This window comes from Rosa chinensis, chromosome 6 (genome assembly GCF_002994745.2).
Source record: "Rosa chinensis cultivar Old Blush chromosome 6, RchiOBHm-V2, whole genome shotgun sequence".
NCBI lineage: Eukaryota > Viridiplantae > Streptophyta > Magnoliopsida > Rosales > Rosaceae > Rosa > Rosa chinensis.
In genome coordinates this window covers 36,350,195-36,494,373 of record NC_037093.1, presented here as the reverse complement: position 1 = coordinate 36,494,373, position 144,179 = coordinate 36,350,195, and the positions used below count along the sequence as shown (strand labels likewise).

At 38.3% G+C, this 144,179-nt stretch overlaps 5 protein-coding genes, 3 long non-coding RNA genes and 1 pseudogene across 17 annotated transcripts; 5 read left to right on the top strand and 4 right to left on the bottom strand.

Moving 5' to 3' along the window:
• The first annotated feature begins 12,546 nt into the window (after positions 1 to 12,546).
• Positions 12,547 to 14,784, top strand: LOC112168969. 3 transcript variants are annotated; one of them, XR_002924480.2, is made up of 6 exons: positions 12,547 to 12,685; positions 13,017 to 13,090; positions 13,174 to 13,284; positions 13,613 to 13,685; positions 13,930 to 14,136; positions 14,253 to 14,784. It is a non-coding gene; the product is annotated as an uncharacterized LOC112168969 (long non-coding RNA). The 3 variants fall into 3 exon arrangements; XR_005802024.1 differs by having other exon boundaries at positions 12,553 to 13,090; positions 13,930 to 13,980; positions 14,092 to 14,136; XR_005802023.1 differs by having other exon boundaries at positions 12,553 to 13,090.
• Positions 14,785 to 18,868: 4,084 nt separating this feature from the next.
• LOC112171259 lies at positions 18,869 to 32,347 on the top strand (annotated as a pseudogene).
• Positions 32,348 to 36,024: 3,677 nt separating this feature from the next.
• On the top strand, positions 36,025 to 38,987 carry LOC112169351 (valencene synthase). The gene is made up of 7 exons (XM_024306370.2): positions 36,025 to 36,173; positions 36,275 to 36,554; positions 36,644 to 37,010; positions 37,363 to 37,581; positions 37,715 to 37,853; positions 37,952 to 38,200; positions 38,511 to 38,987. Exons 1-7 carry the CDS (start codon positions 36,060 to 36,062, stop codon positions 38,802 to 38,804), a joined length of 1,662 nt encoding a protein of 553 aa, XP_024162138.1. The 5' UTR covers positions 36,025 to 36,059; the 3' UTR covers positions 38,805 to 38,987.
• A 34,521-nt stretch (positions 38,988 to 73,508) lies between these two features.
• Positions 73,509 to 76,143, top strand: LOC121050233. 2 transcript variants are annotated; one of them, XR_005802427.1, is made up of 5 exons: positions 73,509 to 73,733; positions 73,859 to 74,019; positions 74,099 to 74,128; positions 74,700 to 74,759; positions 74,847 to 76,143. It is a non-coding gene; the product is annotated as an uncharacterized LOC121050233 (long non-coding RNA). The 2 variants fall into 2 exon arrangements; XR_005802428.1 differs by lacking the exon at positions 74,099 to 74,128 and having other exon boundaries at positions 73,859 to 74,059.
• Positions 74,232 to 77,002, bottom strand: LOC121050234. The gene is made up of 2 exons (XR_005802429.1): positions 75,762 to 77,002; positions 74,232 to 75,678 (listed from the first exon to the last, which is right to left on the bottom strand). It is a non-coding gene; the product is annotated as an uncharacterized LOC121050234 (long non-coding RNA).
• A 270-nt stretch (positions 77,003 to 77,272) lies between these two features.
• On the bottom strand, positions 77,273 to 79,365 carry LOC112172934 (cytochrome P450 71AU50). Its single transcript, XM_024310444.2, has 2 exons — positions 78,436 to 79,365; positions 77,273 to 78,108 (listed from the first exon to the last, which is right to left on the bottom strand). Exons 1-2 carry the CDS (start codon positions 79,315 to 79,317, stop codon positions 77,494 to 77,496), a joined length of 1,497 nt encoding a protein of 498 aa, XP_024166212.1. The 5' UTR covers positions 79,318 to 79,365; the 3' UTR covers positions 77,273 to 77,493.
• A 6,584-nt stretch (positions 79,366 to 85,949) lies between these two features.
• LOC121049699 lies at positions 85,950 to 89,071 on the bottom strand. 4 transcript variants are annotated; one of them, XM_040507650.1, is made up of 4 exons: positions 88,989 to 89,071; positions 88,041 to 88,170; positions 86,992 to 87,107; positions 85,950 to 86,873 (listed from the first exon to the last, which is right to left on the bottom strand). In XM_040507650.1, the coding sequence occupies exons 2-4, from the start codon at positions 88,141 to 88,143 to the stop codon at positions 86,340 to 86,342; spliced, it is 753 nt and encodes a 250-aa protein (XP_040363584.1). In that variant the 5' UTR covers positions 88,144 to 88,170; positions 88,989 to 89,071; the 3' UTR covers positions 85,950 to 86,339. The 4 variants fall into 4 exon arrangements, with proteins under 4 accessions (XP_040363584.1, XP_040363586.1, XP_040363587.1 ...); XM_040507652.1 differs by having other exon boundaries at positions 85,950 to 86,867; XM_040507653.1 differs by lacking the exon at positions 88,041 to 88,170 and having other exon boundaries at positions 88,989 to 89,064.
• Positions 89,072 to 108,665: 19,594 nt separating this feature from the next.
• Positions 108,666 to 112,619, top strand: LOC112172774 (60S ribosomal protein L6, mitochondrial). Of its 3 annotated transcripts, none has more exons than XM_024310250.2 (3): positions 108,666 to 108,822; positions 109,040 to 109,390; positions 112,140 to 112,619. In XM_024310250.2, the coding sequence occupies exon 2, from the start codon at positions 109,054 to 109,056 to the stop codon at positions 109,360 to 109,362; it is 309 nt and encodes a 102-aa protein (XP_024166018.1). In that variant the 5' UTR covers positions 108,666 to 108,822; positions 109,040 to 109,053; the 3' UTR covers positions 109,363 to 109,390; positions 112,140 to 112,619. The 3 variants fall into 3 exon arrangements, with proteins under 3 accessions (XP_024166018.1, XP_040363651.1, XP_024166019.1); XM_040507717.1 differs by lacking the exon at positions 112,140 to 112,619 and adding an exon at positions 110,612 to 112,108; XM_024310251.2 differs by lacking the exon at positions 112,140 to 112,619 and having other exon boundaries at positions 108,667 to 108,822; positions 109,040 to 109,500.
• Positions 112,620 to 125,737: 13,118 nt separating this feature from the next.
• On the bottom strand, positions 125,738 to 129,999 carry LOC112171257 (probable disease resistance protein At4g27220). Of its 2 annotated transcripts, none has more exons than XM_040507947.1 (4): positions 129,747 to 129,999; positions 129,536 to 129,646; positions 128,710 to 129,286; positions 125,738 to 128,609 (listed from the first exon to the last, which is right to left on the bottom strand). In XM_040507947.1, exons 3-4 carry the CDS (start codon positions 129,231 to 129,233, stop codon positions 125,753 to 125,755), a joined length of 3,381 nt encoding a protein of 1,126 aa, XP_040363881.1. In that variant the 5' UTR covers positions 129,234 to 129,286; positions 129,536 to 129,646; positions 129,747 to 129,999; the 3' UTR covers positions 125,738 to 125,752. The 2 variants fall into 2 exon arrangements, with proteins under 2 accessions (XP_040363881.1, XP_024164236.1); XM_024308468.2 differs by having other exon boundaries at positions 129,751 to 129,999.
• Between the last annotated feature and the right edge of the window lie 14,180 nt (positions 130,000 to 144,179).

Here is a 144,179-nt window from a genome sequence, read left to right as displayed (position 1 = left end):
AAAGGCCGTTCTATTTAATTTCATAGAGTGTCTTATTTCATTCACAGGACAACAGGTGCATGATCCTTTGACAAAGGAAAGCCCCGCTTAACACATTGGCAGATTGATTATCAACCAACTGAAAATCAGATGAATTCACGAAATAATTGGATGGACAATAACTGATGACGGAGTTAAGAGACTTAATGAAGAGGGGGGGGGTTCCTTTAAACCTGATGACTATGACAAAGGATCTCATAAACGAAAATTGGCCTGCATCTGATAACACGGGCAACAGCAAAAGGAGCAATACGTACTAATCCAAATTAGAGGTATTTCAATGTCATCCCAGTTCCAAATACCTGCTTGTATTTGACGGATGTAAACATCAATCATAATATAATAAGTTCGTATGACTGATGATAATCTTGTCTTAATGAAGTTTGCTTAATCAAATGTTGCTTAACCGTAGAACTCCAACAAACTTAATAGTAGATTCTTTTGAGTCTCAAAATGTGAACTTGTAAGTTGTAACAAAGGAACAAATAGCACAAAAGCCACTCTGATTCTCTAAAGATAATCGGGAATAGAAAGTGGCAGTTTCTCCAAGCATAGCCCGCTCGAGGATTTCATAGTACATGGTGATCCATTATGACCAACTTCCATAAAGATACTTGTGACATCTTGAAGCAGCTTTGCATCAATCAGCTGCCCACAACGCTGTTGATCAATCTGCACCAAATATAAGTGTGTGAATCTACATTTATGAAATTTACCTCTAGAGAAAAGACTGAATTAGGAAATTACTCACCCTTCTTAATCATCCAATCCAAGCTTTAAAGCCACTGCAGTCCTTCTTCATGTGCCCTATCTTTTCACAGAAATAACACTTAAACTTCAAAAATTTTCCAGCATTAGCTTTTGCAGGTTTCCTAGCTACTTTAGCCTTGAGCTTATTCTGCTTTTTCCATTTTGGCTTCTCAACCAGGTTAACTGTAATAGTTGGTGCTCATTCTCTCTTAATTCTTTCCTCCTCATCCACACAGATAGAGATTAGCTTCTTCAGGTTCCATTTGGTCTCTAGGGCATTCTATGAAGTTCTCAGGTTGCTGTAGGTGTTTGGCAGAGAATGAAGTGCCACATGCACTACCTGCTCATCTTTAACTCCCTTGTCTAGGTCTCTGAGCCTAGAATTAATGTCAATTAGCTGCATAATATGCTCCCTCACACCGCCCTTCCCAGAGAAACTCAGTTCATTGAACTTTCTAGACAACTTAGTTGCTTTAGCCTTGTCATTCTCTCTATATTTGTTTGCAATTTCCTCCAGAAAGTCCACGGCTAACTCGGGCTCCACTATAGACCCCTTCACTGTGTTAGACATAGTACACCTAATGACATTTTTGGCTTTCCTGTTGCTGCTATACCACTCCTCCTATCCTCATTTGTACTCTCATTATCTAGTTTAGAAGGCTGGTCCTCAATTAGGCAAACATAATACACAACCCGTACTAGAACAAAAAAAAAAACAATTATGCAGCACACCATGCTAGAAGCCCTCCTAGTCTTGGTAGGAATAATCACTTTCAATCCCTGCAGCCACAACTTGTCCAAGAGCATTCACCGAGGCAGACATCTTCTAAGATCAGAAACAAGCAGCTGCACAATGGAAGAAAGGCTTCTATGGTTCAACACTATTAAGCTTCAGAATGGGGCTGAGAATGTATGCAAAAGGCAGTGTTGACCATTGGCCAAAACCTCATCCTGGACTCATCCCATAAGGAGTCCTAGTTTTACTTTATGTTTATCAGATAGGAGACTTAAGCTTATCAAAATCCCTTATGTTAATCAGGTCTTTAACAATGAGGTTCCTACTCCTATCAAGATATATATATATATATATATATATATATATATATATATACATCTCGATAGGTGACTGGTATTAGAATTACAGCTACATATTTCTTGTTATTTATTTATTTAGCTAAATCAATTGTTCCATTTACTTAATGCTTTTAGATAATGTTAAGTCCACTTTATTCTAACAAACCTCACAAAGTTTTCTAAAAATATCAAGCAAAGGACAAAAGTTGATATCCCAGACGAATTGTTTAACAAAAGCCAATGTGCCTTGTATCTGATGGCTTTTAAGCATGCTCAATTATTGACTAATAAAACTTCAATGCAAACTTTTTGATATCCTATAGCTATAGTGACAAAATAAGAAACTTCGCAAGAACATGAAAGCCAAATGCTTGCCTGTTGGAATCGAAACTCTCTAGCTATCATCAACACAATAATTTTTTTTAACAACTTTCAGGAGGATACCAATCACAATCAAACACCAATTAACCGTATGATAACATGAAACCATTACAAACAGAACACCACATACTGAGGAGCTGATGATGTCTTCCTAGCTCTTCTTAAATTTTTCATATAGCAATACCTCGTTTCCAGCCCCAGGCTTATTGCACATATTATAAACATATCTAAGGTAAGAGTGTAGGAAATCTCCTCCATTCAACCAGCGGATTTGGATTATACAAGACCCCTATACGAAAATGTAGTGCGTGCAGGACAATGTTCAGTAAACAGCTACAAATATACGGCAACAAATAAATATTTATGTGTGTGGGTGATGGTTAAAGCTTGCAAACGATAAAGGATACGCGTACTACTTCATATATTCTTCTGTGGTGAGCTTTGTCTCTGGGAATCCTTCCACTTTCTGAATTGCCTCTTCCATAATCATTAACCCTTCCTCAACTTGCATAGATCTATTCATCTTAATTTGCCGCTTCTTCACTTCAATATAGTACAAATAACTAGATCAGTTTATCGATCTGAATTTCAATCAAGCACACCTAGACAGATCTCTTCACCTCAATACATAATACAGTTGATTCATGCTAAAAAGTCATCGAACCAGAAAGCGCATTGGGTAATCTTGCATTTGAGAATGTACCCCAGTATGGCAGGGTAACAAAACTAAAACACTGGAAAAACTAAATTCCTACACTTCATTGCCAAAGAATAAGGAAAACCAAAAATTGAAACCATCAAATGGCTCGAAATCTTTGAGAATAAGGTAACCCATTCCTAACATTCACTTACCCAAACAGATCGACATGTGAAAACAAACAAGTAAATAAAATACTTCCCATTCCTGCCATAACACACTCAAGATTGTTACTTTCGAATAAGATAATACAGTTATGCATACAATGATACAATTCTAACAAAACCCTCAAGGTAAAACCCTAAGTTACGTTAAAAATTGAGGCATTTTACCACACACAACCAAAGAAATACACCCTAAAGTAGAACCCTCATGTTAAAACACAAGCAAGAGCATAAAACCCCTCAGAGAATTTTGAAAACCACAAAGCGTAATGATACAATTTGTGAAAAAGGAAAAGAGGAGGAGCGTGAGAGTAAGAATTGTTGGGCTTATAGAAATGGGTGTGGAGAAGAAGACCCTGGCTTTCGATTTTGGAAGAGCTCAAAGCTGGTGAGGCACTGAAAGAGTGTGAGTGCGTTTTCCAAAGGTTTAGTCTTTGGCTGTAAAAGAATTTTTTTTTTCTCCTTTCTTTCTCCGAACAATACTTATGGGCGGGAAAAAGTGGAGGGGAAAGACAAAAACGTCATGTTGCTCATCGTGTTTTTTTTTTTTTTTGAGAAAGTGATAAACAATCTAGATAGTTACATCAGAAATAAGCACATTGGAGAGTCATTGCGGCCCTTCCTCAATCCAAACTTGAAATGCAGGAAACAAAAACGTTTTTTTGGCTATACTATGCGCTGCCTGATTACATTTCCTAGGGCTATAAATACTTTGAAATTGAAAGTATTTTGATTGGTGAAATCTTCCTGTATGGTAGCAGTTGTTGAACAACACAAAAATATAACCAAATTTATGAATTTTTTTTTTGGAGAGGTAAGGTAACAGTGATGATTATAGTTAAGACATAAGAATCATTTTTGCATAAGTTTCTATTTCATGATTTTATCTAATCAATACTTTATCTTTCATGAAGGATTTTCATCTTTCTACTTTTGAAACTCTGTACCAATTAGAGCTGAGTCTTGGTGGTTGCACTTACTGGGAATTGCTAAGAGTGAAACATCTCGCCTTCAAAAAATAGTGTAAGATAGATTGAAACGTATTTTGAATTAGATGAGCTTGAAAGGGATCTGGTCAGTCCACCAGCGTAACCGAATTGTTTGCTTTCATCCCTAGAGACTATCTCTTTTAAGCAATGCACGGGACAGCGGGATGAGATGGAAGTGGCAGAATATTTGTTAAAGAACGGTGAGGTTTTGAATACAATGAAGATCTATATTATGAATCCTAGATCTACAGGTGAGCATACAAAAGAAGAGTTATCCAATAAACTTTTAACGTATGAAAAGGGTTCGAAAAATTGTCAAGTCAAAGTTATCTGATGAAAATTGGACAAAGCATGCTAATGTAATCTATTTGCAGTTGATTGTTTTTAATTGTATAACTATCTCTATTTAGCTTCTTGACTCTGGATAATTAGATTATTGTGACATATCACAGTCTCATTTGCAATGGAAGAAGTGTGTTAAATTCAATATCATTGAACTATTATTCTCCTCTCCTTTTATTTAATTTGGCCAAGTAGGGAGTTTAAAAGTGAACATATAATCTTTTGATAAGATGATTAGGTCTACTAAAACTGCAATATGTGGATCTCATTTGAAATGTTTTTTTGGGTCATGAATGTAAGACATGTAACTTGTTTGGGTCTGCTATTGTGAAATACAATTGACGATATTGATGTAATTGTTATTGTTATTGACTTATTGTTTCGATATTGTTTCATTGTATTGTTATAAATCAGGTTGTTTTGATGTCTTTCAATATGTTTGAATTGAAAAATGAAAGAAGGAATTCAATATGTTTGAATTGATGTCTTTCAATATGGGTTTTTGGAGGCAAGATTTGTCAATTGTCGAATTTACCCCTTCATGTGGGCCTTCTCGCTGGGTCTGTTAGAGCCAAGTCAGCAGTTAACATATGTTTTGGACGGCATGGTCATGGGTGATTGAAATTGGTACCTCAGGGGTGTTGTTCATCAAATTGTAAGGATAGGGACTGACATGAGGTCCAGTGTAAACCACAGGGTACTACACTGAAATTAATCCTTATGTTGACTATTGCATCCCATTTTGGGTGGGGGATAGAACTTATTGTGTATTGAAATCTCATGTTTTGCAGGTAACGTTACATTACGTTATGGCACGTTACAGTACGCTATCGTACGTCATCTTATGATACTGCAATTTAGTCTGTTGTACGGAATATACGTGCACATACGAAACATCAATCTCTGTGAACGCAAGGTTCGAAAGTGTAAATTCAACTCTTTCGCATATAATGCTTACAGGCCACATTGTTCAGGCCGTCGCATTGGCTAATCAACCGTCATTTCCATGCTCGGCGTATTGATGATTTGGAAATCGTATCACACCACAACCACCACAAAGTACTGCATTATTCCTTTAATGTTTGGGGTATTGATTCAGGATTCAACATCATAAACTGTTTAAACTACTTTTGTTTTATAATTTTAATTGAATTAAAATCTGTGCTCTAATTGCACATTGCAACTTTCCGAATTTGAACAGAGCAAGTAACCTCCCAACCTCCCTAGAGACGACCAGTCATCTCTAGCATGCCAACGTCGTAGCTATGTCACGGTTCATAGATGTACAGAACAAAATTGTGATATTACGTAGTCATGTTTCCATACAAACCTGTGTCAGATTACTTGGCAACCTAATTTACATTCATGTCAACCCGGGCCGCATGACATTGTTGTGGTCTAGCAACACAAACATTTTTTGAAGGTCGGTTGTCAGGTTGGTACTCGAAATTCGGTCATATAAGTTACATATCCTAACAATAACTCCAAACGATATTGCACAAATGTGCAGTAATGAAGGCAATCATATGCTTGCACCACTTTTTAGGGGATAAGTAAATGATGGAACACCATAAAAAATGAGGTTCTTTCAGTGTGCTAAGTTTTAATCACATTTCTGGCTAGCACATTACTGTAATGATCGAGATTTTATTATAATTCTTGTTTGGCGTGAAATTATTAAAGTCTCAATTGTTAAGTAATACAGTTTTGATAACTTGCTCCTTTTGATGTTTCAAAAAATCGATATGATTCGAACGACAAAATTGCTCGAAATGTTCGATTCAAAAATTGACATTTATATGTTAGGATTTTGCGAAAGCTTCCTTCACAAAAGTTGTAGAGCATGTTGATGCGAGTTCGTGCCTATGCAGAATGCAAAAATAGGAGTTCGTATGAAGAAGTTATGGGTTTCGGAAAGAGTTTCTATTTTTGTATAAAGGACGAAATTTTTCAGAAATGGTAAAGAATGACCAAATTTCCAAAATTGGAAACCTAGTCCCTCTCTCTGTCTCCCCGAGCCTGAAACCTCTCTATCTTCTTTCGGTCATATCTTTGCCGTCCAACCACCTTTGGACATGCCACCAACTGCTTTAGCTTTGGCTCATCCTCCTGCACCTGCCTGTGGTAGCATCTCAGCCCATCTCTGCTGCTACACATTGCAACAAAGCAAACCCGATCCTAACCCTATTTTAGGTTAACGCCGGTTTCTCCCTCCTTTGGCCACCATAGATCTATCCACCGGCCGTTCTAGAATCCCCTGAAGATGTTGATCATGCTCCCCAAGCGGCTTTCACCGAATTGAAGCAAGGAAGGAGAATTGAAGTAGATCGGAAGGCGTTGAGAGAGCTGTGGATGTGACCACTATGTCCTGAGGGAGATCACCACCTTCATGTTATAGGATGAGGCTCGAATTTGGTAGGAAGGCGTTGAGAGAGCTGTGGATGTGACCACTATGTCCTGGGGGGAATTTGAAAGACGTTTAAGAGAGAAGTATTTTTCTGCAGTAGTAATAGAGCAATAGGAGAAGGAGTTTCTTAAGCTAACTCAGGGAACAATGACTGTTAGGGATTACGAGGCAAAATTCTCTCGGTTGTATCGTTTTGTGCGACCATATGACACTCTCAAATTAGGTAAGCACTTTCAGCGAGGGCTGAATGATTCTCTTAGGCGTGCGGTAGCGCCTTTTGAGTTGCCAACTATGGCATTCATCGCGGCTAAGGCCATGGTATTTGAACTGGAAAACCAGACTTAGCAGGATGACTTGACAGTATAGAGAGATTCCCGAGGAAAAGGGAAGGCAATAGCCGAGAGTAGTGGCTTGATGAGACATCAAGGTGGGTCTTGGAAGAGACAGCAGACTCATTATTATCATTAGGCTCCAGTTAGGATAACAGCTGCACATGCTCCTATTCGGGCAGCACCTATCAGGCAGGCAGCACCAGCTACACCTGTTAAATGTTACAACTGTGGAGAGTTGGGCCATACTTCTAGAGTGTGCACGAAGGCAAGGACCAGAATGTTCTTTACTTGTGGACAGGCAAGACACATTGCCAGAGACTGTACTCGACCTCAGGGTGGAGGACAGGGGAACCAGCAGAGACTGCTACCTCTAAGACAGGCTAGAGTTTTTACTATCGGCCAGAAGGCAGAGGGGTGGAAGGTACACAATGCCAATAACTCAATCATACAACAGATGTCAGACAACAGAAAAGCTAATTTTCTGTTGTCCCAAATTTTCAGACAACAGACAAACCTAACTCTGTTGTTTGAATACCCATCGAAACACACTTTTTTCATTTTGAATGAATGGGTGACATTCAGACAACATTTTTATGTTGTTAACTCAAGATAGAGATATACCTACAATTTCATTCCTCTGAAGCCTCTTATTCATACAACATTTTTATGTTGTTACCTCAAGATAGAGATATACCTATTTGGTTAATGGAAGTGTTAGAGGGGAATGAAAGTAGGTGTTATAACCAGTTTAGGATGGAAAAAAATTGCTTCTTAATGCTATTGAATGATGTTGAGAAGATGTTGAAGGGTTCAAAAAACATAAGTACCGCTGAAATGTTAGCTATGTCTTTATATATTTTGGGACAAGGTCAAACCAATAGGAATACACAAGAGCGTTTTCAACGTTCTGGTGAGACGGTTAGTAGATATTTTGATATAATGCTCAAGATTTTCTATAATATGGCGAAAGTGCTCATAAAGCCGGAGGATCCCGAATTTACGAGCATCCCAAATGAAATTTTAAATGACTCAAGCTACATGCCTCATTTTAAGGTATGTATAATGTTTTGATTTATATGCTTTGCTTTTTTGCTCCATTTATATAAATTGAATATGTCATCACACACACACACTCATGAATGCTATTTTGTTATGCAACATTAATTAGAATTTTTTTTTAATACCTATTACAAATAATTTGTAGGATTGTATTGGCGCTATTGATGGTGTTCATGTTCAAGCTTCGATTTCTCCATGTGACCAAGTGCCATACATTGGCCGAAAAGGAACACCCACCCAAAATATTTTGGCTATATGCAACTTCAACATGCAATTCACATTTGCATGTGCAGGGTGGGAAGGCACTGCCCATGACAGTAGAGTATTCTTATCGGCTTTCCGCAATCCTCAATCGAATTTTCCTAAACCCCCAAATGGTAATTTGTTTACCTACATTGCACAAATAATAATCCTAAATTATATCATAATCAATCATTCATTATAATTTTCCATTTCAGGAAAATATTATGTGGTGGATGCCGGATACCCACAAATGAAAGGATTTTTAGGACCGTATAAAGGTGAGCGGTATCACCTTCCACATTTTCGTAGAGGTGATGAACCGACAGGTCATAAAGAAATATTTAATCATGCACATTCTTCACTTAGGAGTGTTATTGAGCGCACTTTTGGGGTATGGAAAAAAAAGTGGAGTATTTTACGTGATATGCCAAGCTTTCCTTATGATAAACAGTGAAAATAGTTATTGCTACAATGGCTCTTCATAACTACATAAGAAGATATGCTCAACAAGATCTTGATTTTGATGAAAGTGAAAATTACTCAAGTGAAGACAACAATGAAGAGATGGAAGACAATGCATATGAAGAAGATGGTCCGGGAAGACAAGAAATGGAGATTTTAAGAAATACAATTGCACAAAGTCTAATGAATGCATAGACTTAGCATTTAGTTGCAAAGTTGTATTGACCTAAATTACATTTTGTGTAATGTTTCCCATGGACCATGGTGGGGGAATGTTTTGTGTAATATTCTCAACTCATTTGAATAATATTTAAGGGTTTAATGTAATCTTTTATTTGATCCAAGCAATATATAAGCAAACAAATTACAAAAAACTAAAATTGCTTATATAATTTGTAGAATTAATATACATATCGAGATAAAAGTGATGAATTGATAATTTAAACTAGTGTACAAGGACAATACATAAGAAATTATTTAATTTGGTATAGTTACATAATCATAAAACAAAGTTATGTATTTTAGTATCATCTTTTATCATCTATGCCCATTTTGGTAATTATACCAAACCAAAGCACTTTTTACTTACAATTTACCAAACACTCAGAAATTGCTTTTGGTTCAGACAGCACTTTTAAAAACAGTTTACCAAACACATCAGCTGCTTCCTCTCGCAGCAATATCAGAAGTGCTTCTTCTCGCAGCAATATCAGAAGTGCTTCTTCTCACAGCACAGCAATCCCAAACTGGGCCATAATTTCATTCCTTTGAAGCCTTTTTTCACACAACACTTTTATGTTGTTAGCTCAAGATAGAGATATACCTTATAATTTCATTCCTCTTAAGCCTAAAAGCTTGTCTTATTCAAACAACAGTGATAAGAAAAATCTGTTGTTTGATCATAGAAGACTGAAATTTTGAAATTCTCCCTCCCACTTGATAAAGACATTTCCCTCTCAAAATGGTCAAACCCTAATTAAGTCAAAAAAGTGATAACCATCAGACAACTAATTTAACGAAGTTGTGTTGTCTGATTATATGGGGAGTCACTTTTTTAATTTTTGTTTTTTCTTTTGGGGCCGTAACCACTTACCCAATTAATTTTAGCTTAAGAATTGTCCACTTACTCCACTAAGACCTTTTTAACCCCATTTACCCAATCTAACATCTATTGACAATATTGCCCTCATTTTAATTAATAAATTACACTCATCTCTCTCTCTCTCTCTCTCTCTTTCTCTCAACTCGTCTCAGACTCTCTTGGCAAAAGCACTTCAGCTTCTTCCCCCGGCCCCAGATGCCTCGACCTAACCCAGGCCTTCTTCAAGCCCATCCATGGTGTCGCCCCTCCCTCCTCCTCCAACGGCCAGACTAAGATCTCCGACATCGGTGCCGGCAACGTCGGCATGGCCATCGCCCAGACCATCCTAACCCAGTACCTCTGAAACTCATCCTCATTGACGCCATACCTAACAAGCTCCGTGGCGAGATGCTTGACCTCCACTACAGCCGGAGTTTGGGTCTGGGCTTTGCTCCGGGTCGGGGCTCTGACGTCGTCGTTCAGGCTTCTCTTCTTCTTCTTCCCCCCCCCCCCCCCCCCCCCCCCCTCTTTCTGGTAAAATGCGTAGGAGGCCTCCAATGGTTGTTGTGGTGGTTTGTTTCTCCAAAAAATTGGCCTATTTCAATATGGGATGTTGCTAGTAGTGATTGTTTTGTTTATTATGATTTGGTTGGGCAATAATAAGATCATTAGTGGGCAATAAAACAATTATTGGAAGATAATAATAAGATTATTGAGGGGCAGTAAAAAGATTATTGGGGGGCAATAAAATGTTTATTGGGGCAATAATAAGATTATTGCAGGGCAATAATAAGATTATTGCAGGGCAATAATAAAATTATTGGGGGGGGGGGTAATAATAAGATTATTTATTTGGATAACCCTACTAAAACTTTCAAAATTATAAACAACTTCATTTTTCATTAATTATTGATCCCTAATAAACTTGTTATTGGGGGGCAATAATATATTTATTGGAGGGCAATAATATGATTACTGGACATTATTAGGGGGCAATAAAAACAAACGCCAGAATCCGGTAGTCGGATTCAGGATTCCGGTGGCCGGTTGCCGGATTCCGCAGTCGGCCACTGGTCACCGGAGTCCGACAAGGTCTCCTATGACTTCTCTCTCTAAGTGACAAAGAAGGAGAAGACAAAATTGTCCCAAAAATAAATAAAAATGAATATAAAAAAAATATTTAATTGGGTATTAGGGAAATGATCTCTTAGAGTGTTTAGGTAAGTGGACAATCTCTTATAGTGTTTGGGTAAGTGGGGTTAATTAGCTTCAAAATTGGGTAAATGATCATTTCCGGTTTTCTTTTCCCTTTCAGATCTCCTAATTGCTCTCTCAAAACTTGTTGCTATCTTAACCTACATCTCTTGATTCTCTCTCTCAGCCTTAGCCTTGCCTCAAGCTCAGTTCACACAAATGAATCATTCCAAAACACAACACCTTTTCTAAAAGGACAATACAACAAGTTACCCGGTGACAAAATCATATAAATCGCTAACATAACAATTCAATATGAATTCTGACAGGAAGGTTTCGAACCGGGCAGGAAACTTCTTTTTCTTCTGGGGGCCGATTTGGAGCTTTTTCGGCCAGTTCCGACGCCGCCGCCACCAGCGGTTCTGGGCTTCTAGGATCGAGAGATTCAAGATGGGGGTCGGTGGTTTCTAGGGTTTCAAGGCTACGATTTTGGGGTTTCAAGGTTAGGGCTTCGTGCTGATAACGTGTTTTAGGAAAATGGTAATTGAGAGAGAATTGCTGTGTGTTCTCATTGATAATAGGGGCCTCTTTATATAGAGGATTACAATGCATGGAATCTGAATTGTACAAGGAAAAGTTATCATACATTGAATGGATATATCTAAGATTCTCTGAGATTATCTCTAATTAAATAACCTAGAGTTTGGGCCAGATACAATTTAGATTTACTTAAACAATTCCATCATTTTTTTCCTTATCCAATCACACTCTAAAAATCTTTATTGAATACCCCAAAAATTTCATAAACTGTTAAAAGTTTATATTGAATACACCCATAAAGTTTCACTAATTCCATACTAGCCTTCCTCCACACATGCTCTGCATGTGCAAGTAATTTTTTTTTTTCAGAAAATAAAAAAGAAAAGATAATGGAAGAAAATTGTTATTGCAGAGAGAAGTTAGTGGGAGAGAAAAGTGGGTTGTGAGATTTATTTTGTTTATTTTTATTAATAAAAATATAATTTGTAATTATTCTAATAACCCTTGTGATTTAATTAATTCTCAAAGTATTTTAATTTCTTAAGGTCATTTCTGTCAAAATTTTTAAATTTAACTAACAAATCCTCTTCCCTTAATAATAGTATAGATGCAATACAAAAAAACTAACCATTTCTATTTTTATGTGCTCAATACCCTTGTGCGGCCCAAGCCCAGCCATGAGCCCACTAATGCATCGCTCAAAGCATGACACGGTTAAACACGGGCTTAAACGACAAGGCCCAATGATTCCCAGTATAAATAGCCTCCACTCGATCATTCCTTTGTGAATCTGCCTAGGGTTTGGAATCGCGACGATGGACGAGATAATGATGTACGAGGACCTGTGGATGGACGAGGTCCTGTTTGTGAACGGTTGCTGCAATCCCAAGATGTCAGCGTCCGACTCACTTGCCCTATCCAGAAAAGATCGGTACCTTCTTCTTGTCTTCTTAGTCTTCCTCTTGTTTCGTTGGAATTCAGCAAAGAAATAATCCGCTATCCTCTTTCGTTCTGTCGTTCTGTGTCCTGTTATAGCTAGAAATTTATGCCTGATGAGCACCTTCCTCTGTTGTTGTTTTTCTCTAACGATGATTCGATGAAAATTTATGATCTGGGGAGCATAGATATGAGACCGGACTAGTATATTTTGTTTCAAGGAATGATATATAGTCTGTGACTTTAGCACCCTGATCTGTAACTTCAGAAGCAGGGCCCTGTGCCAACAACAAAAACATTGATTGCATTGTTTGCTCTTTGTGCAGACAGCGATGCTTGGAGTACACAGCTGGTACCGGAATTTGCTAAGCTTGGCATAGTATGCACATGGTTGAATGAGGTATGTGTTGTTTACCATACTCTTATCGACAACCAAAGGCCTTCGGGCGCTATTGATAAACTCTCTCATCTTATTTTGGGCAGCATGAAATGAGATTTTCAATTGATCCAACAATAGACATTCCGCGCATGGATGTCGCTAGCAGGGCTCAGGATTCTCTTGATGCTTTCATAAGCGGTTTCTCGGCAGAGACGGTAATTACAGCACATCCTCTGCATTGTTTTCTCATCTGATATGACTAATCAGCTATTCTTATTCTCTATGTTCAAGATGATTTAAGTGTTGCTGCTAACTCACCCAGATCCCTTGTTTTCTTTTCTTCTCTTTTGGCACACTTATTTCTCTCCTTTACTGCAACAGCATGTGAATAATACTTTTCGGCACACTAATTTCTGTTGAAAAATTACATTGGTGGAAAGCTGAGTTGAATTTACTCATAAAACTGCACCTAACTTGATCAATTTATGATGTTTTAACTCTTCTTCTTTTTTTCCCCTCCCCCTTTTTTCCCCTCTTATGAAGATGGCAGGCATTGAAAGTACTGTCGGGCGATTACGAGTTCATCTTTAGAGACTTTGAAGGCAAGATTAGTGAGGTGGGGGCATTGTATAATACTTTTTCCAGTTGCTTTTATGAAATTTTATTTAAGAAAATATTCAAAAGGTTTCTCTATAGATGTGTCAAGACAGTTAGATTTTAGAAATGTAGGTTTGCTTGTAATGCTTTTTGTTAGATATTAGACAAGTAATGGTGGCTTTTTATTTATTTATTATTATTATTATTATTTTGTACTCAAGAGTTCACTCTTCACCCTCTTCTAATTTTTCCGTTGTGTGCAGAATCCAGTGCGTGATCGCTTCAACCAGTTTGTTGACAAATATGAAGAATTCGTGAGTAACCAGGGGGGAAAAAACAGTTTATATATATCCTTTGTCAAGTACTGTTAGGCAGACACTTCTTTTCCAGCAGTTCTAATTTTTCACAATATAATGGGCGTGCAGATGAAGGTGGTTGGTCAGCGGTTCCCCTGTGAAATTAAACATAATGTAAGTCTTATTATTGTTATTGCGATTAATATTTTTTATTCCACCTTTCTTTTTCTGATCTTCCCATTTCAATGTCAAGTGTGAAATATGACTTTAACTTTATTTCGAATGAGTAGGAACATTGTATTGCTATTGTGGCAAATGCACAAATATATAGAATGATGGCGGGTCTCGTGTGGGAAGTAGTTATGTTCGATAATTATGATGTTCAACAAGAGCTCGAAAGTATGTTGGAGTTTTATGAGGGGCTTTCCGGATTTGAACATAATCCATACACTGATTCGGGGCCTGGACATGATGATATGATGGAACCAAGCAAATCACTAAATGATCAAATAGGCGAACTACAGATATGATAAACTCCGCTTTTATTATCCATGTTCAGTGCTTGATACATTTTTATTTGAGATTTTTACCTAGGCCTGGGATCGGTTTGGCTCGACTCGGGAATGGGCCTGTACCGAAACCGATACCGAGTTTATGATCGGCCCGGTTCGGTTTGGGATGCTGATGCGATCATACCGATCAGTGCCAAAACCGAATAGTTCGGTACCAATCGGTTTCAATAGTACTGTGAACCAAAGTTTTCAGAAACCTGAAAAAATGCAGTAGACCAGCAGTAGGCAAATTTGCCTGCCTTCCTAATTAGTTCTCCAGTGAAGTTCATGCACATTTCAGTCCAAAATGCAAATGAAAAGAGAACTTGGAACTACAAAAGACTAAAACAAGTGGATCATAATCATCATATAGCTTAGACAGTTCAATAGCTTACACAAATTGAAATCACTCAAATCAGTTGAGTAGCTTACACAAATTGAAATTCATTAGCCAAATGCCTAAATAAGTTCATGAAGAGTTGAAAACATAAAACTGAATTCTCTGAAACAGAAAACAAGTTACAGAAAGTCAGAAAACAAGAAAGAAACAGAAACGAGTTCTTATGAAATGATCACCATCAAACCATCCACTCGCAGTTTACCCATTGATTCAAACTGAGAGGTTTGAAGAATATGAGAGACTGAGAGAGTGAGAACAAGGCTGCTAATCGACTTGGATTCAAAACGAGGCTCTTAAATTCTTCACGGGAGATTCTGATTTGGTCTCTAATTCTCTATGAGATTCTGAGAGTCTGAGAGCCTTTGCTTTTTTTCGATGACACCGAGAGTAGGGATGGAGGCTGAGTTGTTTTAGGGTTGGGGTCGAAGTTGAATGGTGAAAACGCGAAGGAATTGGGAGTATAGGGCTGAATGATATGACAAGTCGTACCGAGGCTAGCGACAAGCGAAAACGCGAAGGAATTCGAGTCGGTTCGGTCAATTCGGTATGAATTTGACCCATACCGGTGCCGACCCGTTTACTATGATATCGGTACGGTTCGGATCGGTATTCCGGGGAGATGTTTGTTCATACCGACCCGATCGGTTTCGGCTCGGATCGGTCGGGATCGGTATTGGTTTCTCGGTGTCAAATTCCCAGGCCTATTTTTACCGCTTTTTATGTGACGATTTAACTTTGCGTATTCATTAATTATGTGACTCTAGCTGTTCTAGCCTTCTTAGGGATGGCAAAAATCCCCAGCGGGGCGGAGCTCCATTGGATACCCGCCCCTAATGGGGGGAGAATTCGGGGACAAATGGGGAATGGGGATGGGGATCCCCAATCCCCGCTATCTAAGATTGGGGATGGGGCGGGGATGGTATTGTGATCCCCATCCCCAAACCCTCTCCAATAATATATACATATATTTAACTTATATATATTTTAATTTATTTTTTATAATATAAATCACAAATATATACATTTACTACTTTACTTTAATAGCTACAGTTTTACTTTAATGGTGTTTTGACTTTTGCACTCACTGAATTATGATTTATGAATTTAATCATATTTTAAATTTATTTGTTGTAGATTTTGATTTTAAAAAAGACAATATGAGAAAAAATTATTTTATTTATTAAATTCTTATTGGGGATTTGGGGCGGGTTTGGAGGCTTAGTCCCCAATGGGGATGGGGACGGGGAATCCCCAACATATTTTTATTGGGGATTGGGGCGGGGATGGGGGTAGAAAATGACCCCGGGGATGGGGATGGTATTGTGATCCCCATCCCCAACCCGCCCCATTGCCATCCCTAAGCCTTCTGGATTGAAAACATTAAAGATAAACTAAATCCTTGTGTGTTTGGGAAGATAAAAATTTGGCGGTCATTTTGTACTGTAGATTTATAGCTAATGACATCTGAGAGATGTTTGAGGAATATATACCAATATACCATTAATTGTTTATGTTGTGCTTTTTTAAGAGAATTAGTGATGTGTTAAATGCAAGGTATAAAATATGGAATATCGAGGAAATGTTGACGGTCCAAAAAATGAAAACTTCGAGGAAATATAAATATTGGTAAATATTCATGAAAAATGACGGAAATTTAGAGAATCATGGAAATTTGAAATGAAATTTTAGAAGATTTTTGTTTGATCAATTATGTACTATATCTCGGAAGAAAAGGTTGAACCAAGATTATTACATAATGAGTTAGAGTAATTTAAAGTGAATACTAATATAGTGAGTTACTGACATTCTTGAAATATGATTTAATAATATTTATTATTATGAAACTTATTTTAATACTTCACTACTCCTCTACATAAATAATGAGTTTACTAAAAATAATAATTAAGAACTAATTTTAGTATTAACATACCTAATTTTTGTCATACAAAATTAGGAACACAAGAAATATTTGGAGCAAAAAATGAAGTTGTGGAAGATAATTAATGAGTTTAATGAAAATGTATTTATTTATAAAGCAAATTTTTTGAAAGGTTTAAACTCAGAATGGTTGGTAAATTTAATATTTTGCAAGTTGTTCCCTCGTTCCAACCGTCATTCGGGAGTTAGAAGTAACGCTTATCCATCCCGCGCGGCATGATTGAACCAGATGACACTCGACTCTTCATAATCGACGGTTTGATCATTCGTATCACCTCTTTATAGGCCGTCAGCGTTGATGTAACAGAAACTACATTGTTGATACTGTAAGTTCATATTGACCAGCGGCAATCTTTTCGTGTCTTCTCGGGTTTGAAATCTATGTCAATCATGCACATCAACCTCTGGGAGTGAAAGTTATAATCATCCATTTCACGGACTGTTGAAATTGGGAAGAAAATTAACGAAGCAGCGAAGAAGAAACCGAAACTAAGACAAATATAGAGACGAAAAGAACAAAGTGAAAGAACCATTGATGTCTCTACATTAAATCAGATTTATTATTTTTTGCTAGCAAGTTGGTGGACTCCACTCCATTGTCTATTTTTTCTTCTTTTTGAAGAAGCTTCATTGCCTATTATATTTAACAAAAAGATTGCGGTAGGTATTAGTATCAATAATGATACTGATTTGTGTTTGTTTTGTCTATTCTTTTGTTGTTTTTACATTTTCCAACTGTAGCTTTGTGTAGGATTTGTTGTCTCCACGGTAAGTATAGTTAGATAGCATCCTGTCCAAAGACTTACTGCATGAGTCTTATTGTTGTAGAGACAAAAAAAAAAAAAAAAAAAAACCGCCATTTGCAATAGGTGCAGCATGAAAATGCATGGATTCAAATTCAGGAATGGTTATCTCTCTTCCGACCTAAAAGAGTCAGATTCTCGTAATCATCCAAGGCCCCAATGATCTTTAAATACCCTGGCATTTTTCACCTATGGAAAAAGTTAAGAACCAAAAATGTGAATTGTAGGTGAGAAGCCAATATTGTAAATAAGTCATAACAAAACTAAACACCACAAGATGGTAATATAACAATACACTCATAAGTGTATGCCTTGTATGTTAAAGGAATATAGTATTTTTATTGACGCAAACTTTGTTTGGAGGTCTAAGCACAAAGGAAAAGGTTTTTATTCTAATCTGATCTTTCTTATGTCTGCTCCTGTATTGAGGCCTCCTATTACAGTGTGGCCATCTCTCTCTACTCTTATGTTGACTATACGCTCTTTCATTTGATTATACAGGTCCACACATTGCCCTTGATTTTGCTTTTGATGACTCAACATGCTATTAGCTATTTAGACAGACTTCTTTGGACTGTTCTGTTGCTTTCAAGGGAGAAAATGCCTGCCTCATGCTTTCCATTTCAAGAACTAGAACTTAGAAATAACTAGAAGATGCCTGCCTCATGTTATTGGGATGATTGAAGTTTAATCAGGTGGAGTTATTCGTAGATATTGTTCAAGTAATCGGTTTTATAGATGATAACATGATTGATCTTCTAATATTACCAAGTAGAATTTTTACGTAAAAATGTACAGATTTGGTTTGATTTGAACGTATTGATTTTGGTGGAGAGATTCGTGTAACACAATCATACAGCTAAAAAATTGAAAAGCTGTATCTAACCTCAAAGGGTATTTTAAAAAATCAAAATCTTGGAATTTAATACCAATAGAAAAAAAAAAAATCTATGTCAATATCAATTAATTTTGATTTGTCAGAACTATTCCAAGGATTGTCTTCAGTCTCCTGAAGACCTATCTCAATGTCCATAGCTATGTTTATAGTTACATTTACATTTTCTCCACTGAGGTAGTACATGAACACTTTAATGAATTAATTATTGCTAGCTAGCTCTAATTTTTTATTTTTTATAATTATTAAATTGCCAGTTACCCTCCTCATGGTCCAATCTTGGAGAAAGAGAAAAGATTCCAGTTCTCTAAAACTCAGAATGTGTGCAGAGAGTGTATTTAATCCGTTGATTAGCTAAAATTATTGTTTCTTGTTGCATATCCTTATCCTCTCAACCAGAAGGACGTCGTGAGGAATCTTTCAATTAATATATAATCTAGTGTGATACTGAAATAAATTTTGATCTAGTAAAATATCTCCATGTGGAGCTATCCTAAATATTCTCAAAGTGTCGGATCAGGTGGTGGAAAGATTTAGGGTTTGCCACAAAGCTTACATTTGCAAGAGGAGACAAGCTAGTGTACTGGTGGGTATGAGATACCCTCATTTACAACTATTTGAACAAAAATTTACAAGTATTTGAACCAAAATTACAACATTGAGAACAAAAGTTATCATATTCATTTACACTATTTACATATAGTTAAACAAAAATTACAACATTGACAATGAATTTGTTCAAAAACTTGTAAAAATGTCATAAGAGGTGTAATTACCATTATTAGAACTAAGATTACAACATTGACAACGAATTTGTTCAAAAACTTGTAAAATGTCGTAAGAGGTATAATTACCATTATTAGAACGAAAATTACACAAAATAGGACTCAAATTATAACTTTGACAACAAAATTTGTTCTCACTTTTGTAAATGTGGGTATGAGATACCCACCACTACACTAGAATTTCCTTTGCAAGAGACAGACTTGTGGAGTGCTATTTTTGGTCTGTGGCAACTTATTTCGAACCCCAATACTTGCTTGCCAGAAGATTTTTAACCAAAGTCATTGCCATCACTGTTATCATCGATGATATCTATGATGCATATGGCACCATTGACGAACTCACTCTTTTCACTGAAGCAATTCAAAGGTTAGTTTAATGGCAAAGTTAATTACTACTGTGCATCTTCATTAGCTTGTAGAGTTTTCAGTTAGATTTCTTTACCTTTAGTTACTTATACGGAATTTAATTTTGCGGGATTTGATCTGATCTATATCGGTGGGATATCAACTGCATGAATCAGCTTCCAGAAATACTGCAACTCTGTTACAAGGCACTTATAGAGTTTTTTGAAGAAATTGAAGATGAAATGGCAAAGGAAGGAAGATCATACCGAGTTCATTATGCAAAAGAGACGGTACAGATTTTATACTTGATCAGCGTCATCATTTTGTCAATTGGTATACCTTTTTAAAGAAATTATATATATATATATATATATATATATATATATATATATTTTATTGTTTATTACCAGATGAAAGCTCTATGCCGAGGTTACCTAAAAGAAGCTCAATGTTTCAATCAAGACTACATCCCAAGTGTGGAGGAGCATATGGAACTTGCACTTGTAACCTGCACATATCCAATGCTTCTAACTCTAGCTTTAGTTGGCATGGGCGGCAATGTAACAAAGGAGACCTTTGAGTGGATGTCCCAGGGGCCTAAGATTCTTACAGCTTCAGCAACCATTTCGAGGTGCATGGACGACATTGTTGGACACAAGGTAACAAAAATCATTGTTAATTGATCGAAGACTGTATGTATGTGTATAGCAGCTTGATCATTAAGTTTATATTAATTGTATCATTTCAAGACATAAGGGAAGAGGAAGTTAATTAGCTAGGAACAGAAAAAGGAAATGTATACGAAATGGCACATAGAACTGATTAATTAGCTTTCAATATACTCCTTCATTCTTCTGTCCACTCCCTTCTTTCTCCTCCCCCCCCCCCCCCCCCCCCCATCATTTCTGTCCATCATATTAAATGGCATATAGAACTAATTAAATGTATAATTGTTGAAGGAAAATCAACTTTGTGTGCCTTATCAAACTAGGATTAGTTTCATGTTTGTAATAGGAGAGAAGGTTCTAGAATTCCTAGTTCTATTCGGAATAGTTTTCCTTGTAACATTAGAACATGTACTTTGTAATCCCTATATATAGGGCTCCTATTCTCAATAATGAAACATACAATTCTCTCATCAATCTCTTTCAATTCTCTCATTCTTAAACACGTTATCAGCACGAGTTCTAACCACAAAAACCAAAAATCCAAAAACTGAAATTCTCTTCAACACCACCTTTTCCACCATTGCACCAAGCCCGAGCTAGCCTAGCCGCTGCTGCCCACCTGCGCACCCCTGCGCTGCACGCTGCCCCTGCAGCCCTTACGCACCCATGTGCCGCCTACTGCCTCTACAGCATCGCCGCACGCCTGCTGCCCTTGCAGCACAACAGGATGCTCGTTCCTGTGCAGATAAGCCTGCTTGCATACCCCAAAAAGTCTTGATCGGGACCTCAAATAGTAGAAAAGAATACTTCAATTCAGGGTTAATTCAATGATTCTATTCATCCCACAATGAGGGTATATATACAAGTACAAAGGAGTAGTCTAACTCTAATAGGAAACAATTTTTCCATAATTACATAATATCCTAATTACATACAGATTTACAGCGATTCTACACTCCCCCTCAAGTTGGTGCATAGATGTCTATCATGCCCCAACTTGTCGACTGAGTTGTCAAATACCTTTCTGGACACTCCTTTAGTAAGAACATCAGCTAATTGATCATCTGAGTTTACAAATGGAAAGTGAATAACCTTTCTGTCAAGATTTTCTTTAATAAAATGACGGTCAACCTCCACATGCTTTGTTCTATCATGCTGAACTGGATTATGTGCAATCTCATGGAAGCTGTATTATCACAATGCAAATCCATAGGCTTTTTAAGCTTGTAACCCAGGTCTTTCAAGACATTATGAATCCACAACATTTCACAGACTCCGTGTGCCATACCTCGGAACTCAGCTTCTGCACTTGATTTGGCAACAACTTTTTGCTTTTTGCTATGCCAAGTGACAAGGTTCCCTCCAACAAAAGTGAAGTACCCAGATGTGGAACGTCTGTCAGTTTTATCACCAGCCCAATCTACATCTGTGTATCCAACAACTTCCAATTCATCTTTTTTCTGAAATAGTAACCCTTTACCTAGCGCCATCTTCAAGTACCTCAAAATACGAAAGACTGCATCCATATGCTCTTCACTAGGACAATGCATAAATTGACTAACAACACTCACAGCATAAGCAATATCAGGTCTAGTATGTGAAAGATAAATCAACCTTCCTACAAGACGTTGATACCTTCCTTTATCAGTTGGAACTTGATCAGGATAGATAGCAAGTCCGTGATTCATCTCAATGGGTGTCTCGATGGGTCTGCAGTCCAACATCCCCGTTTCAGCAAGTAAATCAAGAACATATTTCCTCTGTGAAAGTGAAATCCCCTTCTTAAACCTTGTAACTTTAATACCCAAAAAATACTTCAGTTGTCCCAGATCCTTCATTTCAAACTCCTTTGACAAATACTTTTGCAATTCATTTATCTCTTTCGGATCATCCCCTGTAACAATCATGTCATCAACATACACAATAAGAACTGTAATCTTACCATTCTTGCGCTTGATGAACAAGGTATGATCAGAATTGTTCTGTCTGTATCCAAAGACTTTCATGGACTTTGAAAATCTTCCAAACCAAGCTCTTGGAGACTGCTTCAGGCCATACAACAACTTCTTCAATTTACACACTTTGCCAACGTCACTTGGGTAATTCTTAACACCTGGGGGCACATCCATGTACACTTCTTCCTCCAAATTCCCATTAAGAAACACATTCTTCACATCAAATTAGTGCAAGGGCCAATCTTTGTTTGCTACAAGTGAGATTAGAATCCGGACTGTATTAATCTTTGCCACAGGTGCAAAAGTCTCCTCATAATCAATCCCATAGCGTTGTGTATATCCTTTGGCAACCAACCTCGCTATGTATCTATTAATAGTTCCATCTGCATTAAGCTTCACAGTAAATACCCAACGACATCCTACAATCTTTTTTCCAACCGGCATAGGTACTAGCTCCCATGTTGCATTCTTTTGAAGAGATTCCAATTCTTCATTCATCGCCTTTGTCCATTTTGGATCCGTCAATGCATCCTGCACGTTACTAGGAATAGATACAGTAGATAATTGATCAACAACAAGTGCATGTGACCCAGAAATCCTATGGTTAGACATAAAATTATCTATAGGGTATTTAGCTTTGGCTTTGATATCTGGTTCATATTGTTTCTTAGGAATTCCCTTGGTAACCCTTTGTGATTTCCTAGGTTCGACACTTTCTAACCCAAAAGATTCATCAAAGTTTAGGGGTACCTGAGGAGGATCATTCTGACCGGGATCTTCAGTTGGTGATGTAGAAGGGGGAATATCTTGTGTGTGAGCTTCAAATACGTCTTGATTTTGATTCAAACTATCCAGAAAAATCATCTCTTCTGTCTCAGAATTCACAACACTCTATTCAGCAGTCGCGTTTTCTATTTTGAAATTCGCAACACTTAGTTCGGCAGTCGCATTGTCTGTTTCGGAATTCAGAATGCTCTGTTCGGCAACTGCATTTTCAGTTTCCGAATTTCTACCTTCAAATCTATCCTCCAAATTTTCCAAGTCTTCAAAGACATCAAAATCAATAATAGAATGAGGATTCCCTTCACAACCTCTCTCCCCCTGAAGGGAAGACTGAGAAGCTCCCCCTGAGTAATAAGGCTCGGATTCATGGAAAACAACATCAAGAGAGACATGTATAGTGCCAGTAAGAGGATCATAACATCGATAACCCTTCTGGAAGTCAACATAACCAACAAAGATACACTTACGGGCACGGGGATCAAGCTTGCTGCGTTGAGGCTTGGGAATATGAACATAGGCTATGCACCCAAACACCTAGGGCTCCAAATTAGGCATAAAAGGGATGGTCAAAACTGTATGAAGCTTCTAATGAGGATTCTGAAACTCAATCACCCGTGAAGGAGTACGGTTGATAAGATATGCTGCTGATTTTACTGCTTCTGCCCAATAGGACTGAGGTACATTCATGCCAAACAAGGAAGCACGAACAACTTCCATCAATTGCCTGTTCTTCCGTTCTGCTAAACCATTCTGTTGAGGAGTATAAGAATTGGAGGTTTGATGACGAATTCCATGTGATCGACAAAACTCAATCATAGGGCCATTCACAAACTCTCCACCATTGTCAGACTGAAACACTCTAATGGATTTTTGATACTGAGTTGCCACCATTTTGTGAAATTAGGTAAACATCCCAAATACATCACTCTTATTCTTCAGTAATGATACCCATGTCATGCGAGTATAATCATCAATAAACGTTATATAATATCGAGCTCCAGAAAGAGAAGAAATTTTCGCAGGACCCTAGACATCAGAGTGAATTTTCATAAAAGGAACAAGACTTTTATTAAGACTTGGTGAATATGAAACACGGTGGCTCTTGGCTAGTTAACAAATATCACAATTGAAATCCAAATCACTGAAAACAGAAAACAAATGAGATTGCAGCTTCTTAAGATAACTAAAAGATAGATGACCTAAAAGATAGATGACCTAAACGGCGATGCCATAACCATACAGCTTTCTTCACATTCTCTACCCCATTGATCTGATTAGCTTGCCCCAAAAGATGCTTCTGGTTCTCTCCAGTCTCTGTCAGATCCAGGTAGTACAATTTCCCCCTTCTAACACCATAACCAAGAATTCGCCGAGTCAGAATGTCTTGAAACACACAGAAAGACGGATAGAAAGTCATAATACATGCAAGAGCTGAAATAATTTGACCAACAGACAGGAGATTGTAAGCTAGTGATGGAACAACTAAGACAGATTCAAGGGTTAATGTATCAGATAAAACAATAGAACCTTCTCCGGTGACCGGAGTTGGAGTACCATCAGCAGTAGAGACAACAACTTGAGGGGAATGTCTAAGGTTTTTCACAAGATTAGGGTCATTGGTCATATTATCAGATGCACCTGTATCAATTATCCATGTATTATTCAAAGTAACCTTACCCTTCATACCTGATTGCGCTACGTTAGCGGAGGCATTGTCTAGACGCTCTTCCTCTATAGTAGCAATGGCGGCCTTGCCCAGATTCTTTCGTGGTTTCTTGGTGAAGTCCCACCAATTAGGGTAACCAATCACTTCATAGCACCGCTCCTTGCTATGACCTAATTCCCCACACACAATGCACTTTCTATTTGCATATGGATTTGGTTTACCTAGAGGACGACGTGAAGAAGGACCTGAGAAGCCTGGAGGAGGACCTAGTTTGCGTTGGACAGGCATAACAGAAGATTCGGTAGGTATCAAATGCCCCATAGCCTGTTTCTCTGATTGCACCTTGAGAATGTAAGCATAGCTCTGCTCCAAAGAGAATTTAGGTTCCTTGTGCAGGATTTCTCCACGCACCTGATCATACTCTAGGTCAAGTCCACTAAAAAACATGTGAACACGCATCCAGGATATCACTAAGGTCTCTTGAACTACAACTGCAACATTATCATTCTGAGAGGCCACCCTTTGATCAATCTCCTGGAACATCGCCACTAACTCATTATAGTAGGTAGGAATAGGCCGTCCATTTTGCTTTGCTTCAAAACACTTCTTGGTCAATTCAAAGATCCAGGTTTCATCAGAATCATCATAAAAAGTTTTCTCTACAGCTTTCCAAATATGTTTTGCAGTAGGGAGACGAATATACCGGTTCATAAGAGAGGACTCCATAGAGTCAATGAGCCAACTTTTCACCTTTTCATTGTCCGTGGCCCAAGCTTCATACTCTGTAGAATTTATGGTGGGTTCAGCCTTCACTCTGGTCAGATAACCAACTTTCCCTCGTGCTCCAATGTGCATCTGCATGAGAGGAGCCCATATGGTGTAGTTGGATTCATTCAAGACAACACTGTTAGGAACGCAGAGTTGTCTTGTTGGGTGGTGTAGTGGTGATGGATGACTTGTGAGGATGGCACCATTGCCTTCTCGGGATTTGACTGTTCGCCTTCAATTACAGGTCCGACCATTGAGGAATTTGGGATCTGAATTTTTTTTTTCAAAAAAAGGTAAGGTGATGGTGGTTTGGAATTCAATGGCGGTGGTACGCAGCGGTTTGTGGTTTTTTCGGGATTCAGGATTCAAAGAATGCAGTGCAAGTTCAAAGGATTGAACCTGCTCTGATACCAAGTAGAAAAGAATACTTCAATTCAGGGTTAATTCAATGATTCTATTCATCCCACAATAAGGGTATATATACAAGTACAAAGGAGTAGTTTAACTCTAATAGGAAACAATTTTTCCATAATTACAGGATATCCTAATTAAATAAAATCCTAATTACATATAGATTTACAACAATTCTACACAGATCAAAATCTTTCCTTCATCAAAGTTGTTCGTCTCTATCTCTTCTATCTGACCTCTGAATTTTAGCCTTATTGGAGTCGTTTTGAGACCGGTATATCAATCGAAGTGAGAGCTGTTCAGAAGCAAATCTGCTCCGAATTTCAACAAGTAAGTATTTAAATTAAAGTTCCTGCTTTTGAAATTTAAATTTCTTCTTTCTTTTTCTCGGGGACTTGCAACCTCTCTTCTTCTACATCCCATCTTTCTTATAACGTGGGTTTGATTCTTGAGAAAGTGGAATCGTGGGGATTCACGCTATACGAACTAAGAGCGTTCATAAACTACGAAGTAAGAGCGTTCGTGAGCATCGAAATATTAACGAACTAAGAGCGTTCGTAAGACTTCAGACTAAGAGTGTCCGTAAGCATCGATTTATGAACATGTAAACATCATTGTTTCGATCTAATCCAAAAATTCTTGGAAATCGATTTCTTGGTAGCTTCTTGGTAGCTTAGCTCAGAAATCTTATTATTAGTTTTCGTGGAAGCATTGACTCCGAAACTAACTTGTTCTTGTTTCATCTTTCAGGATGTCAAACACGAACAAACTCGATTTTGTTCCATTGGATTATGCAAGCAAAGGATATTTAGACTGGGCCATTGACATTGAGACCCATCTTACTGCCCAAGATTTATTGCATACAATCCAAGAGCTTTTTCCTATAGAAACAGCTCTAGACCCTCAAACTGAGAAAGATAATTCTAGGGCACTTGCCTTCATGAAACGTCACATGGATAGTGACCAACAGTTTGAGTTCATAAGTGAGGATGGCGCGCCATAAAGCTTTGGCAAGCGCTTCGCGAATGATATGGCAATATTCGTTACTCCATTCTTCCGAATCTAGAAGCAGAATGGAATGATCTTCGCTTCTCTGAATTTGACACTGTCATACAATTTTATTCGGAAGCTCACCGCATCAAAACAACGATGCGTCAGGCGACAATCACATGACCGTAGGAGGCGTGATTTTGAGGGACAAAGGGTTGGAAACCATGGAGCCAACGTTGGCCATGGTCATCACTTTCCAATGACACCAATCCTAGGGACTATGCATATTGCACCAATGCGCCTCAATCAAGGGAGAATCCTCTTTATGGTGTCTATTTCTGATTTGGAACGTCTGATTAATGGACCTGAATTTGCAATGTACCTAAGAAGATAGTCGCATCATGGTGATCAAGACATTGAGTTCAAAAAGACTTTAAATCTGGTGATGAAGACAAAATGCCGCAGATTTTTATTTAGAATAGTCTTTTATATTTCTAAGAATTATGCCTCAATCAATAAAATGACTTATTGGATTAACTCTTTCTCACCAGGCTCATCTAATTAAGTATGATGTCTAGGAAAGTAGCTTGAGATTAGTGGTACTTAAGTGAACCTTGCTCCACCGACATCTCTTCCTACTTTCCTGGTCATATTTAATTAGAGTTACCCAACGAATTGAGTGACTACAATTTGTCTAAAGTTTGATTTTTATTTTGGATTAGATTATGGTCACAAAACTTTGATGTAATCATTGGCTATTATTGATAAAGTATCGATTTATTTTATCTCATGTCATGGACATATTTTTCTAACTTTATTACTTCAAAGATATAAGAGCCAATGGTTTTCATGTGGAAACACATTGGGAGAATGGACAAGAGTTCCTTTGCATCACCTCTAATGACTACTGATATAAACGAGTCTTAGAGAAACTTATGTGTCGATCTAGTGGGTTGTATGCAACCACTATTCGAATAATTGAATCCAATCATGTTGTGAGAGTTGATTTATGTGATTCCGACACATATAGGCTTTGGCATGACCATTTGGGACATCCAGGTAGTGACATGATGATCCGTATATTAAAGACTTCACACGGACATCCATTTTTCAGAACGAAAAGAAGTAAAAATTGGATTTTGGACCCCGAAGGAGCTTCTGCGCCTCACGGCTCCGTTCACCCCCAAAACCGGCCTTCACCGGCCGACGCCGCCATCCCCCTGCGGCCCAAGAGTATCTTTGACGCTACCTATGCACCCATGACTCCTAATTTTACTTCTAAAGTCAATTGTGACTTCGTGGCTCAACCAAAATCCTCATTGGTTGATTCTAAAGCCCATTATTCGTTCTACAAAGCTTGCTTTTTAGCAAAATTACAATTGAGACCATCCTATGCAAAGGACACTAAAGAAAATATACCATTCTTACAAAGAATCCAAGGTCATATTTGTGGACCTATTCAACCATCTTGCGGACCATTTAGATATTTTATGGTATTGGTTGCTGCATCAACACGCTGGTCACGTGTCATGCTATTGTCCACTAGGAATGCTGCATTTGCTAAACTCCTAGCCCAGATTATAAAGTTAAGGGCTCACCACCCTGATCATCTTATTAAGTCTATAAGACTAGACAATGCTGAGGAGTTTACATAAAAAAACTTTTGATGAATATTGTTTATCCATTGGGATTGAAGTTGAACATCCTATTCCTCATGTTCACACCCAAAATGGTCTCGCAGAAGCCGCCATTAAATGACTACAAATGGTCGCTAGAGCATTGGTAATGCGCACCAATCTCCCTATTTCTGCTTGGAGCTATGCAATATTGCATGCAACTGTGCTTATTCATCTGAGGCCTACTGCCAATCAACCCTTTTCTACGTCCCAGATGGTGACTGGGTATGAGCCTGATGTCTCACACTTATGCATATTTAGATGTGCAGTTTATGTACCAATTGCGCCGCCACAACGCACCAAAATGGGTCCTCAAAGACGATTAGGCATTTATATTGGATATGATTCTCCAACTATTGTCCTCTATTTAGAACCCTTGACAGGCGATCTCTTTACCACTAGATTTGCGGATTGTCACTTTGATGAGACAGTCTTCCTGTCGTTAGGGGGAGATAAGAACATAAATGTTCAACAGGAACGACATGAATTGTCGTGGTCTGTCCCCACTCTGTCTCATCTTGATCCCCGAACCGCACAGTCTGAAATTGAAGTGTCGAGAATTCTCGTTTTTCAGAACGTAGCAGAATCGATGCCTGTTGAGTTTTCTGATATCGCTAAAGTGACGAGATCACACATACCTGCTGCAAACATGCCTGCAACGATTGATGTCCCTAAAATTAGAGGACATGACGCCATCTCAAGAGTATCTGAGAATGGCGCCAACGTCCCTTCCCTTGGTGACGTTGTGGCTAGGCCCACGACTCCTGCCAGGAAGCGCGGGAGGCCCATAGGTTCAATGGATTCTCACCCAAGAAAGAAAACGAGCTTGGCACAAAATAATCCATTAATCATCGATGTGAATAATCCATCTCATGAGAATATTCCGGATTATGGTTATGTCCAAGAGACATCATTGGGGGACGCTCCAATGCTAGAACCAATTCCTGAGAATAGGGAGATCTCCATGAATTACACTAGTGTACATGAGATGATGGATAGAAATTCTATGGCTATTGATGATGCATTTGCATATCATGTTGCAAAAGGAATTATAGAATATGATGATATCGAACCTCGCTCTGTCGAAGAATGTCAACAAAGAGTGGATTAGCCTCAATGGAAAGATGCGATCTAGGCAGAATTAGATTCACTAGCAAAGAGATAGGTATTTGGGCCTATAACGCAGACACCCCCAGATGTAACACCTGTTGGCCATAAATGGATCTTTGTTAGAAAGCGTAATGAGAAAAATGAGGTGGTTAGTTATAAAGCCTGCCTCGTGGCGCAAGGTTTCTCTCAACGCCCTGGAATCGACTACGAGGAGACGTATTCTCCAGTAATAGACGTTATAACGTTCCGCTACCTTGTCAGTTTGGTAGTTTCCAAAAAACTTGACATGCAGCTTATGGATGTGGTTACAGCATATCTCTATGGGGATCTAGATTCAGAGATATATATGAAGGTTCCAGATGGGCTTCAATTACCCAAATCAAGTGGCTCTAAACCATGGAGCGCGTTTTCAATAAGATTAAAATGTTCACTATATGGATTAAAACAATCCAGACGGATGTGGTATAACCGTCTAAGTGACTACTTGATTGGGAAGGGATATATTAACAGTAAAATATGCTCATGCGTGTTCATTAAAAGAACAAGTTTCAGATTTGCAATCGTAGTAGTTTATGTCAATGACATGAACCTAATTGGAACTCTAGATGAGTTAAAGGAAACTGCTAAATATTTGAAATCCGAATTCGAGATGAAAGATCTTGGGAAAACACGGTTTTGTCTCGGTTTAGAACTCGAGCACCGTAGTGATGGAATTTTGATCCATCAGTCTGCATATACTCAGAAAATCCTAAGGCGCTTTAATGAAGATAAAGCAAAGCCTGTGAGTACTCCCATGATTGGCCGTAGTCTTGAGCCCGGAAAAGATCTGTTTCGTCCAAAGGATGAGGACGAAGAATTATTAGAGGCCGAAGTGCCCTACTTAAGTGCAATAGGTGCATTATTGTACTTAGTTCAATACACAAGACTGGACATCTCATTCGCAGTGAACTTGTTAGCTTGACATAGCTCTGTGCCAACACGCTGCCATTTGATTGGTGTAAAGTCAATCTTTCGCTACCTAAGAGATATGATTGATATGGGCCTATTTTACCCTTTCAGAGAGAAAAGGAATGACGGAAAATTGGGACCGGACCCCAGAAGGCATATTGCCGTCGTCCAAGATTTTGCCATCGAAGGTGGCCGGCGTCCCCCTACTTCCCTCCATCAAAACAACAATGATGTTTCAATGGGTTTTGCTGATGCAGGGTACCTCTCTGACCCTCACAAAGGTCGCTCCCAAACGAGTTATGTCTTTATCATGGGAAGCACTGCGATATCTTGCCGTTGTCCAAGGTGGCCGGCGTCCCCCTACTTCCCTCCATCAAAACAACAATGATGTTTTGATGGGTTTTGCTGATGCAAGGTACCTCTCTGACCCTCACAAAGGTCGCTCCCAAACGGGTTATGTCTTTACCGTCGGAAGCACTGCGATATCTTAGAGGTCTACAAAACAGAACCTTGTTGCTATTTCCTCAAATCACGCAAAGATTATTGCTCTACATGTAGCTGTGCGTGAATGCATATGGCTAAGGTCTGTAATTAGACATATTCAAGGAAGTTGTGGTTTGAAGTCTACCACGGATGAACCTACATGCATTTATAAGGATAATGCAGCTTGTATTGAGCAAATGAAGTTAGGTTTCATCAAAGGCGACAACACCAAGCATATATCGCCTAAATGCTTTTATAATCAGCAACAACAAACACTTCTAAAGATTGAAGTGAATCAAATCCGATCAGAGGATAATGTAGCGGACTTATTCACTAAGTCATTACCTAAATCCACCTTCGACAAATATGTGAAGAGCATCGGATTGAGAAAGTTATCCGAACTCCCATGATTGTAGTAATCAGGGGGAGTTATGATGTCTACATGTTTGATCTCGAAGAGTGAAGGACGTGTTGTACTCTTTTTCTCCTCCTCGAGCTTGTTTTTTTTCCGACAGGGTTTTTCACTCGAGCAAGGTTTTTAACGAGGCAACAGATGAAGCATCACCACCAAGTTTAAGCGGCACAAAGGGGAGTGCTGAAGGAAAATCAACTTTGTGTGCCTTATCAAACTAGGATTAGTTTTATGTTTATAATAGGAGAAAAGGTTTTAGAATTCCTAGTCCTATTCGGAATAGTTTTCCTTGTAATATTAGAACATGTACTTTGTAATCCCTATATATAGGGCTCCTATTCTCAATAATGAAACATACAATTCTCTCATCAATCTCTCTCAATTCTCTTATTCTTAAACAATAATGTATTTACTAACCTGGAGAGTATCTTTCCATCATATATATATGTATAGTTCGAACAAGAGAGGGGGCACGCAGCGTCAGGCGTTGAATGCTACATGAAACAGTATGGTGTGTCGAAAAAAGAAGCATGTGATGTGCTTTAAAAGAGAGTCGATAGTGCCTGGAAGGATTTAAACTTAGAGATGCTGAAACCAACAGAAATGCCAATTCCAATCCCAATCCTTCTACCGATTCTGAACTTTGCACGAGTCATAGATGTCCTCTACAAGGTGGAAGATAGCTTCATGCATGTCGCACAACCAGTAAAAGATGGCATTTCTTCATTACTAATAGACCCCATTCAGATATGGTCAAGGAGTTTAAGACTCAATTTGGGAGAGCTGTGCTTAATTTAAAAGTAGTTGTAGCTGTAGCTGTGCTGTGAGAATAATCAGCTATGAAATTAAGTACTTGAATGTTTGATGAATTGTGTTTTTAAAAATGTTGTGAGTGCAAAAGTAATGTTTAAATGTTTGATAAACTCTTTTACAAGCGTTGTGAGTTTAAATAATGACTGACAAGGACATGAAGATAAAAATTATTGTACTCATGTATTTTGTTCAGAAATAATAATATTCATTACTTTATAATTAAATTATACTCTCATCCTTAATTTAGGTGACAAATATTGATATATAATATATATAGACAAACACATAGACACGCAACTATGTACAAGTGCCTTACATGTCTAATCCAACTAAACTTTTTCTGGTTGATAATTTATATTGCTAGTTTGACCTAACAGCTTTGCTAAACCTGTCTTCGATAAAATTCTCAAATCTATGGCTGTTGTTTCTGGATAAGAAACGGGGTGGTGGTGAGAGCTTCCATCTCCAAGATCTGATACTTGTCAACCATGAACAAAGGTTAGAGGGAAGACCAGGCTAGCCGACATTCGACCCTCCGATGCCTAAGTCAGATACATGTAAGAATGTAGATTAGGTAGGAGTAACTAGAGTGTGGTGGCTTACGTACCTTGAATGTGTGGAGACATGTATTTATAGTGTAGGTATGAGCTTGTCACCCCTTTGTTTCCAATGTGGGACTAGGCGTGGCCTACCCGATACCACAAGTGTATGGTATCGGCATCATCTTTGGGCGTTATCGGTATCATTTTAAGTAGCTAGTGAGCCTTGTGCTTCCGATTTTTGTGCCTAGGCGGTATATATACCAACAAGTCGCCCAAGTCCCCGGTCAAGAGTTATCTTAGGTGGGGAGTTTGTCATGGTAGAAATATCGGAAGTGCAAGGCAAGCATTCTCGGCACGTGACTTCCGTACAACCATTACCCCCAGTCCCCCAAGTCCCCAGCTAAGAGGAGTCTTGACTGGGGTGGTGATTTTGTTTTCCAAGTAGACACGGCACAAGCCATCATTGGACATTTGGCAAGAGTTTCTTTCTTAGGGTGACTAGTCCCCCGAGACCAAGGTCAGAGGGTTTAGAGCAAGGTCTGCTAGTATATGGCATCAGGTATGCTCGATATAAGGTGTACCCGATACACTTGGTGTCTGCAAGGATAGCCTTGGCTATGAAGCCCATTTTTGCATACGGCGATAGTAATAATTTTGGCGTGAAGCCGATAATGGTTGTAATGAATGTATCCGATAGTAGCTGGAATGTACGTGACGATATTGTTGTTGTTAAGCTTGGCACAGCCTTTTGTTTTGCATGTAGTGGCATGCAATCATATAATGGAGAAAAATGAGACATGGCAATATTGTATAATAGAGAGAAACCACGGTGATATCGTATCATGTAATGGGGAAATAAAACATGGCGATATCGTATAATAGAGAAAGAATGGTGATACCGCGTGTGGGAGAAAGATAACTCATGACGATATCATATAATGGAGAGATAACACATGACGATATTATATAAAGGACAGCGTGCCGTAATCATGCTTGTGGCGATATTGGGTGTTTTCTACGATAGTGCTAGGCTATGTCACCATAACCATGCTTCAAGCTATTTCACCTCAATCATGTGTTTAGCTTGATCGCCTTGAGGCATTTCACGTTGATCGTATTTCATTTAGCCACCTCATTTTGATCGCATTAAGGCTTTTCATTATGATCACATTTCACATTGTGATTGTATTTAAGCATTTCATTGTGATCGCATTTAAACATTTCACATTGTGATCGCATTTAAACATTGCATTGTGATCACATTTAAGCATTTCACATTGTGAACGCATTTAAGAATTTCACATTGTGATCGCATTTAAACATTGCATTGTGATCGCATTTAAGCATTTCACATTGTGATTGCATTTAAGCATTTCACATTGTGATCGCATTTAAACATTGCATTGTGATCACATTTAAACATTGCACATTGATCGCATTGGCAATACAAGGGTTTGCGAGTGATAGCACCTATAGTGCTATATCAACACAACCAGCCATTAGCGATATTATTGATTTGAGCTATTGAGGTTTGGTTATGCATTAAGCAATAGTTTGGGATTGCTATACAGCATGCCCATGCCTTTAGCGATATAAGAAATGGCGATATCGAGCCAATTTCATTGAAAATTGCCAAAAGCAGTGACAGAATACACCGTGGTCGTGGGTGAATCCATAGCGATCTATGGAGAATACATGGCAGTCATCCGAGAATATATGGCGATCATTGGAGAATACATTGAGCTCATTGGAGAATTGGTAGAGTCCCGGAGGGATTATATAGTAAGGCTAATGGAAGCCAAGATAATACTGCTATGGGTAGGTTTTAAAGAGTATAGTCCCGAGTGCCGCTAGGGCACAAGCGGGGAGTTAAGAAAGTGCCTGCTAGGGCACAAGCATGAAGCTAAGGTATGGGAGAGCATATGGCGCTAAGGCATGGCGAGTACGTTGAATATGTCGCTGAGCATGGCGAGTGTGCAGTTGAGGCATGGCGAGTGTGTCCTTCGAAACATGGTGAGTACGCCACGTTGAGATATAGCGGATGTAGGTCACCTAAGACATGGGTGAGATGCCGCTGAAGCATGAATAACATATCGCGGAGCTTGTCTATGATATCGCTGAAGTATGGATAGTGTATCGCTAAATCATGGATGATATATCGCTAAGGTCTAGAGAAGATAGTTTTCGATTATGTAATTGGGGTAAACCTTGTGGTAATTACTTCATTTAGGAGGGCAGGCGTGCCACGTGGTGGTACACCTAACCAATCATTGCTTATGCAGAGGGTATTTTGGGTATTTCATTACAATTAAACATGTGTAGTTTTAGAATACAATTAAAAAATAGAGAGATATGATTGACTTGGGGTACTATATGTTTGCCCTACCTAAGAATTTCTAGACAATTTTACAAATTGACGACATATGTGTGTTTAAAAAGATAAACCCACATAATAGACCAAAACAGGCTCAAGTCTTCAATGTTGTAATGTGGTTCTTATTTGATAAACAATGTTATTCAATCAATAAAAAAGCTCAAACTATAACATTTACATGTTTGACCACTCAATTACGATAACTACAACAATTGTGATCATAAAGGGTAATTTTAGTTCCTTTTGGTGTAATTAATATATTCATGACCTCCGTTACATGTTTTGAACGATGTTACTTGTTTTTAAACAAATGTGTTGTTATATTGGTAAAAAAAAAAAAAAAAACTGGAATGCATTGCTAATCGGTCCACTTCACTTGCTTTCATATCTTCTTGGAATATATCAGTCCAACCAACCAATCATGCCAACATAATCAACCAATCAATCCAGATCTGGGAATCATGAACTGTTCTTCGGCCTGAATTAAGGTGTTCGGATTTGGTATGATTTTTTTTTTCTTTAAATAAATGTATTGGAAGCTTGTAGAAATTGAATAAAAATAAAAGAGAGTTGTGCTGGTTCTGCGAAATTTCACCGGACAAGATAAATGGACAAGTAAACAAGCTGGCTAAGGTCTTTTTCCAAGTTTCGTGAAGTGCATTGCTAATGAGCTAATCTAATCTGTCCACTTCTCTAGCTTGGATATATTATAAATACACATGACCCTGTAAGCAGTCTCATCATCCAGACCATCTGATCTTAGACCCTAACTCCTAGCAGCATGTCATTCCAAATCTCAGCAGCTCAATCCAAACCGAAACGAAGCCGTCCAACAACAGACTATGTTCCAAGCCCTTGGGGAGACCGCTTCATTAACTATGATTCCGAAGACACTGTAAGTAAATCAGTTAATAGAAAGTATATAGCATGCATATTTTCTGTGTACTTTAAATTTATTGCCCTTAGATACACGCTCTCTTTTATTTTATGGTGCAGATTACCAATGCACGTAGAGAGAAAGAAATTGGAGAACTTAAAGAAGTGGTGAGAATGGATTTCTTAGCAGCGGCTACAGGTCATGATATTTCTGCAAAACTAAAGTTGATCGAAGCAGTTGAGCGCCTAGGTCTGGCTTACCACTTTGAAACAGAGATAGAAGAAGCACTGGAGCGCATATATGCTACTACCGGCTATAAGTCTCATGAGGATGGTGATCTTCACAATGTCACCCTGCGATTTCGGTTGCTTAGACAACATGGATACAATGTCTCAACTGGTAATTAACTCGATCTCATCCCCTTTTCCCTCTTGCAATAGGTACAATAGCGACCTGACAGCGGTATGAATCAATTGATAATGTAGCAGAAATGTTTAACAAGTTCAGAGATGACAAAGGCAACTTCAAGGAAAGCTTGATTACTGACATACAGGGCTTGATAAGTTTGTACGAAGCCGCACATCTTGCAGTCCATGGGGAAGATATATTAGATGAAGCTCTGGCTTTCACTACTGCTCATCTTAATGCAATGGTAAACAACCCTAACTTGGCAGCAGAAGTAACTCATGTTTTGAAGCAACTACCATATAAGGGCATACCAAGGCTAGAGGCCAAGAAATACATCTCCATCTACCAGGATATGGCCTCCCATAACCCAGCTCTCTTAAAGCTTGCAAAGTTGGATTTCAATCTAGTGCAGTCATTGCACAAAAAGGAGCTTAGTATTGTTGCCAGGTATATTGCTAGCTAGCTCTAATTTTTTTTATTTTTATTTTTTATAATTATTAAATTGCCAGCTACCTCCTCATAGTCCAATCTTGGAGAAAGAGAAAAGATTCCAGTTCTCTAAAACTCTGAATGTGTGTAGAGTGTGTATTTAATCCATTGATTAGCTAAAATTATTGTTTCTTGTTGCATATCCTTATCCTCTCAACCTGAAGGACCTAGTGAGGAATCTTTCAGTTAATATATAATCTAGTGTGATACTGAAATAAATTTTGATCTAGTAAAAATTGTAAAATATCTCCATGTGGAGCTTTTCTAAATATTCTCAAGCAGCGCGTTTAATATTGAAGTGTCGGATCAGGTGGTGGAAAGATTTAGGGTTTGCCACAAAGCTTACATTTGCAAGAGACAGACTTGTGGAGTGCTATTTTTGGTCTGTGGCAACTTATTTCGAACCCCAATACTTGCTTGCCAGAAGAATTGTAACAAAAGTCATTGCCATCACTGTTATCATCGATGATATCTATGATGCATACGGCACCATTGACGAACTCACTCTCTTCACTGAAGCAATTCAAAGGTTAATTAGTTTAATGGCAAAGTTAATTACTACTGTGCATCTTCATTAGCTTGTAAAGTTTTCAGTTAGATTTCTTTACCTTTAGTTACTTATACGGAATTTAATTCTGCTGGATTTGATCTGATCTATATAGGTGGGATATCAACTGCATGAATCAGCTTCCAGAAAAACTGCAACTCTGTTACAAGGCACTTATCGAGTTTTTTGAAGAAATTGAAGATGAAATGGCAAAGGAAGGAAGATCATACCGAGTTCATTATGCAAAAGAGACGGTACAGATTTTATACTTGATCAGCGTCATCATTTTGTCAATTGGTATATCTTTTTTAAGAAATCTTTTTTTTAATTTTTTTTTATTGTTGATTACCAGATGAAAGCTCTATGCCGAGGTTACTTAAAAGAAGCTCAATGTTTCCATGAAGACTACATCCCAAGTGTGGAGGAGCATATGGAACTTGCACTTGTAACCTGCACCTATCCAATGCTTCTAACTCTAGCTTTAGTTGGCATGGGCGGCAATGTAACAAAGGAGACCTTTGAGTGGATGTCCCAGGGGCCTAAGATTCTTACAGCTTCAGCAACCATTTCGAGGTGCATGGACGACATTGTTGGACACAAGGTAACAAAAATCATTGTTAATTGATCGAAGACTCTGTGTGTGTAGCTGCTTGATCATTAAGTTTATATTAATCGTATCATTTCAAGACATAAGGGAAGAGGAAGTTAAAACGAACAGAAGAAGGAATGTATACGAAATGGCACGTAGAACTGATTAATTAGCTTTCAATATACTCCTTCACTCTTCTGTCCGTTCCCTTCTTTCTCCCCCCATCATTTCTGTCCATCATATTAAATGGCATATAGAACTAATTAAATGTATAATGTATTTACTAACGTGGAGAGTATCTTTCCATCATATATATGTATAGTTCGAACAAGAGAGGGGGCACGCAGCGTCAGGCGTTGAATGCTACATGAAACAGTATGGTGTGTCGGAAAAAGAAGCATGTGATGTGCTTCAAAAGAGAGTCGATAGTGCCTGGAAGGATATAAACTCAGAGATGCTGAAACCAACAGAAATGCCAATTCCAATCCTTCTACCGATTCTGAACTTTGCACGAGTCATGGATGTCCTCTACAAGGTGGAAGACAGCTTCACGCATGTCGCACAACCAGTAAAAGATGGCATTTCTTCATTACTGATAGACCCCGTTCAGATATGATCAAGGAGTTTAAGACTCAATTTGGGAGAGCTGTGCTTAATTTAAAAGTAGTTGTAGATGTAGTTGCATTGTGAGAATAATTAGCTATGAAATTAAGTACTTGAATGTTTGATGAATTGTGTTTTTAAAAATGCTGTGAGTGCAAAAGTAATGTTTAAATGTTTGATAAACTCTTTTATAAGTGTTGTGAGTTTAAATAATGACTGAAAAGGACATGAAGATAAAAATTATTGTACTCATGTATTTTGTTCAGAAATAATAATATTCATTACTTTATAATTAAGCAGTGTGATCGCATTTAAACATTGCATTGTGATTGCATATATTTAAGCATTTCACATTGTGATCGCATATATTTAAGCATTTCACATTGTGATCGCATTTAAGCATTTCACATTGTGATCGCATTTAAGTATTTCACATTGTGATCGTATTTAAACATTGCATTGTGATCGCATTTAAGCATTTCACATTGTAATTGCATTTAAGCATTTCACTTTGTGATCGCATTTAAGCATTTCGCATTGTGATCGCATTTAAGCATTTCACTTTGTGATCGCATTTAAACATTGCATTGTGATCACATTTAAGCATTTCACATTATGATAGCATTTAAACATTGCATTGTGATCGCATTTAAGCATTTTACATTGTGATCGCATTTAAACATTGCATTGTGATCGCATTTAAGCATTGCACATTGATCGCATTGGCAATACAAGGATTTGCGAGTGATAGCACTTATAGTGCTATATCAGCACAACCAGTCATTCGCGATATTATTGATTTGAGCCATTGCGGTTTGGTTATGCGTTAGGCAATAGTTTGGGATTGCTATACAGCATGCCCATGCCTTTAACTATATAAGAAATGGCGATATCGAGTCACTTTCATTGAAAACTGCCAAAGGCAGTGACAGAATACACAACGGTCGTGGGTGAATCCATGGCGATCATTGGAGAATACATGGCGGTCATTGGAGAATACATGGCGGTCATCCGAGAATACATGGCAATCATTGGAGAATACATTGAGATCATTGGAGAATTGGTAGAGTCCTTGAAGGATTATATAGTAAGGCTGATGGAAGCCAAGATAATACTGCCATGGTAGGTTTCAAAGAGTATAGTCCGAGTGCCACTAGGGCACGAGCGGGGAGTTAAGAGAGTGCCTGTTAGGGCACAAGCGTGAAGCTAAGGTATTGGCGAGCATATGGCGCTAAGGCATGGCGAGTACGTTGAATATGTCACTGAGGCATGGCGAGTGTGTCATTCAAAACATAGTGAGTACGCCGCGTTGAGATATAGCGGATGTAGGTCACCTGAGACATGGGTGAGATGCCATTGAAGCATGAATAACATATCGCGGAGCTTGTATATGATATCGCTGAAGTGTGGATAATGTATGGCTGAATCATGGATAATATATCACTAAGGTCTAGAGAAGATACCCTTGAAGCGTGAAGAACATGTCGGTGAAGCATGAAGGATATATCGCTGATACATAGATGACGCTAAAGCATAGATAATTACTGCTAAAAGATAGATAATATACAGCTTAAACATAGGGGAGTTACCGTTGAAGCATATGTGAGATACTGTTGGAGCATAGATGAGATACTATTGAAGCATAGAGAAGAGATTGCCAAGACCTAGATAATATACTGCTAAAGTATAGATAAGATATCGCTAAAGTGTGGCGAGCATTGGGTGTATGTCATTAAAGCATGGCGACTGCATCGTTGAAGCATTGGGAGCCTGTCATTACAATATTGCGAGTATATCGTTGAAGTATTGGGAAGCATTGGGAGTATGTCATTACATGGCGAGTGTATCATTGAAGCATTGGGAATGTGTCATTGAAGCATTGGGAGTGTAAAGGCATTTCGAGTGTAACGTTAAAGCATTACCTTCCTTCTAGTGCCAAATATTTCAACTATCTCGGGAAGGGTCTGATCTAACTAAACCATGGGAATGCCTCGGTCTGCTACTATCGCTGTCGATCTCGCTTATCTATAAGACAAACAAAGGTCAGAGGAAAGCCCGGGTGTGCCGGCCTTCAAATCTCCGATACCTAAGTCAATATCGTTATAAGATAATGATAATGGAAAGCGATAGTAAACAGTTACCACTTTCGGTTGTTGGAGATGACCTTGACGTAGTAGATTCATGGGAGCTTGGTTTCATTCCTTTCAGTGTGGGACATTTGGGGTTCCCGATATCGCCCCCAGGGGTATCAGAACCCCTAGCTGGGAGCTCTTTCCTTACTTTGTGATGGCTAGACAAGTTTTGTGCTTCCGGTACTTGTGCCTGGGAGGTATACATATACCAACAGCTGTTGCCTCAATTTTCCTCTTCTCCGGCACGTCGTATGTTGATCTGGGGCACACTACTGGTCATGTTTTTATGCTTTTCCTTCTGTTTTGCAGTTTCGGTGGAGGTTTGATGGATCCGGGTCTGGATCTGACTTTGGGTCTTCATGTTTTGAGTGATGGAGGTACTGAGGATTTCCGAATCGATCCTTGGAGGTGGAGGGGGTTTCTGCCCTCTGGTATTCACATTGTTGGTAACAACGCTATCAATCCAGGGAGGCGACCATGGTTTATGTCTTCTGATGCTTGCGTCGAAGAAGAAGACGCTCTGGTTCGCTACTGGGTCGCCGGCAGGAGTGGGAGACGAGAGTTTGATTACGGGAGCGGGCAAGACGGTGGAAATGGTTTCGACGATAGTAGCTACGGGGATCTGGCAGCCTCCATTACAGCATAATTTGGACCTGGATTCAACTGGGTCCTTTGGGCCTGCTGGGTTTTAGATTTCACTTGGCTGGGTTAGGTCCTAAAGAATATTAGGGCTTTGATGTTTACTATGTTTGCGGTCGCATGAACCATTTATTCTGTGGAGGTGAGTACAAGAGACTCTGGTTCTAAGCATATGGAGGAGTCTTCGAAAACTGGAGGAGGAGCAAAGGGTGCTATGCCATCCTCCTCTACTAGTATTCTTTAATTTTAGTTTTGGGTCGCAAATCTACTACTTGGTTGAAACATTTATTTAAACATCTTCTGAGTAGTTAGGTTTTGTTAGAATAATGGTGCGTGGATTTCCTAAAAGGTGGGTGTACTCTGTATTGTGAAGTTTTCTATTTGTTTAGAATAGGTTCTCTATAAGTCCTAAATGACGACTCTTTACTGTTGACTCCATTGGGGTGTGTCATTTGGTACTGCTTGCTGAATTATAAAATCAAGTTGACCTCTTTCGATTCAAAAAAATATACAAGCACCTTTGACATTATATTTTCATGTCGTTGTTGTATTATTGTAAGGAAACGTTGAATCCACCCATAAGATAGCTAATATATACATAGCTGATTGTTTATACATAGGAAAAGTAGAAAATAGATGATGTACACACACAGTTCATTCAATGTTTTTTGGATACAGAACCTTCAACACATTAGTTTCCTTCCATAACCAAAAATGTACACACAAAAATTCAACCTCCAATGGTAAGGAAATTCAAACTAGTGTGGCACATTAGTTTGCTACACTAACCATACTTACCCAATCATCTTATAAGATTGCCCACTTACCCAACAAATTACATATTTTTTGTCATAATACCCAATTAAGATTTTTTTAATTGTTTTTTGTTTATTTTTGGGACAATTTTGCCCTTTATCACTTATGGAAGAGAGAAAAGTTATCGGATTCCGGCGACCGAAATCTGATCGCCGGAATCCTGTGACCAAAATCTGGTCACTTATTCCCAAATTCCGGACTTCATTGGAAACCTCACCGGAGATCCCCCAAAGGGATTATCGGAGATCTTATAGGTTTCCGGAGACCTATGAGACCCAATAAAACCAAACAAATTTTTATTCCCCACCCCAATAATAATTTTATTGCCCCTGAATAATAATTTTATTGTCCCCCAATAAATAATTTATTACCTCCCAATAAATAATTTATTGCCCCTCAATAAAAAATTTACTAACCCCCCAATAAAAATTTTATTGCCTCCCAATAATAAATTTATTCTCCCCTAATAAATCATTTAGGACTAAATTCTGCTTACTACCCTGTGTACTTTCAAGGGTTCATCATTTCAGTCTCTGCACTTCTAATTTAATCAGAAAAGTCCTTGCACTCTCCAATTTCATCAAATTGATCTAATCCGTCACTATTCCATCAACTTTCAGCGAAAATTTCCAAACTACCCATCTGCATTCACAACACTGACGCGTCGGCAGGCTGCGTAGCAATGGGTAGTTTGGAAATTTTCCCTATGAGAAGGTCCCACGTCAGCATTTTAACAGTGAAAATTGACGGAATAGTGATAGATTGGATTGATTTGATGAAATTAGAGAGTGCAAGGACTTTTCTGATTAAATTAGAAGTGCAGGGACTGAACTGATGAACCCTTGAAAGTACAAGGTACTAAGTAGAATTTAATCCAATCATTTATTACCCCTTTTCCCTCCCAATAATAAATTTTCCTATATTAATTACAAGGAATAAGAAGAAGAAAAAGTTGTACAGTAGTTTTGGCTTTATCTTTTTATTTTTTGATAAAGAATACTGATTGATACATTCAGGAATAAGAACAAGAAGAGCTGGTATACCCCTTTCAATGGGTGACAGGGCCCGCCCCTGATTTTACCCTGAAATCTGAAGTGGCCCTGCGGGGTCCACCGTAGAAGAAATTCTTCTAAAAATTTGGCAGAACTTCCCCTAAACTGAACTACCCAAAACCTGTAGAAAGAAAATTTACACTCCTAAATCAACCCATCCTTATCCTCCTGGAGCCACCTGCTCCCCAAACCACAACTCCAATTTCACAAATAATAGTCTCAACCCACATTATAAGATTAATTTCACAGGTTATCAGAGCAATACTATTCCATTAGGTAACAAAGATCACAGAAATAGAATGAGTACGCGGAAGCAATGCTGTTGGCTATGCCTCAACTCTATGTACGCCCGACCTCATCTAATTTCACCTGCAAACTGGGCATTTGAAAACCGAAGGGCCCAGGGAAAAGTACATAAAAACGTTAGCGTGAGTGGACAAAAATTAACAAATTAAAAAGAAAATATTTCATACTTTCCCACATTTATTTCTTTAAAAATTCCCGATGCATGCAATGATTAACGAAAATAAAACAAGAGGAGTTCCACTCATGAAAACCGACTAGCCCCGCTAGTCACATACGATTTAAAAGAAAAAGTTGGAACTCTGATACTCAAGGAAAATAAGACCAGCCCTGATGGTTAAACGAAAATCGAGCTAGCCCCACTAGCTTAAGTAGTAAAGTGAGTAGGCGAAGGCGATAGCCATACGAGTGAGCCTCCCAGGCTCGGGTGATAGCCTCCCAAGCTAAAATACTCCCATAACTCCCGTAATATACCCTTACGCCACTAAGTGTAGCGATAGGAAACCAGGCTACAGAATTACTGTCACAGAGACAGTAACCTGCGCCACAAAGGCGGAAGGACTACGGTGATCCCATCACCGCGCCACAAAGGCGGAAATCAATGCTAGCAATGATAAGTCACCCAAAGTATGGCAAAAGAAAATCCGAAAACCTCATAAATCCATAAAACTTCCCCAACTCTCGTAAATGAATTTCCAACGACGTGTCCCACACGCCAAGATAGTCTCAAATTCAAAATAATTAGGAGATAAATAAGTATAAAGATTAACTCCATCGAAATCTCATTTCGAAAATCTCATAAAAGTCTCAAATCGACGAATATAAATATAATATAAATAGTATAAATCCGGAAATCACATCGGAAATGAATAAATAAGGTAAGGAAAGCATAATCCAATGACGTGACCCCGCACGCCATAAAATCTTCAAATAATCAATATCCAAAACCATTTCTGAAAATAACCATACGCTCGGGAAAGTAATACGATAAATAAATTATAACCTCGGAATCAATTAAATAAATGCATGCATCATTCTTTGAAAAATAAAAGTCCACTCTCAGTACTATTCCGACGATCACGTATATGAGTTCCTTCAACGAGCCAGAGCTCGGTACGACATCCTGTACACGATTATATTCCGTGAATAATTACTCAACAATTTAATACGATTCCTAAAATCAAATCCTCATAATTATATCTCTCATTCTCCTCGGATTCAGCCCAAATTATACCACTAATACCAATTCGTTAATTTAAAGGTTCTAAGGCAGAACCGAGAGATATCCGACGGTCGGATTCACGTAATTCGATAATCGAAACCCTAAACTTCAAAAATTCATAATTAATTTCAAGTTTCTCCAAAAATTACCAAACTTCACATACAAGTTCTACACAATTTATAGGATTTAATGGGTTAAAAACCGGAATTAAAACACTGCCCTACACGCCTCCACGCACCACCAACAGTGGCAGCGCGTGGGCCCCACGCGCCGGCTGCAACCACCTCCGATGGCCACCAAAATTTGGCAGCACCATCTACTCAACAAACCCAACCTCTTTCTCAACTACAACAAGTTCCAATTTTACCTGGAAGAGCTCCAATTTGGCCGGTGAAAATTTTCCAGAAATTCCAAGAACCCTAGAAATTGAAATTGTTAATTCGACCTCTACACTACAAATTGAAATGAAAGACGTTAGGGGAAATGATCTATGTCAAAAACTGAACTTTCGACGCCAATTTGGTGGCCGAAGACTGCCGGAATAGGAAAATATCGGCGTTGAATCAAAACTGCTACAGTTACCGTCCTCTTCTTCTCGTTGTTGCACCTTCCACAGTTCATATTAAGCTACGAAACGAACTCAGAAATGAATATAAGGAAGAGAGCTTTCCAACGACATCTTACACGTCAAAATCCGTCGCCGGATGGAGGAGTTATGGCTGGAAGAAAGTGAAGAGGTCGGAGAGGAAGAGAGAATCGGGGAGAGAGAAGGGAGAGGCTCGGTAAGTTTCCGAAAATGAAAACTTACCACAGTAACTCGGCTATTTATAAAAACTTACCATGAACAGTAACTTTAGTATTTTGGCCATAACTTTCACATACGAACTCCGATTTTTACGTACGACATATGCACGCGCTCGGTTTAATGTCCTCTACAACTTCGATGAAGAACATTTTCTTAAATTTTGACCCGAACAAAAAGTCATATTTTAGGGCCCCCCAAAAGTACTGACACGACAGTAAAAGTGAAAGTAAATGTCGTTTACCATCCTAATGATTAGTAAATCAGTAAATTTAGGTTCGAGACGTAACAATGGGGCCCATTGTAAAGCTAAAACACCAATCAACTTGCACATGATAGTTTAATGAGCATGAGCTTGGAATAAGAAATTACAAGTCAGTCAACTCAATACGTACAGCACTATGCTAAGTTGCAGGTGGAAATGGTGAAACCCACAGTACCACGTGAAATATCAAAGCCAAGCCAACTTAATACGTTCATGCATAATTTGGTTGCCATTTGTCATTAGCACGAGAAAAGCCAAGGCACATGTTCCCCCTTCTAGAGTTCAAACATAGTTTCTCACTGGTGGCTCAATCAACTTGTCATCCGAAGGAAGGGAGAAGCTCAGAGGGCGGTGGAGGCATTGTTGTTGATACGCTCAAAGTAAGCGCATAATTTAACCCTGAAAATATCGTTAGTAGTATAAGCAAATAGGGATCGTTCTATTCCGGGGATTGAGGGTACACCTGTAATTGCAAAAATAATTAATTAATTAGTAAAAGTAAAAAGTATTATTTACAAAAAGAATATATACAAATAACGAAATAAAAGGGGGGTTTAAGAATTATAAAATCAAAAGTTAAAGTAAATCAAATAAAGAAAACGTAAAAACATATATACAAGGGTGGAACGCAAGGAACAAAGATCAAAACCAATTCCATGTAATCAAATTCGATTCAAACCCTATAATTGTTCATCTAAGTCATGAGAAAGGAGTTGATCATGTGAAACATTCGAAAGCAAATGATTTCCCATATTTTACTTTTCAATGCTAATTAACCTAAGCGAAAACACCTAGATCAATCCTATCAAACATGCATTCAAGCACTAGAAAGCTAGTTAATCATAACATGTTTAACGCATTACACATAGAGAAAGGCTATCAACTCAAGTGTACAACTTAGTTATGGAAAAGTCCACCTAATTGCAATCCTCTTCAATTAAATTCGATTCTTGTCCAGAACCTTTACTACTTTTGATTCAAGTTACACAAAGCAAAAAGTTGATTCATGTTCTTAAACCTAGCACCAATTACATGCAAATCCTATAAGTGTCGACCCAAATAAGATAAACATATAAAAGTTTTCTGTAAAGCAAATTTAATCGAACAAACTCACATAAGCAACTTAGAATCTCAATTATAGAATTCGAAAACTTTATTTAAACATAGAAATTGGGCTTAAACTTTGCCCTAAACGTTATTGTTAACTAGAAACAAGTTCATACGAAATCAAACAAAGAAACCAAAAAGGTTACAAGGAAAAGGAACGAATTACACCGTGAGTGGAGATGGAGATGGAGAGCTAGATGGTTGGATCTTGAATCTTGGAAGCAAGCCTTCAAGGTGGATGATGGAGGATATGATCTTCACGGCTCATTCTTCTTCTTCCTCTCCTTGCTTGAAAACGCAGAGCTTTGCAACTAGAGAATGGAGAGAATTTTTCTGAATGAAGAGGTGTTGTGGTGTTGTTCTTCTGTTTGATGGTGTGTTAAATTGTGTAGAGAATGCTCCTATTTATAGGAGGATGACAACTTAGTCTCCAAGTCTTCAAGATTGATCCACACAGCATTAGCCAATCAGAGAACGCCACGTCAGCTCTGCTATGTCATCCAACTAATAAGAAACCTCCAATTTAACACCTTGATTTAGGGAGATTATTTTTGAATTAATTGCATGATTATTTTCTGATTTATCTCCTCAAATAACTATCCAATCATGCCACACAGCTTCGACTAATCACAGAATGCCATGTCAGCTCTGTTGAGTCATCCAGCCAATCAGAAAGCTCCAAAATAAATCCATAATCTTTCCAAATATATTATTGCTGATTTTCCCAAGATTTAATCTGATTTTTTTCTTAATTTTCGGCCAAAATACTCTTGAGTGAAAATAGGAATGAATCTGGACTTGTTTTGGACTTTTTCTCCCTTAAATCTCTCCATGGCATAATTATCCTTGATCCTCTCTTAATTTTTGACATTAACTCCATAATTTCCCATGGCAAAATCAGCTTTAATTCCCCATAATATCTCCCACGTCATCATGTGGTCTCCTAATGCCTTCAGGTTTCCTAATCTCATCAGGATTCCTGCGTTGACTGGGATTCCTAGTCGGACCAGGAAAACTCCATTTCTTCATTTCAGCTCATTTCTTCTCCATTTATTCCAATGTACCTAGAAAATAAAAATTATATTAAAATTTAATTATTTAAGGAAATAACTAAGTAAAATATAAGGAAATAATTATTAAAATGTTGCATTAAAATGCTCCTATCAGTTGTTCTAGCCAAGGCGTCGCTAAGCGTCAACTTGCCAGAACCGCTAGTGCTGAGCAACGGCAGCATTTCACCTTCACGGGCCACGCTGGAGATGTCGTTCAGCAGCATCTTGGTCCTTGTGAACAGGCTCTCCCATCCGACTAGCTTCGACAGCGTCGCCGCACTGTGGGAAGCCATCAAGCTCCATAGTTAAGAATTTCATCGAACGAAGACTACCACCTAATCGAGAGGGGAGACGGAGAGATCGGAGAGGGGACGAGAAAGAGAGATAGAAGAGAGAGATCGAAGAGGGGAGGGGGGAGAGAGAGAGAGAGAGAGAGAGAGAGAGAGAGAGAGAGAGAGAGAGAGAGAGAGAGAGAGAGAGAGAGAGAGAGAGAGAGAGAGAGAGAGAGAGAGAGAGAGAGAGAGAGAGAGAGAGAGAGAGAGAGAGGTGGATCTGGGACAGAGATGTGGTTTTAGTTAGGGCTGGCTCTTTTTGCTGAACTTGCTGAAACCAGCCGAAAACTGGCCGAACCTAACCGATTCAAGCTGAACCGACTATAAACTTGATTTTTCGGTACCTTTCAACCGAACAGAGTGGACGTAGCTGGCTCGGCACCGGTTCACTTAAATCAGAGGTTCGGTTCAAACCGAACCGACCGAGTTAAGTGATTATTCCAAAATGAAAGGAATAATCCACCTTGGTACACTCCCAAGACTCGAACCTTGCACCTTTTGAGTGAAAGCATGTGCCTCATCCACTAGACGACAAGCTTTACTTGTGATAATTCATCCCCATATTAGTATTTAGAGGCTCGAAAATACATTTAAATATTTATATCCAATTCTTTCTTCTCTCTCTTCTTCATCCACAAACTCTCAATCTTCTCTCTTCTTTTTCCGGTCAAAGAACTCTCACTTCTTTCCCAGACCTCATCAAACTTCTCTCACTCTCAGCTTCATCTATCACCACAATAGAATCAAAAGTTTTCTTTATATTCTCTGGGATCCTCACTCTGGTCTCTTTCTTCTTCGATTCGTCCTCCTTTGTTTTTTCTTCTTTTCTCTCTTCTTCCACCTCTGTACTCTTCCTTCTTTCTGTTTCTTCTTCTTCCTCAAACTGTAATCCTCATCTCCTTCACTTGGCTTACCGATGATCGGAATTTTGAAATACCGGCTGAAACCGACCATTAAAATAGGTAAACCGAACTTCCGGTAACCGAAAGGTCCAGCACAGTTACAGCTACGAATTTGACGAAATCGAAGGCTTTCGGTACTGTTAGGTCCATAATTACCTAGTAATTATTTCCCTAATCTTTCACTTTTGCTTAACCTTTGTGTTTATTTATATCTATTTATTAGGTTTTCCTTATCATGCTAGGAAATGATGGAAAAGCTTGGAAGTGCACTAAAAAGTTAATCTTAGGACATTTTCTTACTCCGGCTAGGAGAAACCGAGCTAGGCAAGAAAGGAGGAGCCGCAGACTGACCAAATAAACTCCGAATGAGTTGAAACTTTCAAGATCCATTTTGGACATCCTAAGGATCATTTTTCATGAAGAGTGTAAGAGCTAGTTCAGAGTGGAAGGCCTTCAAAAGATCGGTGCAATTTTCTGCACTAGAAGACAAAAACTGCAAAACCGGACCTGTACGGATTCCGGCTGCATTTTCGGGCAAACAACAATGAATTAAGCTCTAAAATTTTACCAGGATGATCTACACTCATAAAGGAACATTTGGTATGAAAAAGTAAAAGGTTAATTCCAAACTCTCGGTGGAGATTCAATTGAAGGAAGAAAGGAGAAGAAAGTGCGCAAACGGACAAAAAATGGGTCAACGGTGATCAACGCCAGATTTCGGACATTTCCGGCCGAGTTGGCTGGCCGAGAACATGTGTGGAGGATAGGAAAGAGCTGATTAGGGTTAGAGACTTTAGGTGGGAAGACTTTAGGTCTAGGTTATTTTGAAATTCAAAAGTTGAAAGATGACAAGTGGTCTAATTCTTACACCTTACACCTTTGTCTCCCATTTATTACCTTGTTCCCCTACACAATGACCCTTCTACCCTTAATTTTTCTTCTCCACCAAAATATCTATGGGCTTTCTAGGTCATTTCTATGTGGAGTTAAAAACTAAATCCACATTTTGTGCTTACACATTTGTCAATCACATCTAGCCCTTCATTCCTTTTGATCTCCACCCTTGATTTAAATTGCCTTGGCCTTTAAATAGCCCTTCCTCTCTCCCCAAAACCGAGCTCCCCCTTGGCTCTCTCATTTTGGAGCATCAAAATCTCTTTTTTCTTTAGTTTTAGGTTAGTTTTTCATACCTTGTACATAGTTCTTTGAGTTTGTGTGAGAAATAGGTGTGTAGGCACTTGGGTTTCACCAAAACCGAAGTTACTACACACTCTAAATCAATCAGAACACTTGCTTTCACACATCCAAGCCTTTGTTCTTCTTTGTTCTTGAGTTTTGTGGATGTGTATGGTGTTTTGGGTTGTAAAACCGAAAATCCCATACCTTGAAGCAATTCTCTCATCATTTGGCATCTTTGAGAGCTAGGTAGAAGGTTGGGTAGTTCTTCTCTTTTTCTTTCCTTCTCTCTTTAATTTGATGTTCATGGCTTGTATTTGTAATAACATGTGTTGTGAGTAGTTAGATTTGAGGCTAGGGCAAACTTTTGTGCAAATAATGTAAATTTCCATGTTGTTTGATGTTTATGCATGTTTTGAATCTTTTGGCTACTATACTTTCATGTATCCTAAGTGTGTTTATAGATTTATCACCTAGAAGCATGCTTTAGGAAATTAATGAATCGGAAACATGAACTTGATAAACTCTTGATTCCGTGAGCATGTGTAGCTAAATAGGTGGTGGCTTAGCTTATTCCTACGGGAAGAACTAAGTTGCTTGAATTTCTTACCTTGAAAATTAAAGCATGATGTTGTGAGTTTAGGTTCAGGAAGAATTTAGGCTCACGGCACCATAGGCCATTTAGAATCCGGAAGATTTGAATGGTAAAAAGGTTGTGTAATTTAGCTTTGCTTCGGAAGAGATTGTTAAATTGCATGATTAGTTGGTTTCTTGGTAGCTTCATCAAAGCACTAAGGGGAAATTTATCAAAGCATGTTGTTACATTAATTTGGGGTTACATATTGTGCATGAGTAAGGTTAGGTGCGATGCCTAAGTCTCTATTCTTCTCATTGATTTAGTCTCTACCTTTTTGTTTGTTTGTTTTATTTTATGCAACTTAATTTACTTCATAAAACTTAAAATCAACCAAGCCGTTCACTACCACAATTGTAAATATCATCCTCATGATCTTTAGCTTCCAAAGGGCTAAGGTTGTGAATTTGTAAAAAGGTAGACTTTGCATGTGTTTTCTAGGTTTATTTTCACGGTGTTCTAGCTAGGGTAGAGTTACTCAATCCCTTGGGTATGATACTCTTACTTTTCCCCTTTACTAAAACTTGACCTCCTAATCTTGGGAGTAGGGAACATCATACACAAATTTGCACACACTTTCATACTCAATGATGTCTCCAACAAGTTTTTGGCGCCGTTGCCGGGGATTGAGGTAAAACTCAATCCCTATTAGGTTGCCGTGGGACTAGAGAACCCATTCTTTTTAGTTTATCTTTAACTTTGTTTTTATTTGGTAGTTTTTTGTGTGGTAGTTTAATTTTCGAAATTGCTATAAGTACTTTGGGTAAGTAAATTGGTAAATTGTGGTAAGAAAAAGACAAAAAAAAATTTAAGCATGTCTTGCCTAATTACTATTTGCTTATTACTTGTGCAATTTCACCTTTTTGTTACTTATTTAAAATTCGTTATTTAAATAAATTGTGCTTTGACTTATTTCTTTTCAATTGGAATTTGATTAGAGCTTGTAGTTTTTAAGTAAATAGGATTTGGATTCCATATTTGTAACGTCGAGTTTATTCACTCTTCACAAGTAGGTTCATCCGATTGGATACGATGTCTAGGTAAGATTTGAATGAGAGAAGTGTACTCAAGTGAGCTTCGGCTCCACCAAAATCTCTTCCTACTCTTACCTGGTCGTATTTCATGAGGACTTACCGAACTGTTGAGTGTTAGACAACACCCAAATTTGGATTTCTTTTCCCTTTTGCTTTTCTAATTACAAATTCTAATTTGAGTTCTAATTTTCTAGAAATAGTTAAAGTTTTAATTTGAGTCACATTGGACCTTGTTAATGTCCTTAAACTTAAATCCGGATTGGCGGACTCCAAAATGAAGAAAAAATACACCAAGATGAAGAAATTTGGGAGTTGTTGAGAGCTTTTAGTTTGTTCAAAATCCAAGTGTGAGGTTCCTTCGATTGGTGATGCATGGAGCTAGGGATGGAAAGTGCCTAACTTGGCCTTGTGAGGTTATCACCTATTTTGGACTATGGAGCTAAGCGGAGGATCTTCAAAGAGTTTGCGCTTTCTAATCTCTCACTTTTATCTTTCCTAAGCATGATTAGTTGTGTTTATGTGTTTTTATGTTAATAAATTTGTAGCTTCAAGAAGTTTGGATAGATATTTCACCTTTGGTCAATGGATAAGACACAAAAATTTAGTTTTTATTGAAAGGATTATCCAAAGTTCAAGTGTGAGGTGGCTATCTTATCTCTCTTGCCTTGTAGTTAGTTTAATTATTTTGATGCTAGTCTTGGCCTTTTATGATGCATGCTCCCTAAAACATTGATAGGATCTTAATAGCTTCATTATACATTAAGGACTATATGATGTTTTAAGTGTGAGGTGCTTATTAAGCCAATGTTTAGTTTGTTAATAAATTATGTTGACTAGCATTAGGAAGTTTTTATTTGGTCCTACGCTTTGCACATGATTCACAATTGTTCATAACGGCACATTGAGGACAATGTGTGATTTAAGTGCGAGGTGTTAAGGCTAAGTAATTACATTCCTTATCCTTTTCTTTATTTGTTACCTTTATTGAAAAATCCATAAAAATTGAAAAATTTTGAAAAATACAAAAAGATTTTGGCTTGCTTGCGTGGTTCCTAAACCGAAATAACCCCCGAGGATGAGATTAAACTTATGCCTAATTGGTTTGATTGATTTTGAGCATGTTTAGCGATTGAAGATCAATGCTTATTTAATAAATGGATTTGGCATTTTGTGCTCTCATGCATTCAAACTCATATCGCCTATGACATTTTAGATGCATTCATGTGGGAAAGATGAGGACTAAATTTGTTGAAACTATCTATGCCTAATTATGTGAGCTTTTGAGCCTAAGAGAGTGCATACATAGTCAAAATGCACTAGTTCTTTCATTGTGTGATCAATTCATTGTGCATGTAATCTAGAACTTGCTCCAAATGTTTCGAGACTTTATATCAAAAGCATGAGTTTTATTGGGGAAGACCAAGGCATTCGGAATCCACCATGGCCAAATAGCTTTTGTCCTTCAAAAAGAAAATCCATTAGTAAGCCAATTTGAGCCTAAGTAAATTGTGTTAGCCTTTTCATTTCTTCACCACCACAAATGTCTACCCTTTTTAAACTTAAACACTTTTCCTACCCTTTCTAAGCCAAGTGGTAAGCAATGTGAGTCCTATTATTAGTTTGGTGCTTGTAAATGGGTTTGAGGAATTAAAAAAGAAAAGTGTGAGGTGGGTAGGATATTGTGTGAGTGTGAGCTACGGGTTGTAGCCAAGAAAAGAAAATGGTGACCCTAGAAACATATTCAAAATATTAAAAGAATTATTCCAAGTCAATATGGACTAGGGTCACCAAAGAAAATAAAATAGAAAAAAAAAATAGAAAAGTGTTGAAAAAAAAATAGTGTGAGAAAGAAAAAAAATACAAAAAAAAGTGTGGGCTGTACAAAAGGGGAATAATAGTTTTTTGTAGTCTTTTAATTTAAGTTTGTGGAAAAGAAAAAGAAGGTTTTACAAAGCACCTAGAGTCTTAGAGAAAGAGGAACTCAACAAGAGAATTGCTTACTAGGAGGCTTAGAATTTGTACTTATGTTCCCTTCATTTCTTTAACCCCTCACCTAAGCCCCATTACAACCTAAATGAAAGACCTTGTGATCCAAGAGAACTCATGCAATGATCATGTGGAGAAAAGATGAAAGAGCAAGCCTATGGAAAGTATGTCAATTGAATTGCTTTTGAGTGCAAACACAAACCATTAAACACTTGAGTGAAAATGAGTGATATCCATGTGAGTTTGATGGCGAGACAAATGAGGTTCAAGTTAATCCCATGTGAATCATTTACGGTGGCACACATGGCATATGCATTCAATCTGTTTTGTTGAGCATGACTTTCCAAATCCAATTATTAGCTTTGCATTTTGAAAATTTGGTTTCTAAGCTTGCTCAATTGAAAGTCATTCCACTAAGTCATGGTTCTCTAAGGGAAAATGGTGAAATTCATCAAGGATTCGAGTGAGCCTTTTAGTTTGTTTATGCTAATTTAGATTATGTTTTTGCTTGAGGACAAGCAAAGTGTAACTGTGAGGTATTTGGTACCGTAACGGCTGAAGCCAAAAAATCCGGCAACCATACCAGGGCCAGCCCTACTTTTAGTGGCAGAATGGTAGATTTGTAATTTAATAATTGAGTATAAGATAAAATTGTAATTTAGCCATTAAATTGGGTAAGTGGGCACACCAATCTCTTACTAGAGTAAGTGGGTTCATGACTTCATGTTAAGTGTTAACTCAAATTTGGGCATTTGGTCAAGATCCCTTCCAAAATAAGAGTAAGCCACCTTCTCCGTCTATAGCTAATGCCGTTTAGGCTCACGACAACTCTCCACCTCCTCCCGAGTGCAATCCCCATCAACTTCTATATCCTCACCCACCGCCTCCTCCTCTATTTTCAATATACTTTAGATCCAACTGGAGAGCAGGAAATTTGGCACCTGCATGCACCAAACGCCTTTATTCTTGCTAAGAAGGCCATACCTCATCCCCTCCCTGGTTAACCTCTCCAATGCCTCGATCTTCTCAAGCTCATCCTTCTCTTTTAACCACTGATCCTTCCTTTCTACGTACGCACAGTAAGATATCAAACTACTTCTCCATAATCATCCCCATCTGGTGTAAATCCCAATGGTTAGAATCATGATCAAGACTACTACAAAAGACACAAAGCACATGTAGCTTCGAATAATCCAACTCGTAACAAGACATCGTAGACTATCCCTGAGGTCTGATCATTGCAACACGTCTGAGTGGTTTGTTGATATCAATTAGAACCCTAATTTTCATAGTCATGCCCAGAAAAACACCATCAATCAGGTCATCCATTCGAACAAAGCTACCCATAACATTACTGATTCTTCTCCCTTTCTCCTCCTTCGTGTATGTTTTGTGGGGATCCCCCAAACTTGTATCCAGAAAAGATGCTAGTTAAGCGACACTCAAAGCTCGTTCTCTCAACCATCAGTTGTCGCAATTGCAAGCAAGGCCCTATCAAAATGTCACGGACAGCTTCTTAGAACCTTATTCCTATCACTCATGCATGAAGGAGAAAACAATCTGATCACTACCCTCCACCACACAAGCCATAACTCAAGGTTTTTTCCCCAAATTTTTCTTGGGTGTCTACAGTGCTCGCATCGTCCCCATGAGTGACTCTTTCCTGTGAGGTTTATTGGTCAACAACTGACCAACCAAAAAGAATTTCTTCAGCTTCCACTTACTTTTGTCATCCAGTAGTACGATCTCCAAAGCCTCTTCCTCCAACAAAACCAAGCTATGCACCAAACCATCCAACTCATCCTTTATGGAAGATAACCAATCACCCATACCCCTAAAACACCTTCCAATCCTAGTATACCAATCAGACATGAGAGACAATGCAGATAGACAAGGCCAATAATACCTTCTAGTCTTCTACCAGAGTACTCCAATACAAAGGAATCCTAACCTTCACGCGCTAGAGGGAGAGCGAGAGAAGGAAGGGACATCTAATGGTTTTTTAAAAGCAATATCTTCACACATATTTAGATAAGGGAATATGGTAGCAGATGCTCTAGCTAATTAGGGAACACCTTTTAGCAATGTTAAAATGAGAAAATCCACACTTTTGTTCAGATTATTAGGAGGTACAAGAGGAGCTTAGGCATTGTAGATGGAGCCTAGTCAAGAGAAGTGCAAACACTGCAGAAAATTGGCTTGGTGGTCAAGCTATAAGGAAGATGAATCTATCACGGCTAGGACCAGGGTCAGAATTTTTTTATATATTTTTCCGAAATCCGAGGTGTGAGTAAAAATAAAACAAATGAATAGAAAATAAAAATTGACATTTTCTTAATGGAATTGACTTCTCATTTCGATATAAGGATACGTACAACTCAAGATCACTACGATTAATCACTTCTTAATTTCTTATATAATGATCTTACATATTTAAAACTCCAACTAAATCTAATTGCTTTTGACCAATAATCTTCATAGTTCTCGTGTTTAATAACCTGCAAGATTGTTAAGGGGTGAGTTCAACCTGCAGCTCAATAGGGAGCTATTCCTCTTTAAACAAAAGATGATCAAACAATCATCATATGGTAATGCATGAATGCATGTTCTATTCCCGATATTCCACATAGCAAAATAAATTGAGCCTACATGTCCCATATCATGTATTTTACCACAAATTTGACTTAGAGTACTCAACTATGAGCTAACCCCGAATCAATCCCCCTATCCCTCTTTTGCTAGACATCTTGTCCATGCCCCTTTTCGCCAGTCCCGAATTACCCTTTAATCCTATATTAATTGTGCATTAACAATTGGCATACCTGGGATTTGGTACCTGTTGAGGTTATGGACTCAACTGCGCTAAAGATAAATTTCAAACTTTCTTATACCGACAACATTACATCACCATCGCCATCCTTATACTTCATATGTACTCACTGGATGATGCATCAATTGATAATATATATATATATATATATATATATATTTAGCAATGTAATTGCATCAAATATTCATTCATTCCAAAACAAACACGTCAAGCAACATATATGCATACATTTGAGTAGAGGTTCCCTAGATCCCCCGACCTGTATTCCAAGCTATTGTATTGTATAGATACATATTCCTCCATAAAAAGTTAATATCCAAGTACAAGTCACATTTCTTATCCATAAACACATAATTTATTTTGAACACTAAGATATCATTCTGGCTTAAGAACATACTTCACTATAGAGCTAATGTCTTAAGAAAATAGTACCTAAAATCTCAGGCCATTTGGATTTCATTTGAAGTGCTAAATAACTAACCAAAATGTCTTGCAGATTTATTGTGAAGAAAAACTGATACGAATAGTTGATTTCACAAAAGCATCAGTATCTAAAATGAATTCCAAAAATGCTGTATTGAGTTTTTTTGGAAATTTGAGAAGGCATATGTTCAGTTTGTGGTCGACATAAACAACTTTGAATAAAGGAAAGGAAACTATTGAAATGAAATTGAACAAACAGCAGCAGTGACAATTTGCAGAATTTCCTGATGCAGACCCTCAACTTCGAAAAATCAGAATTTGATTTAGAAAAATCATTTTTATGAGATTCAAATTCTGGAATTATCTTTAAGATGTCTACTAAAACTTTTATGAAGACACAAACTTCAAATACCCAACCTAAATGTACATTTTTTAGTAAAAAGGCAACTGGGTCAAAAACTCAGAAAAACTGATTTACAGTATGTAGACCTCTGTTTTTAGCCTCAAACTTAACCAATGAATCTTAAATGAAATTGTACAAAACTAGGGCTGGGAATTCCAAACTGAGAACCCGAAACCGATCCCGTCCGATCCGAGCCGAAACCGATCGGGTCGGTATGATGAATCATTTCGCCTGAATCCCGATCCGAACCGTACCGAAACTTCTGCAAACGGGTAGGCACAGGTATGGATGAAAAGCATACCGAATTGACGGAACCGAGCTGAAACCAGATCATGACGGCGGTTCCTGTGGCGGTTCTGTCTCGGATTGAGTTGCTGGGATTCGTGGTGAGCCATGGGTATGGGTTGACGGAGACGGCGGGGTGGTGGTGTCCTGCGCGTGGTCAGATCCAACTCCAGAAGCAAAGCAAAAAACAGCTCTTCATCTCCATCTACGACTGTTGAAACCGATTGACGCCGAACTGTACCGAATCGATCGATTTCGAGACCAATCTATATGCCTGCTAAAATTCTGGTATCGGTCTCGGTATAGGCTCATTCCCGAGTCGAGCCAAACCGATCCCACCCCTATACGAAACTATACAGATCAAGCTTGCATTACAAGCTTTCAACACATGCAAATGATTTCTAAAATGAAGGTCTAGATCAAAGGATAAGGTTCCTTAAAGTTAACTAAATGATTATAATGCAGAAACTCTTGTTCTAGCTTTCTCCAATGCGTACAAACTAATTTTTGAGGTTACTACTCAGTCTAAGGTTGTTAAACTTATGCATACCTTGATCACTCTAATCTCTTGTTGTTAACACAAAATAATAATTCTAACCCGAACAGCAACTTTAGAGTTACCCAGGACACCCATTCTAATGGAACCAGTTCTCTAATCATCTTGATCTGTTTCTATGCTTACATTCAGTTTGAAAATCATTTACGTTATTAACTGTGCAAAATATTAAGCCAACTTAGACAAGAACTGATTTAAACATATGAACAAGTTCCATAGAAACAGAAATAGGTGTTAGGATTGAAGCAGACCTTTGAATCCCAAATCTAATCCTCTGAAGCTGGTCTTTGTAATTATGCCTTCCGCTCTCTTCTTTCTACCTCTCTTTCCTTTCCTTTCCTTTTCTTCCACCTCTGTTATTGTCCATCTTTTCTCCATCTGTTATTGTCTCTCTTTTCTTTTCTTTCCCTTTTCCTTTCTGTTTATTGTAAAATCGCTATAAATCCGTATGTAATTAGGATTCTTATTTAATTAGGATATCTTGTAACTATAGAAAATCATGTAATTATGGAAAGATTGTTTCCTATTAGAGTTAGACTACTCCTTTGTACTTGTATATATACCCCCATTGTGGGATGAATATTATCATCGAATTAATCATGAATTGAAGTATTCTTTTCTACTTTTATTTCTTTCTTTCTATTCTACTCCTTTCTATATATCACTCACTCACGTTCTGTACTTCTGTAGTTCTATTGCTCTCATTGTAGTGTGGATATGAATCAAGTAGATAGCTGCTCTTTATAGTTTTATACTAGTCAGGTTCTTGGCCATCAAGCATAACAGTTTGGCCATTAAGCATATAGATGTTTTTGTTCATACCTGTCAATTTATGACTTACATTCAACACATATACCTACACAGTCCTATCTCTTAATAGAAACCTTCATGAGTAAGTATTGTAGAGATATAGGTATTAAAGTTCCTATCCCTATATGACTAAATGAATGCACAGTCATCTATATGCTTGATGACAAAACTGTTCTGCTTGTTGGTCTAATGCCCTATCCCTAGAAAAGACCAAAAAAGGGATCCCTCACTTTATATAGGAAGAACATAAGCTTGAATATTAAAGCTACTCAATCTTGTTTATATATATCGGATTTGGATTTAGCTAAACTTATCTCTAACAAGAGATGCATGCATACTTGGGCAGAAAGATGCGTGACCTTAATTACCAAGGCATATAAATATCAATTTGCAGCTGCTACATTATAACAGATGACATGGTCGAAAATATCTCATATCCACTTCGTGCTAATATATGATAGCTCATCTTTTGGTTAATTAAACTAGTTCAAGATATGATTAGTACTCAAACATAAGAAAGAGATTCATTGATTGGGTTTATAAGGTTTCATCACAAAATTCTCAAACCCGTTAAGTAAAACTAGTTTTCTACAAGTCTATATGTAATGGGTGATTAACTGTTGGAACACACACATAAGCTCATAAAGAAAATTTATCACATGAATATGTACTTGAAATTCCAGGTTACTACAGAATCCCTCCATCCTCGGTCTGGGGCGTAAGGACACTAGGGCGAGAGGGTCAATTGACGCTTCTTACTAAGCTGCCATTGGTTGAAACATTTGATACTTATATACATACTTATATTTAATATATTAGTTTGACCCTTTTGACATGAGAAAATGAAAAGAAATAGTAAAGCTTTTGGACTTTTGTCCTATTCACCCATAACTCTACAATTTGGACGTACTCCTCCATCTTTTAATTTTTTTTATTATATTTTATTCATATGCTCTTCATTGATCAATTAATCAATGACAATTTGGTTACATATATATTTAAGTTTATACACTTATTTTCTTCTCTCCTGCTCATTCTTTGTTCTTTCTTCTCTCGGAGTTCCACTTCTTCTCCTACGAAACGCAAGTCGAAGTCTGCTACTCTTTCATTGATTTTTAGTAGATTTATGAATCAAGGCAACATTAATCAATAAAGGTAATTCATCAAATCTTAATTATAATTTTTTTTATAAAAAATTTGTTATTTTTGAGTATTTTATGACTTATGTTTTCTATCAAAAGAATGACATATAGACAAATATATGTAATTTTTTTTTAACAATCAATATATACAATTTTATGTTATATGATGAAGTTCATTTTTGTATAATCATTACTATTTGATTCTGACCCTCCTAGCTAACATTTCTGGCTACGCCACTATCCTCGATAATAAATTTTGAAGATTAATCATGAATATGAGAAACAAAACTATATTCATAACATTTCATTCAGCAAACCAAGTAGTAAAACCTTTAAATGCAGCAACATTAAGGGCTCATCCTAGAGTGCTCTTAAACCAACAGAAAAATACATAAATCAGAGTATTAGATGCAAATGGGAATTTGATGCCCAATATCAATCCTCAATAATATGCAATAGTCATCAAAAATCTTTGATGCAAAACTATCCAGTATTATCAAGTCGAATTAACTGAATGGAATGATTCGGGTAGTGAGCCTGTAGCTATATGATATGGGCCTGGAGTTTTAGCATAAGCAGCATTAGGAGTGGACGATAGCGTAACATGTGACCAGCACGTGTCTTCTTGTCAACTAACACCATAAAATATGTAAACGGTCCGCAAGTTGGTTGAATCAGTCAATAGAATCCCCTTGGATTCTATGTAAGAACATAATGAGAACACTTGTATCCTTTGCATAAGATGGTCTCGGTTCTAATTTCCCTATGGAACAGGCTTTGCAAAACGAGCGATGGACCGTAAAATCAACCAATGAGGATTTTGGTTGAGCCACAAAGTCATAATTGACTTGAGAAGGAAGGAAAGGTGACAACATGCCACTCTTGGCGTCAATGCCAAGTTTATGCCTTAGGGGGGTGACAGCATCACCGTTTTCCAGCTGGCGGCAGATGGCCGCAGCTCCTTGAGGAGCAGTGGCGGTCCGGGTGTCTCCACGAATTAACTTTTGATTCATACTTCTCTTTGTTCTAAAGAAAGGATGTCAGTGTGAAGTATTTAATATACGGATCATCATGTCATGACCTGGGTGTCCCAAACGGTCATGCCAAAGCATATATGTGTCAAAATCCTAGAGGTCATATCTTGTGATGTTGTTGGATTCAATTACTCAAATAGTAGTTACATATAACCCACTAGAGCGACACATAAGCTTCTCTAATACTAGTTTACGTCCCCAGTCATTAGAGGCAATGCAAAGGAACTCATGTCCATTCTCACTGTGTTTCCACATGAAAATTCTTGGCTCTAATATCTCTAAAACTCAAAAGGGTTCTTCCGGCCCTAGGAGCGTAGAGAGCTTCAGTGACATAAATCAATGTGCCATTTAGCAACAGATTTTGAGCTGGTCCTCGACCATGAATCAACTGTGATGGCCTTGCCATCGTAGTCACGGAAGATCGAGTAGGCATCATCTCAAGGAATAATTGCCTATGTCAAGATATGGTATGCTTAGTAGCACTATCCGCAATGCATTCTAGCTCTCCGAAAAACATACCTAAGTAAATAAAGCTCGAATTAAAAGAATCAACACTTTATTAATAATAGCCAACAATTACATCAAAGTTTGTAATCCAAAATAATTATAATCAATACTCGACTAATGGTCGTTACTCAATCCTTTCGGTAACTCCAATTAAGCATAACCAGGAAAGTAAGAAGAGATGTCGGTGGAGCAAAGCTCACTTAAGTACTTATCTCAACTACTTTCCTAGACATCATACTTAATTGGATGAGCCTAGTTGTGAAAAATTTATAACCAATGTCTTTATTGATAATAGTTAAAGGCAAAATGCCGTTACGTATATTCTTGGAAAATAAATTAGTTTCGGAGTATAATACTTCCACGACAACTAATTAAGGATTTCTGAGCCTCTTTGCTACTAAGAAATCGTTCCAAGAAATTTGGATTAGAAGGCCGAAACAATGATGTTTGAATGATCATTCAAATTTCGATGGTCACGAACACTCTTAGTTCGTAGCTTACAAATGCTCTTAGTTCGTAGAATAGCGTGAACTTCCCATGGTTCCGCGTTTATGAATCGAACCCACATTATAAGAAAGGTGGGATGTAGAAGACGGGAGGTTGCAAGTCCCCGAGAAAAAGAAGAGAAAATTAAAGTACAGAAAGCAGGAACTTTAATTGTAAAACTTACTTGGATGTTTTTCTTGTTCTTCTTCTCGGTCTTGAACTCAAAAGATGATGGCACACGGGTGCGCAGGAGGATGGCGGCATTGGAGGTGGTGCCCGGCCAATGAAGGTGTGCACCGTGTTCCTAGGGTTTTGGGGTTCTAGGGTCTGATGTTTGCATAGCAGGATGCTTTGCATAAAAGTATTTGGCTCCTGATTTTAGGGTTAGGGCTTGTGCTGATAACGTTTTTAAGGAAAAGATAATTGTAGAGAGAATTGGGAGACTAGTTGTCTTTCATTAATAATAGGAGCCCTTATATATAAGTAGTACAAGGACATAATCTTTTAGTACAATGAATCTTATTCTAATTAGAACTAGGAATCTAGAATATTAATTCTCTCATATTACAACTATAGAAAGTAATCCTAGTTTTGTAAGGCACACATAATCCTGATATCCTTCAACAAGAATCATGATTTATGTCCCAAAAAATTAGAATCTCCTTTCTATCAACTCTATTGCATTGTTTCATAGAGTCTGCTAAGAAACCTAACAACTAATTAACCCTACCGTTTTGAAAAAGAAAGAGAAAAAAAGCAAACAAAGTCTGGAAAATGAAAACCAAATATATCCACTTGAGCTATTTGAAAGGAAGAGCAACTACACTGATTATGTAAGTTGCTCTTGCTTCTTCTTCTAATTTGTGTGAAATATCACTTATACACTATTACAACAAGGAGTACCAACTGTACCATCAAACATAATCATGGACCGACCCTATGCTTCATCTGTAATGGCATTGACATGTTGTAGAACTGTAGTAAAAAAAACTATGGCTGACAGGACCCGACCCAGATTTCACCCTGAAATCCGAGGTGGCCATGCGGGGCCCACCTTAGAAGAAATTCTTCCAAAAATTTGGCAGAACTTCCCCTAAAATGGACTACCCAAAACCTGTAGAAATGAAATTTACACTTCTAAGTCATTCATCCTTATTCTCCTGGAGCCACCCTGCTCCCCAAATCACAACGTCGTCCAATTCACATAACACAAAACACAACTTGAATAACATTAATCCCACAGGTAATCAGAGCAATTCTAATAGAAAGGTATATAAGGAAAACCTAACTCAAAGGCAAACGCGGACGCCATGCTGTTGACTATGCCTCAACTCCATGTACATACGACCTCAACTAATTTCGCCTGCAAACTGGGCATTTGAAACCGAAGGGCCCAGGGGAAAGTACATAAAAACGTTAGCGTGAGTGGACAAAAATAAACAAATTTAAACCAAATGGATTTTATACTTTCCCACATTTATTTCTTTAAAAAAAATCCCGATGCATGCAATGATTAACGAAAAAAAACCAGAGGGGTTCCGCTCATGAAAACCGACTAGCCCCGCTAGTCACAAACGATTAAAAGAAAAGGTTGAAACTCTGATACCCAAGGAAATAAAACCAGCCCCGCTGGCTAAAATAAATCGGACTAGCCCCGCTAGTCGAAAATAGTATAATGAGTAGGGGAAGACGATAGTCATACGAGTGAGCCTCCCAGGCTAAAATACTCCCATTACTCCCGTAATATACCCTTACGCCACTAAGTGTAGCGATAGGATACCGGGCTACAGAATTACTGTCACAGAGACAGTAACCTGCGCCACAAAGGCGGAGGGCTACGGTGATCCCATCACCGCGCCACAAAGGCGGAAAATCAATGCTAGCAATGATAAGTCACCCAAAGTATGGCAAAAGAAAATCCGAAAACCTCATAAATCCATAAAACTTCCCCAACTCTCGTAAATAAATTTCCAACGACGTGTCCCACACGCCAAGATAATCTCAAGTTCAGAAAAATAAGATAAATATAAAGATTTACTCCATCGAAATCTCATTTCGCCGAATATAAATATAATATAAATAGTATAAATCCGGAAATCACATCGGAAATAAATAAATAAAAGAAAATAAGCATAATCCAATGACGTGACCCCGCACGCTATAAAACCTTCAAATAAACAAATATCCAAAACCATTTCTGAAAATAACCATATGCTTGGGAAAGTAATACGATAAACAAATTATAACCTCAGAACCAATTAAATAAATGCATGCATCATTCTTTGAAAAAATAAAAGTCCACTCACAGTACTATTCCGACGATCACGTATACGAGTTCCTTCATCGAGCCAGAGCTCGATACATCGCCCTGTATATGATTATATTCCATAAGCGATAATTCGACAAGTTAATACGAATCCCATAATCAAACCCTCACCAATCAACTCTCCACTTGTTCTCGGATTCAACCCAAATTTTACCTCTAATACTAATTCATTATCTTAAAGGTTCCAAGTCAGAACCGAGAGATATCCGACGGTCGGATTCTCGTAATTCGATAATCAAAACCCTAAACTTCAAAATTCCTAATTAATTCCAAGTTTCTCCAAAAATTACCAAACTTCACATACAAGCTCTACACAATTATAGGATTTAATGGGCTAAAAACCGGAATTAAAACACTGCCCTACACGCCTCCACGCGCCACCCACAGTGGCGGCGCGTGGGGTTCACGCGCCGGTGGCCACCACCTCCAATGGTCACCAAATTTCGGCAGCGCCACCTACTCAACAGACCCAATATTTTCCACAACTACAACAAGTTCCAATTTTACCTTGAAGGGCTCCAAATTGGCTGGTGAAATTTTTCCAGAAAACTCCAAGAACCCTAGAAATTGCAAATCGTTAATTCGACCTCTACACTGCAAATTGAAAAGAAAGACCTTAGGGGAAATGATCTATGTCAAAAACCGAACCTTCGACGCCGGTTTGGTGGCCGGAGACGGCCGGAATCGCTGGAAATCGACAAAACTCCCAAACTGCTACAGTGAACTTCACGGCTCAATTCCGAGCTCCACCGGCCGAGCCACCGCAAAACACCACCACAGGCGTGACAAGGATGAAGAGGCGAGCTTGCCGGTGCCCGGATTCCGTCGTGGGGTGGCCGGAGGAGGAAGAAATCGGAGGAAGAAGCAATTGGGTCGAAGAGAGAAAGGATCGGGGGAAAGGAGAGAGAAAAGCCCGGTAGGTTTCCAAAAATGGAAACTTACCACAGTAACTTGACTATTTATAGAAACTTACCACATGAACAGTAACTTTAGTATTTCGCTTATAACTTTCGCATACGGACTCCGATTTTTACGTACCACATATCCACGCACTCGGTTTAACGTCCTCTACAACTTCTACGAAGAACATTTTCTCAAATTTTGACCCGAACAAAAAATCAACTTTTAGGGCCAGTAAAAGTACTTAAACGACAGTAAAAGTGGAAGTAAAGGCCGCTTACCGTCCAAATGACTAGTAAACCGGTAAATTCAGATTTGGGACGTTATAATGGCAATATGAGCTTATACATCTAGCTAGCTAGAGTATTACTTTTCATAAGCTTCTTATTTTGTTTTGGTTGAGTGACATAAAATTCTCTTTATAAATGGGAGCTCTTGAGATGGACCAGTTGTATAAATATATATAGATATTAGAGAACAATTCAGTGTTAGTGCCCAAACTCTAGTGCCAAGGCCAATTTGATAATATAACTCTCAACTATACCAATGTGATACCTGAAGTCTTATTTTGATATCGACTTGATACCTCCATCCAATTTTCGTAACGGCTCCTTCAAAGTAATGACGTGGCAAGCACGTGTCACATTTTTTCAAGGGTAAAATAGTCTTTCACTACTAACTAATTGAAAAAAAAAAAAAACTAACCATGACCAGAGTGATGGCTCTCTCTCTCTCTTCTTCTTCTTCACAAACCTCTGCAACTCCCATTCTTCTTCTTCTTCTCACTTAAACCAACCTGCTCTGTTTTGCCAATAGAAGACTTGGATTGGGTCTGAAAACTGACCTATGTCTTCAAATTGTTCTTCATAATCCCCACCTCCTCATCTTCACCTAAAAGCCCAAGCCCGATCTGCCCCTAGGCTTGATCTTTCACCCCAAGATGGCCAACTCTACCAGATACACTCGAATCGGGAGAGTTTCTAGCCAGGGGATCCGAGAGAGATGACAAATAGAACAAGATATTTTCAGTCTCCTCTGCCAATCAAACGGCTTCATCGCCACCGTCACAGAAGCGACAACAGCTCCAGAAGAGAGAAAGAGAGGATAAGGGATAGGAGAGAGAAACTGCGAAGTAAGAGAGGCGAGGTGAAGCAAATCGAAGACGAAGTTGAAGAAGAAAAAGAGGGACTATGACTCCGGTTCGGGGTCTTCAAGTGGTGGCGGTGATTCTGAACCAGAGTCAGATTGAGCCGCAAGATATTTTGCGAGACGGTGGAGGTTATGAAGATCTTGGAGTCGTTCACCAACACCATTCGTATCTTCCTCATCTGCATCTAAGAACATTCATTAGTTTCTCCAAAGATTGCTTTTTTATTTCCTTCTTTGCATGTCTAAAGCTACCTGGGCTTTTCCTTGGTGAAAAATTTAGATTCAAAGTTGTTGAAGAAAACAAAATGGGTTTTTTAGATTATACCCAAATCTTGTTTCTTTCTTATCCAACTGAATTGCTTGTTAATTTTTGGGACAAGGGTCAGAGATTCAATGTGGTTTTCAAGGTTTTGATATTTCAGCTCAAATCAAAAGTCTTTAGCTTTTGAATGCAAATTGATGGTTTTATGCATCTAGGTTTTTATCAATATAGGCCAAGATGTTAGATTGTTAGTTGTAGAAGGTCAAAGTTTAGTTTACTTGAGCAAAGTATGAACTTTTGGTTTGATAGATATAGATCAGAGATCATAAACTAAGTAACTGCTGATTTTGCATTGTTTTGTTTCATTGGATTTAGCTAGAACAAAATCCCAGAAGAAGAAGAAGAAGTAAAGAAAGAAAAAATGAATTAACAATAGAAAAGGGTAAATAGGTTAATTAATTTTGTTTGTCTCCTTGTGCTTGCCACGTCATCAATTTGACAGAGCCGTTACAGAAATTGGACGGAGGTATCACGTCGATATCAAAATAAGACTTCAGGTATCACATTGGTATAGTTGAGAGTTTGGGTATCAAATTGGCCTTGGCACTAGAGTTTGGGCACTAACACTGAATTTTTCTCTAAATATTATATAAATACACACATGCACACACCTTTGGTAGCCACCTCCAAATTTACTCAACTAGAGGCAAAAGATATTCACTCTTTTACTCTGGATCCTGGTTCAAAAAATCTACCCAAGTACACCAATTTCTAGAGGCAGCAGTTAGTTAAACTCGAGGAACTCTAATTAAACATACTCAGCAACACCATTCATCAATGGAAATAAAAATCCCTCATTACGTCCCAAACTTCTTTAAACCAATATATTAATTAGCTTTTTCTTTACAAAAGAAAGGAACAACAAGAGTAATAATGTATAATAGATGGGCAGAAAATCAAGATAATCCACAAGTAGGAAAGTAAACATTACATATGCATTATGATCGTTTGTGAAGGTAATTTGATGGAATAGCTAATAGATTCTTGGCCCTTGGAACTGATATTCCAAACCCCCCCCCTCTCTCTCTCTCTCTGTCGTTTTGAGAGTCAGCAACGTTCCTCCAGTCTCTCCACCCTCTGTGGTGCGTCTCCACCCTTTTGTGGTGAGGTTTTCTGAGCTTTGGTCTCATATTTAAATCTTTTCATGTCTCTTTTCTATTTTATCTCTCCTTGTGCTTGCCCAATTTCTCATCGGATTTCCATATCTATTCTCAAACCTCCCAGCCACCTCACCCTCCTATCTTCATCCGACTTTTCTCTTTTTCCACAACCCCATCCTCACATTCAACCCTTGGAGTCTTGACAGGGATCTGTTCACTTAACTTCACACTTGATGATTGCAGCAATACTGGCAAGCCACCGAAGTTTGTGGACATCGTCGGACCAGTGGTGTTGTGATGCTTGGTGGTCTCCACCTCCACGATTACCTTTACTAAGTTCTCTGTTTTTCTTGTTTCTTCCTGTGCATGCAATTTCGGTGTGGAGAATGATGGTGGAGAGTTACTTGGCCTCTGGAAGTCAAGCTTTTGTAGGAGCTCATCTGGTCATGGTGGTACTCATGGCGGCCAGCTTGTGTTGCAGTGAAGACTTTGGTTTTGGATCTAGGTTTTCTGGTATTTTGGGCTTTTAGGCCTCGACTTGTCAGTTAGTTCTAGTTTAGTTATGGATTTGTCTATTAGGTCTTTGGGCCTAGGACTCCTACTTTCTCTATATTAGCTTTGTAATATGGGTTTCATCTAATGAATGAGTTTATTTGACCAAAAAAAGAAAAAATTCCTCCGTAATGTCCAATTCAAACATTAGGGTCTCTCCCAATTTGCTCATACATTTTTGAGTATCTCCAACTTCGCGAAGTCTGCTTCCTCCACCGTTCTCTCCATTCCCACTACATTTGCTATTCAATTGCAAGCACTGAATCACAGACTATTGAAAACCCTCTCGTTAAACTCCTCATCCATATACTTCTTCCCAAACACCATTCTGTAACTCATGTCTGCGCTAAGAGACAACACCTAGGAGTTGAGATCAAACGAAACTTGCTGTTCCTTCTCTACAGCCTTTCGAATACCAGAAGGGCGAGCTAATAATCAAAATACACTAGAAATTAGTGTACATTAATTATAAGTAGGAGAAATCAGAAAAGGTAAATACATAAATTCTTAATGTATTAAACTACTAAGTATATCAAAAGTGTGTGTGTGTGTGTGTAAACAGTCACCTTTTTATTAGGGCTAGTTTGGGATTGCTGTGACTTTAAAAAAAAAACTGTTTCTGCTGTGTTGTGAGAATAATCAGCTATGAATTAAAACAGTTTCGTGTTTGGTAAATAATATTTTTAAAAGTGTTGTCAGTACATAAAACAACTGCAGAGCGTGTTTTAATCCACAGTAGTTTCTAAAAGCAACCTCTGGGCTATCTCTAAAATCTGCTGCCGGTGACCTATAACTTTCAATTAAAGCTGCTTTTTATTTATTTACCAAACACAATAAAATCTAAAATTTTGAACAAAAGCTGAGCGAAACAATCCCAAATAGGGCCTTATTTGGTTTGAATATTTGTGAATACAACAGAAGGCACATGTTTGATCTTTTCAAAATCCTCTCTCTTTCAACAAGTCTATGGCAGAGTTCACTGTACATAGTTGATGCTTAGTTCCTTGAGGATAGTAATATATTTCAGGCCCATCTGGAACTTCCCTCAATTTTTTGCAATGATAAGACTTCAATGTGCAGTAGGCATGGCTACGTTCTCCACCCCCAACTCATTTAAGATCAATTTATCAAGGGTAAGACAAGGAAAGCCTCATTCTGAGAAAATCATTGTCTCCGATTTGGAAGTACTAAATCCAAGGGTAAGCACTCTTAAGTTTTGGAGCTTCTGTAAAATGTCTAATTGGTGGTTCTCCTCAACCTCAGTTCCCTTCAGGATTATCTTGGTGAGGTTTGGAAAGCACAGCAGGTCTTCCAGTAACTCTGTGATTCCCCCAGTCAACTGGAGCTGGTATAGATTTAATACTATATCCATTGGCATATCTCTTCACCGTTTTGCACATCCAGTGATAGAGATCGAAGTTGGTTAAACGTGATTCTTCTTGATTTGAGGATTTCCTCCAAATGTTCAACTCTCTTGATGACTCCAATCGCCAAGACTAGAGAATGACAATTTCTCACTGTAAATGATCTTGCGGTAATAACAAATGCCCTAGTTGCTTCATATTCCCAAACACTTCTAGCATTTTGTAGTTTGTACACCCCGCACACATGTAAGTCTAGAGTTTGCAGAAATACCAAATTAGCTATTCATGATTGCAAGGGTTCCCTCACACTATTGACTATTCTTTAGACTTGAAACCCTCAAGTGAACTAGAATCCCAATAGCACTCAATAACTTTATCTTTCCCTCCATTTGTTCCAACTTCAAAACTCGAAGCAATTTGAACTCCTTGAAATGTGATGGTAACAACTTTCTGGTCCACTTTTGGGTAAAAATATAGAGAAAATTAGATATAAACCCAAAAATTCAACCTTCTATTAGAAAAAACCCATACATACTAATAATAAAAACCTAACAAAGAGGTATGATACAAAAAATAATAATAAATTCTAATACTGAGATGTTATACAAAACCTATCAACATTTAGGCCAACCAAAAACTAAGTCTCCTATATGTTAGATACATACCTTAAATCAAATCATCTAGAAAAAAAAAGTATTCTAATAATCATGTACCTTTTTAGTACATACCTTACAAATAGAACAAATGTATAATATGTTATAAACCTGTGTTTGCTTTCCATTCAAGTGTTTATATGAAAAATATAACATACCTTTTATATAGAAAAAACATACCACAAAATAGATCTCGATTCAGGTATTGATTACAAGAGCTTCAATCAAGGGTCTAGTTCATCAAGTGTATTTGTTTAGAGCTTGTGGCATATTAAGAAATTTTTGACAAAAACATGTTTTATTTTCCATGTCACTTTAATGAGAATATATTTATGTAATCAACAGATTTGGGTGTATATTAAAAAAAAAATCATGCATGGGTTTAATCTAATAGGTGTAGTCAAATTTGGGTTTAAAATTTGAAAACAAAAATTTTTCTCCACGTCTCTGGAAAAGAAATTTTTTTATGAAAATTCCCAACGGGCTTGCTCTGCTAGAGTTGGGAGTCTCTATACCTTTCTCCATCATCGATGGAGTACTATTCCGACACCATTTTCGATGTCGAATCTATCGTGCACGACTCACCTCGTGCCCTGTATCAAGTCATGGTTCGCACCGTGGCCTATGGCAATCCCTGTTGTTCCGATCCTTTCTAATAGTGGATGCTCTGTCCAATGGGGAGAAGAAGATGCTGCAATATCATCTTGGATCGGAATGGCACCGAGAATCGGGCTGCTTCTCCCCATTCGGGCGTGACTGAAGTTGATGCAGTTGTTGGAGCGGTGGTGGGGGTCGAGCTTTCCTCTTGGTTTCTACTTCCCAGATCAGATCTATGGGAATTCGCGGTAGGAGCTTCGTTCGACGGCAGCGCAGCAGTCTGTAGATCTCAGTTTCTGCTCCCCAGATCAGATCTGTGGGAACTCGTGGCAGGAGATTCGTTCGACGGGGGCGCCACAATCCGATGATGGAGGTGCGACAGTCCGGTGCAGGTTTGGGATGTCGGTGACGCAGTTAGATGTCGGCGTGGGGCTCCAAGGTTGGTTTGATCTCAGATGGGGCTATATGATTGGTGTGCAGAAGGGTGGCACTTGGAGTCAAGCGGACGGAATCGGGATTGGTTATTTCCGGCAAGGGAAGGCGGAGCTCAGGCTGGGTGCCCAGAGAGTTTTTGGGTGCCCAATTGTGGACCTGGGCCATTTTTTGTTTGGACTGCTCAAGATGGGTTTTTGCTTGGGCTTTATTTTCTTTTTGGATTCGCATTTGGGATCCAGGGACTCTTCATGGACTCCTTCTTCGATTACATTTTGGATTTGGATTATCAGCTACTTAGGTAGAAGATTGCTCTCTATTCGACGTATTATTTTACGTGAAATAGGCAAGGTCGGTCACACTACCGCCAGTTATCTTTGTTGAGAGAAAATTGCACACAATGAGCGTAAATGTCACCTAACATAATTTCACTCGTATTCATTTAGTGAATAGAGTTTTTATTATTTTGGGTTCGACCCATTCAAGACAGAATGTATCTCTTAATTACAATCCCTTGTTACAGGAAAACACCCTTTGATTCCATTTATGAAGAAACCAATTGAGGGATGTGTGTTTGTTTGTTTTTGTGGCTGCACCCAGATATTTAAATGGGTTGCCTACGTACCCTTGGAGAGGGATCAAGCCACTCGTAGTTCAAGAGTTCCAATGAGTGAATGACTCATTGGAGGGCTTTGATTTTGGAATTAGAGTAGTGTTTGGGATGAATTTGGTTTAAGTGGATTAGGGATTCGATTTTGTGTTTAGGACGCCGTTGCATCTAGATAAATTTGGTTCTAGATTGCCTACATACCCTTTGCGGGATCAAACCACATGTAGTTCCGGCCTTTGAGATTTAAATGGGTAGTTGACCCATTTATTTTGAATTTGTGTTTGGGGAAGGATTTAAAGCTCTTGAATTTGGTTTGGACTTTATTTGTGTGATTTAGAATGGATTTGATTTTTGTGGTATTGGGAGAATTTGACTGGAGTCAGTGATTCATTTGGGAATGGTTGAATTTGACTGGTGGAATCAGAGATTCTGTTTGGAGTTGCGGTTGCATCTAGTAGGTCGCTAGACTGCCTACATATCATGCGAAAGGATCAAACCATTATAGTTCATCTGTAATTTGCAGATTTGAGCTTTTCTTGGTTTTGTACCAAAAACAATCTCATTTTGGGTTTGAAGCATTTTTCAAGAAACCAAAGTCCGGATATTTTGATGTAGGCAACCATGTCACCAAAAGCATTTTGCAGTGTTCATATTGAAACCGGTGACACCCAAGAAGTTTTTCTCTTTTCCTTTCAACCACCTGTGAGAAGCTTATTGGAGACCCAAATTTGATAAGGGCAGCCAGCAGCTATTTTGCTTGTCCACTTTGTTTTTCTTATTTTTCCTTCGCTCCTCGGCCATTCTGCTTCTCTCTTTTCACCGCCTCGCACTGCCGTATCAGAACACTGCGAGCTTGGCTCTAAGCTTTTGCCAAGTGAAATTGGATATGGATTTGAAGAGGTAACTTGATCTGGAGATGGAAGCACGCATGTGTCTTCAACGAGAAGGAATTTCTCAACTCTTGAAGCTCGAAATTTGCTGTATTGCTTCTTCCTGTGAGAAATTGGGTAAGTACCTTCTCCTCCTGATTCTACACTTCAACTAATTGTGGATGCATACTGGTTAATAATTCCTTCTTGTTGAGCTTCTTTGATTTGAAGAGAAATTGATTTTGCTTGTTTTCACTTGCCAGCTTTCTTCAAAATTTCGGGGCATTTCTTCCACTTATTTTGCTGGGATTGCCTTTTGGGCTTCACTCTTGAACACCTGGTAAGCTGGGATCGCATTTTGTGATTCTCTCCTGCACACTTGGTGAGCTGGGATTGCATTTCATGCTTCTCTCCTGAATGCCTGGTGAGCATTGAGACGGGTAATTGCTACCTCAATGAGACGGGTAGGTACTTGATTAAGACTTTTTGTTCTTTGTGTGCAGGCATATCCACTTGAACGTGGCTTCCAAAAGGTGAGTTGTTGCCATGGCATATAATTCAATTATCAAAGTTCAATTGATTTATATTTGTCAGCAACACCACCGATTGGTCTCCTTGTTTTATACCGGGTGCTTGTCTTTTTTTTTTCTTTTCCTTAAAAAGATTGCCCACCATGATGTAATTAAGGTATACTAGTAGCTAGCCTTTGCATTATGCCTTGATTTTGTTTTCTTTTGGTTGAGAAAAGACCACGTAGCTAGGCATCTTAATTGGTCTTTTGTTGTTTGACTTGCATGCCATGTGAACTTGCAGCATGCTTTAACAAATCAACCTTTCTTGCTTAGCTTCATTATATATATTTTGTGGTTCCTCAAAGTACCTGGAGATAGCCTCGTTGTTTAGCTTTTATTCAGAGTTGTAGCACAACGCACTCTGAAAATTATGGTTTTGAAGAGTTTAAAGCTTTCGACTTTGTCATTTACATGAATGCCATATTCTTCTTCTTTTTTAGACCCAGAACAATAATCAATTGTCCATGATCGGTCGTTCTTTCAACCATTCTTTGCAATCCCCTGTTTGACAGAGCCTTTGTATGTGCTGCAGGTACCAGTGGAGGCAAGAACTTTGACAGCGTGATTTCACCGCTGGGATTTGATGGACAAAGTGAGTCCAAATTTCTCAATAGAAGTGAAAGACTTCTGCTTCACAGCTTGGTCTCAGGTTTATGATTTCTTTCCTCCTTGCTCGCAGGTTGTTGGAAATACTCCAAGAGAACATCAAGGGTGAGCTTTCCTCTCCAGACACCAATCTTGATGATTTTGGTTTGTCTCGCTTGGTCAATTCCTTGTGTGGCTTGTTTGCAAGTGGTGCAAGGCCATTTGTTGTGTTGCGGTGGAAAGGAAGACAGGAGGTGGAAGACTTTTGGTGGTGACCGTTGTTGCTTCTGCAAAACAGCTCTTGTGGAGGCAAATGGGCATTGGCCTTGTATGATGGCACTGTTTTCTGCTGCAAAGCACTTGTTGGTACTCAACAAGGCTTAAAAAATTCCACTGGATTGGTCATACACCCATTGATACACATGTATTGTAAACGGGATTGCGACAGCTCCGAGGACCTCCACAGCTCCATGGTGACACAGGTAAAAGAGATGCTGCACAGAAAAAGAAAGTAGCACGGGTGGATCAGAGAGGCCCCAACCTTTGTGTTGTTTGCTTGTTGGCTCCTTGCTTCGATCAAAATTGCTGAACACTTCCTCTCTCCTCTGCAGCAAGGCTTTGCCTCTTTCTTGATGTATTTCATGTGTGTCTTCTCTCCAGTCTTTTCTGCTACCGCTCTCTAGCCTTTTCTGCTCTGCTCCGCTGCCCCCTTTGCTCTTGAAGTCGAGCCTTTTTATAGGCAGCTAGGAACCCAAATGGTTGGCTGAAGATAAGGATTAACTTGCAATTTGAATTCAAAATTGAAGTTATAATTTGTCACTCTGAAGATGATCACAGCAGCAACAAAACTCCAATTTTCACATTTGAAGCTTGAACCAGTAGCTTCTTCAAATAGATGGCAAGCCTTCTGACCCTACCTGTTCTACCTGTTATTGGTGCCTTGGTTACTGAGTCTGCAGATGAAAATTAAATCAGAGAACATGGAGAAAATTCTACTCTATAGCTTTACCAAGGACAAGTCTCGCATAAGATCATGGAGCCGGCAAGCTTTAACCTTCCCATTTAAACCAGGTTTTACAACTTGAACGATGCACCTCCACCAATTCACTTGATTAGGAGATTATACGATACATCTTCCATTGTCTCCACTGAACCATGCATTTCATCTCTTCTGCAGTCCACAATTGAGTCAACCATTTCACCGGTACATCATAATCTTTAGGAAATTGGGTAAATATAGAAAGCCTAGATTTAAATGGGATGGCAAGTCATCAAAACTCAATGCCAAGGTACCTGAAGCGCCATTTCACCTGGTGCCTTTCTTGATTTCAGACAAGAGATCGATATCTCTTCATTGTATATGAAGTTACTTACTAAAACAACTACAATAATACGATTTGAAAAATAATTTGGATCCAACAGACGAGCCCATCACTAATGAAGTAATGATAATTCGGTATAAAGTTAAGCTTACCCAGAAGCTCTATTACTATTGGTCAGTTACCTAATACAATAAGGCCTGCATTGCACCCACATGTGCGAGTACCAATGTTTCCTTGTACTTGCATTTCACAGTCCAATGATACTTTGTTAGCTTTGAAGAACAAGTGAGCTGTTAAATATCGAAGCTGAATAAGATTCAGAACATAGATTCTCTTGATCACCAAAACATGAATACTCTTGGTCTCAAGAACAGCATTGGATGGAAAGACCTATAGTGTGCTAGTTAACTACTAGTGATGCTAAGATGAGGTTCTTTCACTTGATCACCACCACTTCAATTAGATGTTCTCTGCAGATGGTCCCTAGAAATTGAGCTGCTGTTCTTAATGTGAGGTGTATAACCTAGAGTTAATTATGATATCAAGTTATCAACCCTGCACTAAATTCCATTCTATTCTAAATGAACCAAGATTTGAGTTTGGCGTACTAAGACGGGTTTTGATGCTGGTTGGTTTCAAACTTTCAACTAATTTCCTGCTGCATAACTAAAGTGTCTATCTCGGTGGTTCGAAATGTGAAACCTGGAAAATTCCTCCAACCTGGGTTTAGACAGGGATATCAGTGAGATTAGGGATATCATATCACACATCCATACCTATTGTCAAATTGTTCCAGCAGTCGAGGACTACTGTTAAGTGTAAATCCTAAAGTTAATCATGATATAAACTTTTCAATTGTTCTAGCATGCAGTTATATTTCTACAAAACTCCCAGAGTCTTGCATATATACATTTTTGAAAAGTCTCAAGACTCATCTATACGAAAATGTTCACCTAGTCAGTTGCTGACCAAGAAAATAATACTCAATCACCGTTGGATGTAAATTAGTTGAGCATAAATTATTTGGTCAGCAACTATGCAGGCAAATGAAGTGTCCCAAACCACCGGGCAGCCTTCTCACTTCAAATTGAACTTGCAGATTTTCCCTCACTACATGCCAAAAAGATAGAGACCTTTATTCTGAATAATAGTTTCAAAAATCTATCTACTTAAACCAATTTCCAGTGGGAACAAAAACTCAACAAACCTCTAAACATACTCCATTAACACCATTCAACAAAAAAGAAAACAGCCCTCCTAAATTTAACTGAATTACACCATATTACTTCATTACTGCTTTCCCGTATCCAAAAGAAAGCAAACACAAGATGCTACAATAGTGGTCACATAGAATAGAAAAACAGAACATTAAGATAATCCCGCCACAAGTGGGAACTAGCTATTACATACACATTGTGATCATTTGTGAAGACGATATGATGGAATTGCCAGTAGATGCTTGGCCCTAGGAACCGTTATTCCAAATTCTTCCGTCATGTCCAAATCATTCGGTGACATGTTTTCTGGAAGTTCCCAATCAAAACAATGCACAAGTTGCGCCAGCACTAACTGGACAACCGTTAGGCCTAGTTGAATTCCAGGGCAACGCCTTCGTCCGGAGCCAAAGGGAAGAAGCTCAAAGTGGTTTCCCCGAAGATCTATACTACTATCCACGAACCTTTCAGGTATGAACTTCTCTGCTTCAGTCCAAGCATTTGGGTCTCTCCCAATCGACCATACATTTATCATAATGCGCGACTTTTTGGGTATGTGGAAGCCATTAACAGTGCAATCTTCAGTTGATTGATGGGGAAGCAATAATGGTGCTACCGGATGTAGCCTCAAGTTTTCCTTCACTACCATGTCTATGTACTCCAACTTCTCCAAGTCTGACTCCTCCACCATCCTCTCCATTCCGACTACATTTGCTAACTCTATTTGCACTTTCTTCATTACCTCTGGATGCCTGATGAGTTCGGAGAGTGCCCACTCAATTGTTGTTGCCGATGTGTCCATTGAGGCGGTGAGCATGTCCTGCAAAGAAATTCACCATTGTTAGACAGAATGTGGAAAAGAGATCCTCTAATATGTTTCTCCTTTCACTAATGACACTTTTTGGACATAGAGTAAAGCGTTAAATCAGAATCATTCTGACCAAGAAACTATTGTCAGTCTGTCACCCATTGGGATTCATATCAGAAATATAATATATTAAATTAGAGCTTAAAGCAATGCATTCTGGATATGAACACTGTATCAGCAAAACAAAAAATAGAAGGAACCTAAATAGAAAATAAAATGAAACTCAGACAAGAATACCAAGACAGATATGTGAACGTGCTTAATTGTATATATACTTACCAATATAATGGCTTTGATGTTTGAGCGTCCGATTTGGTACGCAGATTCTTCAGACTCCATGAAGCCCAGCATGACATCAACAAAGTCCTTGGTTCTTCTTTCTCCATGATCCCTAGATTGAAGATGCTCCTCCACAATCTTCTCCAAAAAGTCATCAAAGACCTTGTGAACAGCCTTCATTCGTTTAGTGAATCCTTGGAGATCAAGTGGAGCAATGCAAGGAATGTAATCTCCCAAGTTAGGGGCAGCTCCTAATTGCAAGCCTTCTTGAATCACGGATTTAAAACCCCTCTCACTAAATTCCTCATCCGAGTATTTCTTCCCAAAAACCATCCTGCAAGTCATGTCTGCGCTAAGAGATGACACCTTGGAGCTCAGATCAACCGAAACACGTTGTTCCTTGGCTGCAGACTCTCGAATAGAATCCACCATGAGGGCGACCTCTTCTTTCCTCGTTGACTTGAAGGAGTTGATTTTGTGGTTGCTAAGTAACTCAAGAGTACACATCTTGCGCATGTCTCGCCAGTAAGAGCCATACTCAGCAAGAGTCAAGTTCCTTTGGCCATAAGAAATATGCTTTGAACCTTCGTGAGGCGGCCTGCTCGCAAACACAAGGTCGTGGGTTTTGAGGAACAGCTCGGCTGCTCGAGGGGAAGAGACGACAATGACAGGCACAAGGCCTAACCGCATGTACATGATGTCACCGTACTTTCGGGCCAGTTGATGCAGATCTTTGTGAGGGAACTTCCCTAGCAAGTTGAGGCTTCCGAAAATGGGAAACCCTCTCGGACCAGGAGGCAACCTCTTCTTGCTTCTCCATGACCAGGATTGCAGGACGTAAACAAGTCCAAGCAATCCAACTATCACCCAAATGAAAGCCATTTCTCAAAGGTTAAGCTAGTTCTCGTGTTTGGTGTTTAGTGTAAGAATGCTCTGTTTAAATAGGCTCGGTTTAAGATTGTAGGGTTTTGAATTTTAGGGAAATGGTTGAAATTCAACAAAGGATGGGCACATGTTGTGTAGCTTGGTGGACAAGTACCGAGGTTATTCATTTCTTTTATTTTCTTGGTGATAACTCCTAGTCTGTTTTCCACAGATAGATGTGCCCAGCACACAATGCTAGTATAATATCCATACAAGGATAAAGGGTTTTCTTTTGCCGCCACCGAAAGTCCTCGCAGCAATAATAAAGAAACCATTGTCTTCAAGACTATCCAACAACTAAGAGATAGACATGTTTCTGTGTTTTTTCTGTGTAGCCAAGTCCTACTTGTCTTTCTAATATCCAACAACAAGGAAACACACAAAAACAATATGCATAGATGTAGAAAATGATGATGCAAAGTCTTTAGGGGGAGCCTCATCTTCGTGTTCGTCGTCCTCCATTGCTTGTATTTGAAGCCAGCATGGTCTTTTAAAATTTTCTCTCAAATAAGCAAGTCTTTTATTCTTTTTTCAATTAGTTGAATAATATTTTGGGGCCTTGACCCAACGCCCCAAAATGAGCAAAAATTATTCCACTTACCCCAGCAACAGATTTTTATTCCCACATACCCAATTTGACACTAAATGACCATTATACCCTCAACTCAATTAAAAAATTACAAACACGCCACTCAACATCAATCTCACATCCCGATCTCTCTCCCCCTCCGGCGCTGTTTCTCTCTCCTCCGCGCTTTCTCTCTAGCCTCCGGCGCCGTCTCTCTCTCTCCTCTGGTGCTGTCTCTCTCTCTCTCTCCTCTGCATAAAATCCTCCACTCGATCGAGTGCGAGCTGTGATGCAGATCTCAGTTCCGCGGTTCAAATCGCATTTCTAGGCGCATTGAATCTGGAGAGAGGGAGAGAGAGAGAAGATGGGATCGAGCGGCAGTAAAGCCACGTCGTCGTCGTTTCCCGGCGATAGTGGTCGAAGGCGACGATCTCCTCGTATGTGGATGAGGAGGCGATTGATGATGGGGTTGAGGCTGGTGGAGCCGGTGGAGCGGAGCTAGTCCGGGACGAGGTGGGAGAGTCGGATGTGGATGAGGAGGGGGAGGAGGCCGAGGGTGTTGGGGCCGGGGAAGGAGTAGTCTTGGAGGAGGTTGCAGCCTGACCTTGGTTGGTCGGAGCCTAGCCCTGAGTGGTCGGAACCTGGTTCTTGAATATCAGGAGTACCACTCGATCCTTTTCTTCTTCTTTTTTTTTTTTTTTTTTTTTTTTTTAGTTTTTTGCCCGGCCTATGTTCGAACCTTTCGTAGAGTGCTTTAGCTTCCTTCTCCCAGTTTGGAATGTATTTTTTGAGGTATTGAGGAGCATCTGTACAATGATTTTGTTTCTGATTGAGTATTCTTGCAATATAGTCGAGAACCTAGTGGAGCTTTTACTGTTTCCAATATTGTTTTCACATGTTATTTTCTGTGCTCTTTGGAGTGTGTTAAGGGTCTATTGGAGGGTAATAGACGTCTATTGGGGGGCAATAGACGTCTATTGGGGGGCAATACATGGCTGATAGTCATCTATTGGGAGGGCAATACATGGTTAATAGACGTCTATTAGGAGGCAATACATGGTTGATAGTCGTCTATTGCCCCTTTATTGGGGGGCAATAGACATCTATTGGGGGCAATACATGGCTGATAGTCGTCTATTGGGGGGCAATACATGGCTGATAGTCGTCTATTGGGGGGCAATAGACGTCTATTGCCCCCTAATAGACGTCTATTGGGGGCAAAAAAACTTTCCGGTGGGTGGTAGCCGGTGATCGGAATCCGGCGGCCGTTGACCGGATTCCGGTGAAAATTGGCCGGATTCCGGCGAAGTTGGCCGGAATCCAGCGGCCGGTGACCGGAATCCGGCTGCCGGTGACCGGATTCCGGCGGCCGGTGACGGGCTCCGGCGAAGTCTCCCATGGTTTCTCTCTCTTCTATTTTTTTTTTCTCTCTCTCTCTAAGTAACAAGGGGGTGAGGGTAAAATGGTATTAAAAAAAAATTAAAAACAAAAAAAAAGGTATTAGGGAAGACTCCCTTAGAGTGTATTGGGTAAGAGAGAATTAAAAAAACTTAATGGGGTAAGTGGGAAAAAAATCCCTAGAAATGGGGTAAATGGACAAAACCCCTAATATTTTTTCTTTGAGTGTTTTTATTAGGACCTCCAATCTGCTCACTTGACCTCACTTTATTATAAAATAATTATTAAGGACAATAATTATATCAAAAAATATTATAATTATTTTTTTCTAGACTTTCCAATTCAATAATATTAGATTATATTCTTTATTATTTTCCTTATCTATTTTCATTTTTCAATTGAGTTAATAATCAACAAATCAATTCTCATTCAACTCAAACCCAAATGGCACAGATACATGCCTTCCCTTGCCATCTCTATTGACAAGTCTAGGACGTAGCATGTTAGCACTACTGATTAGACAACCAGTGCTCACTTTATTCAAAAGCAAGCCTATAACTATGAAAAAAACTAAGACATAGTAAATAGGCATTCAATAAAAATTTAGATTTTCTCCAACCCTTCCAAGCTAGGGCTAGGAGTTTTGGGCGAGCCGATCCTCCTAGATCCCAAATCAGAAACCCCATAGACCTTGAGTCCAAAACTTGAAGTCCTAAAGTAGGATTAAATTGGGGCACCCAACTTTGTTTGGACACCCAAACAGAATTGGGCCTCCAACGTATCTTGGGCCACAAAACTGATTTAGGAACCCAACCCACATTAGTTTTTCCCTCTACTGCACCGTTCAAGATCGTGGCCTCCAAACCTTGGTTCCGGCGATCGATGTTCGTCTTCACCTCCCTCCAAAAGCGACCTCGTCTCCTCGGATCCCCACCGCGAGTCCAAATGTTGCCATAGTGGTTTCTGTCATCGCCATTTTGAATGTTTTAATGATAATCAATTTGGCTAAAAATTTGCATAAGTGATCTACACATTAGGACTTAAAAACTGAAAGGTTGTGATGCCAAAATATGATCGAAAAGTTGGTCTAATACCCTATCCCTAGAAAAGACCAAAATAGGGTCCCTTCTAGTGAGGGATCCCTTTTTTGGTCCTTTCTAGGGATGGGGTATTAGACCAACTTTTCTATCACATTTCAGCATCTCAACCTTTCAGTTTTTAGGTTCTAATGTGTAGATCATTTGTGCAAATTTTCAGCCAAATCAGTGATCGTTAAGGTATCAAACTAGATTAAATCAATGAAAGAACCAAATTTGTCAAACTTGAACCGTTCATATTTATAATCTTAAATCCTTATTTTGAATGCCTTAACGATAATCAATTTGGCTGAAAATTTGCAGAAGTGATCCACACATTAGGACCTAAAAATTGAAAGGTTGAGATGCCGAAATGTGATCGAAAAGTTGGTCTAATGCCCTATCCCTAGAAAGGACCAAAAAAAGGATCCCTCATGAGAAGGGCCTTGATATATATAGAGGACCCTTCCACTAAGGGATCCCTTTTTTGGTCTTTTATAGGGATAGGGCATTAGACTAACTTTTCGATCACATTTCAGCATCTCAACTATTCATTTTTTAGGTCCTAATGTGTAGATCATTTCTGCAAATTTTCAGCCAAATCGGTGATTGTTAAGGTATCAAACTAGAATAAATCAATGAACGAATCAAATCTGTCAAACTTGAACCGTTCCTACTTATAATCTTAAGTAGCTGTTTTGAATGCCTTAACAATAATCAATTTGGCTGAAGATTTGTAGAAGTGATCTACACATTAGGACCTAAAATCTGAAAGGTTAAAATGTTAAAATATGATCGAAAAATTGGTGTAATGCTCTATCCCTAGAAAGGACCAAAAAATGGATCCCTCACTAGAAGGGCCCAGTATATATATATATATATATATATATATATATATATATATGAAGAACATAAGCTTGAATATTAAAGCTACTCAATCTTGTTTATATATATTGGATTTGGATTCAGCTAAACTTATCTCTAACAAGAGATGCATGCATACTTGTGAAGAAAGATGCGTGAGCTTAATTACCAAGGCATTTCGAACCTTAGGGTTTCAGAGAACGCCTCCCACGGGTAGGCGATTCTGCACCTTCCTCCATCTCCAATGGAGTAAATTTCCGGTGCCTCCTTTGGTGTCGCAGTTGTTGAGCACAGCCCTTGCCCCCTCTTCCTTTTTTCCATTTTTCTCCAAGAAGTCGAGGTCCTTGACCTGTCTTGAGGCGATGGTTTTCTCTTCTACCCAGACTGCTTCGCACTGGGTTTTGGAATTGCTTTCGGATCGGCGCCCAAGATTGGTGGCTGCCGGCGACTAGAAGGTTTATGATTCAGGGACTCCGATGTCGTCTTTGAGGTCAGAATTCGGATTAGGAGTTGCTCCGGCAGGGCTGCAGTCGGATCGGTGGTGGCACTATGGTTTGGGGGACCCGAACCAAATCTGGGATCTCGAACCTACTGCTTGGTGGCTGAAAGTTGCAGCACGCCGGGCGTTTGGACAGAAGATCTTTTGGGTTCAGATTGTGTCGAGGATCAGGGTGCTACGGCTGGAGGTGGTGCGAGGTCCTCCCAGCGAGGGATTTTCCTCTCGATGTCATGGCGGCACAACTAGACGAGGAGCGCTGGGGCTGGTTGTGGTTGGTGAGGATGGCGCCGTGGGTTCTTCCACCGGTGACACTCTCCGGCTGCAGGCTGGGGTGCACAGATGTTCGAGTGTCCAGAGTGGATTTGATGCTAGGGTGTCCATGTGCTTGGGTGCCCAAATCAGATTCAAATGGGCTTGGGCTCTTGATAAATCTGCTTTGGCAGACTTGATTTGGGTATCAGGCCAGACTTGGATCCGTATTTGGGATCCGGGTCACTTACAAATTTGGATCTTGCATCCGAGACAGCTGCTCATATTGCCCTAGTATTGGTTATGGCTCTTAGGAATCCGTTTACTAATTTTCAAGTTTCTGACACCCTCGATTACTTTCGGACTCCTGGTGAGCGAATCACCTCTCCTAGGTGATCATATCACCGGTTACGGTTACGGTTATGGTTACGGTTACAGTTGCTATTACATTTACACTGCTCTCGTGACATATGCAATGCAGCGATGTCATTCAGCATCAAGTCACATCTTGGTTACCTTTCATTCTAGATGCGTTTGTGCATCTTGTTATCCTTTATTGTTTTTGCTTCATTATAGATGTGTTTGTACATCTTTTTATGCTTTATTGTTTTCTTTCGATGTTTTTGCATCGCTCCATGTAACCCTCAGTTATCACTTAATATAGTTTGTCGTCTTTCCTTTCAAAAAAAAAAAAAAAAAACCAAGGCATATAAATATCAATTTGCAGCTGTTACATAATAACAGATGACATAGTCGAAAATATCTCATATCCACTTCGTGCTAAAATGTGATAGCTCATCTTTTGGATAATTAAACTATTTCAAGCTAGGATTAGTACTCAAACATAAGAAAGAGATTCATTGATTCGGTTTATAAGGTCTCATAAAAAAATTCTCAAACCCATTAAGTAAAACTAGTTTCCTACAAGTCTATATGTAATAGGTGATAAACTGCTGAAATACACACACACACAAGCTCGTAAAGAAAATTTATCACTTGAATGTGTACTTAAAATTCCAGGTTATTACAGAATCCCTCCATCTTCGGTTAAAATTTTTGAAGCTTAATCATGAGTATGAGAAACAAAACTATATTAATAACATTTCATTCAGCAAACCTAGTAAAACCTTTAAATGCAGCAGCATTAAGGTCTCATCCGGGAGTGCTCTTAAACCAACAGACAAATACATAAATCAGAGAATTAGATGCAAATATGTTTAACCAATCATATTTTATATATTCAGTGAGATTATGATCATAAGTCACTAATGAAACAATCAGCCTTGCACAATTAGATCAGCAAGGCTTATCTAGACAGATGCAGGTAAAGTCTTATAGTAGTGATGAAAACAGTGAATTTAGAAAATATTTAACATCAACCGAGATCAACAACACTACCTAAATGCAAAGCACGGGTCTGTAATTCAATTTTGTGCATAAGACATTGACACAAACTAAAAAGTAAAGAAAAGAACGACAAAGATCCACAAGTCGTCTGAAACTGTATCGATAACCCACTATAAAATAATAATACCCTTACTTATACACAGCAACATGTATCCTAATCTGTACAATATTTGCAACTAACCAAATACACAAAATTCTCGTCAGAATATAACATCTTGAAAGAAACATCAGACAATCTCCAATTCAATAATAAAGTTCCCATGTATAAAAATGCATTAATGTATGGAAGTTAGGGTCACCTTCCAGTTCCACCAAATAAACTCGTATTTTCCAATCTTAACACAACAGAAATATCAAGCAAAACAAATTATAACATCCAGATGAGTAATTCAAACAAGACAACTAATTAGTTGTGAGCAATAACTGAAATTTTCATTCAACCAAATTATCATCACATTTCATAAGTACCTTTCATGTGATCAGTTTACCTTTAAGGTAAAGGCAACTAAGTTCTGAGCAACAACTGAAATTTTCATTCAACCAAATTATCAATTTATCATCACATTTCATCAATACCTTTCATGTGATCAGTTTACCTTTAAGGTAAGGCAACTAAGTTCTGAGCAACAACTGAAATAAGGTAAAGGCTTTAACCAAAAACTATCACCTCCAAACCACCCCCTTAACAATTCATATCTTAAGTTCTGAGTACCTTAAGTTCTTGTTTCAGAAACATATCCAAAAACTATGATCCTACATCACCTGCCGCAGAAACCATGCATATCTAACCTGATTTAACTACACTAGACCAATACAAAACACAACTCTACTGGAAAGCTGGCCCCATCTGATTAGCCCCTTGAACCGGAGTCCAAGTCGTACCACCACGATCAATTTCATCCAATTTCTCACTCAAAAGTCAAAACAGTAGTCTTCCACCTTTTGGCACAATTGCTTCAACAGCACTCTCTGCATTAATTTTCTTCTTCGAAACCATTGAATCTCCACCATATTTACACACCACTATTCTGCTTCTCAGTTTTTTATAAATTAATACTCCACTCGAAATAGAATCTTTTGTATCACCACCAACTCCCTCACTCAACTTAACCTTCGGAGGCGGCTTATCACCACCTACATTTTCCTCAATGCTTCTGACTTTCTTCTGCGCAGAAAAAGGCAAACACATTGCTTCTGCATCACCTTGTTGCATTCTCTGTGCACGAGATCTTATATGTCTAACTGGGGTAACAATTATGCTCACCGAGAGTTCAAGTTCTCTCCCATTTTCAGCAAGCTGAACCTGCTTCTTTGAAGCTTGCTTCACCCTGGACTTCCTCTTTTGCACCCGTTTCTTCTTTAAACTGGAGTATGAATATTTGGGTGTAGCCACAAAGAAAAATATTTCATTCTCAGGATTGAAGCTTACCTTCTTCGCCTTCTGTATCTGAACCTTAAAATCAATTTCACTTTCAATTTATCAGCACCCTAAAACAGAATTGACCACTAAAAGGTAACAAAAAACATCAACAAAAAACAGAGGAAATGCTGGCATATATATTTTTGGTTACCTTGTGAAGCAAAGTAAGCCTGTTGGCCATTTCTGCGTTCCCTATGTTTGCAGGGATGCTATGCTTTTTGCAGAGTCTTTGAAGTTGCTTCCTCTTCATTGCATAGAAATCCATCTCTAATTAAACAAAATTAAAAACTTAACACTAGAAGAATGAAAAATATGCAGAACTTTTATCATAGATTTGCGAGCATGGAATGCACTTCTGTTAAGTAAGAGCAAAGTCAAAAAGGGCATGCATATATGTATACACTGAATACCTTTAAATGTACACTTATACCATAAAATGTTGCTCTGATACCTGAGAACCAATTTTATTCCAGTAGCAGCTTATAAAAATCCCATCTTTAGACCTCGGATCTCTTATTTTAGACATTAAACAATGGAGGCGACATAGCAAAGCTTCATATATAATGAGCATCATCACAATTACTCCTATTTTGGACCTCTACTAATTAACCTTTTAGTTCACTCTTCATCTTTCAGTAGGAAAGGGAATGCGGCATATCATGTTATGTATCAGCAATGATGAGTTTAATAGAAGAGAACCAGAGATTTCACTTCTGAGTTGTAAAAAACCGGAAAACAATCAAAATCAATCTCATCCACAATGTAGCCTCAACACTTAATAGGAGGCCCCAATACTGACTATTTGCAAATACTAAAGAGAAAGAGACCTAATTTATTTTCTGAGAGAAAGAAACCCCTCCACCGATTTCTCTTAAACGTACCCCAACAAAGAATAAACCCTGATAATTTCAATTCCAAAGTTTTGTTTTGTGTTTCATAGGGCTTTGAAATTGAAAGCTCAGCTGAGCTCTTTCTTTTCCCTTTTCAATCCTTCCTTTTTCTCTCGGGAGAAAAGAAAACCCCTGTTGCCAAAGACTCACCTAGTCTCTCATCTGGCACAATAAATCACCCCATACACAAATCTCTCTGAAACACTCAGATTGAAATACCCAGTTGAAAAAAATCATATAGAACATAAACATGAGCAGAGGACCAAAGAAATCAAGGAAACAGAAAAAGAAAAATCAGAGGTTAACATACCCATGAGACCTATGACCAGAGAGGAAGGGGCCGGCAGAGTTGAGGAAGTGAAGTTGGACAGACTGTGAGAGGAGAGTGAGGAGGGGGTATATAAAGTCTTCATCCTGTCGCTTCATATGTCAAGTCCCTGCTGCAACCAAATGGGGGCTAAATTCAAATCCAACGGGTTCCCGCTCTCCAACGAGTATACCTTTCTTTTTTTCTTTTCTTTTTTTTTTTTTTTTTTTTAACAAGTAGAAATGTCAAGTTTATTTTCCAATTTCATTTATTTCACGATGTTAATGAGATTTGTACATTTGATTCTCTACAATATTAATTAGTCCAAATAATCCATTTACAACTTTCTTTTTTCTTTTTGTCAAATAAAGTAAATTATATTAGATGATCCAAAAGCCCACCACAATACAAGAGATATAAAAAAGGGCTATTTCCCGTTTACCCAGATATCCCAAGTATTATGCCCAAGTACACACAGACTATTCTCTTGTGAAAAGACTAAAAGGGATAGTTCCTATGCTATCCTGAGCTTTAGAGCTTTTGTCTTCCTTAGAAACTTTATTAAAAAACAAAAACGAAAACAAGACTAGCCTTCAACATGCCCAAGTTTTTCTCCTAACGGCTTCCTGCCTAGCGGATACTTTAACAGGCGGAATCACTGCTGCTTGTCTTAATCTTAGTTTTAAAACTGGTTTTTTCAGGTAGGCAAAACTTTTCAAACTTCAAAATTCGTATAGCAAACAGATAGTGATAGTCATGGATGGAGTGCAAAATTATGGATCAGATAGTGATATTTAAAGATATTTAATTTTGCTACTTTTGACAAACATGGATGTGTAATCCTTATTTTATTTATTCAACAGAAATACATGCTAGAAATCCAGAGCCTCATCCTCAGGTAAACAGCCAAAGACTGTTTAGCTATCCATGAGAATGAGAACAGGTACTTACTTGTAATGAAAGCACACTACTGCACCTTCGACAGGTAGGAAAAAGCACACTGCTACTATGGCTTTCTTACTTCTTGAGAGAAGACTCTTCTACTCAATTTTCCGATGCCTTACAACTGAAACTTAAAGCTCCTTATATAGAGAGCGGAACTCAAACTAGAATTCAAAACATAAAAATGTACAGGACAACTCCGTGAACTTTTGCTTTTCTGAGTGCTCCTGCTAGTGGAGGTCGGATGGAGAAAAACAAAAGTTGGTAGGTGAAGTGTTTCTCTTTTTGAAAGCAAAAGTAGCTTTTAACTTTTAAAAGGTCAAAAGTGCTACAGTTACTAATTTGGTGTTTTTCTTCTTTCACTTGTAGCTTCACCCGTGATGCTACATATTCTCGTCTGTTTCTGAATGGTAACCAAAGACAAAGGAGCTGTTGTCTGCCTGGGCTATTCTAACAGTGGTAGCATTATCTTCGACGTCTGTATCAACATACATTTTGTGGTGGTTGTCAGTTTCAAGCTTTTCCACCCAGTGCATGCATGCCATAGTCGAGTCTATCTCTTTTCTGGTGAGAGATTGGAATAGGTCACTGCTGACTACGTCAGGGTGATCGTATGCAGTGATAATAATTTTTTCTTCTGCTGCCAGGAAGGTATTGCTGATATCTTCAGAGATGATCTTTTTGATGTATTCTAGAGCCATGGCCTTCATCCACGGGATGCTTTAGTTTGGTTGGCCATTGTACCCTACACAGGCTGGTTGAAGATATTTTCTTTGAATAATTCTTACATAATGATATGGAGGAATATATTCAACCTCACCGTTTGCCTTTTGGATCCATTCAGGGGGAGTGGATCTAAACTTCAGACGAAGCATACAGTCATTTTTCCTGATATTTTTGACTGTGTTGACAATGATTGGTGGCAAACCCTTCAGATCATCATTTGTTTTGGTCCACAGATTATGGACAAAACCATTTTCAACAAGCCAAAGCTTGTGTTCTTGAGGATGTTCACTCTGAACATTGACCAAGTATCTTCCAACATAAGGACCTGAAACAATAAAGAGAGTGGGAGGAACTAGGTCTTCTGAATTATGCCTTCCTATCAGACTGTGGAATTCATGCTAGTCTGATTCATTGAGTGCCATGATAGGGACCCTAGCACTTTCAGGACTTTCAAGGAAGTGAATTTTTTCTTTCTTTACAGCACTCTGCTGTGTATGCATGTCTTCAAATTGTGGCCTACCATTTTCGTAGAGTTCTTCAGCTAAGGCAAAGAGAGCTGGGAACATTAGACCACTTCTTCTTTCTTGAAAAGCAAAAAGGAGGTTATCCAAAATTGCTTTCTGGTGATAGGCTAGTCTCCTGCCAGTTCTGAACACAGGAGTATCAAAAATTTTTAATTCATAATTGAAAACATTTATAACTCCAGTTGGAGTTGGTCTGCTTTTTGGCAAAGCAGCAGCCGTCAACGGTCTTGATGAACCTTTACCGTCTGCCGTTTGAGATGGGAAAGCCAATCCTTTACCCTGGGATTGATCAGTTATGGCTAGTCCTTTTGGACTTAGCAGAAACCTTTTAAGGATTTTTTCTTTGGTTTCTTTGGAATCCTCTTCAGGTTCATGTTCTTTCCCAGTTCTTCTACTTCTGGGATTACGACCTTCGTCGTCATCTCTTTGGCTGAATATCGCCATTTCTCTAGTTAATGCGTCTGGAAGATAATTCTTGTTTCCTACAATTAATTCAACAATATAATCATATTGGTTAAGAAACAATTGCCAGTTGGCTAATCTTCCTCTATCAGCAGCTTTATCAAGTTTAAAATTTTTGAAATTCTTTACTCTAGCACAATCGGTGCGAACAGTAAAGGGTTTTCCAAGAAAAGCTGGAGAATTTAAAATTGTTTTCTTGACAGCCAAAATTTCTTTTTCCCTTATGGGATAATTCAGTTCTGCAGGGCTGAACTTGCCACTGCAAAATTTGCAGATCTTTTCAATGTTAGTTCCAGGCGCTTTCGCTAGAACTACACCGGACCAGTAATTATCACTCGCATCTGTTTGGAGGATAATTTCATCATTCTCTTCTGGTTGTTGAAGAGGAGGAAGGTTTTTGCAGAGATTTTTTATCTGCTTCACAATTTTTTCATCATCTTCAGTGAAGTTCCATTTTCTTTTGGAACTTGTCTTAGGAGATAACATTGCTGTTAACCCTGAGATTTTAGGGATGAAATCTTTCCCATAATTTATGACACCAAGGAATCTCTCTAGACTCTTAGCATCAGGAATTCTATCTGGGAATTTCCAGATCTTCTCAAGGATATGAGGTTGGAGTTTTATTACTCCATTCTTGATATTTATTCCTAGGAAATCAACTTCATCGAGGATAAAGAAGATTTTCTTTTCTCCTAGGATAATTCCATGCTGAACTATCAGCTTTACTACCTCGTGGAGGTGTTTCATGTGTTCTTCTCTGTTTTTGGAGAAGACCAGAATGTCATCTATATAGACGACGCAGAACTCCGCAACATGTTTGAAGATGTTGTCCATCTTTCTTTGGAAGATTGAAGGAGCTTGCTTTAGACCAAAAGGCATTACCAGCCATTCGTAATGACCTTGTGGTGTTCCAAATGCAGTGAGAGGAATACTCTCAGGATGCATCTTGACCTGCCAGAAACCCGACTTTGCATCGAATTTTGAAAAGACTTTAGCTCCTCTGAGCTGGTTAATCAATACTCTCACTTGAGCAATTTGATAACCATCTTTGACAGTCTTTTTGTTGACATCTCTGTAGTCAATTACCATTCTAGCTTTTCCTCTTAGATTTTCTGCATGATTTCTCATGTAGAATGCTGGAGCATGATGAGGGCTAGTGGAGGGTTGAATTAATCTCTTGTTCAGGAGATCTTCAATATCTTTTCTGAGTTCTTTTTTATCTTCCTCTTTGTACTGAGGAATGGCTTTGACATGACAGATGGCATTCATGTCATGCAATCTTAATTCACAAACCACTGGGTCTTTTTCCTAAAACTTCTGAGGATCTACGTCTATATTCTGCTCGAGTAGTTTCTTGATTTTTTCAAGAGTGAGAATTTTTTGAGACTCAAGCTTGTTCTGAAAGTGCTTGAGGTTATGCTCATGAATGAAACTAGTTTCTTCATCTTCACTAGTTTCTTCTTCTTCTTCTTCTTCAGAAGATTCCTCAACAAGTAATTCTGCTTGTTGCTTAATTTGGAGTATAGGCTCAAATTTGGGTTTGTAGGGGGTAAGATCACCACTATTCTGTTGCGATCTCTGATACTGCGTAGTGAAACCAGGACCAACGACACTTTTTGCTTGTGTGAGTCGGTCTGCCCAGAACACCCGTTCTCATTTTCTGAAGCCTATTGCTTCTTCATCCTGAATATCTTTGTTGGAGAATAAAATCATTGCCCAACAAGAAATCAGATCCTTGGCCTTCAGATTGCCAAACATTCTGGATTATAAATGTTCCTCCACCAATGGTGATATGAACATTTTTTGCTACTTTTTTCATGGTGAGATGGCTCCCATCAAATGTAACACCAGTAGCGGATTTTTTCTTATCTTCTTTCCAGAGTTCGTCTGGAATTGCAAATCTCTTTGCAACAGTAAATCCCGATCCATTATCTACAAAGGCATGTAGATGATATTTTTTGTGATCTGGGAATTTTAGTCCAATCTCTATGTAGTTGCTGTATCTACTAGTAGAGACGACCTTCGATTGTTGAAGCTCATTTTCCTGAGCTTGTTCCTTTGGAATGAATGGTTTACATTCTTCTGGAATAATTTCTTGTGTTTCAACCAGTTCAATATTTTCATCGATTCTTTCTTCACCGATGATTTCTTCCTTTATTTTTGAGGAAGATGGTTCCATGATGATTTCTTGGAACAGAGTTTCTATTTCTTTCTCTTTTTTCTCAGAGAAATACTCTTCATATTCTTGTTCAACCAACTGGCTAACAAGTCCATTTTTGGTCTTTCTTCTTGCTTCAGCTATGAAGCATTCTTTGTGATAAGTCTTCTTAGACTCTTCGCAAAACATAGGGTGACCATTCTTTTCATGACATCGGCAGTAGTCACAAACGAATGTACCAGGGTTTACCTGATAAGAAAACATTAAAGATTCTGTCTTGCTTTCATCCCAGTTTTTGATTCTCAAAACCTTCATTTGTCTGGATTCAAAGTACTCTACTTCAGAATCTATCTCAGACTCAGATGATGAATCTTCTTCTTCAGACCAGGCAGAATAGACTGACCTGTCATCTTCTTCATTATCAGAATAGGCTATTTCGTAGCCTTTCATATTTGCTACTTCTACTATCTGCTCAAATTCTTCAAAGAGAGCCTTAGTAGATCTTTTACCCTTTTTCGGGCATTCATTGGCATAGTGCCCTTCAGCTTTACATAGCCAACATCTGCAAGCTTTCTTGCTTGGTTGCTTATGCTGATGAGTATTCTTCTTTTTCTTGAAGAATTTCTTTTTAGGATCTTCATCCTGTTGTTTCTTGTAATTGGAACTTCTCTTGAACTTCCAATCTCTTTTCTGATTACTCTTTTTGAATTTTGTAGAGTAATATTTTCCTTTCTTGTTTCTGTGGAACTTGGAATCATGACATCCCCAATTTGTGGGCATATCCAACATTCCGTAACAGAAATTTTCAACTCCTTTGAGTTGTTTCTTGGCCATCTTAGCTCTAAGATTGGCTTTGCATTGCTCTTTTAGTAATTGCCGGATTCTGTCGGCAATTCCTCCAACTGAAAATCTTTCAATTGGTTTTTCAGCTATGCTTTCTCTCACAGCTGTTCTCTATGGTTCAGGGAGTTTTTTGTGCAACAGATTAACTAGATCAGTATTCTCTAGTTCACCAATTGTACAGTAATATTCTTGAAATTCATTCAAGTATTCTTCGAAATATCTCATGTCACAGATTTTAAGAGCATAGATATTCGATTTTGCCGTTTCTTTAGTCTTCTCACTCAGATTTGAAAAATCTCCACAGAACTGATCGTTCAGGGGTACTGCAAAATCATACGGAGACTTTTAATTTTTTATATCTTCAAGCCAGTCTCTTCCTCTGGCGGTTTCTTTGAAAGATAGGTAATACTTTTTTGCTACTCCAGTGAGAGTAGTTTCATAGTACACCTGCAAATCTGGTGCTTCAAATTTGCCAAGGGTAAGTGCAGAGGCCATCATCAGGCTATCTACCCATTGGTCAATGGTTTTTCTTTTGTCTAGACTCTTGTCTAGATTCAACCAGATGCCATAGTTCGTGATAGGAACTCTAGGCAGATTGTCCTCTAGGACAAATCTGTGGGAATTTCTTTCCCCTTTTTTACCCGTGGGGGCTTTCTGAAATGGGAGTTTTGTTTCCCTTTTTTCTCTGCTAATGAAAGTTCTGGAGCTTTCTCCTTCTTCCATTTCAATATCTTGATAAGGAAAGACTTTTCTTGTTTTTCTGATTTTGAATTCTTTCATTTCTTCGATTAGTTTTTCTAATCGTTCAGGATTTTCACAATTCTCAGCTTCTTCATAAAGATCATAGAGCCTCTCAGCTCTGAGCATATGGACTGGTCTGTTTAGATCAGCTTCCAGATCTTCTTCTGATATTGGCTCTTCAATAGTGGGTTTTGTACCACTGATACTAGCTTCTCTAGTGCTATAACTTCTTCTCAGAAGGTTGTTGTTGTTTATCCTGAAATTTTCAAGACAGACATCACTTTTTCTGTGATTGTCGAAGTTGAGGCTGATTTCTCCAGTTCTTCTACTCTAGTAGATTTTTGCTTTTGCTCTCTCCGGTTGCTTTTTTGGACCAGATAATTTCCATTCAAGAGGAAAAGTTACTTCATTCCAAGTAACTTTATGAATCTGTTGTGAATGGTTCTTCTGATTGGTGAGGAATCCAGTAGTAAGACCTGGGATATTTGTTATCCTTGTCTTGGGGGCTACTGTAGTGCTCATCAATTTATAGTATATTCTGTATACTATTGCGAGTTCTTGCATATCTTCTTTCATGGATATGTCATCTGTCTTGACTCTCAGTCGTAGACAGTGAGCTGCATCTTTCAAGCTGGTGGTGAAGTTGGGGAAGCAGTTGAAATATGCTACTTGATCGCACAGAGATGCTTCAAGTGTTCCCAACAGACTAGCTTGGAAGTCTGTTAACCTATTGTCCTGTAGAACACATAGGACTGAACAGTTTATGTCTTCACGAGCAAGCAGATTTATGCCTACTTGGACTGCTCCAATATGCATAAATTGATATTTTTTTGCTTGAGCTCTGGCCACTTCTGAAGGAGTGATTAGTAGTAGATCAGTCTCTCCTCCTGCTGTAGCGGGGGTTGTAATCTCCAGTAGTTTAAAATAATGGCTATCCATTAAATCAAACTTTCCCCTCTTGTAGATTTGCTTGAAATCTAGTTTTGGAATTGAGGAGTTTTTTACCTCTTGTTCGATCTCGTTGAATTCGAACCCTTCAGCATTTAGGAGTTGTACTCCTTTCTTTTTCCCAAAGATGCTTAACATCTTCAATTCTCTTTTCTCCGGGTTTTCATACCGGATACTAGTCTGACTAGTAGATGGTTCCAGAAAAATCATGTTTGGAACAAGATTCTTGTCTGGTTTTTCTAATGGTTTGAATCCATTAGCTTTCTTTTTTATTGTAGGCAATTTCTTGTCCTTCAGTATAGAATCCAGCGTTTTTTGCTGTTCCTTGATTTTTCTACTGACGACTGTCAGTTTTTCTTCTTCCGTTTTTGGAAGTTCTTTGATATAATCTAGTTTGTTTTCCAATCTTTCCAATTGGTGGATTATAGCAAGTAATTTTTCTAGATGAGTTTGACATCTAGATAATTCTAGTAACAGCTTCTGATATTTCTCATCAGAAGATTTCAGTAGATAATTTATTTTCTTTAATAACAATTCTGACATTATCCCCATTAAGGAGGGGTTCTCCTTTGAGCTATTTTACAGGCTCTGATACCAGTGATGTGCGGATCTAACCAATGCTCAAATAATCAAGAGGTTTTTGTTCCTCTTCCAGAACATACAAGAGATTATCAATATCTTGTTCTATTTTATAAATTCTGGTTTGAAGTCTATAAATGATATCCCAATAGTTGGGTGATTCCCTATCAAGACTATCTCTATAAGCTCTCAGCTTTCTCAATTTTTCTCTTTCTTTCTGCAACTCTTTGCTAGTATTTTTACAGATAGCCACTAATTCAAGTCTGTCAACGATCGAAATTATGAATAGTAAATTGTAATGTTTACCTTTGAAATAGAGGATGAATTCTATCACACTTCTGTTTGAACAAATAATTTTAAGAATGGGCCCACCACGTTTCATCAAATGTAACAGAAATATTAAACATATTATAAACTAATGTAAAGAAACAACAGAAGGGTACTAATGGAATGAAAAAGCAAAAGTTGTGTAGGTAAGAAAGAAAGGGACATATGGCTGGGTGAAGAGGGATGAAAATAATTTGTTGGGGTTTTTGGGAAGTATTTTGATAGAAACAGGGTGTATGAGTATTAACCCTATAAAAAATTCCGGCAAAAAGAGGCACATAGACATAGCAACAAGAGCACAAACCCCCAGCATAAACAAAATAAAACTCATAATGGGCTTAGCCAAATTACAAGACAGAAGCCCAGAAATAAAATGTAGAAACCGGCCTCATCAAAAAGCCCGCAGATCAAGTGGGTCGATGGAGGCCCGCCGACCCAGAGAGCCAAAAGCCCGGCCTGACCCTTTAAAAAGCCGCAAAAGCCCTGCCCGGCCCATAGGCCCGGCCCTCCAAAAGCCCGTAAACTATTATATTATATATATATATATGTATGTTGATGTGCTCATATTTTCTTAATTCTTATATTTCTAGGCCTCTTTCTCTTGGTATATGTGTTTAGTTCTCCTTATTTATGGTTCATTTACGTTAGTTTAGTGTCTTTGTAGGTGTGTTTCAAAGAAAGAAGAAAAGAAGCTAAGCTAAGCTAACTAACACAGAAACTATTGTGCAAAATACCTAACTTCGCTGAATTACTGGGAACTGCTCGGATGGAATTAGGAGCTGTAAGCTACATGCACGGAAAACCCCATGTGTCTAGTTTCTGAGGAATTTTACGGTTTGTGATTCTGACTTTTCTAGAAGGAGTTATGGCAATTTAAGTGAAGGCAGTTCAGCTTGGACTGAAATCTGCAACATCTTTTACAAGTTCATGTCTAGAACCTAACTTCGCTGAATTACTGGGAACTGCTCAGATGGAATTAGCAGCTGTACTATATGCATGGAAAGCCCCTGTGTCTAGTTTCTGAGCAATTTTACGGTTTGCAATTCTGACTTTTCTAAAAGGAGTTATGGTAATTTAAGTGAAGGCAGTTCAGCTTGGACGGGAATCTGCAACATCTTTTACAAGTTCATGTCTAGAACCTAACTTCGCTGAATTACTGGGAACTGCTCGAATGGAATTAGGAGCTTTACCCTATATGCACAGAAAGACCCATGTGTCTAATTTCTGAAGAATTTTATGGTTTGCGATTCCGACTTTTCTAGAAAGAGTTATGGCAATTTAAGTGAAGAAAGTTCAGCTTGGAAAGGAATCTACAACATCTTTTACAATATGCACGGAAAGCCCCATCTAGAAGGCCTAGCACATATATTTGGAAATCTTCAGTATGTCACATCATCATTATTGAAGATCCAGGACTTTTAGACATGTTTATATGTGTGTGTGTGTGTGTGTGTGTGTGTGTGTGTTTATATATATATATGTGTGTGTGTGTGTGTGTGTGTGTGTGTCTTTGTGTGAGTGTGAATTTGTTGTAATTTGGTTTATGGTGAAATTGGAAGTTCTCATACTTCTATATAGAATATGTGCTTATATATTCTAGTATTCTACATGTCATGACTACGGTTGACCGATTCGATTGGATTCGAAAATATGATGAAATTAGCTAAATTTTTTACCACACTCATAATTTATTATAATAATCTCATCCAACGGTCGGTTTTTCCATTTTATTTGAATTGATAGAGGTTGCCCTTTGGAGTGTATGATATATAAATATAGGTTTATAAGAGTAACTAAGTTTGACCTAATTGATCGAATTCGAAACGAGAACCAAATTGGCTGGATTTTCTACAACTACCATAAAAAATTACAATCTCTCCATCGAGCGGTTGGTTTCTCCGAATTCATTTTCCACTTCATGGTTGCTTTAGAATGAACCTCAACAATTTAAATGCAATGTATAAGTCATACAAATTTAGAAGGAAAATTGGTATAAGCCAATGTGTTTGTAATTAATTTTTTTTTTTTATCGTATGTCCACGCACATCCATCGATGGAATATTTACAAACGTGATGTGAAAAAATAAGCATGTTTCGCGGTCGTCATGCCATCAGTCAACTAAGAAGACATACAAGTGACGACGGTTGACCAATTCGATCGGATTCTAAAATATGGTGAAATTGGCTAAATTTTTACCACACATAATTTATTGTAATAATGTCATCCAACGGTCAATTTTTCCATTTTCTTTGAATTGATAGGGGTTGCTCTTTGGAGTGTATGATATATAGATATTGGTTTATAAGAGTAACTAAATTTGACCTAATTGATTGAATTCGAAACGAGAATCAAATTAGCTAAATTTTTTACAATCACCATAAAACATTACAATCTCTCAATCGAGCGATTGATTTCTCTAAATTCATTTTCCACTTCATGGTTGCTTTAGAATGAACCTCAACAATTTAAATGCAATATACAAGTCATACGACTTTAGGAGGCAAATTGATATAGGCCAACATCTTTGCAATTAAAATTGAAATTTTTATCTTATGTCCACGCACATCCATCGATGGAATATTTACAGATATGATGTGAAAAAATAAGCACGTTTCGCGGTCATCATGCCATCGGTCAACCAAGAAAACATACAAGTGACGACGGTTGACCAATTCGATCGGATTCGAAAATATGGTGAAATTGGCTAAATTTTTCACCACACTCATAATTTATTATAATAATCTCATCAAACGGTCGGTTTTCACATTTTATTTAAGTTGATAGAGGTTTCTCTTTGGAGTGTATGATATATAAATATAAGTTTATAAAAAATATTATCTTTAAAGATTTATTTGTAAATAAAGCCCGCAAGGCCCTCCCCGAAAATGCCCCCAAGGCTTAGCCCGGCCCGGCCTGGCCCGAAAAAGCCCATGAGGCCCTTATTAAATGGATGGGCTAGGATCCTTCAATTTACAATAAAGCCCGGCCTGGCCCGGCCTGCTACTATTTAAAAATGGAGTAAGGCCCGGCTCGGCCCGGCCCGTTGATGAGGCCTAAGAAACCCTAAACATCCTAGCAGCCTCCATATCTTCTTCACCAGCAGCAAAGAATTTATGTCGCTACATATAAGCTGCCATTTGACTTCAATCAGCCGTTGAAGCACAAAAAAATACTACTTTCTCCACCGGTTGAGACACACATCGGGCTCAAGAACGCCCATAAGAAATCGAGTAACTGTAGAGGGAGTGGTTACTGATGTAATCTGGACACTTTTAAGTTAACCAAAATTCGCCAACAAGTGAAAGTTTGTTTAGGTGTGGCGGAGAACGGAGCAAACCTGAAAGCTAAAGAGATCAAACCTATTAAAGGAGAACAAAAGCAGTAGAGGAGAAAATTATGTGCTATGTGATGGATGATATGTAGAGATGAGATTGGATTTGGGTTATGGTGAATAAGCGTAGAGATGGAGAGGTGATGATGATGGTATGAATTTCATCTCGTCCAGGCATGGGAAAGCTCAAGATGGCAGTAAAGTGTGGTGGGTAGATGGGGAAATTGGAAGAGGTAGAGGGAAAAAGAAAGATGAAGAAATTGAAAGAGGGAAGGGGCAGATCTATCTAGATAAAGGTTGGGTGGATATGGTGGAGCCGTGGAGGTGGAGATAAATTAAAGTGGTGGTGGTGGTGGTTGAGACGGCTAAAGTGTTAAGACTCAAAATTGTGTCCTGATTTTAGAAAATTTCTAGAGAGGACCTCTCTATCTAGAAACCTTCCCCACGCAGAAGAGAGAGGTTTATAATCTATTCACAACTCACCAACTAATTGCAATGTCCTTCACTCTTGCAAAATGTTCTCATGAATTTTTTTTTTTTAATTACATAACAACTAACTATACGCAATGATTAGACCTCATGAATTGTTGCTAGCAAGTTCATGGGAGATATGTTAATATTCTTGGTTAATTTTATTTGTTCTTGGGGTTACTCCTCATCATGAATTGTTAAATTACATAACAACTAAATATACGCAACGATAGGGGTCATCTAGGGCTTGGGTAGGGCCGCCCCTACCCTAAATTTTAGGACTTAGGGTCGGCCGAGCCAGGCCTAGTCAAAGTCAACAAAATTTAGGGCTGGGCCAGGGCTTAAATATGCTAAACTTTACCCGCCCATTAAGGTCGGGCCGCTAGGGCCAAAAGCGCCGGCCTTCTGAATAGGGCCGAAATGGGCTAAAAATGGTCTTATTTTGTTTAACAAAAAGAAATACATTTATTTTCTCAAAATATGGCTCAATGGTTATATAGGTAATCCAAGACCCTTTTTTTTTGTTAATCCTATTTATACATATATTGGAATTAACTTAATAACAGCTATAAGTATTAGTTAATATGGTTATATTTAATTAACTATATCTGTAAATCTCCCAAATTAATTGTTGTTTAACAAAGAAAATGTCAACTACAAAAAATAACACTTACGAAATCAATTACAAAGAAAGAGTAAGTCCTTCAAAAAAAAATTAAATAAATAAATTGTATGTTATAGAAAACAAAGAAACATATTTTAAAAATATAAAATTATTAGAGCTTGATTGGCCGGGCTTCATTTGCATGGCTCATACCCTACCATATTTGAGAAAGGGTTGGGTTGGCCCACAAGGGCCGAACTGGGCTTCTGCCCTACGCAACGACTATACACAACTAACTATACTATAGTACATTCTTGGTTAATTTTATTTGTTCTTGGGGTTATTTAGTTTCTTATTTTTGCACTTAACCAAAAAAAAGTGGTGTGCTAGTGTTAGAGGTGTGCTAGTATAGTGTGCTTTATGTAATGATTTTTTCTGACAGCCCTTTGGATAAGCCATAAAGCCATTATTATACTGCTTGCTTAATTGTATAATGGATGACATTTTCAACTAAAAAAACTATTCATTTAAGAACTAAAATAGAAGAATCAGTACTTTGTTCAATGCTAATCCACTACACAATATATTTACATAAAAGAATAATAAGTTAATCTAAATTATTGACATTCTCAAAAAAACAAAAAAATCTAAATTATTGACAAATGACAACTAATTATCTATATGTCTAACTTGCACTTATTCTCATCATACCATAAGTCCAAATCATGACCAACCATTCTTCCCTTCCCTAAACTATGCACATACACAACGTCAAAACTATGTGAACACCAAACGTCGGTTATCCAATATCTCCCTGTAGAGTTGGGCAATTGAAGAAAGTCCGATGACACCACCATGTTCATCTTCAAACTCATACGCAAGTGCCCTCTTGTTCTTTCCTCCCTCATCTTTCTGTCCAGTTCATTGTCAAAATCCTCATTAAGATCATGATTTTTTTGTCCGCAATGCTTTGTTTCGAATTTTAGAGTCACCATCCCTTGTTTCTCGCTTTTGATCTCTAACATCGGTTTCTCATTCGAGGTGCACGAGACGCCATGGTCTTTGTAAAAAAGAACGCTTTGGAGGTTTCGTATGATGATTTTCATGTCTCTGTCTCTGCTGGTGTCGTTGATGTTGTTGTGGTTTTGGATGGTTATGTTCGCTTCCCATTTTGCCAAAGATGGAGGAGCTCCTCGAACATGAAACAAATGTTCTACTGTTAGAGAATGCAAACGAACGATGATTTCGCTTTGTCTTGGACTGTACTTTTGGGACATATACACGAAACCCAATATCGAGAAACCTGTAAACCATAAAAACGCAAACATTGAAAGCACAATCTTGGCCTTGCTTGGAGGTCCTGCTGTACTGTTACTATTGTTTTTTGAAGATACCATTTCTGCACGAAGAATAAACCCAGCATCCAAGATCAGAATTCAAGTTTCATACTTGTCTTGGTCATTTGTTGAAGTTAAATTCAAGACCTTGTATGTAAAGAACAAAAATTTAATAACTGAAATATTGAATTAAAGAGTCGTAGGTAGAACTAGTTATGTTAAACAAAACAAGTAGCATATAATAAGGTAGTATGAATTTGTTGTTTGCGGTTTGAGATGGTTCAACGTTGTTAACTCTTCGGGAATTGGTTACAACTAAAATGAATATTTTTTTCAGATCGAGCTCACAATTCATAATTCTATTTTTGGTTAATACTAATAACCACTAACATTACATACTGTTACTGAAGTTGTTTATAACAAAGTGTAATGGATGACCAATTATATTATGTGTTATATATATAATCTTTTTATTTTGTCAAAAAAAAAAAACTGAAATTAGTTTATAACACACTGCTAGCCAGCTAGTATCTTATAACACACTGCTAGCCAGCTGATATCTTAATTGCCAGCTATGCTACAACTAGCTTTTTTTTTTTCTTTTTCTTTTTTGAAAGGAAACTGCAACCTTGTTGGTGTGTGTATATATACATGGCCCTTTTAGTGAGGAGAAATTTTTTTTTTGGGGTCAATTTAAGAGATCGCTTATCTAATTTGATCAAATATCAACATCTCAACCATTCAGTTTTAGGTCTATATGAGTAGATCTGCAAATTTTCTGCCAAATCACTAAAAATTAAGGCATTCATAATTGAGATTTACAATTATAAATATGAACGGGTAAAGTTTGACAGATTCAGTTCGTCCATTCATTTAATGTAGTTCGGAACTTTAACAATTATCAATTTGGCTGAAAATTTTCAGAAGTGATCTATATATTAGCAGCTAAAAACTGAACGGTCGAAATATCGAAATGTGATCGAAAAGTGGGGTCTGACAAGGGATCCTTAAAATGACCAAAAAAAATGTATCCCTCACTATAAGGAGCATCTCCAACAAAATGGTATTTAACCACGTGGAAGACCAAAGGATATAATTGATTGTTCAAACTCTTCTCCAACCCATATGTCATATACACGTGGATTTGAAATAGAGCCCTCCTATGTCAAATTTGACAGCTTGAACTCCTTCTGTCTTTTATTTTTTACTCTCTCTCTCTCTCTCTCTCTCTCTCTCTCTCTCCATTCTTTTGGTCATTTTAAGGGATCCTTTGTGGGACTCAATTTTCGATCATATATCAACATCTCGACCATTCAGTTTTTAGGACTCCATGAATAGATTACTTTTGTAAAATTTCAACTAAATTGATGATCACTATGGTATTGAATTAGATCATATCAATGGATGAACCGAAGTTGTCCAACCTGAACCATTCATGTTCAAAATTGAAAATCACAATTATGAATTAACGACCATCAATTTGGCTGAAAGTTTGCATAAGTGATCTACTCATAAAGACCTAAAACTGAATGGTCGAGATACTAATATATGATCAAAAAATAGTGCCACAAACAATTTTTCAAACTGGCCAAAAAAATAGATCCCTCAAACTAAAAAGGCCTTGATACATATATATGGTGTGTGTGTGTAAAGCTAAAATATGATTCACATAATTTTTAGCCACTATTGTTAGGCACTTTTCCCTTGAGCCACAATCCACTCAAGTTAATACTTGTGGTGCAAGTTTTGGGAGAGTTCATTAACATCTTTCTTAAAAATCTCTCATTGAGTCTAGTGTTTGCAAATTTTCATTTATTAGTAGTTGATTTATGCTCAATGAGTTCATATCCGCCATTTGATTAGGCATTTTTACATCGTATTTGGCTTCCCTTTCTGGTTGTTTGTTTGGAAGTACGTTGAATGAAAATTATTGATGAATTTGCTAAAGAACAGAGGAAGAGATTGGAATAATCTATTTGAATTTGATGATTGCTTTACAGTACAATGTCTAGATTTATACAAGGACTATAGTCTATCTAAGGTAAGAACTAATTGCTTGATTTACAGAATATATTGGATTGAAAGTAGATACAAGAAACGGATAACAATCAGTAAATCAATACTCTTTGATTTAGGATTTGCCATTGATTCACAGAGTAATTGAAATTGAAGCACTGATCAATGCAATGACCCGCAGGCTGGACTATCAAGCTGGACTATCTTTCTTGGTTATCATTCCCCTGCAAGCTGAGAGGACGAGCACGGACTCGAAGCTTGGATGCAAGAAACTGAAAACGCTGAGTAGATAAGCCCTTGGTGAAAATGTCAGCTGTTTGGTCAACAGTGGAAACATAGGAAACTGCCAGCTCTTTTCGAACAACCTTATCCCTCACATAATGGTAATCAACTTTGATATGCTTGGTTCTGGAATGGAAAACTGGATTGGAGGCCAAAGATATAGAGCTGACACTATCACACCAGATCCGGGGACATGAGAGAAATACATTAAGATCATGAAATAGAGATCGAAGCCAAGACAACTCAGTAGCTGTGTAGTCAAGCTGTTGGTACTCAGCTTCAGCACTAGACCTAGAGACTGTTTTATGTTTCTTTGAGCTCCAAGAAATCAGGTTGGGACCAAGATAAACACAGAATCCACCAGTGGAATGACGATCATCTAGATCACCGGCATAATCGGCATCTGAATAGGTAACTAACTTGTGAGAACCTGGCTGATAAACTAACCCATGATTAATGGTACACTTCAAATATTGTAGGATTCTCTTTACTGCCACCCAATGAACATTAGTCAGTGAGTGCATGAATTGACACACTTGATTGACAGCATAGCAAATATCAGGACGAGTGAGACTGAGGTACTGTAAAGCCCCAACAATACTTCGATATTCAAAAGGATCCTCTAACTGGACACCATCATAGACACTAAGCTTCTTGCCAGATAAAACAGGCGTAGGATAAGGTCTAGAATCATGGAGCTTGGTCTTTTTCAACAAATCCACAATATATTTGTGTTGTGTCAGATGCAAATGATCACCATTATAAACAGCATCAATACCAAGAAAGTAATGAGCAAAGCCCAAATCTCTCATAGAAAATAAGGAGTTGAGATTATGAATGAGGTGTGATATGTGAGAAGAGTTGTTACCCGTGATCAGTATGGCATCCACATAAATGAGAAGAATGATATAGATGCCTCGATTATTGAATGAACATAGAGTAGTCAGCCCGTGATTCCAGGAAGCCAAGTTTTTCTAAGTAATCCGAAAAGCACTGAAACCAAGCCCGAGGGGCCTGTTTTAAACCATATAAAGAACGGTGGAGCTTGCAGACATGTTGTGGGAATTTAAGATCGACAAAGCCAACAAGTTGCTTCATATAGACATCCTCATTGAGATAGCCATGGTAAAAAGCATTTTGGACATCTAACTGTCTAATTGGCCAACGATGACTGACTGCAAGAGCAAGAACTAGGCGAATTGTGGAGTGCTTAACAACTGGACTGAATGTTTTAGTATAATCAAGGCCCTCTTGCTGATGAAAGCCATTGGCGATTAGCCTTGCCTTATATTGCTCAATACTCCCATCTGAGCGTTTCTTGATTCGGAATACCCATTTATTAGGAAGAATATTAATTGAGGAGGACGGTGGAACTAAGGACCAAGTACCTGCTGTTGCAATGCTTTGAACTCATGATCCATTGCTTCACGCCATTCTTGATACTTTGCAGCTTGTGTATAACAAGTAGGCTCAAGAGGAAGAGCTAGGAGAGTAGAGTGCATAGCATATCTGGGATTGGGCTTGCTAATTCCATGTTTGCTGCGAGTCACTATGTCGCCATGATTTTGCACTTGTGACACCAAAGGAGAGGCAATTCCTCCAACTGAAAAATTTTCAATTGGTTTTTCAGCTATGCTTTCTCTCACAGCTGTTCTCCACGGTTCAGGGAGTTTCCTGTGCAACAGGTTAACTAGATTAGTATTTTCTAGTTCGCCGATTGTACAGTAATATTCTTGAAATTCATTCAAGTATTCTTCAAAATATCTCATGTCATAGATTTTGAGAGCATAGATATTTGATTTGGCCGTTTCTCTAGCCTTTTCACTCAGATTTGAGAGGTCTCCACAGAACTGATCGTACAGGGGTACTGCAAAATCATATGGAGATTTTGAATTTTTTATTTCTTCTAGCCAGTCTTTCCCTTTGGCAGTTTCTTTGAACGATAGATAATACTTTTTGGCTACTCCAGTGAGAGTAGTTTCATAGTACACCTAAAGATCTGGTGCTTCAAATTTCCAAGGGTAAGAGCAGAGGCCATCATCAGGCTATCTACCCATTGGTCAATGGCTTTTCTTTTATTTAGAGACTTGTCTAGATTTAGCCAGATGTCGTAGTTCATGATTGGAACTCTAAGCATATTGTCCTCTGGGACAAATCTTTGAGAGTTTCTCTCTTCTTTTCTGCCAATGGGGGCTTTCTGCACAGGGAGTTTTAATTTTCCCTTTTCTCAAATGATGAAAGTTTTGGAGCTATCTCCTTCTTCCGTTTCAATATCTTCATAAGGAAGGATTTTTCTAACCTTTCCTGTTGAGAATTTTTTCATTTCTTCGATTAGTTTTTCTAATCGTTCAGGATTTTCACAAGATTCTGCTTCATCATAGAGTCTATAGAGCTTTTCTGCTCTAAGCATATTAACTGGTCTGTTCAGATCAACTTCTAATTCTTCTTTAATGATAGGCTCTGATGGTTCTTCAGAGTAGTTGGTACCACTAACACTAGCTTCTCTAGTGCTGTAACTTCTTTTGAGAAGACTTTTGTTTATCCTGATATTTTCAGGACAGACATTACTTTTTCTGTGATTGTCGAAATTTAGACTGATTTCTCCAGTCTTTCTGCTTTCATAAATTCTCGCTTTTGTACTTTCTGGTGGTTTCTTCGGACCAAATAGTTTCCATTCAACAGGAAAAGTCACTTCATTCCAAGTAACTTTGTGAATTTGTTGTGAATGGTTCTTCTGACTGGTAAGGAATCCAGTAGTAAGACCTGGGATGTTTGATATCCTTGTCTTGGGTTCTACTGTGGTACTCATCAGTTTATAGTATATTCTGTATGCTATTGCGAGTTCTTGCATATCTTCTTTCATTGATATGCCATCTGTCTTGACTCTCAGTCGTAGACAGTGAGCTGCATCTTTCAAGCTGGTTGAGAAGTTTGGGAAATAGTTGAAATACGCCACTTGATTGCATAGGGATGCTTCAAGGGTTCCCAACAGGCTAGCTTGAAAATTTGTTAGTCTATTGTCTTGTAAGACACATAGAACTGAACAGTTTATACCTTCTCGAGCAAGAAGTTTTATGCCTACTTGGACTGCTCTGGCAACTTCTTCAAGAGTGATCATCAAGAGATCTGTTTCTCCTGTTGTTGAGGGGATTGTGAATTCCAATAATTTGAAATGATGGCTATCCATCAGTTCAAACTTTCCCCTTTTGTAGATTTGTTTGAAATCTAACTTTGGAATTGAGGAGTTTTTTTACCTCCTGTTCAATTTCGTTGTATTCAAATTCTTTAGCATTTAGGAGTTGCACTCCTTTCTTTTTTCCAAAGATGTTCATCATTTTAACATCTCTTGCTTCTAGATGTTTCGGTTTTTTTTTACCGAATACTAGTAAGACTAGTAGATGGTTCCAAGAAAATCATGTTTGGAACAAGATTCTTGTCTGGTTTTTCTAATGGTTTAAATCCATTAGATTTCTTTGTTTTTACTAGAGGCACTTTCTTGTCCTTTAATATATTTTCATAGAATCCATCGTTTTTTGCTGTTCAGTGATTTTTCTACCAACATTTGTTAGCTTTTCTTCTTCCGTTTTTGGAAGTTCTTTGATATAATCTATTTTGTGCTCCAATTTTTCTAATTGGGCAATTATATCTGGTACTTTTTCTAGATGATTTTGACATTTAGATACTTCTTGTATCAGCTTCTGATATTTCTCATCAGAAGATTTTAGTAGAAAATTCAACTTCTCTATTAGCAATTTTGAGATTGTCCCCATTGGGGATTCCCCTTTTGAGCTCTTTGCAAGCTCTGATACCAGTGATGTGCGGATCTAACTAATGCTCAAATAGTCAAGAGGTTTTTGTTCCTCGCTGACCATGAATTTCAGATCTTCGATATTTTTCTCAATCTTGTAGATTCTTTTCTGTACTAAGAATATTCTATCCCAGTAGTTAGGAGTGACTCGGCTGAGTCTGTCTCTGTAGTTTTTTTGCTCTTCTTAGCTTTTCTCTTTCTTCTTCTAGCTCTTTTTCAAAGCTTCTGCAATTTGCAAGTCTAATCTAGACAAAATAATATCTAAATGTGCGATTATGGATACTGAGGTTTAACTATTTACCATTGAATACAAAGGATGAAATGTAGCTATAACTAACATTTAAACAGATAATTTCAAGATATGGGCCCACCACGCTTTATCAAAAGAAATAATATATTGTTTAAGAGAAAAAAGATGATGGAGAGGAGTATTAGTGGGATGAATAGTGAGTGGTTTTGAAAAATAGGGAGAAAAAGTGGGAAGTTTTGTGTGAGTGGGGAATGAAAATAAGTTGGTGAGGTGTAAGAGAATTTCCCCTATTTACAACATCAAGTTATTTTCGTTGAGGCCCAAAATGCCCTAGTTGAGTTCACCAATTTACACCTCCCGTCCCGTTGTGTCTTCAACTCCTCCGTCTCTTCTGTTCTCCACTTGACCGTAGACTCTTCAAATCGATTGAGTCAGGTACTTTCATTCTGCCCTTTATTGCTTATCATCTTCCCCAATTTTCATTCTTCCCCGTTCTCTCAGCTTCTTGGGTTTATTTCTTATTATCATTTCCCTTTAATTTCTCATATTTTTTCACTTCTGATTCCTTGGGTTTTTGATGGGTATATGCAACTCTATTCCAAATAAGAGGAGAGAAATATAAGTGGGTTTGATAAAATTGTTGGGTTTTCAGGATCATTTAGTGAAATGGAAGCCCAATTTTTCCGGTTTCTTAAGATTGTGGGTGTGGGCTACAAAGCCAGAGCTGAAGCTCAGGGGCGGTTGCTGTATCTGAAATTGGGTTACAGTCATGAAGTTGAATTGACTGTGCCTCCTGCAGTTCGTGTCTTCTGCTTCAAGAACAATGTCGTTTGCTGCACCGGAATTGATAAGGAGAGGGTGCACCAGTTTGCTGCCGCCGTTCGTAGTTGTAAGCCGCCGGAAGTTTACAAAGGCAAGGGAATAATGTACATTGACGAGGTTATAAAGAAGAAGCAAGGAAAGAAGTCTAAGTGATTCAATGTTTATCTATGCTTTGGACATGGTAATGTTTTTGAATTTTTGCCGTGTTATCGTCGGGAAACTCTTAGTGGTTTGGGATCTTGTTTCAAACTATTGTTATTTGAGATATCTAATTTCTTAGTAGATCCCTTATTTTCTTGCCACAATGGTGATAGAGCTAACTTCACTACACATTAGGCTTTAGATAGTATACTTGAGGATTGACTTATTCTTGGACCGGATGAACCTATGAGGTCATAGCATCATGTATTACCGGTTTGGTAGAGTTCCAATTCTGATAGGAAAGCCTAAAACATTGCATCTCTGTGCTTCTGCTTTAGTTTTAGCTCAAGTTGAAGGATTGAGTTAGGTGAATATTTTTCTTTTGGCTATTGAGGAAAACAAATATAGGTGTAGTGTCTACATGTGCAACTTCTCAAGAGAAAAGGCTGCAGAGTTGCAATTCCCCTCCCTCGTAAACTCATTATGCATCTGTCATGTAATAAAGATGTATATAAGATCTCATGTTATAGAAAGAACACTTTCTATCCTTGAAGTTTCATTTAGCTACAATAAATACTTTTATAAATTGTCAATAGAGTGCTTGAAGTATTCATAAATGATGTTTAGGCAAAGATTAGATTTTTTTTTTTTCCCGAAATATGTGAATATTTGATTTGGTCAATATGGTTTCATTATTATTATTTGTGATTTCTTCTTCATTTTGTTCCTGGGCACTGCCTGATTTGCTTCTGAGTCTGAAAATATGATGTTTTCGGATGTATATTTTTGGATTTTAGGTGGTTGTGTAAGTTTAATGGTACTATCAAAGACGGGCTCTTTGAGGATTTCTACTGTGCTTCGTACCTAATGATTTGGTTATTGATAAGAAAGTGTTATGAATTATGATTCTTACTTTTTTATAAATGACTGATTTATAAGCTTACACACTTCTCCAAAGTTGACATCAAATTATATATATATATATATTTTTTTAATTTAGGCTCTGTTTGATTCATATACCAGTTTTCGAAAAATAGTAAAATTGAATCCTCAGTATTTATAACGAGGGGCTGCTAGGATTGAAGTAGCTTGAAGTTTTAAGATGGAAGAAAAGTAGTTCATGGCTGTCCTCTTCTTTTGCAAACTTGGTTATAATCGCGACTTTATTAGTTTTTTGCTTTGGACTTGTTTACAGATTTGCTTAATTATTCGCTTATCGGTTAATTGAGTTGGCTAATGATTCTTTTGTTGATTATTGTAAATCTTAAATTATTTTGCCACGAATTTATGGATTGGTGATGCTTTTGTGTTCGGCTTTTGATCAAAATGGAGGATAGTTGAGGTTGTATTTTGATGGTATACAGTATATTTTGATTCCAGTTGGTAGAGTTTAAATGGTATTGATATATAAGAGTCAGAATACGAGGTACTAGTTGACTTTTGGATGTCTGAGCTTTTTTTTTGTGTGACAAAGTGAGCCTGATGACATCTGAATATAAGGTTTTAGTGATGAGAAAACCCCGGCACTATCAATCTCAATGTAACTCTTTGGCATTGCTTTTTTTTTTTTTGGATAGACTCTTTGGCATTTTTGTTATTAGGTACTTTTCCAATCTAGAATAGGCCAATAACTATGCTGAGGGCATAACTTATCTTCTGAGAAGTAGCTTTTCAAGAGGTTGGGAGACCAATTGTAAGAGAATATAGGCCAGATCATTTAAAAAAGAATGTTATATTTAGTATGGCAAATATCTTTAGAAACTGTAATAGTCTCTTTTACATAAAATGCATTTGTTTAGTAACTTTTGTTTATGTTCCTTGAAAGAATTTGTTTGCCCTATACTTTGCTACTGATACTACCCTTACTATAGATGTCAGTTGGAACTTGCAATTCAGATTCAGTTAGTAGAAAGGAAAGGATCAGACAACCATTAACCTCTAAATAAAACAGAGATAGCTCTACAAAATTCAAATGGAACAGAAGAAGTATTGACGGGTACAAGGAGAAATGAATGGATGTTTCTGTTTCTTAATCTTGATTCTTTTTTCGTGACTGAGGACTTAAATATATATATATATATATATATGTGTGTGTGTGTGTGTGTGTGTGTGTGTGTGTGTGTGTGTGACACTCACACACACGGGATTTTCAGGCTTAGTAAAAATGTATGAATGATTTATATAACAAGGATCAGATGAGATAAGACACGATCACTTAGTTTAGGCTTCTTCTGGTCAAGTCCAATTTTAACATCTTTTAGCTATGGTGATTGCTGGAATTATTACTGTTTTGATGATTTTCTCTGAGTTTATTGAGTCTTTGATTGTGGAAACTTTAGCAGATGTCTGTAGCAGATATTGATATCAGTATATGATATTGCATAAGATAAGGCTTAATATGTTTGTTAACCAAATACCATTGATTTTTGGCTTGAGGAAAGGAACAAGAAGTCTCATCCTTATTGTTCATAGCTTTCCCCCGTAAAATCTACTTTCCAGTAATAACAAGCATATTGATGAGGAATAAAGCCATAAATTCTCAAGCCTACTTCTTGTTATGACCCGTCGACACAGATCATTTACATTACTAGTGTAAGCAATAATGTGCTTATTATAAGTGCAATCACTTGCAAATATCTGGTTTATTCACTTGACATCCTTACGGATGGTATATAACTAACCATCTAAGAATATAAGTTGATTATATATCAGAAATATATCTAGATTTTAAGTGACAGCACAATGAAATAATAATTCTATCTGTTTGAACTTCCCTTTTGTGGTGGCAGATGATGGATCAGTTTCGAGTTGGGATTACAACATTTGTATCCTTCATGACAGGATTCAGTTGTGGAAGTTGCATCATAGGTTCTTCTTGCTTTCTTTTTAAATCGGTTCAATCCCTCGAGTATTGAATGGATGGCCAACTTGGTTTAATTCCCTCGAGTATTGAATTATAAACCAACACTCCCCTTCCTTCCAAAGATGATTACAGTAATCGGCTTTTTCCTCACGTGAGGGCTTGAGCAAGATGCACATAATTTGAGGGAGCACATAGAAATGATCTTCATCCTGATTCATATTGCTGTTAGATACTCTTCCCATGGTGCCTGTTTTCTCTGGAATTGATGGAAGTTGCTATTAGAGTAAGCACGACATTCATTTTTGTCGCTCAATCGGCTCTGTAATTGAGAGAAAAATTGCTTTTTGTTTTCATAATAAAGGTGATGTTATGGATTGTAAGTTTGTCCTTAGAACACAAACAGGTATATGTTTGGTCTTAGAACATGAATGATGCTCAAAACTTGCATCCTCACATACCAAGCTTAAAAATGGCACCCCTAAATGCCCCAACGCATATAGAAATCTCTAAATCTAACTTTGTCAATCCCTGAACAGAAGTGTACGGTTTAAGAGGTAGACGAAGCTTCCAAATGAAACTCCACCTCCATGTATCTCATCCTTCGTACATGAAACATAAGCCGGTTTGACAGAAAACTTATCATTTGAACAAGCCTCCACATGTGTCTTTTTGGATAATATTTTCAGGAAGCAGGGTCAGAGAAACAGTGACTTGAGCAGAGGGCATTTTGAGCCTCTAAAGGCAGCATTCGAAATGTTCAGTCATCTGATCTGCATCCAAAATTTACAAGAGCATCCGCAACCTAGTTCCCCACTCTTTATCGGTGCTTGTAAGTTGCGTTATAAACAAAGCCAGAGGTGTCAAATGTTCCCAATCCTCAAATTTGAAGCACACGTTGTTGATGCTCCATTTCCTTGCACCAGAAATAAGTTGTAACCAAGTAGCAGTTTTGAGAGTGAATTCTAATCAATAATGTTTTGTTGTTGTTTAGGGTTCCATCGCATTCCTTTCATGATCAAAGTTCTGGGTAACCTTTAATTACTACCTTTCCAGGCAGGCTTCAAAGAAGCTGGCTGTCTAAACCTGTTCAGTTACAAGTTTCCAATCTAATTTGACCAAAGCTGCAGTATTTGAACCAGGCAGATGTCTAAGCCCGAATCCGCCATTATGTTCTGGACTTCTGGAGTACATGAAACAGCTGGGATTTTAGAATCATGTCCCCGAGAGAGTTCAGGTTCAGTTGTAAGCTTGAGGTGTTTATCTTTGCCCATAAGTTGTATTTTGGATTCATGGGAAGCACAGGTTTGCTTTGTATATCAAAGCAATAATTTCAATGGTATCTAAATCAAAAAGAAAAAGAAAAGATCTTGGAAAACAACAAGGAAGTGGTGTTGGTTCTGGGATTGCACCAGTCCAAGAAATGCAATTTGTAAAGCAAAGCAATGAACCAGAAAGAAAGAGAGAGTCAGAAATCTCGTGTGGAAGTGCCGCTCATCGAAACCAAGATAATCATGGTTACTGCGTTTGCACATCGCTTATCATCATCCTCTCTATATCTCATTCATACACACAAACATCGACAAAAACCAAGAAATAAAAAAAAACAAAACAAACAAACAAACAAGAACATGAAGAGAGGCGGAGCTAGCTGCTCAACTGAGAGCGTTGCCCTGATAGCGGCGTTACCCCCCTCCTTTAAATAAGACTAGGGCTCGAGAGAGTTCGACCCAAAAGAAGAGCCCCGAGAAGGCCATTGGCCAACTTGACCCGGACATGTGTGATGAGTCCATCCTGCCCAATTAGGCCCAAATAAGGATACAAAACTATATTTCATGATTTTTTTTTTTTTTTTTGCAGAAATTGTAATCAACGCACTCTAAATTTCAATCTACACAACTTTTTGTTGTCTTTATTGTACAAAATTGTCTATTATATTTTAAATATTTTATTGCATTGAGGATATTATAAACTATTTAGACAATAAAGATATATTTTCTCTCTTCCTCGAGAAACCTAAAACCCTAAGACCGGTTCTTTTCTGATTGAATAATCGAGCTCGTTCGGCGGAGCCTCGATCGATGCTGGCCTTCGGCCTCGCCTACGTCTTGGGGTTTGCTGCCGGACGGGTATTCGATCCAATAAGTTTCAAGGGTGTTCTATGGGTGGTTGCGCTCGAGGTAGTTCCAGACGGCTTTCGGCTTGTGTTTTTCTGGAAACATCTTTGATCAAGACCGGCGGCATGGGTTCTGAATCGATGGTGGTGCAGATGGTGAGGCGCTAAACCGGCGTGATTCGAGATCAGGTCTTAACGGTGTGGGGCGCAACGGTTTGGGTCGAAGTGGCAGGAGGTCGCGGCGACGTCGATCAGGGCCAGCTTGATGGGCTCTGGAGTTGGACTATTCCTCTGGACGCTCTTGGAGCTCTCTGACCCGAGACGCACCCGCTACCCGACCTGGCCGGTGCTCCACTGTTATGAAAATAGGCTTAAATAGGCATACTTGTTCTGAGTAGGGGACTCATTATGTGTCATGTGTTGTGCACGTGTGCAGTGGGTTATATAAACCAGAACTCTGTACTCCTTTCATTATCGATCAATATATCAGAGTTTTCCTTTTGCATTTTTTTCTGCATTTCGTTTCTTCGTTGGGGTCGTACCCTAACAACTGGTATCAGAGCCCTCATCATGGGGCCGAGGAGCGCTGAGACTCCACCTCCATACTCGTCAGCACCGCTGCGTCCACCTGAATTAGATGAAGTGAGGAGGAAGAGGATCCAAATTGCAAGAGAACAGGCCGCTGAACAAGCAGCTGCGTGGCGCCGTGAGTTTGAGAAAACTATTGCGTCGTTCCGGTCTGAGTTACTAAATGAGCTGAGGCAATTTCGATCGGAGCTCACAGCTCAGGTGATGGAGCCGTCGAGGCCGACCTCGGCAGGACCAGTCAGATATCTGCCAGTGACTCAGCCTGTCTCCTCAGAGCTGCATTTTGGGACCATTGATTCTTACAAACCAACACCACCACCGGCCACAGCGGGTCTCTACCTGCAACAACCACCTCCGCCGCCACCTAGACCATCAGTCACCGTCCACGCGTTGGCTGAGTCACCATCCCCAGCCCACATGAGGTACACCAACCGCTCAGTCTCAATTGGTGATTTCAATCACAACATGAACCAGCAACATTTTTCCTTGAATGATGATTATGGTGCTTTGAGTCTTGTCTCTGTTGCTAAAGTGACTGATATTGATGAGAAATTAGATATGGGAGAGGGAGAGAATTCTGATAAGATGGTTAAGGTGAATAGTGGGGTTGGTAGAGATTTCAATGAGTTTAAGAGTGGCAGTGCTAAGCAGGACGAGGGTGGTTCTATTGAAGATAAGGAGCAGCTGAGCAATGGAATGTTAGAATGTCATGCCCTCCAACTGTTTGATAAAATGCCAAAGTCAGAAGGGTGGTGTAATGCAGGAAGGACCATTATTGCCCCTATGAGTATTCGAGACAAAGGTGGTGGACTCACTTCTCATCGTGAAGTTGTTGATGCTTCTGATGAGATGACAATATGTTCTGTCAGTGCTACGCAGGACGCTGGTGGTTTCATTGAAGATAAGGGGCAGGTAGACTTCACAACTCCTTTAATATCTAAATCTCTGAATACAGAAAATGATGAAATTGTGAATGCCAAAGTTGAAGTAGTGGAAACCCTTTGTGAACATTCTGATGAGAAATTAGATATTGGGGAGAAAGAGAGTTTTGATAAGAGGACAGAGAGTTCAAAGGGAAATTTGGATTTGGATGGGCTTTGGGATGATAGTGGTGGATTGTCCACCATGAAGACTAAATTTAAGAGTTTCTGCAAGCCTGCTTTGGTGCTTGGAGACTTTAAGCTGATTCATGTAGAAGACCACATGCTTGGAGATCATGAGCAAAGTGCAGTTGTGACTCACTATTCCCAGTTGTGCCAAAAGGCTGGCGTTAAGTACAAAAGCTGTGATGGTGATCTTGTTGGTGTTGTGGAGGATTCACAATTTTATTATTGCAAGAAAGATAAGAGAAGTTTTGCAAAAGGGCTATATGATGATGATGATGGAAGGCTGAGAAATTATGGTTTGGTTGATGCAGTTGTTGACTTTCTCAAAAGCAATTCAAAGTTATATTTTCTGAGTGCTATCCAGGATCAGCTACCCCACCTTTTTGGAGGCTCTTCACCTTGCTCATACCGAGGGCTTCGAGAAATGGTGGCTGTGTATATGTGCCATGTACCCGAGTTCTCAACTTCTCGTCACAAAGGATATTTTGAATATGATCTGCATATTACAAACTTGATTGGGATCATGAGAATAAATGCCCAGAATCTACTTGTTCACATGCATGAGAAGCAAATTGAAGCCAAATCGTCAGCCCTGCATTGTTCTGGTTTCATTAATTCAATTATCAATGTTGGTATTCAAACCATTGTGCCATCATTTAGTCATGCCTGGGATTTTCAAATTCATCAACTTGGGCCACCCTTGCCTACTTCTGGTCATTTTGAGGTGATAAACTTTGCAGAGGGGCTTCTTGCTTTCCTGATCTATTTTTCAATTAGTACCATTGGTTCCAAGATGACAATCATTGCTGCCATAGGTGAAATCTGCAATCAGTTACTACAACCTCAAATATGCAATTCCATATTTACCGCAGATTCTACCAAACTGAGCCCATTTGTGCTTGTTATCTTGGACATTGAGCTGCACAATCAAGAGAGTTTGTCTAGACCATTATTTGGTGCTAATTTGCTTCTAAGTTCTTCTTTGGGTAGTGATGATTTCTTGTCTGCAATGTTCAATTTTTTTCATCACTGGCTTTGCCTTGTTCTTGTCCAAACATTTGCAAAATTAGAAGGCTTGTTGAATCATGTTCTAGAGGCCCCAGGACTTCATGAATGGTTGGTCAGAACTATTGAAATTGGAAATCCTTATGCCTTGCTTTTGGCTCAGAAAATGGGAGAAGAAGTTGATGTTCTGTTTTTTCTCGTGCCGAGGTTGCCTGCTGCTTATATACCAATTTGTTTGTCTTGCAAAGTTGTTCAGTGCATTACTGCTGTGATTGCCGTTCCTGTGATATTGGTTTGTGCTGTGTTTCTAACTGCAGTTTATGTCCGCTACAAGTTACGTGACTGTCGTTGCACAGAAATAGATGATTATTTTCACAAGATTGGTCATCCTGGTATGGTAGTGGAGTTAATAAATGAATCAAAACAGGAGGTTCCTAATTGGCTTATTAATCATGCTCAACAATCGTTGTACTATGGTGGAGGCCAAAGCCAAGGTTATATATGTCTCTTGAATCACAGAATGGAGCTCCTTTGCATGCCACATAGTGAGATAGCCATCTTTTGGATTTGGCTTCCTACACCACCGCTACGTTTAAAGGTTTGGGTACTTAACCGGCATGGTTTGATTGTGATCAAGGCTCAAATGTTAATTGGTGATGCATTCTTGAAAATAGAGCTCATGTTTGATAATGAATCTCACATCATTCCCACGGGGGCAATTGCTATTAGACTTGTTTGTCATTTTGGTGCAGATTTGCAGGTTACCAACTCATATTCACACATGGATCACTCTGAAATGTGTTGGCTGCACACATGGCTCATTTGTTGCTTATTATTCTGTGATTGCAGAAAGAAAGCCCTTCCACTTGCCGGCAAGGGAAAACTCAAAGAAATGGCTGCATTATTCAACTGGTTCTTGTGTGCAAGTTCAGAATTTGGCACTTTGGCCACTCTAAATGCATGGTTGAATGGTAATTTTCTGTTTTTACGTCTTGAGAACAAATTGCAGAAAATGAAATTGGTTCTTGCTGATAAGTTGAAGAAACTGGACACAATTGTGAAAATGATGTTTGTTGACAATTGGGAGAGCTGGAAGTATTTAATAATTGCTGCAGATGTCAAGGCTATTGCTGCAAGGGTCTCATATGGGGGTCTATCCGAACTTGTTGCAAGTGAGTATTTTTCTTGCTTGGTGGGGCCAATTATTGCAGGAGAAATGGGTGTATATGGTTATAAACCCTCAGTTCTAATGGATATGCTTGCGGGTTGGCTACATGTTGCTTTGAGGGACAAAGAATTGATCAAGGCAAATTCTACATATGAGAGTGTGACTGCAGCAAGGGTTCATTTTGATCAGTTCAAAGCATTCATCAGAGGTGTCCATATTTTACTCAGAATCTGAAACTTGAGGACAAGTTTCTGTTAAGGGGGCTGCATTGTTATGAAAATAGGCTTAAATAGGCATACTTGTTCTGAGTAGGGGACTCATTATGTGTCATGTGTTGTGCACGTGTGCAGTGGGTTATATAAACCAGAACTCTGTACTCCTTTCATTATCGATCAATATATCAGAGTTTTCCTTTTGCATTTTTTTCTGCATTTCGTTTCTTCGTTGGGGTCGTACCCTAACATCCACCGTCCAGCAGCCTCAGGCCGTCACGCTGGCGCCTTCCTCTTCATCTCGCCGTCGCCAACAACCTCCTGTCCTTGATCGTCCATGCACTGAACAGAGAAGGAGAATCTCTCCGGTAGCTTCTGCAATTTCAGGCGACTCCGGCCACCGATTGGCTTATATGTGGTATGGAAATTCATCCCCTCGTCATGCTCTACAAGCCTGTGTAATTTTTTTTTAATGTGATCGGGTTTTAATGACTTGGTTTCTAGGTTGCTTCTGCCTCCATCGCGGTTCCTCGACGCTGGCGGCTCTTCCATCACTTCTAGGCTTCGTTTTTGGCTTGACAGTGTCTATAGGCCAAGCACCATGGATCACGCTAGGTTGTAGCACCAGAAATCATCAGTTCATCTTCAAACCAGTTTCGGCAGAGTGTCGGTAAACTGGGTTTGGCTAAAAATGATTCTTGATGGTATAATTAGAACCTCGTTGTCCCTTTTGTGATAGTCGAAACTTGATGAATTGAGTTGGTTGTTTGCCTGAGATTGTTGTTACGCTGTTGACGGGTTGTTGCTTTGGTGGAGTTGAAATTTCAGAAGCTGCGAATTGGTGGACATCAATTTGACAGTGTATTCATAGCCGGGTTACGGGAAGGAGTTGAACTAGAAGGTTGGGTGTTCCACCTACAAGTTGCACCATCGAAGGTAAAAACTTGAAGTTTTGTTCTTTGGTGATTTTGGACAGATTGGATGAGCTGTGGTGTTTCGATTTGAACGGATTGTGATTGTTAAGTGTTGCTATGGAAAATTGTTGGATGATGTTGTTGATGAATCTGGGTTAAGGCTAGTACTCGGTATTGCATTAAATTAGAGTTTTGTTGTTGAAAAATGGTCGAGTGATGATCTTGGGTGTCCTTGGTAGTTTTGGGGCACATCTTGTATAGGCTTTAGGGTGGACTTAGTAAATGGGGTGCATGCACCTAATATATATTTGGTCAATATCGTAATCTCAAGTAAATGTTCCATCATTTGAGTTAATTATCGAACTTGTTGCGATTGGTCAAACGTGGTCAAATTGGTCAATCCTGGTCAAACCAGTAAAGGTTGGTCAAACCTTGGTCAAGTCCTTGTCAAACCAGGAAAATCGTTGAGATTTCGTATAATTGTTCAAAAGATATTAACTATCGAAATGTCGGAATTTAGGACTCCAATTACCTGAGGAACAGAAGGTTCGCAACTTTCGGAGTATGTGAGAAAAAGCATCGGAATCCAGGTAGGGATTCAGGACCCTTATCCGTTACTAATTTTCTTATATATTGTTATTCAAATGATGCATTTTAAGTGGTATGGTTTGGTTACGTTAAAATGCAATGCATACTAACCAAATCGTGAGAGATGTGATGGCTTGAGAGCGAAGGGGGCACTAACTTCCCTGGGTTCGATCCTCTAAACCTCCGGAGGGTTAGCTACACCGGTCAGACAGTGAGCGATAGCAAAGACGACCTGATTCCATATGTGTAGCTAGGTAGCAGACACTCTCGCTACGCTTAAGTGAGCGATAGCAAAGACGACCTGATTCCATATGTGTAGCTAGGTAGCAGACACTCTCGCTACGCTTACCTGGTGATAAACCAAATTGAGGTAAGATCAAGTAGTGGGTCTATGGGATTGGTCATCGGGTAAGATTCAACGCGAATATTCAATTGAGTATCATGCATCGATTTTCGAGACAGAAAGCATTTTTAAGAAAAGTTTGTCGTTCATTTAAATATTTGATTTAAGCATGTTTTCATACTGGAGCTCCAAAAATTTATTTATTTGGTTTCAAACCTAGTCAGGATAGGGTTCTTATTTAACAGCGAGGACGAAAGCTCACCCCTACAACAGTATGGATGCAGGTACTGTGCACTGGTGACAAGACAATAGCGGACGGGGTTGGGTGTGCAGAATAAGTTTGGTAAACTATCGTCTAGAGTTTGATCTAAATTCTTTTCTTGAATTTCGTATTTCAAAATTTGTTGATAATTCTCTTTGTGTCCGATTGGATCGAATTCTCATTTCCTAAAGTTCGTATCTTTCGTGTGTACATTCATTTCAGGTTTCAGACGAACGAAATAAATTCTAGTGATTTAAAGATTTACACCTCAAAAGTATTTGTAGTTTTTGCTGTGTTTTTACAAAAATTGCCTTGCTATAGAGGTCATAATTACATGATCTTTAAAGTTTACATACCGTGATTATATCAGAGTCTCAAGGATACCACGAACACCCCTTGTCGTAGAATATCGTCAGCTAGATCAAATGCCTCTGTTACTGGGGTAGACTGGGAATCTGCAGTCAATAACTTGTCATTTGGAATGACTATCAGTTTGACTACTTAAAGTAACAGATAAACCATATGTTTGCATCAAAATTATGTATGGTGCATATACCTTGAGTGACTTGCCATGAGACTCCATCTACACCCCTTCAATACTTTCAATTACATGAGCCATCTTGATATTTTGATTCAACTACAAAAACATAACAGGGAGACGAATGCATAAATAGAATAACTAGCAATGCAAAAACCAATATTTTACAAAATGATAGACAGTGAATTAGGGTCTGCAACTGAAAAGCCTTGGACCCTCTACGAAGGAAGAAAATGGCAGGAGTAAGTGCCTAAGTGGTAGCTTCATTGGTTCCTTCACTAACACTAACCGCAGCAAGCACAATACACAAAGACCAATTGTAGAAAAGGTTTCATTGTCATTATATTCTAAATTAAATGGACCAAATTAAATTGGCTTAGAACGAGACTTTACATAAATAAACTAAAATAAAATTCTACAATTATGCTCATCCAAATTCCAATACCTACAGCCCATCATTGATTTAGAAATCCTACTGCAGTTATTATTAACCATAACCCACATGCTTCTAGCAGAACATAACTGAATTGCGTCTCGTTCTATATGAAAATAATTATTTCTAGGAATTTAGTTTTAATCAAGAGAAGATTAAGATTCAAATTCACACAAAGGAACATGCAACACCCTAAAACATCCATAAAGTTTAACAGCGATGATTCCGTGCTTAAATCCAAAGGAATTATACCTAGAACAAAATTCAGATGGGGAATGGGAGGAAATAGACATGATCGGCAGTTGTTGGGGTCAGCAAAACGTCGGTGATGGCGCGTTGGCAGCGAAGAAGAAAGAGAGTTTGTTTGGCACTTCCCCTATACAACATGGGAAGATTTTTCAGAAGCTCTGTTCTGCAACCGTCTGTCCGTCACTTCATTGCCCACAAATAAGCTATGGTCAAATGAAAATAAAAGACAAGTAAATAAGTCAACAATTTACAATGTCTCCCTATTGTTTACATTGCACTCCGTGTTTAAATGGACAAAAAATGCATTCTCAAAAAAAAAAAGGACAAAAAATGAGCTACTAGCACAAATGAAAAACAAGGTTGTCTAAAATGCTGGATGAAAGTAATTAATATCTAACAAAATGAAATTGATTTAATTCATGATTTGTACAAGGATTCTATTTTTAAATTTTGCAATAATCTGTTGATTGCATAAAGAAAAAAGAAAAATAAGCTGGTAGTCAAAATCCACTTGGTCTACTAATGTGCGGAACTCGTTCTCATTTTTTTCAATTAGAAAATATTCATTAAAATATAAGACCAAAACAGCACATACATCAGCTTTCAAGGTACAATCTATTATCTGAGGATCAAACAACAACCAAACCTGACAAATACTATTCACCAAACCTAACAAATACCTTATTAAAAAGCAAGCCTTCAAACATGATGCAAATCCGACTACCTAATTCCTAGCCACATGTTACCTAAAAGCCCAAGCACACAATTGTGGTGCAATTAGGGAACATAGAATCAAGAAATCAAAAAACTTCCATCATTGTTTGAAAGCTGAAGAAACCGACTACCAATTAAATTTTTGAAAGCGGAACTCGTTTGCAATAAAAGATTAAGAAAGCAAACAAATAAGCTCTAAGATATATTGAGAAAGCAAATAAATAATGTTAATATGGAAAAGCTCTATATATAGATCACTCACCAAAACAGCTTTTAATTTCTATTTGTTTACTAGCAGGAACTCAAATTTTAATCTGTGTGTAATAAGGCAGAATCACACGGATTTCAGTGCGTGATAGCTTTTACCCACCGTACACGCACAGATTGAGTTATTGTGTGGTTTGGAGGGGGGTAATACTCATCTCACACGGATTATGTTGTCCGTGTGAATATTATACGTGGGCCCCACAATCTTTCTATAAATATAAAATACCATAACAAAATGCAGTCCGTATAAACAACTCTATTTCACATGGAATTCTGTGCCAAATATGTAAACTCTATTTCACATTGATTAATGTGCAGGATACAACTCACACTGATTTCTGTGTCAAAATCTATAACCTTATTGACATGGATTTCCGTGTGAGATCCCTATACCCTAACTCTCACTAATTTCTGTGTGTAAAAGTAACAACATGTTAAAAAAAAAAAATTTCAACTAATTAATTTGCAACCTAAACATAATAATACTTTTATTTTTCTACAATAAATATACTACAAATATTTACAATAAAATGAACAAATCCACAACTCAATCGAAAATATTTAAACTTTATATTCATAGCAAGATATTTTTTACATTTCATACCAAAGTAAATTCTTGGATTACAAAAAACAAGGCTGCTTTCCGGAATACATTGTTATTGAAGGTGGAAATAAATCAGACAAATACACAAATATATGAAACTCCACAATTCACACAAAATTACATAAAGAAAGAAAATCAAAAGTACATATTTCACAATTTTTGTTAATCCGATCAAGGTTGGGCCTTTTCATCCATCCCAGTTGTACATTTGAAGAGATTATTGCCCAAAGCTCCTACTCTGTTCTAGAGGAATGCTTAAAGAGGTTGGCCATTTCCTCATAGTGCTTTACCCCTTGCATGTATCAGCACATATACTGCTTTGGAAAAGATCAATTTATTGCTTTAGAATAGATCAAGTACCTGGTCGACAGCTCTTGCCTTTGTGTATATGCAGAAATCATGGCATTCCAAACAGGAACATTCTTTTACACTACAGAATCAAACAAGTTTCTAGCGCCACATAAATCCCCGTCCCCGGCGTACATTGAAATCAAAGCAGGAACCCTAAAATCATTCGAAAAGCATCCAAACTTGATAGCAAAGCAATGAAGAGACTTACAAGCACGAACACCAGCTACCAATGCTTCCCAATCCAATCCATTTGACGAATAACCAGCTACCAATGCATTTCAAGGAACCAAATCTGGTTGGGGAATTCTACCATGAAAAGGAAAACCCACAACAGTTATAAAAAAGACAAGTAAAAACAAAACAAAAGGGAAAAGATCCTGCAAAACAAAACAGTGTTAAACAAAACAAAAGTGAAGAGAAAAGAACAGAAGCATGTTGGTGCCGGCCAATTTCTTGGGCGGCGGTAGAGGTGGAGGAAGAGACGCCGGCACAGAGAAGAGGGAAGGATGGAGTGGAGGGAGGCGGTGCTTGATAGTGGAAGTGAGCAACGTCGGTGTGTGGGTTGTTGCCGGAAGTCAAGGAGGCTGCGTTAAACTCGTCGGAGGTCGATGAGGTCCGTGATGGTGGAGGTGAGTCACGGTGGTGACCGGAAGTGGGTGTCGAAGGAGAGAGAAAACAAATCTAGTTCCTCTGTCCTCCATTAAACCAAAACAATTTGGAGATGAAAGAGATGGAGGCAGAGAAGAGGAGCTGGGATATGAGAGAGAGGGAGAGCAATGGGCGGAGGAGCAGAGAGAGGGAGAGGCGGAGAAGAGGGTGAGGGAGGGGGCAGTGGGTGGAGGAGATGAGAGAGAGAGAGACAGAGGATAATTCGGAGGAGGCTTTAGATTTTGGTTAAGTGTTTTATTTGGTAATCTGGTTTTAAGCAGCATTGATGCACAAAAATCTGTGTGTTTATAATATTTCATACAAAAATCCGTGTGAAATACATTTACATTTATTACAGATATCTGTGTGAATTTACCTCGGTAACCCAATAGCTATCATCTATTGTCATTTAAATATTTACAACAGCACCCACAGTAATCCGTGGGAATATCCAAATATTGAGCGGGAATAAATTGATTGGCCTGCCCTTATTTTTTGAAACTAAATAATTAGTCATTAGCTTTTATTTTTATTGATAATAATTTTCTTTCAAGTTATTTTGCCACAGAAATCCCTGTGAAATACATATACATTTGCAACTGATATTCGTGTGTATTTACCTCGGTATCCGATAACTGTCATGTTAATTGTTATTCGATTGTTTACACGGAATTATGTCTCTAATAGAGTTTTTCACACGGAATTCTATAGCTAATTGTTCTTTTCACACAGATATTTGTGTGTTATTCATTTCACACAAATATTCGTGTGTTACTCATTTCACATAGATATTCGTGTGTTACTCAATCAAATACTTATCGTAACGGAAATCTGTCCCTCCGTAATTCACATAACAAAAAAAAATTAATGATTTCGAAATAAACTAATTTGTAATACGTACAGAAATCAGTGTGAATTGATTTTCACACAGATATCCGTGCAAAAATATTTTAGCGTTTACACAGACATCTGTTACTGCTGTTTATTCACACTAATTTCCGTTGATATTGTTATTGTATAAATGACTGTGGGGCCCAATTATGCTCTTTTCACATAGATATTTGTGTGTTACTCATTTCACACAGAAATCTGTACCAAATACTTATTGTAACGGAAATCTGTCCCTCCATAATTCACATAACATAAAAAATTAATGATTTCGAAATAAACTAATTTATAATACATACAGAAATCAGTGTGAATTGATTTTCACACAAATATCCGTGTGAAAATGTTTTAGTTTTTACACAGATATCTGTTACTGTTGTTTATGCACACGGATTTCCGTTGATATTGTTATTGTATAAATTATTGTGGGCCTAATTATGCTCATTTCACACGGATTTCTATTAGTATTTATATTTTGCACGGATATCTGTAGCTTTTTACTACAGTAAATCCGTGTGTGTTGTTATTTTGCTAGTAGTGAAACTAGCCTACCAATTATATACGACCCGACGTACTGTAACTTTCATATGAAACTGATTCAGATGAAGAGGATCATTGAAAAGGACTTGCTTCCTGCTGTGGAAGTAGTCAGAAGCAGAGGATGGAAATGACAAGTGGGGGCAGTCCTCGATACCCAAGTTTTCCAATGAAGGACACTCAAAATCAATAGTAGCACTTCCATTGTACAACATGGGAAGATATTGTAAATATAAGTTCTTCAAATTTGGAAGAACGGTCTTCTTGTTGATCAATGATTCCTTCCTTGCTTCGATTACTCTTTCCAAGAAAGGGCATTTGGATACATAAAGGTCTTTCAATTGAAAAAGACACTGAGCTACATCAAATGTGAAGAGGCTTCCCTGGAAGTTGCAATTGTCAATGACCAAATCGTTTAGTGTCTGGAACATTCCACGTGGAGCAGGACCATTACATATGCTTCTTACTGAGCCTAGATCCCATAAATCCATCTCTCTCAGATTTGTTTGATAATGCTCAAAGCCTTCACATCCAAACACATATTCCATTTTAGTAACAGAACAGGATAGTTTTTCCAGATTTGCTAGTTTTTGCAACAATTTTGATGGCAACAGTACATTCCCCAAGTTACGACACCCAACGACCTTCAATAATTTCAAACTGCAGAGAGATCCAGGTGGTAACTCACCAACACATAACTGCTTCAGGTCATTCAGGTAATATAGATACAACTCTCCCAAGTTCTCAAACACAGGCATATCTGGAACACATGTTATTGCATTCATCAATTCTTTCAAGTTCTCACAGCAACCTTTTGCTGAGAGAGTTTTCAGTCCATATAACCTCCCACGGTCATATTCCACAAGAATGTTACTTAGCCCTTTGCAGTCTTCATAACTCAGCCTCTCAGTATTGTTTAACACAGCGTTGACAAACCAATCTGGAAAGGTTCCTATGGTTGTGTCAGTACTATTAAGACTCAAGGATCTACAATTATGACCAGAATCACTAGCTCGAAACTTCTTAAGGTCCATTTGTTTATAACTGTTGCTGCAAATACTAATATCGAAGTAAACCCAATTCGGTTCGACTTCAACACTTTTAGGGATGCAATTTGCATCTGATATGCAAACTTTCAAAATTCTTAAATATGATAAACCTGCTAATTCATCAAAACCAATATTAGTTTCTTCTCCTTCTCCATCAATTTTACTCCCCCAGTCCCAAAATCCACACTGCATGTACAGTTCTTCTAATTTATGCAACTTTGATATCACTTCAGATGGAATTGTGGCAATACGTCCATCAAATTTCCATGTCCGTGGATTAAATTCAGCACTGACATCCAACATCCTTAGATTGGTCAACTTTCCTATTTCTCTTGACAATTCTTTCAGAGCAGTTCCTCTCATACTAAGAATCTCAAGCATGTGAAGTTTTCCGATTACAGAAATGTCAATTATGTTCCAACAGTAATCTAAATACAAAGCTTGAAGGTTGGTTAAGAAACTGATTGATTGGGGTAGTAATGAAATACCAGTGTCGCTAAGATCCAAGACTCTTAATTCATTCTGACTTTGGAGAAAAGATTTTGGGATCTCATTTAGAGAAGCATTGTGTTGCAGTAATAAAATATGGAGATTTGGACATACCAACTCTTGGGGCAGCTTGCAAATCTTGTTCTCCATTAGTGAGATTCCATAGTAGCCTTTATGTGCATCAATCTGTGGCCAATTCTTCAATTCACAGCCAGCTTTCACCAAGAACCGCTGGCCTTCAGATAATGAAATTAAGATTGCCATATCCCGAATGACATCATGCATCCTTACATATCTGTCATCTCTAGCGTCCAAAAGCAAGCTAGAATCTTTAAGGGCCTTCACCACTAAATATGTTGTGGCTCGGGCTTCTAGCAAGTTTGAATCTTGAAACATTCCTTTCCCAAATCCATACTTGAACAAGTATTCAATTGGGATATCATAATCTTCGGGGAACAGGCAGCAAAGCAAGAAGCATGATTTGGAATCATCAGATTTCAAGTAATCATAGCTTAACTTTATGCATTTGAACACATCTCCCTCATCTTCAAGGATGGGAGGTTGAGACTCTTTAAGTCGTCGAGCAGCTTCTTTCCATCCGTCCAAATCTTCCTCTTGAAGGGCCCTCGCAACTGCTATCAAAGCAATCGGTAGACCAGCGCATTCTCTAGCCACCTTACGTGCTACATCATAGAGATTGGATGATTTGTCAAAAGACTTCCTTGCTTCCTTCACAAATAAGCTCCAAGAATCTTCTTCTGATAAGATATTGAGATGTATGTTTGGATGGCAATCCATGGAACGGCAAACACTCAATTTTCTGGTGGTCAGTAGAACTTTGGAATTGCATCTTTGGAGTTCTTTGTGGCTCGGAATTCCTATGCTTGAAGAGTCTATTCTCTTCCAAATGTCATCCAAGATTATGAGGATCCCGGTTCCTCTCATTATCTTCTCCTTCAATTTAATGGCTCTTCCAATTTCTGTCTTCTCCTCCAATTTAAAGCCTAGCAGTTCTGCAAATGTCTCTTGAATTTTCATCAAGTCAGGGTTTTGGGATACGACAGCCATAATCACTTGATTAAAAAGCCTACTTTTTTGGGCTTGTTCTCCAACATATTTCACCATTGTTGTCTTTCCAACACCCCCCATTCCGTAGACTCCAATGGTAGTGGCCTCATCATCTTTTAGCGCATTCATGACCTTATCAATGGCTTGCTTTGTTGCTGCAAATGCTTCAAAACCTCCGATGCACAATTTAAACTCAAGTCCAGTAGGTCGTAATTTATTGCACACAGATTCCTCAATGGCATCCAAAAGTTCTTTTTCAGTTCTGCAAGTAAGCATTATGGGTCAAAAAATCATCGAGAAAATTAATGCTAAATTGAAAAGCACAAGTATTACTGATTAAAAAAAAGTTTCATCATGCTTACTTATAATTCTGTGTGTGCCATCCAGAGAAATTTGCCACTTTTTTTAAAGCATCTCTCCACTGCTGCACCTTCTCTGATCTGTGTTGCCCTGATGTTTCATGCCTAGTAAAAGCATCTCTGAAACTCCTCTTCTGATATCGTACATCAGTAGGATCCACATAATAAAAAAGTGGCAGAATTCTATTGTTGTCTTCTTCCATGCATTCACAAATGTTTCTAAGTTCCTCCAAACACCAAGTGGAAGAGGCATAGTTTTGAGAGAGAACAATAATTGCAAACCTTGATTCTTTAATTGCCGTTAGGAGGGTGGGAGAAATAACATCCCCTACCTGAAGGTCTTGGTCATCCATGAATGTTTTGATTTGTCTTTTTTGCAGTTGATGGTATAAAAAGGATGCAATACTCTTACGAGTGTCTGCACCCCTGAAACTCAAAAACACATCATGCTTCCACCGAGGAGCTGATGATGAAGGAAGAGATGCAGGGGCATCAACATCAACCGGTTCTTGATTATCCTCCGACATTGGCTCAGGCTTTATAACCGTGTAACTTATCAAGTTAATATATAACAAGTAACCTGCAATAAAAATATATCATTCAAAACAACTCCTAGATCAAGCATATTAGAAAAAGAACCCATAATAACCTTTGAACTTACAAGTGATCGATCTATTAAATCAAATGGATTCTGAACTATAGGCCTAAAGCAAAACAGCTTTCTTTCAACATTTAATCGTTTCTTCCAACATTTAATCAACTAAAGCTTTCTTTCAAATTAATATGAAATTGGTGTTACATAAAACCTAGAATATTCCACTGTACAAACCTGAAAAACTGCTCCAATCCAAGCTAGGATCACAGCAAGCCAGCAATGGCAATTTCGTCCTCACCTCACCAGTGATCGAAGAAACGATCGATTATGAGTTAATGACTGTCTCTGCCCAAAAGTAACAATATAATCGGCATATCATGTATTCGAAATCAATCTTATTTTCTCCAAGTTGAATCCATTGAATTGAACAAATTGAAATACATACTTACAATTTCTTTGGAAGAAGACGACTAGAAGAGTAGAAGACGAAGACTTTTTGGAAGAAGAAGACTAGAAGATGAAATACATACTTCCACGCTTTGATGATGAAACATAAAAAGAGTCTCTTCTTGGACAGAAATGGAAGGGTGGGATGAATCCTAATGTGGTTGGACTTGATCTAAGGGTCCGAAATGAGATGGAGGACTAATGAAATCTGATTTTGGGAATGATGTGGAGTTGAGTTTTGATCGGGTTCTAGACGGAGACTTTTTGGAAGAAGAAGACTAGAAGACTAGAAGATGAGACACTGATCTGTCTATAGTCTATACTTCCACGCTTTGCTGATGAAACATAAAAAGTCTCTTCTTGGACATTAAAAGGTTTTACAGTTGTACTAGCATGTGAAAAAATGGAAGGGTAGGATGAGTCCTAATGTGGTTGAACTTGATCTAAGGGTCCGAAATGAGATGGAGGACTAATGAAATCTGATTTTGGGAATGATTTTTTTTTTTTTGTATGACATGAGGTATAAGACTCACATTTGAGCCTACTGCCTATTCCACAGTGGAAAACTGGAAATGATTCATATTCGGGATCTAAATATGAGTCCTTTTGAATACTATTAAGATGAACTCAAATCACTATTCCGGCTAATTTGGACTCAATTTTAAGTCTCAACTTGGAGATCGATCAAATTGGAGATTTTAAGGGTACATGTGATCAAATTAAAAGTATAGGGGCTCAAACCATTTTAGATGTAAAGTTCAGAGAGGTAAAGCGATTTTAGCTCTTTTAAGAGTTCTTTTAAATATTTAAGTACTGTCATGTAAGTTTTAGCAAACGAGATAGGCATGAACATAGTCAATATAAATGCTGCTCACATGTTTTACAAGCTGAATATTCTAGAATTCAAGCTCGGCTTTTCAAGCTTAACATTGAGATTAAGCTCAACTCATTTCTTTCAAGGACACAAGCTAAACAAACTGAAAATGAGCCGAACTCGAATTGTATCTAGTCCATAAGAAAACGAGGGAGGCATGTGCAATGTGAAGACAACGGCAGTGCTTTTTCTGGTCCGATGATGCTGCATTCTTTTTTCTTTTGGCATTTTTGCTTAGATTTTTATTAAATTGGTACTGGACTTTCATCCTGCCATTCAATTTTTTGTTTCAAACTACCAATTTTTCCCTGTAACAATTAGCAAAAAAAAAAAATTTAAATAAGATGAAATAAAATAAAATAAAAATTGAATCACAAAGTGATGAAGTAGTGTTAGCTCAGTGGTTAGAGCACCCACTATCTAAAATGGAAGTCATGGGTTCGAGTCACCATGGGGGTAAGAGTCAAATCCTTTGATCCTCTTTCAAAAAAAAAAAAAAAACTGAATCACAAAGTAGAGAGGCCATCATGAATGGAGAATTGGTGTTGGGGCAAGTATAAACTTCTGGAATGATTGCCGGACTCAGTCTGGTGTACGTGTTACATAAATTTTGCTGACGAGGCCATATCATTGATAATAATGCTACCTCAGTACCTCATATTTGTTGTAGTATACATGAGTCATAGTATAAATGTCTATATCATGTAATAGGTACTTGAGTGTATAAAGACTTGTATGACATGCTTTATCCCAAGAGGCAACAAGCATGGCAGATTTCATCATTGCAGCCCCATGTGTAGTAGCAGCTGTAAATCAAGTAGTCACAAAATTGGTTTTCTCTTTGAGCATTCACACTACAAATGTACTCCTATAAATACACTTTTTTTGGAGATGAATAACACACTTGAATCTCCATTCTCTCTGCAACATTACTCTCTCTCTCTCTCTGTTAATTTATGCTTGTCCTTAAACACGTTATCAGCACGAGCTCCTATCCCTTGCTAGCCATACCTTGCGCTGCCCCTGCGCTCGTCCCTGTGCAGATCAGCCTTTTTGAACGCCCCGAAACATCTTGTTCAGGACCTCTGATTAAAATATTTTCTTCATCAAAGTTGTTCATCTCTGTATCTTCTATATGACCTCAAAATTTCATCCCTGTTAAAGTCGTTTTGAGACCTGTACACCATCCGAAGTGGGAGCTGTTCATCACGCTCATTCCTGTGCAGATCAGCCTGCTTGCACGCCGAGCAACGTCCTTTTCGGGACATCTAATCAAAATCCTTTCTTCATCAAAGTTTTTCATCTATGTCTCTTATATCTGATCTCAAAATTTCAGCCATGTTGGAGTTGTTTTGAGACCTGTACACCATTTGAAATGGGATCTGTTCAGTTTCAACAAGTAAGTTTTAAATATTAAAGTTCCTGTTTTTGAGTTTGTATTCCTTTTCTCTTCTTTTCAGGGACTTGTAATCAAAAAGCGGAATTATAGAAATTCACGCTAAACGAACTAAGAGCGTTCGTAATCTATGAACTAAGAGTGTTCATAATATTCGGACTAAGAGCGTCCGCAAGTATCAATTTATCGACTAAAAGCGGAATCGTGGGGATTCACGCTAAACGAACTAAGAGCGTTCATAATCAATGAACTAAGAGTGTTCATAATATTCGGACTAAGAGCGTCCGCAAACATCATTGTTTTGGTCTAATCCAAATATTCTTGGAAATTGATTTCTTGGTAGCATAGCTCGGAAATCTTATTATTTTAGTTTTCGTGGAAGTTTAAACTCGAAAACCAATATATCTTCTCTTCTTATTTTTCAGGATGTCGAATGAACCTAGACTCGACTTTCCAATGCTTGACTCAACAGGCTCAGAATACCATGGCTGGGTAACCGACGTTGAGAACCATCTCACTGCGAGAGGGATATTGCCCATAATCCAGGCACCTGACCAGGGCCTTGTGTTCTAACGAACACCCACAAAGTATGCTCAAGCACTTATCTTGATGTGACGCCATATGGACAAGGCACTCAGATTGGAGTACATGTCAATCAAAGATGCAAGCAACCTATGGGTAGCGCTAGAAGAGCGCCTTGGCAATATCCAAGATTCCCTCCTCCCTGACTTGAAGATTCAGTGGAACAATATATGCTTCTCCGACTTCAAGTCTGTTGCTGAATACAATTCAGAAGCTCTTCGCCTCAAAGCTATGTTGAGGTTCTGTGAAAAACCTCTCACAAAAGAAGAACTAATTGAGAAAACTCTCTTCACCTTCCCCGTCGCAGCACTTGTGATGTCAAAGCAATATCGCACTAAAGTCAATGCTGGATGAATTACGAGGTTTAATGAGTTCATCAATATTATGTCGGTAGCTGAAAAGCACGACAACATCCTCATAAAGAATTATAATTCAAGACCCATTGGAACCAACAGCGTTCGTGAGGCGAATTATAATGCACCCAAAAGAGGGCGCAAGGAGCGGTACCCTAATAACAGGGGACATGAAGGACGAATGAGTCCATATAACCGCCCCAATAAAGAAGGAAACCGCAACTTTAGAGCGGACACACGTGGTGGCAACTCCACATGTGGGAGAGGTGGATATGGCAAAACCATGGGCCGTCAAGGTAGCACCATGGGCCGTGGAGGTCGCACCATGAGACGTGGTAGTAGCAGTAACCCCCCCTAGGGAATATCCACAACGTGCACAACCTGCACCTCAAATAAAGGGAGGTAACCACAATGACATGTGTCATCGATGTGGATCAATTGAGCATTGGTTCAAGCAATGCCATGCAAGTACCCAACTAGCTGCAAGCTACAAGGAGTATAGGCAATTGAAAGAGCAAGAAACCAATCTTGCTGAAGATGAAGATATCAATCTTGCTGAAGATGAAGATGGTGAAGATATCACTCTCACCACTGAGGACTTCAAAGCTGCAAATAAAGAGCACGAGGATGCCGCAGACTTTGATTAGAATAGTCCTTTCTATTTTCCAATAAAATGGCAAATGTGCCTTAGTCAATAAATGACAATTGTATTAACTCTTTCTCATGTGGCGCATCAAATGAAGTATGATGTCTAGGAAAGTAATTAAGATCGGGGTACTTAAGCGAGCCTCGCTCCACCAACATCTCTCTCTACTTTTCGGGTCATATTTCATTGGAGTTACCAAACGAATTGAGTAAAACTACAATTTGTCTAAAGTTTGATTTTATTATGGAATAGAGTTTGGAAACCTTGATGTAATCATTGGCTATTTTCCTTATTAATAAAGTGTTGCATTATTATTCAATGTCATGGACATGTGTTAAATTCTGAACTTTATTATTTGAAAGATATAAAGAGCCAATGGTTTTCATGTGGAAACACATTGTGAGAATGGATAAGAATTCCTTTGCATTACCTCTAATGACTACGGACATAAACGAGTATTAGAGAAACTTATGTATCGCTCAAGTGGGTTGTATGCAACCACTATTCGAGTCATTGAATCAAACCATGTCATAAGAGATGACTTATGGGATTCTGACACATATAGGCTTTGGCAAAACCGTTTGGGATATCCAGGTCGTGATATGATGTTCCGTATATTAAAGACTTCACGGACATCCATTCCTCAAAACGAAAAGAAGTACGAACCAAAGATTGGTCCAAAGAGTTACTTCGTTTTGCAAAGCTTGCTCTTTAGCAAAGATAGGATTGAGACCATCCTATGCAAAGGACACTAAAAGAAATATATACCATCCTTGCAAAGAATCCAAGGTGATATTTGTGGACCTATTCAACCAACTTGCGGACGTTTAAATATCTCATGATGTTGGTTGACACGCAAACACACTGATCACCTGTTGTGCCATTATCCACTTGTAAAAGCTACGTATGCTATACTCCTAGCACAAATCATATGACAACGGGCTTACCCCCTGTCATCCTTAGGTCAATTGGGTTTGCCTATGCTAGAGAGTTTACATCGAAGACTTTCGATGGTTATTGCAAAGGGACTGACGTTGGACATCACATTCCCATATACACGCCCAAAAGGTCTCGCGGACATAACTACGATGGTAGTTCGGACATTGGTGATGCGCACCAATATCCTTATATCCGCCTGGGGTGATGCAATATCGCATACAACTATGCTAATTTCTCTATGACCTACCGCCACTCAATGTATATCTGCGTTACAGCTAGTGACTGGGTACAAATATTTTGTACTTACGCACATTCGAGTGAGCCATTTATATGCCAATTGCGCTGCCACAACGCCTATGGTAGGTCCTTACAAATAAGTGAGCAACTTAGTTGGATTTGGGACTCCAACAATCGTCCGCCACTTAATGCCCTTGCAAAGGCGATCTCTTTCCCGTTTGATTTACGGATTTCACTTTGATGAGACAGTCTTCCCATCGTTAGAAGGAGATAAGAACAAGAATGTTCAGCAGGAATGACAGGAATTGTCGTGGTCTGTCTCCACTATGTCTCATCTCGATCCCTATTAAAGCTAGTGACGAGATCATACACATTTGCTGCAAAAATGCCTTCAAGGAAAGACGTCACTACAAAAGGACTTAGCGCCACCCTACACAGAGGTAGGCAAGGCGCCAACGCCATAGAAAGTGGCACTCTGGCGTTACAGGCCATGGCCCCAGCTAAGATGTGTGGGAAGCCCGTGGATTCGAAGGATACTTTGGCACAATCCTTGGATCATTGACACTCAACATCCGTCTTATAAGTATCTTCCGGATTATGGTTATCGTTGGGGGACGCCTCAACGTCAGAACCTATTTCTGAGAATATAGAGCTCTATAAAAATTACACTAGTGTACATAAGACGTGGAATAGAAACTCCTTCATAATTGATGATGTAGTTGCGCATGAGTTTGTTGAGACTGATCATATCGAACCACGCTCCGTTGAAGCATGAATACCAACGTAGAGAAATTTGGCCTAAATGGAAAGATGCGATCCAGGTTAAGGTGGATTCTCTAACGAAGAGGAAGGTCTTTTGAGCCAGTGAAGCCAACACCTCCTTACATAAAACCTATTGACTAATGGGTCTTCGTTAGAAAGCGTGTTGAGAAAAAGAGATGGCAATCTAGCCTTATGGCGCAAGGCTTCTCACAAAAACGCCCTGGAATTGACTACGATGAGATATATTCTCTCGTAATGGATGTCATTGCACTCCACTATCCTGTCAGTTTGGTAGTTTCCAAATAACTGAACATGCAGCTTATAAAAGTGGTCACTACGTATCTCTATGGGGATCTAGATACGGAATATACATAAAAAGTTCATGGTGAACTTTATTTACCCAAATCAAGTGACTCTAGACCACGGAGCACGTTTGCAATAAAGTTGAAACACTCACTAAAGTGACTACTTGATTGGGAAGGGATATGCCCGCGCGTTTCCATAACAAGTTTTTCGGATTCTATCGCGGTTTTCATGTTGGACATGATCTTCATTAGAAGCCCTTAAAGTGTTAAGGGAAACCGTTGAACACTTAAAATCCGAGTTTGAGATGAAGGATTTTTTTTTGGGGGGGGGGGGGAGGGGGGGGGACACGATTATGCCTCAGTTTGGAACTTGAGCACCGTGTTGATAGATGCTTAGGCATTTTAACAAAGGTCAAGCCTTCAAGCACCCCATAATCATTCATAGTCTTGATCCTGAAAATGATCTTCTCTGTCTGAAGGATGATCAGACGAAGATGTGCTAGATGCATAACTGCGAATATGCGCATTATTGTACTTAGCTCAATGCACAAGATTGGACATCTCATTTTGACATAAACTTGTTAGCTAAAGGTATAGCTCTGCGCCAACGCGACGCTATTGGATTGGTGTAAAAGATATCTTTCGATACTTGAGATGTACGATCGATATGGGCTTATTCTATCCCTATAAAAAGATGATGGATTTAGATCCATCACACACCAGAAACGCCGCCAAACACTAGCCTGCGTTTTCTATCCCTACCCCAAAACGACATAAGTGTTTTGGAAGGTTTTACTTATATTGGGTATCTCTTGACCCATACAAAAGTCTTCCCAGACTGGTAAGTGTTCACCTTGAGTAAGACCGCGATATCTTGAAGATCTACATAATAGACCTTAGTCACTATATCTTCGAACAATGCAGAGATTATTGCTCTTCACGAAGTGGTTCGTGAATGTATATGGATTGGATCCATAGTTACGCATGTTCGAACAGTTGTGGTTTGAAGTCTACCACAGATGAGCCTACAAGCATTTAGGATAATGCTGCTTGTTTTGAAACAAATGAAGCAAGGCTGCATCAAAAGCGACAACACCAATCATAAATCAGCAACAACAGACTCTCCTCAAAAGATCAATCAGAGGGGGAGATGTCTACATATATGATCTCGAAACGTGAAGAGTGTGTTGTGCTCTTTTTCCCTTTCGACCGAGGTTATTTTTGTCCCACAGGGTTTTTATTACTCCGCAAGGTTTTTAATGAGGCAACGAGAGCACCACGTTTGGGAGACACAAGGAGGAGTCTAAATCAGGGGGAGTATCCAGAAACATACTCCACACTCAACGTGCGTTGTGCTCTTTTTCTCCTTCGACCAAGGTTGACAGGACCCGCCCCGAATTTCCCCCTGAAATCCGAAGTGGCCCTGCGGGGCCCACCTTAGAAGAAATTCTACCAAAAAAATTTGGCAGAACTTCCCCTAAAATGGACTACCCAAAACCTGTTGAAAGACACAAAGTGCTTCAAACAAACCAACCTTATACTCTTGGAGCCACCTGCTCCTCAAATCACAACTTCAATTTCTCAAATAACAGTCTCAACCCAAATACAATATTAATCCCACAGCTTATCAGAGCAATATTAATCTATTAGGTATCACAGAAAACAGAAATAGAATGAGTACGCGGAAGCAATGCTGTTGGCATGCCTCGACTCCATGTACGCCCGACCTCAACTAATCTAACCTGCAAACTGGGTATTTGAAACCGAAGGGCCCAGGGGAAAGTACATAAAAACATTAGTGTGAGTGGACAAAAATAAATAATTGTAAAAACAGAAGAGTGTATACTTTCCCACATTTATCTCTTTAAAAACCCGATGCATGCAGTAATTTAAAGAAACACAACTTTAGTTCAGCTCAAGTAGGGGTCGTCAACGGGCAGGGCCCATTTATAGCGGGCTTGAGCCGGGCCGGGCCGGGCCTTGCTATATTTTTAAATAATTGCGGACCGGGCCGGGCCGGGCTTTATTAAAAATCAAAGGATCCAAGCCCGTCCATATAAAGCCGGCCTTGCGGGCTTTTTCGGGCCGGGCCGGGCTTAGCCTTGCGGGCTTTTTTGGGCCGGGCCTTGCGGGCTTTATTTATAAATAAATATTTAAAGACACAAGTATTTTTTTTTTAATCAAGCTTTGGAAATTCAATGGATAATGATCAAATACAACCAAAGATAACAATCTATATAACTATATTGTACCCAAAAAATCTATATTTATATATAGATACTAATTTGTTGATAAATAAATTTTTAAAGACACTAATTTTTTATAAATCTATATTTATACATCATACACTCCAAAGAGCTACATATAGCAATTCAAAGAAAATGAGAAACCGACCGTTGGATGAGTTTATTACAATAAATTATGAGTGTGGTAAAAAATTTAGCCAATTTCACCATATTTTTGAATCCGATCGGATTGGTCAACCGTAATCACTTATATGTTTTATTGGTTGACCGATGGCGTGGCAACCGCGAAACGTGCTTATTTTTTCACATCACGTTTGTATATATTCCATCAATGGATGTGCGTGGACATAAGATAAAAAAATTAATTTTAATTACAAACACATTGGTCTATACCAATTTTATTCCTAAAGTTGTATGACTTATACATTGCATTTAAATTGTTTAGGTTCATTCTAAAGCAACCATGAAGTAGAAAATGAATTCGGAGAAACCAACCGCTCGATGGAGAGATTGTAATGTTTTATGGTGATTGTAGAAAATCCAGCCAATTTGGTTATCGTTTCGAATTCGATCAACTAGATCAAACGTAGTTACTCATATAAATCTATATTTATATATCATACACTCCAAAGAGCAACCCCTATCAATTCAAAGAAAATGGAAAAACCGACCGTTGGATGAGTTTATTACAATAAATTATGAGTGTCGTAAAAAATTTAGCCAATTTCACCATATTTTCGAATCCGATCGGATTGGTCAACCATAGTCACTTATATGTTTTATTGGTTGACCGATGCCGTGACAACTGCGAAACGTGCTTATTTTTTCACATCACGTTTGTATATATTCCATCAATGGATGTGCGTGGATATAAGATAAAAAAAAATTAATTTTAATTACAAACACATTGGTCTATACCAATTTTATTCCTAAAGTTGTATGACTTACACATTGCATTTAAATTGTTTAGGTTCATTCTAAAGCAACCATGAAGTAGAAAATGAATTCGGAGAAACCAACCGCTCGATGGAGAGATTGTAATGTTTTATGGTGATTGTAGAAAATCCAGCCAATTTGGTTATCGTTTCGAATTCGATCAACTAGATCAAACGTAGTTACTCATATAAATCTATATTTATATATCATACACTCCAAAGAGCAACCCCTATCAATTCAAAGAAAATGGAAAAACCGACCGTTGGATGAGTTTATTACAATAAATTATGAGTGTCGTAAAAAATTTAGCCAATTTCACCATATTTTCGAATCCGATCGGATTGGTCAACCATAGTCACTTATATGTTTTATTGGTTGACCGATGCCGTGACAACTGCGAAACGTGCTTATTTTTTCACATCACGTTTGTATATATTCCATCAATGGATGTGCGTGGATATAAGATAAAAAAAATTAATTTTAATTACAAACACATTGGTCTATACCAATTTTATTCCTGTAGTTGTATGACTTATACATTGCATTTAAATTGTTTAGGTTCATTCTAAAGCAACCATGAAGTAGAAAATGAATTTGGAGAAACCAACCGCTCGATAGAGAGATTATAATGTTTTATGGTGGTTGTAGAAAATTCAGCCAATTTGGTTCTCGTTTCGAATTCGATCAACTAGGTCAAACATAGTTACTCTTATAAACCTATATTTATATATCATACATTCCAAAGAGCAACCCCTATCAATTCAAAGAAAATGGAAAAACCGACCGTTGGATGAGTTTATTACAATAAATTATGAGTGTGGTAAAAAATTTAGCCAATTTCACCATATTTTCGAATCCGATCGGATTGGTCAACCGATATGTAGAATATATATATGCACATATTTTATATAGAAGCATAATAGTATAAGAACTTCCACACACACACACACACACACACATATATATATATATATATATATCTATATATATATATATCTATATATATATATATATATATCTATATATATATATATATATATATATATATATAAACACACACACACACACACACACACACACATATATATATATATATATATCTCTCTCTCTCTCTATGTATATATATATATATATATCTATATGACTATATATATATATATCTATATAAACACACACACAAATATATATCTATATGTGTCTATATATATATATTTATAAACACACACACACATATAGATATATCTATATATATAACACACACACATATATATATATATAAACACACACACACACACACATATATATATATAAAATATTTTGCGGGCTTTTACGGGCCGGGCCTAGGGGGCTTTTGGCGGGCCGGGCCTATGGGCCGGGCCGGGTTTTTGCGGGCTTTTTTGCGGGCCTCCATCGGCCCACCAAGGCAGGCTTTTGCGGGTTTTTTGACTGGCCGGGCCAAAAGCCCTACGGGCCGGTGGGCCTCCATCGGCCCACTTGATCCGCGGGCTTTTTGATGAGGCCTAAGCTCAAGAAAACCGACTAGCCCCGCTAGCCACAACCAAGCAAAGAAGAAAGGACTCTGATACTCAAGAAAATAGGACCAGCCCCGCTGGTTAAGGGAATCGGACTAGACCCCGCTAGCCCAACAATAATATAATGAGTAGGGGAAGATGATAGTCATACGAATGAGCCACCTGGGCTCGGGTGATAGCCTCCCAGGCTAAAGTACTCCCGTTATATACCCACACGCCACTGTGTAGCGATTAGGATACTGGGCTTCAGTATTACTGTCACAAAGACAGTAACCAGCGCCACAAAGGCGGACGGGCTTCGGTGATCCCATCACCTCGCCACAAAGGCAGACGATCAATGCTAGCAATGATAATAGTTACCCACAGTATGGCAAAAGGGAAATCCGATAACCATAAATCCATAAATACATAAGCTTCCCCATATCTTGCAAAAGAATTTCCAACGACGTGTCCCACACGCCAAGAGTATCTCAAATTCAAAATCAGAAAGGCAAGAAATAATAATAAATCATAATTTCCATAAATCGAAACAAAACCAATTCCAAAGTCATCATCAAGGCATTCCCAATGCCAAAACCGAAAGTCGATAAACAAACAAGAAATATAACTCCATCGAAATGCCATTTCGAAAATCCTTTAAAAATCTCAAATCAACGAATAAAAATATGATTAAATAGTATAATTCCGGAAATCACCTCGGAATATAATTTGTCAAAAATCAACATAAATCATAAATGAAAATGATAATTAAATAAATCAATAATTTCAAAATAAATGCATGCATCATTATTTAAAACAAAAGTCCACTCACTGTACTAGTTGGTGACCACGCAAACGAGTTCCTTCGTCAAGCAGTAGCTCGATATATCGTCCTGTACACAAGTACACTTCCATAAACGACAATTCGAATAAATAATTACGAACCTAAACGAAACCCGAAAATCCCTATCTCCACTACTTCTCGGATTCAACCCAAATCATACCCATAACACCAATTCCTCGATTTACATATTCCACAACGAAAACGATAGAAATCCGACGGCCGAATTTCCCACATCAGAGGTAGGTTGTCTATTAAGATGTCTGCATATTGTAGTACTTGTGATCTGTGACTAGAAGAAAGAGTTGGTGAATCTGAACTGATGTAGAGTCTATCTCTTGTTTTTTTTTTCTTCTTTTTGAAGCTATATTCTCTGTTGTTTCTGCAACAAGACCTCAGGCTGATGTTGCATATTGCATCCATGGTTTTGCTAGGAGGTCAGCGAAGACACATAATTGGGCAGTAAGTGCATTTTGTACTTAATCTTCATCTTGATCGTTATTATTACCCAAACTTAATAAGTGAAAAGAAATGAAAAATAGAAGAAGACACTATAGATTTGATTTTCAAGGTTTGCTGTCCATGGTGGGAAATATTCAATGTATATGATGAGCATTCACTGGCTCAAATGCTCATCAATCAGAGTTTTAGTGATCAGTTCTTCTGTTATACCATCTTACAATATGATATGCTTGACTAAAAAATCGAAAGTTTCGGCGATATTTCGTCGAAATTTTCTTTTTTCTGGGGTGTCGATATTTCCGTGACCATCCAAGTATATTTCGACGGATATTTTGGAAATTTTCCGAAATTTCCGGAAATATCGAGAAATTGATGATATTTTGCGAAATTTTGGGTAATTTCCGTGACCATCCAAGTATTTTTCAACGGATATTTTAGAAATTTCCTGAAACTTCCAGAAATATCGAGAAATTGAGATATTTTTCGAAATTTTGGGTAATTTCCGGAACCTTCCTACTCTTCCCACCCTTTCTCACATCAGTCACCACCACTCTACCACCCTTTCTCACATCAGTCACATGCAACATCAACATCATGTGACTGACATATAGTTGGCCAAAAATTCCAATAAAAAAATCAACAAAGTCACCAAGGCTCAAACCTTGGTCACTTCATTGCTTTTTGAGCAAGAGCCTTAGCCAACTCTGCTGCAACATTCTAATACATATTCATTTTGCCTACGAATCTGAAAACTTAGGTAAATGTTCAATCAATAACTAACATAGAACAATCAATTACATTTTGAATTTTGTACCTCATAAGTCTTCTACGTGATTCTAATTAAGTTACTTATGCAATTCAAGGTGTGATGTATGATATGTACAAAGAATGTATATAATATGTAATGGCCTAGCCTCCCATTGGGTTTCCGGCCATCAAAAAAAACAAAAGATGTTTATTTCTAAAATTTTCAGAGTTGTAGGCGATTCAGCATTTACCGTTTCATCTTAAATTATTATGAATTACTATATAACAATGTTTATTAAGATTTTCTTTTCATATATAGTAGACAATTGATTAAATAAACATATCTAAAAGTTTTACTTAAAATTTCCATGTTTTTCTTCAAATTTCCATCATTTTTCTTGATTATTTACCGAAATTGATATATCCACGATATTTCCGTCGAAATTTTCGTTTCCCGGACCATCGAAATTTCCTCGAAACTTGATATTTTGGTCCTTGGTTTTCGTTGAAATTCGACTATAATTGATTATTGGTTGGTGTGTTTAGAAAACTCTAATTGTTCTTCATCGTGCTTTGAGGGAAGTGGACCCCACCTTTCATGAAGAAATCATGAATTATAGTAGAAGTAGAAACCATATGCTTAACTTGTCTCATTTCAAAGATGATTCCGGTCCAAATGATGTAGTCTTATATTGCATCCATCACACGCTGCAAAGTCTTATATTGCATCCAAATGGTGTAGTCTTATATTTGACAGATCTAATTGCTCCTGCTCCTACTATTACTACTGCTACGGTAAATGAAGCTGCTACTAAATCGATGACCTGTTTCAGCTGCTCCTGCTACTGCTACTGCAAATGAAACTGCTACTGAATCGAGGACACTTTCAACTGCTCCTGCTACTGCTACTGCAAATGAAGCTGCTACTGAACCAAGGATGAGTATGAGTGCAGTAGCAAGATTGGGCGAGTGCAGTAGTAGAACACAAGTACAAGGGCAGTAGCAGAACTGGATGAGCATGACTGCAGCGAGTGCAGTAGCAGGATTGGACGAGTGCAGTAGCAGGATTAGGCGATGACGGGTGCAGTAGCAGGATACGAGTACAAGTGCAGTAGCAAGCTGCAGGATTTGAACCAAAAAGAGTTTGGATTAAAGAAAATAATTAAGATTTAGTTATCCATGCATAAAGGTTAGAATTGTAAATGTTTTATTGACACATGACAACAAAGTAACATAAAGAGATTATTCTCAGGAAAAAAAAAGTAACATAAAGGGATTAAAAGTCAAAAGAAGTAGTTAAGGGTAAAAAAATAAATTAACTCATGACATGTGACAAGTGGAGGCCAGATTGTCCTTATTTGTAAGATTTAATCCTTACAAATGAATTAGTAGTAAAAAAAAATAGTTAAAGGTAAAAAAGTAAATTAACTCATGACATGTGGCAAGTGGAGAGCAAACTGTCTTTATTTGTAAGATTTAGTCCTTATATGTTTAATTCAATTTTTAAAGCATGTATTTGTTAAGTTATCTTTTATCAATAACTTATATATAATTTTTTATTATTTAAAAAAAGATATGTCATATAAGGATATTT

Coding starts and splice junctions, on each gene's coding strand:
- LOC112169351 (XM_024306370.2), top strand. CDS start 36,060: ATGTCATTCCAAATCTCAGCAGCTCAATCCAAACCGAAACGAAGCCGT. Junction 37,011..37,362: donor GAGCTTAGTATTGTTGCCAG/GTATATTGCTAG, acceptor GTGTCGGATCAG/GTGGTGGAAAGATTTAGGGT. Junction 37,854..37,951: donor TTCATTATGCAAAAGAGACG/GTACAGATTTTA, acceptor GTTGATTACCAG/ATGAAAGCTCTATGCCGAGG.
- LOC112172774 (XM_024310250.2), top strand. CDS start 109,054: ATGGAAGCCCAATTTTTCCGGTTTCTTAAGATTGTGGGTGTGGGCTAC.
- LOC112171257 (XM_040507947.1), bottom strand. CDS start 129,233: ATGTCGGAGGATAATCAAGAACCGGTTGATGTTGATGCCCCTGCATCT. Junction 128,610..128,709: donor TGGCACACACAGAATTATAA/GTAAGCATGATG, acceptor GCTTACTTGCAG/AACTGAAAAAGAACTTTTGG.
- LOC121049699 (XM_040507650.1), bottom strand. CDS start 88,143: ATGAAGACTTTATATACCCCCTCCTCACTCTCCTCTCACAGTCTGTCC. Junction 87,108..88,040: donor TCTGGTCATAGGTCTCATGG/GTATGTTAACCT, acceptor TTGTTTAATTAG/AGATGGATTTCTATGCAATG. Junction 86,874..86,991: donor GGCTTACTTTGCTTCACAAG/GTAACCAAAAAT, acceptor ATTGATTTTAAG/GTTCAGATACAGAAGGCGAA.
- LOC112172934 (XM_024310444.2), bottom strand. CDS start 79,317: ATGGCTTTCATTTGGGTGATAGTTGGATTGCTTGGACTTGTTTACGTC. Junction 78,109..78,435: donor ACATCAAAGCCATTATATTG/GTAAGTATATAT, acceptor ATTTCTTTGCAG/GACATGCTCACCGCCTCAAT.